The following is a 142,276-nucleotide window of genomic DNA, read 5'->3' as shown; positions in this document are numbered from 1 at the left end:
ACACAAATGTTTGCCATATTTATGTTATGCAGTTTAATGAGAGAATCTACATTTACTAATAACCACAACATGTAAAATAAGTATAAGAGGAATCAATAATAAATGGATGGTTATGAAAAACCATAATAGGCCTACACACTTTTACATAACCCAATAGGTGTGCTTAAAAGTGGTTATCCAGTTTGTTTAGGTCTTGCCTTTTTTTACCAGCTAATGAAATCCAGCAGATGATGAGACATTTTGGAACAGCACAAGACACGACTATCCTGCGACAAACATTGTGAGTCGAATACAAGCAGCTAGTTCCCTTCCCTTTAATTTATCACGCATAAAATAAATAAAACAGTTATATATGTAAATGCAAATATGTTTGTTTTTATTTGTCAAAACATACAGACAGGAGAAACAGCAGAATGTTAATCATCTTGCTAAAGTGACAGATAAATACATGAAAGATTTCAGCTCTTTACCTGTGACCCCAGAACAGGTACAGAAATCAAACGGTCTATAATCAACTGTTACCGTATATTAACTGTATTACCTCATATTCACCACATGTACATACAATCATTCCTATGAAAGCACTTTTGTATTGTAGTATTTGTATATGGTCGAACATTCAGCATCCATAACTTTCTTATTTATAAGTAAAGAAATACAAATATAGGGTTTAAACATTGACATATGACAGTATTAACTTAAAGAGACAGTGCACCCCATAATTGAAAATTCTGTCATCATTTATTCACCCTCATGTTGTTCCAAACCTGTATGACTTTATTTATTCTGTGGAACACAAAATAATATATTTTGAAGAATGTTGATAACTAAATGGCTTTGGTTACCATTGACTTTACCAAATATTTTTTTTCTGGGTGAACTATACCTTTAACACTTCTTACACAGCGGCAAAGAAAAATCCAGCGAGAGCGTCTCATCACTGAATTCTCCAACGCACTGGGTGTTTTCCAGAAGGTTCAGCGCGAGGTAGCAAACAAAGAGAAGGAGTTTGTGGAACGTGTCCGTGCGAGCTCAAGAGTTTCAGTAAGTTTCATCTTTCAACTGTAATCAATCAATTAATAAATTGATATTATCCACCCAATTGAAGGTAAAATGCTTTGTTGATTTATACAGACACAAATATCTAACGTGTAAGGGTCAGTTTCTAAAGTCCATTTCTTTGGTAGTTATACACACTACTTAAATCCACATGTTCTCCAGTTAGGATGCATCTAGTCTTGCGTAGCCAGACCTTCAGACTGACTGACTGCATCGCAGCTTTCATTGGCCAAGGACCGCCCAAGAGGCCGTCTGACATGAAAAGCAACCAATCGCAGTTCATTTTATTCCGCATTATTGTTTAGGGGCGTGAAAATGTAACGTCAATGTCCTTACGATACAGACCGTAGTGCATAGGCGTAATTGTATGGGGGGACAGGGGGACACGTCCCCCCCAATATTCAAAGAAGGACAATTTGTCCCCCCCAATATTTGATCATACTGTATGATTGATTATGCGGGCAATATCGATGTCCGAAAATATAAAATCCCGGCCGGTCTATTTCCCAAATCCATTCGACTGGCCTTACTTACAGATTTCGCGCTCCTAACTCTTCTTCTGTTTGGTTTCTCCTAACTCACTGACGGTGCACGAGCTACTAAAGGTATAGGGAAAACATGACATGGATTTCAGTTTTTTTGTTAATGTATAGTAGGCTACATGAACAAAAACCTATTTCTCCTGAATTCCATGTCATGTTTTCCCTATACCTTTAGTAGCTCGTGCACCGTCAGTGAGTTAGGAAAAAAACCAAACAGAAGAAGAGCTAGGAGCGCGAAATCTGAAAGACATTTGGCACATATATCTGAATGGTAAATATCCTGTATTTGGCTGACATAATCCCTTATATAACGATGAATTTCACTAGAATTTCGAATTGTAGAATTTGTGAATTTCGACTGTAATACTAGCCTATACACATACAGCTTGTATGAATGGGAGGGACTATTGACAAGCTATAGCCGACAGCTAGCTAACGTAACTGCACGGTTTTTCTCTCTCGATACCATCGTATCAATTGATTTTGATTAATATGCGCGAGGGAGAGAGAGAGCAGACAGCTCGGGTGAGTGCGCGCGCGCAGCCGGGGCTCTCTCTCTCTCTCTCTCTGCCCTGTCAAGCGCCCTGTCAAGATGTGTCAAGAATTTAATTGTGATGCAAAAATATTCTTCCTATTTTTTTTTTTTTTTAAATACAGCATTTTGAAAATAGGACCTACTGTATGAGCCTACATTGGCCTACAAACTGTATTTATTTTATAAAACGGTAAAATTAACAATAAAGTTAACATTTGTGTGTTACTTTTTAGACACAATATTGTTTGTTTCCCCCTTTATTTCGCCGACGAGAATTTCATAATGAAACTGTAGTCCAACAGACAGCGATTTTTTTTTTTTAACTGAAATCCGCGTTTTGAAGGAATCATTTGATTCAATGAATGAATCGGCAAATCCGTTGAATAAATGACTCCAACAACTCGCTTATTAAGACAGTGACTCACTGCCACCTACTGGCGGGTTTAGTTTCATATTTAATGAATAGCTTTATTTATGCAATTGCACATTAAGTGTAAATATATAGTAATGCCAGTTCGGATGCCGCTTCTGTGTCACCTCTGCACTGCAAGGATGGATTTTAATTTAATTATTTAATTTAACAGTGGTGCTGTGTTATTCTAATAGAATTTAATTTGAATGTTAGAATTTGACATAAAAGGTGATGCATACCTCTAAATACGTTTAGAAATAATTTCCATATTTAGGTGAAAATGTCCCTGGAAATCAATTTAAGTTGGCAAATATTGCCCCTTAATAAAAATGTTAATTTCAGTCACTACTGTAGACCACTGCATAGAATATGTTAAATATGAATATCTTCGTGAGTCTGCTGTCAACAATGCAAATGTAAATGTAAACAACAGGCCTAAACCAGCCAGGGTACCAGTACAAAATCAGTAAAATATCATCTAATGGTATTATCAACAAAACTTTGAAAATATAGAGATATATTTTTGTTAATATTGCACACCCCTAATGTACAGTATTCATTTTGATTTCTTCAGGTCTTAAAAAGGTCTTAAAAAGCCTTAAATTTGACTTAAAAAAATGTGCAGATACCCTGATTAGTACATAACTGTTTTACTATCATTGCTCAAGACTTGCTATTAGAAAATTGTTATCCTGTAACAGTAATTTAATAAAAATGTTTATAGCCACTATATGTTTATAGAAGAATATAAGAGAGAGATCATGGCCGCTTTGCTGTCAATTCAGGCTTGTAATTGATGCCGATACTGTAATCATTATAGGGTGAGTATACGTTGGTTTGACGATCCGATGTAATAAAATTCCTTGTTGTGTTATACAATTACAAACATTCGGACTCTGACGTTTATTTTATTTTGATTAAAAAAATGTGTGCATGCGCCAACACAAAAAGTCCCACAGCTGTCCCCCCCAATGTGTGATAGACAATTTCGCCCTTGCCGTAGTGCATCTATTAAATTATTCATTCAAGAATTTTGTGCAAGTTTACTGCAACAATGGAGCCACGAACTTTACATAGTTTAGTTGACACTGTTAAGCGCTTGTCACAGTTGTAAACTCGACGGCTTTTTTCTACCATGAGGAGGTTTGGCATCATGACTGCTTTCCAAGTGGACCGTTAAAGTGAGGCTGAGACTAGGATGCATCTAATATAGTCTGATTGAGAATCAAAATTTAGTTGCGGTATCATTCTATACTGCAGATGATGGTTGGCTTGAAGTATAATGATGTAATAAAATGTGGCATATTGGCATGTTGCAGATTTCTCTACGAATTCTCTTTCTCCCTACAGGCTGCTGATCTAAATGAAGGCTTTGGAGGAATTACGTCACCCTTTAAAAGGTTAGACACTGATTTTAAATGCCCCTATTATGCTTTTCGGATATTACCTTTTAATGTAAGTGCCCAATCCTGTTACAGGAGATCTACCTTCCTGCTAAGTTCAGCTCCAACCCTGATCAAACATAACAGAAACAGCTCATTAATATCTTCAGGAGCACTTATAATTAAAGACAGGAGTGTTGGATCAGGGTTGATCTGAACTCTGCAGGTAGGTAGGTCTCCAGGAACAGGATTGGGCACCCCTGATTTACTGTCTAATATATCTGTTTGTTAATGTAAAAGGTCTGCAAAGTTTCAAAGATCATTGCAGGCTAATAAATGCATGATGAATGGAGTCGTTGTCTCCCAAAAGAAAGAATTGAGTAATTCTAGTCTTCCTGCACGAACCTACGTAGGTTTGTAACAGATTTGCATAATGCCATCTGTCCGAACACACCGCGCATTCTAAATCAGGTGACTGTAAATGCGCAAAAACTGTTTCCGTTGCTGTTTTGCAAAATATTTCTTTTTCGAATTGCCTAAAAAACCACCTCATGCAAGCGTAAAAACTTTTTTGTGATAAATGGGAGTTTTTGCAAAATTGCCGTGTTTCCATTGAGCGTATTTTCAATTCGCAATTTCAATTTGCGCAATTTGAACGGTAATGGAAACGCGGCTATTGGCTACTCGCGAACGTTTACTTTTGAACGTTTGGCCTCAAACGCTGTAGTTGTAGCTGAGGCCTAGAAGAATTTGGTTCTTGTTGTTGGCATATCGAGAAGACGCTGTTTTCTGCGCTGTGAAAGCAAATTTCACTTTCAAAGGATGAGGACCCGCGCTCAAATTGATACAGTAAAACCGATCCAATCATTACTGTCCTTAAGGATAGTTCACCCAAAAAAGAAAATTTCCCCATGATTTACTCACCCTCAAGTCATTCCAGGTGTATATGACATTCTTCTTTCAGATGAATACCATCGGAGTTAAATAAAAAAATGCCCTGGCTCTTCCAAGCTTTATAATAGCAGCGAATGACAGTTTATGATTTGAAGTCCATCAAAGTGCATCCATCCATCATAAAAGTGCTTCACACGGCTCTGCGGGGGTTAATAGAGGCCTTCTGAAGTGAATTGATGTGTTAGTGTAAGAAAAATATCCATATTTATAACTTTATCGACTAACATGACAAGCTTCCGGCAGACTTTGCACTTTGATGGACTTTAAAACATAAGGAAGCTGAGGAAGCCTCTGGAGCTGAAATTCAGATAAGGTCATTTCTGTGAGAAAAGAAGAGATGTTGCAATGTATATTATGAGAAAATTAAAGTGATTTTTGACCTTGGAGCGGATGCATGTAAACCTATTGTAGTTGAACTCAAAAACAAAATGAAGAATCTTTAAAATGGCATAATAGGGGAACATTAAATGCATCTCTGCTGTCCTGTCACATCTATGCATAAAACAACTTGAATGTGTGTCTTTAACTGTTCTCTGTGTGTGTTTTTAGTGAGATTCAGGCTCAAACTCAGAGCTATGAGGAGACCTTCACAGAAGAAGATCTGCAGCTCATTCAGGAGAGAGAATCATCAATCAGACAGCTGGAGGTGAGACTCATTCAAACCCTAACTCATCAAAGAACTACTAATCTTACAAGTGACAAGCACTGTGCTAATGTAATACAATTTGAATAGTTTGGGCATGTGTAAAACACACTCTCTTGTTTTTCAGTCGGACATTACAAATATTAATGACATCTTCAGAGATCTGGGCATGATGGTGCATGAACAGGGAGACATGATTGGTAAGATCTCAAGAGAGATATAACTAGTTTTTTACACTTTCAAAACTGAGTGGCAACCCCGCAAAACTCTTCCCACGTGATGCTAGGATTTACAAGACGGTTGCCAGGGCAATGCTAAATGGTTGCTGACCCAAGTCAAAATAGTTGATTCCCGAATATATATTAGGCCTATATTGCGTTCTTCAAAATAGTGAGCTATTTTTGTTTGCTGGTGGACACTTGAGTTTGGAAGACAGTGCCGGTCCTCCCTATTCGCAAAGTACGCAAGTTGCGTAGGGGCCCCAAACCACCAGGGGGCCCCCTTGCTCTCAAAAAAGTTTTAATAGTTTAAATCTAATTTTAAGACTAGGGCTGTGAGATTAATAGTTGAATCAGTTTCGTTTTTGATTATGGCTTCCAACGCTTATGAAAATGCGTTGTGCAGTGGTGGGCTGTTGGCTTTCTCTAATCTTGTGGACAGTAAATAAATATCTCATTCTGTCAGGTTTAGTGTTATTTTCTAGATCTCTACAGCATCTGTCTAATAACTGGATGCTGCATACGATTTTAGGAAATAAAAAATGTTATAACAATATTTTAGCTATTTTTCCTGTATAATTGCATCTAACACAGAGCAGATCCAGGCCTGGAGATTTCTCTCTCTCTCTCTCTCTCTATATATATATATATATATATATAATTTTTGATTTTATTTTTAAATAAGTATAATAATTATATTAAAGATATTTCAAATAAAATACAATCTGTGGGGTTTTGTTTAGACTTGGCTCTGAGGGAGTGTGTGTTTAGTGATGAAACTCTTAGACAGGAAAGTGCAATTAAAGGTGTTAAAGGAAAAAGCAGATGTTGATAATGAAGACCTGCGAGGCTTCACACACACCAGCTCAGTGGGACTGTTTGTTCAAGCACTGAACTTTTAATGACATGAGCTATTAGCAAGCACCTATTAGTGTTGTTTACAAATGTGATATTTCATCCAATTTACAACAGTTTGCATCATTTTTTGTTCTACCCACCAAAACTTTGAGATGCATACCTGAGTGAATGATGAAATATTGCTCACTAAGGGATTTTTAATGAAGGTCTGAGGGATTGTGCATTATCCTTAAACAACATTTTTGTTTTAAATGGAGAATTATAATTTTTTTATGCAAATAACAGAGTCAGAATATTTGATCAGTTCTTCTCACTGTAGGAAAGAAATTGATTCTGTGTTTAACCCTGAGATGTTTTCTCTCCCTCTCGTCTTGCAGACAGTATAGAGGCCAATGTATCGACCACAGAGGTCCATGTGCAGTCAGCAACACAAAATCTGAATAGAGCAGCAAGTTACCAGGTACAACATTTACTCACCCTCACGTTATTTCGAACCCGTATGGCTTTATTCCTTCTGTGGAGCACAAAAGGAGAAATTTATACAAATTAAAGTAGATGGACACTGTCAAGCTCCAAAAAGCACAAAAATGTATCATGAAAATTGCCTATATGACTTCTGCACTATATTCCAATTCTTCACAATAGCTTCCCAGTCATACAATAGCTTTGGTTTGAGAAACAATGCAAATTTAAGTTGTAATTTGCTTGAAAGCTTCCCTTGCACTCAATGTGTTTGAGTTCTTGTGCTTGTACGGCCTACGCTACTCTTTTACTGTTTTATTGTATACTGCAGCTCAAGTATATTGCATTAATATCTTTTAAATATTTTTTAAATAAATGACTATAATAAATTAAATGCACTGTTTTTTAAAAATGCTAAATTGACAACCATTATTTATTATGATTATTACACCAGTGACTCATTTCTTCTGCTCCTTGTAGACGTCATTCCGCAAGAAGATTTTCATCTTCATCGCTATTCTGGTTGGGGCGGCTGTCATTATTGGTTTGATTATCTGGGCGTCTCAGAAAAAATGAGTGTGTGTCAACTCCATCTGATGCCCCACAGCATCTGCACTGGCATGTTGTTGATGCCTTGCAGAGGTTTGTCACACAAAGCTGCCTTGACTTGACTTTTAGCTGCAGTTGAGATATTGTCATTAATTAATGGAATATTTAATAACAGTTTAAACTCTATGAAGGGCATCTTTGGTGTGCAATCCATTACCACAGAAAATTATTTTTTATTTTTTAAAGCAAAAAACAATGCATTGAGTTACAACATTCCACAGAGACTGTACATAAAGCTTAAAGGGATAGTTCACCCAAAAAATGAAAATTCTGTCATCATTTACAGGTGAATTTATTTTATTACAAGTTAATTTATTCCACTAATTCAACTTAAAAGGTGAAACTAATATATTATATAGACTCATTACATGCAAATTGAGATATTTCAAGCCTTTATTATGAAAACCCCAAATTCAAAATTAGAATATTGTGAAAAGGTTTTCATAGCTATGTAAGCCATAATCATCAACATTATAGCAAATAAAGGCTTGAAATATCTCACTTTGCATGTAATGAGTCTATGTAATATATTAGTTTCACCTTTTAAGTTGAATTACTGAAATAAATGAACTTTTGCATGATATTCTAATTTCTCGAGTTTCACCTGTACTCACCCTCAAGTTGTTCCAAACCTATATGAGTTTCTTTCTTCTGTTGAACACAAAAGAAGATATTTTGAAGAATGACTTCCATAGTATTTTTTTTCCCATTCTGTGGAAGTCAATGGGGCCAATCTTATTACCAACTGTCATGAACACTCAGTTATCTTCTTTTTTTCATGGACTTTTTAGTCACTTTACCTTCATCTTGGTGGATAACCTGAGTTTGTTGTCATTAAAGGACCCTTTTTGTTTATTGAACCCTTTTTGGACTCTTCTTCGTCCTCATCCTCATCTTCTTCATCTTGTGACAATTTATACAGATTTGGAACAACTTGAGGGTGAATTGGTGACAAATGTTTCATTTTTGGGCGAATTATCCATTTAACTTGTTTAACCTAGAAAATTATTTTAACATTGCCACTGTTAACCAATAATGATGCCGGCTCTGTGCATCTTCCACCCATCTGAATTGTTCTAGAAGCAAGCATTCCTTATAGTAAAATGCCCTAAAGATACATTTTCAATGGTTGAGAATGGCACAAATGAATGTTTTTTTTTATCTGTCAGTCAGTATAAAACTGCTGCTATAAAGATGTTTTAAGGGCACTTGACCTTTAAACTGTTCTCATACACTTTATTTGAAGAAAGACACTGTGAATACACTGCCAGCCAAAACATTATACTTGACACTTGAAATCATTTGAATTCTCATCATCTTAACTTTTTGATCTAAAGGCTTTTGCTTAAATGCTCAAAATTAGTTTTTTATAGACAAATAGAAATTGTGTTTATGCATCTATTCAATAATAAAAAAAATGATAATATTACAAAATTGTATACAATTATATTAACTATGACTTTTGCCTCAATAAACTCCTAATTAATGCATATAATAGTTAGTAAGGTAGTTGTTAAGTTTAGGTATTGGGTGGATTAATTGATGTAGAATATTGTCATGCAGAAAGGGGCATTAATATGTGCTTTATAATTACTAATAAACCGTTAATATCCTAATTTGCATGCTAATAAGCAACTAGTTCATATAGTGAGAATTGGACCCTAAACTAAAGTGTTACCTACATTTTTTTTTTTTTTTTTTACGTTATGGTCACTACATAATTTACTTCCATTTGTTGTTTCATAGCTATAATGACTTTACTATTCATCTAAAATATATAAAATAGTCATTAAGAATGAGTAGATGTGAATAAACTTTTGACTGGTAGTGTCAGATTCATTCAGGTCCACTGTGTAAGTACATATATATTAGAGCCGGGACTTTAACAAAAATTTTAGCGCATTTTAATCGCACTGATTTTTGCACCGCGGAACGTTTCTCACTGGATGAGTTTAGGCGAACCGATTATACTGGAGCTTGATAACTTCTTATATACTGTCTATTATAACTTCAGACAACAACAAACCACAGTGAACATGAACAAAGAAGCTGACGAGACCGCTTTGGTTGGCCCCGTGGATGGGACATTTTGTTATAAAAAACGAACGGATGGAAGCGTCGATAAGAGCATGGTTGTGTGCAAGCTATGCAACAAGGAATTCGGAACGGCTATTGCTACACTTAATGGCAAAAATAGCACTGGTCTGCTGGACTTGGTTGAACAAAAATAAACAATATTTTGTTGCTTAAGCTTATGTATTCAGTCATTATTCAATGGTATACTAAAAATCCATGTGAAAAAAATTACTTCTCACTGTTCTCAGGTCAAATATTTATATGCAATTAAAATGCGATTAATTTCGATTAATTAATTACAAAGACTCTAATTAATTAGACACATTTTTTTAATCGAGTCCCGGCCCTAATATATATATATATATATATATATATATATATATATGCAAATTAAAAGGTTGTACTCTATTTTAAAATGTTATATTTTAAAATCCAACTTTGTTTTTTTTTTTAATGAGTAATAATTATACATATATGTGAATCTCAAGCACAAAGCCAGAACAATTGTATGGATTACAGCTCATTAAATAACCATGAAAAGTCTCTCATATCCATGGGGAATGTAAAGCTTACTGCATGATATATAGATTCATTCTTAATGCACGTTGTGTTTCCCAATTCCTTTTAATCTTATTAATCATGAACCATGTATCCTATCTCACTGTGCCAAAACTTCTTTGTAAAATTATTCTGAAATGGATGCTGCAATGATTTACAATTTATGTCTCTATGATGTTGTTTTACACAAATGTTATATAACCTAAAAAGAGTACAAAGTGTTGAACAGGTAATCACTAATGCAAGCTAAATCAGGTTTACCCAGTTGACTCATTGTGAAAGGAAATAACCACTAGATGGAGATATTATCAAATGTGGAGTTGCATATTCAGCTCGGCTCTAACTGCTCACGGTTCACCTTTGACCTGCTCACGGTTCACCTTTGACCTGCTCACACAAAATATTGCTTTCTGTAACTTACATAAATGAGTAACAAATGCAAAATGCTTGCTAAAGAGCTGCCTAATTAATTTATTGTGTAAGGAAATCATTTATCTTTTTTGTCATTAGATATATCTAATATATACATTTACCAAAAAGCTGAAATGTTTATTTGGAGATAAATGATGGCAAATACAAGTTTATATGTGGTTAATCCAGAGGTGTATTTCTTTTAATTCTGGAATTAATAAAACTCAATTTGGGGTCTGAGGAAATGTTGTCTGAGTTAAGTAGGCTATTGCAAAGATTAATATTCAAAAAGAGAATATTCTTCAATTATTATAGCTCTCATGTAATAACTGTATAAGTGTCACTTTCATGTCTTTTACATCACTCTGGTCTCTCTCCTCAAATTCTTCCCAAATGGCTTTGGATGAAAGTGCCAGATTATGTAAATTTAAATCTGATTAAATCTGTGACAAATGTGGAACTTACATAGCGGAAAGTTATGAAAAAAGTGATTATGTATAAACAAATCAGCAGAATATATGTTTGCCAAAGTTTGTCATCCACCTCGCTGGGAACAATGCAACCCCTTTACACTGAGGATCGACTGAGACTGATTCTGCTGCAAATATCAAGACTTGATGTCTCTCCAAAAAGTACTTATGGCGCTTTTCCACTGCATGGTACGGTACGGCACGGCACGCTTGGGCGCTTTTCCACTGCATGGTACGGTACGGTTCGGTACGGCACGGCACGCTTTGGCGCTTTTCCACTGCATGGTACGGTATGGCTCGGTTCGGTACGGCTCACTTATGGCGCATTTCCACTGCATAGTACGGTACAGTACGGCTCGCTTCGGCTCGCTTTAAATGGTACCACCTCTGTTGAGGTTCCAAGCGTACCGTACCGATACTAAACGTGACGTGAAAACACTGCAGATCACTGATTGGTCAGTCACTTCAGCGTCATTGTATTTGCGATACGAGACACTAAACCCGCTAGATTTAAATAGCCTGACAACAGCCAACGCAGTAGCACCTGTTTTTAGAGTATTTACTTGACAAAATAAGTTAAAAAAAAATCAAAAAAGAAATGGCTGAATCGTGGTCAGTGGACGAGGTGCAGACGTTCCTCTCGTTGATTGCCGCCGGACCTACAAACAGTGTAGGGACAAATTAGAGGCGACAACTATTAACGATCAGTCCCACCCACTTTAAAGCGGTACTAACTGCAGTGGAAAAGCAACCGATCTAAAGCAAACCGAACCGTGCCGTACCGAGTCGAGTCGTACCACGCAGTGGAAAAGCGAAACGAGCCGAACCGTTCCGCGCCGAGACGAACCGTACCATGCAGTGGAAAAGCGTCATTAGTAACTAATCAGTTGATCTCCCAGCTGTATGTTCTTCTCCCTTGATGCTGTTGGTCTTGGAAAGAGTCAACATGTCAAGTGTATAAAAGATTGTAGAACGTCTTTGTTGTGGAGCCTCCAGGAGTGACTTGAGTTTCAGTGAGACAAATAGCATCTTCAGAGATCTTTATCTGTGGTTACTCATGTGGTTATATGAAGGAAGTCACAGGGAGGGAACGTAGATGCTTCTTCCAAGTACTTCAGAATGAATCTTACAGCAATGAACCAAACTGATGACTGTCAGGAATATTCCTGTCCAGAGAGATCTGTTTCTTTCTCAGTGTATGTGATTCTGTATGTGGCCGCAGCAGCTGTGGCTCTTCTGACCGTGTGTGGAAACCTGCTGGTCATCATCTCTGTTAGTCACTTCAAGCAGCTCCACACTCCTGCTAACATCCTCATCCTCTCTTTAGCCGCGTCTGATCTGCTGGTCGGAGTTTTTGTGATGCCACTTCACCTTTCTTGGGTTATCGAGTCATGTTGGATTTCTGGACCAGTGATGTGCTCTGCTTTCAATTTTGTGACTTTTCAAGCAACAAGCGTGTCTGTTCACACTGTGGCTCTTATAGCAGTTGATCGGTTTCTGGCTTTACATTCTCCTTTTTTTTACTCAGATAAAATCTCACCCACTGTGATCTGTATAGCAACTTTAATTAACTGGCTGTTTTCACTCCTTTATAACTTCACTATGCTCTTCATTAATGGAAACTTCACTGTTATGTGTCCAGGAGTGTGTCTTTATATTGTAGATGGGGTTTCATCCCTCATTGATCTCTTGATTGTGTTTCTTATGCCATGTACACTTATCATAATATTATACACTCATGTTTTTGTCATTGCTAGGAAACATGTGACTGCTATAAGAGCGCTTCAGGTTCACAACAGCAAAGAATCCTCTAAAAACAGAGTCAGTGACAAATCAGAGCGAAAAGCTGCATTAGCTCTCGGGATTCTGGTCTTTGTGTTTCTCCTGTGTTTACTGCCATATTATATATTTTCTTTAACTAATTTCTTAAGAGATGACTCATTTTCTAATGTTATCAACAGTGTTTTGATTCTCTTTTACCTTAATTCCTCTATCAATCCGCTTATTTACGCTATGTTATACCCTTGGTTTAAGAAAAGTTTAAAAATAATTCTAACTCTCAAAGTATTTAACACAGACTCCTCTCTAATGAATGTGCTCTCTTTAAGCTCTTAATAAGGAATAATGTCAAACAAATGTCTTTCCTTCTTTGCTATTTAGTTGTTTATTTAGTTTTTCCTGGTGTTATTTTTCATCATTGTTAAAATAGTATTATAGTATCTTATATTGTGATGAATAAAACCAGGCATGTCATTCAAGAAGCATGAGCTTATTATCTGCATTGTTTATCAAAAGTTTGTTGGTTGCTACACTAAAAAATGCTGGGTTGTTTTAATCCAATTTTGGGTCAAATATGGACAAACCCAAACGTTGGATCAAAAATGCAATTTAAAAATGTAACCCAATGGCTGGGTTTTGCCCATATTTGACCCAAAATTGGGTTAAAACAACATTTAACGTGTTTAGTAGTCTAATTATTATAATGAGTATCTAATGAATGTCCATTTACTGTGGGGATGAATGAGTGTTACTGCCATCCTCATGGTGGTGGAACAGGTCAGATGAGACATCTATATGTCATACTGTTTGGCTTTACAAAAAGCGTACAAAGTACAAATGCAAAGTTACACTATATTGCCAAAAGTATTGGGACACCCCTCCAAATCATTAAATTCAGGTGTTCCAATCACTTCCGTGGCCACATGGCAAAGGTTGTATAAAATCAAGCACATACTGTATGCATGCAGACTGCTTCTACAAACATTTGTGAAAGAATGGCTCTTAGGAGCTACTGAATTCAAGCGTGGTACCGTGATAGGTTGCCACCTGTGCAATAAGTCCATTCGTGAAATTTCCTCACCACTAAATATTCCATGGCCAACTGTTAGTGGTGTTATAACATAGTAGAAGCAATTGGGACCAACAGCCACGAAGTGGTAGGCCACGTAAAATCACAAGTGCGGTCAGCGCATGCTGAGACGCACAGTGCGCAAAAGTCTGCAACTTTCTGCAGAGTCAATAGCTACAGTAGACCTCCAAACTTCGTGTGGTGTGGTCTTCAGATTAGCTCAAGAACAGTGCGTAGAGAGCTTCATGGAATAAGTTTCCATGGCCGAGCAGCTGCATCCAAGCCTTACATCACCAAGTGCAATTCAAAGCGTCGGATGCAGTGGTGTAAGGCACGCCGCCACTGGACTCTATAGCTGTGGAGACGTGTTGGAGTGACAAATCACGGTTCTCTGTCTGGGTTTAGAGCGATTTGAGCGGAGACTGCGAGCCAGGCCTTCTTGTCCAACATCAGTGCCTGACCTCAAAACTGCGCTTCTAAAAGAATGGTCCAAAATTCCCATAAACGCACTCCTAAACCTAGTGGAAAGCCTTCCTGGAAGAGTTGAAGCTGTTATAGCTGCAAAGGGGGCATGGACTCCATATTAAACCCTACGGATTAAGAATAGGATGTCATTAAAGTTAATGTGCATGTAAAGGCAGACATATCAAAACTTTTTGCAATAGAGTGTATATTTACATACAGAAATGTATAATTCTGCTATCTCTATGTCTTTCACCTCAAGGCTAAAACAGTCAAACATCTCTAATGTTGATAAGTTGTTCTTGTTTACAAAGAGTATTTAAAGTGTGTTTAGCCTAGAGTGAATAAAAACTTCCACACTGGAGTTTGACGAATGTATGTAAAATTGACATTCTTCTACAGCTCAAACTCTGATCAAACTCGCATACTGTACCTGCAATTTCCTAGCATCTCTGAAGACCTTAATTAGCTGGTTTCTAAACTGGAACTAAACTCTGCAGGGCAGTGGCCCTTTCGGCCTAGATTTTAGGAACCCTGGTTTACATCAAGGTCATGGTAGCTAGTTAGCATGGTCTAGTTATCCCCTGCTGGTAGATGCTGTAACTACACCATCCAGATGTGAAGAGTGGGTTGGTAATATTTGCATTATTCACTCTTATTCGCACGCACAGGTACCCTTTTCACAGCAAAATATTCAGGTGCGTAAACATCATTTTTTTTCACTATAGTGTTAATTCGGTTTATTTTAAATGTGATATGCGCATGCCTATGTTTGTAATTTACATAAAATACATCCAAACCATCTCCATGTAAGGGTTATCAATGTATTTGAATTTGGATCTAAATTTAGATAGATTTAGTTTAGCTCTAGTTTCATTTAAAGTCACCATTATGGTGATTCGTGTTTCCTTTAGTTGGGCTCTTGGACTTTATATTTTGTTTTTCTCTGCCAGCTGTAACAATGTCTTTGTAAAACATTTAACAATAGCAAAGAAAGCCAAGACAAAATGTGATCAGGTTATGTTGGCTAACTGCTGATGGTAACTAACTGTTGATGCTTGTGGCCCAGGTCTGGCAAACAGGAGCAGACTGCCATAGTGCCATTATTCCAAGTATGTGGACTGAATTATAATGTGTCAGGTGTGGGACAGATACAATGTTGCTATCGTGAATGAGTGTCTTATTTGAAGGCCACTTAAAGTTATTTGGGTGAACTATCCCCTTAAAAGTAGTTGAATAAAAATGTTTTGCGAGCAACATTTGTTGTACTTTGCAAATATTAGGTCGGTTTTTTTTTTTTTTTTGACATGGCAGCTGAGATAGGCAGCTTTAGGTGTCATGTCTCCAGGCTGATTCGCCTGTTTTCTTGTCTTTATGTTCGTTGTATGTGTGGTTTGTTGTCTCGGAGCACATGGCTTTGTTTTGACAGTTCGCCATGTGCTCCGCTGTCATTGTGGTGTGGTTTGTTACCCTCTCGTTCATCATCACTGCTCAGTCCCTGCACCTATTATTGATTACCTTTCTTGTTAATTCCCCTAGTTATTCTCCTCGTGTCGTCTGTCTTGTGTCAGATCGTTGTGTTTGATTCCCGCTACGCTTCGACCCAGCCTGTTAATATTTAACTCTTGTCTTGTTCAGTCCTGTTTTGAGGCTCCAGTGCCGTTTGTTTTCTTTTGTGCATCTTCCTTTGTCGATCTCTCTAGGCCTTCTCTCTGCTGCCGGCTGGGTTTCAGCTCACTGGTCCCGTCTTCCCGCTTCAGTCTCTTGCCTCAGCATGCGATCTTGCAACGCGCCACTCCCCCTCTGCCTGATGCCCTGTTCTCCCGGGGCCTGAGCTTTGCACTCTGCTTCACCATAAAAGGAGACCGACTTTCTGTTTGCCTGTTGCCTTTTACTGGATTTGTTTTGAACGCTGCATCAGTCAGGTCAGATAAATTTTCTGCTCAACCCCCTCCTCACCAAGAACCAGCGCCCCATGCCAACAACCCCCCACCATACGACGTTGAATCCTAATTCCTGTCTGGCATTCCTCAATGCTCCTTGGTGTTTGCTCTCCAGCCTCGTCGTCAGCAGTCTCCTCTACCTGACCCTGAGCCCATGCAGTTAGGCCGTCTTCATCTCACGCCCCAGGAGAGACAACAACGCCTCACCCGAGGCCTGTGCTTGTACTGTGGGAAGCCTGGACACTAAGCCATTAATTGTCCTTTAAAAGCCAAGGCCCATGAGTAGACCGGGGGATCCTTGTAGGCGCTGCTCCCTGTCTAAATTCCCCTTCATCTCGCAACCTGTTACCGGTCACAATTCAATGTGAGGGCTCTTCTAATTCCTGCTCTGCACTTGTGGATTCTGGGCCCGAGAGCAATTTCTTGGACACATCTGAATCTGACAGGGATCCCGGCGGAGTACTACAATCTTCGGGTGTTCAGCAAGTCCCGGGCCACGTCTCTTCCTCCTCACCGGCCGTATGACTGCGCCATTGACCTCCTCCCAGGCACTTCTCCACCCAAGGGTCGTCTTTATTCCCTGTCTGGTCCAGAAAGAGAGGCTATGGACAAATATTTTCATGATTCTCTCAATGCCAGTCTCATCCGTCCCTCTTCATCGCCTGCTGGTGCGGGGTTCTTCTTTGTCAAGACGCAGTCCTGTCTCAGCGGTCCCCTAAGGATGGGAGGGTTCATCCCTGTGCCTACTTCTCTCATCGACTGAGCCCAGCAGACCTTGAAGTCCTACAGTGGGGACACACATCCAAGCATCACCTGTCACCCAGGAATTCGGAGATCATTGGTTGCCATCCGCCAGCGGTTTTGGTGGCCCTACATGGGCCCGGACATCAGGCAGTTTGTGTTGGCTCGCTCTACCTGTGCCCAGAACAAGACTTCGAACCACCCACCCGTTGGTCTGCTCCAGCCCCTACCCATTCCCTCTCGTCCTTGGTCACATTTGGGCCTTCGACCCTCAAGTGGTAACACTGTGATCCTGACAGTGGTGGAGTGCTTCTCCAAGGTGGCCCATTTCATTCCTTTGCCCAAGCTTCCCCACCTTTTCCGGATTCATGGCCTTCTGGTTGATGTGGACTCTGACAGGGAACCCCAGTTTGTTTCATGGTTTTGGAAGGTGTTCTGCCAACAGATTGGGGCCTCTACGAGTCTGTCCTCAGGGTTCCATCCTCAGAACCGACCAGGCGCCTTGGCCTCCCAGAATCCTAGTTGTTGGTGTCAGCAGTTAACATGGGTAGAATAAGCCCAAAATTCACTGCCGGCAGCGTCTACGGGTTTGTCACCATTTCAATGTTCTGTTGGTTACCAACCTCCTCTGCTTCCCTCACAGGAACCCAATGCTGAGGGTTTGCCTTAGCCTTCATCCAGTACTGTTGTCGCACCTGGAGGAAGGCTGTGAAGGTCCTGGCCCAGACCTCTAGACGAACCAAAGCAGCAGCCGCTCGCCTCCTTCCCATCGTTATGTGTGCAGTCAGAAGGCATGTTTATCCACCAAGGACCTGCCTCTCAGGGTGACCTCTCGAAATTTTGCCCCATCGTGGACTAGGAGGGATACGGCCAGGAGGAGAGTAGCTGAGTTCTGGCTCTGGACATCTTGGACCAGGCGCTAGTCGAGGACTTGAGTCGGGCGACGAGGTGAGCATCCCTAAGGGGGGGTACTGTCACGTCTCCGGTCTGATTCACCTGTTTTCTTGTCCTTATGTTCGTTGTCTGTGTGGTTTGTTGTCTCGGAGCACATGACTTTGTTTTGACAGTTCGCCATGTGCTCTGCTGTCATTGTGGTGTGAGCAAGCAAATAGAATCTAAGCAAATATTTAATTACGACAATAGTAATTTCTCGATAGAAATGACATCAAAAGTGGAAACCATTGGTTTAAAAATTTACATTTACACACAAACTGACAACCAACCGCATATTTCAGACGCCATCTTGATTTTTCATCTTAACTGTCACAGAATGGAAAGCACTGGATTGTGGGATATCAGAGGTAATGAGGAATACATCAATGCTGCCTTCAACAATCGATCAGATTAATGTATCTCAAGAGACAGAAAGTGAATCTAACATTGGATGCAGATGTGCCTTGATGCCTTCCTACCTTGGAATCCATCCTCCGAAGGCAGCATTTGTAAGCTTTTTGAAGTAGCCAAAGCCTTCTGTTTGAGCACCCATAGTCTACCTTTGTGCATCAAATGGCAGCATTTACTATAATAACTTTGTACGATTTGCGTATTTATGTTCACCTGAGTGGTGAGTAGGCACATAAATTTGATCTAATATCTTAGTTAATGTTAATTAAGAAGGGCTCTGGCCCGAAGACTTTAATAAAACACATTCAAACCATGTTCATAGAAGGGCCTTCTGTACAATCTCACATCTGTTTACTGCTTGCTTGCACTTTGCTCTTCCACATGTCCGTTGTCTGAGAAAAGGTCTTCTTTTCTTTTTCAGCAAGTTCTTCGAGTACAACAGTTCGTCGTTTTTACAACCCCTTAAAAATCGAATAAACTGTTTTTATATATGCCTAGACACGCAATCATATTTCAAACCTCTAATTTGCTGTCTATGCAAATACAGCCATACATTTTTTTTATTTTTTTTATTGTTACTCAGAAATAATAAATACTTTTGCAGAATCACTTAGCTGTTCCAGTTCTATAATCAATACACCTAAATATTTTCAACAATAGGCTTAATTAATTACTTGTCCAAAAATAATCAGAGCAGGTAGGCTATGAAGCACTTACTTTGTGACCATAAAAGATGTTTAATAAAGTAGCTGTGTTTGTGTGAACACAATCCAGGCATATTACATCCGCCATGAATGTCTTGTCTTACTCTATACTCATGCTGCTTCTCTGCCATTTATGAATCTTCTCTTGTGGCCTCATGTACTAGTAAAGCGTAGTTCTACCAGAAAGACTCAGCAGGCAAAATGCTGTAACAAAGCATAAAATTATTAACAGCCCAGCATGCAAGTATTGTGTTATAGATTTCTTTGGCGTAGCCCCGTCCGTAGCTTGCAATCCGAGGGTAACGGAATCTGCATTTCCTGCCTGAAGACGAAGGCATGGGAAGGGTGGGATGGAGAGGAATGTTGGCGTCAGCATCTGCGAACTCAGACATGTGTAAGGACCAATCTTTTATACTACGAGTATTAGAACACGACTGGTTAGATGAGAAGGTAGGTGACGTAACAATTGATTCTTCTCGGCAGAACTTACACTAAAGCTTTTATTTAAGATACTTTTTGCATACTATATAAAAGGAAAGTAGGCCTATTTAAGCACGACGATGATTACATCCATCAGGATGTAAAGATTAGAAGTTTTACATTTTATACATTAAAAGCCTGTATAAGCCCATCTATGTTTTTGTATCAAACTTTTCTAAATCAGTTGATCTCCCAGCTGTATGTTCTTATCCCTTGATGCTGCCAGTCTTGGAAAGAGTCAACACGTCAAGTGTATAAAAGGCAACATAGATTGTAGAACGTTTTTATTGTGGAGCCTCCAGGAGTGACTGTGTTTCAGTGAGGAGCAGTTCAGAGCTGCTGGAGAGACAAATAGCATCTTCAGAGATCTGTGGTTATGTATACATTAAACTTTATATGAAGGAAGTAACAGGGAACAACATCTTTGGATGTTTCTTCCATGTACTTCAGAATGAATCTTACAGCAATGAACCAAACTGATGACTGTCAGGAATATTCCTGTCCAGAGAGATCCGTTTCTTTCTCAGTGTATGTGATTCTGTATGTGGCCGCAGCAGCTGTGGCTCTTCTGACCGTGTGTGGAAACCTGCTGGTCATCATCTCTGTTAGTCACTTCAAGCAGCTCCACACTCCTGCTAACATCCTCATCCTCTCTTTAGCCGCGTCTGATCTGCTGGTCGGAGTTTTTGTGATGCCAATTTATTTGTCTTGGCTCATAGAGTCATGTTGGATTTCTGGACAAGTGATGTGCTCGGTTTTTAAATTAGCGAATTTTCAAGCAACAAGCGTGTCTGTTCACACTGTGGCTCTAATAGCACTTGATCGGTTTTTGGCTTTACATTCTCCTTTTGTTTACTCAGAGAAAATCTCACCCACTGTGATCTGCATAGCAACTTTAATTAACTGGCTGTTTTCACTCATTTATAACTTCACTATTCTCTTCATTAATGGAAACTTCACTGTCATATGTCCAGGAGAATGTGTTTCTACTATAGATGCGGTTTCATCCCTCATTGATCTCTTGATTGTGTTTCTTATGCCATGTACACTCATAATAATATTATACACTCGTGTTTTTGTCATTGTTAGGAAACATGTGACTGCTATAAGAGCGCTTCAGGTTCACAACAGCAAAGAATCCTCTAAAAACAGAGTCAGTGACAAATCAGAGCGAAAAGCTGCGATACTGCTGGGGATTCTGGTCTTTACGTTTCTCCTGTGTTTACTGCCATATTATATTTGTTCTTTAGTGGTTCCGTATAATGCTGAGTTGTTTTATGTCAGAGATGTTACTGTAATATTTTTCTTACTGAACTCCACCATTAATCCGATCATTTACGCCTTATTCTACCCCTGGTTTCAGAAAAGCTTAAAATTAATTTTCTCATATAAAGTGTTTAATGAAGGCTCCTCTCTGATGAATGTGCAGTAAGTCATTGAATGTAAGACAGAAACTTTTTTCTTTTGTCTATTTTTCAGATGTACTTTGCATAGGTTAATGTGTTTTTATCATTTTTATATTACACACAGTAAACACATGGATAGTGTCAGTAAATGGTATAGGGAATTTTATTTTATGTCATAGTCACTTAATGAAATAAATATAATTGTTGAATATAGTGCTTTATGTATAGGCTATTAATACAAAGTGTTTTTCAAAGATAAAGTCTTAAAAATGTTTATATGTGAGTGATGTTATATTGTTTAAACGTTGTAATCTAACTACATGACATGTGAACACCTCAGTGATTTCAAATCTCACAAGGCTCAGTTCATTTCATTAACTCACATAATCATTCAGATTTTTAAAGTATTTCTTATTACAATACTTTTACGCGAGCCGAATCGTTAAAGTCATAGAGTGCTTCTCAAACTGAAGGCTGCATCCTAGTGAGTCTGTGTCCCACTTCAGTCCAGTCCTTTAGAGGCTTGTAGAGTCTTCCTCAGCAATAGATGGTAGAATGAGATGGTCTAGTAAGTGCGCATGGCCACGCCACACATGTCCCTGCATCCATGATCACACGAAAATACTATTAAAACTTTATTTTGGAAAAATACTTGATATTAAATGTCTTTATATTAACTGGTTTTCTACTAATACAATAGAGTGAATCGCAACCACCTGTGGTCTCCCAGTGGTTTACATTATTGGCTGTTTATTGTTAAGTGTTTAAGATAACTTATCTGCATCTCCAAAAACATTATTTTACCGACGCCTGACAGAAGAACGAACCTAAAGCAGTATTTATTTTCATCTCCGTCACCATGAGCCTTTCCTCTGTCCAGTTACTCTGCCTGGATCAGGGAGATCTTCCGCTGGAAGACCACACATGGGACTTCCTCCATTTGGCTTGCCTTACTCAGTAACCGGATTGCTCGCTCTGTTTATATTTTCATCACCAGCCTGAGCAAGCGGTCCAAGGCATGCCTTCCAGCGGAGTGGGTGCTGGTGAGCAAAAACACGCCTTTCACCTTATCCCCCGTGGAGGATGACATCGCCATCAGCCACACTCCAGCACTGCCACAGACCAGCCACCAACGAGTGACTTGATGGAGATGTTGCATGTGCCCACCGCAGACCGTGGAGACCGGAAGAGGTCAGAAGGAGTTATCACCCGGAGCCCGTACCACTGCTAGAGTCTGACCAGGTGTGTGAGCCAGCAACACCGCGGATCGCTGAGGGAGTGTTTGTGGAGCTCGAGGGATAGGAGAAAGCCCCATATTTGGAAAAACTTTTGAAACACATTTTTTGGTGAAATCATTCCCAGTCCCCCTGTCTCTCCAGCACCCCCTATATCTCCAGCACCGCCTGTCTCTCCAGCACCCCCTATATCTCCAGCACCGCCTGTCTCTCCAGCACCCCCTATATCTCCAGCACCCCCTGTCACTCCAGAATGCCTGCCCAGCCTCCCTCTTCCACTTACTCAAACATCCAGTTCCTCAGGCCCTCCACCGCTGGTGTCCTTCATCCCTCTGCATCTCCAACACGATGTAAGGATCTGTCTAGCGTCTTCAGTTCACCAGCTCCACCCAGCCCAGAGGATCCCCTGGTTCCGCCTTCAGCCTCTGTGCCCACTGCTTCACCTCATCATGTAGACACATCAGCTCCGCCCTGGCACCTCCCTCCATCGGCTTCACCAGACTCCCTCTTCCCTCCAGCTCCGCCTTGGTCTGTCTTCGTTCTGCCTGTCCTCTTCCAGAGACCCCTTCCTTCTCTGATGTACTCTTTACGGCGCGAGGCCATGCCTTCCGGGAGAGGGAGCTTCTGTTATAGCTATGTTTTGTTTCATTGTGTTTCCACTGTGACCTAGTTTTCCGTGTTTTTGATTTCGCCATTATATTCACCTGGTGCCCATCAATTAGCTCATTAGTTCCTTTTGTTAGCTCCATATATTTATACTCTGTGTTCTCCATCATTACTCGTCCATTCTTGTTTAGGTTGTCATAATAAGTATTTATACAGATGCTCCTTCGTCTTCATGTGTTTATTAACAACCGACGCCTCACACATTTACACACAAGCTGACCACCAAACGCAACATTTAGGCGGCATCTTTTTTTTTAACTGTCACAAGCTGTGTCTCATTTCTCGGCTGCATACGTCATAGAGACTGCCTCATTTCAGTAAAATAACCATTACAGTCCAAAGTCATAAGGAAACAGCAACAATTTACGCTTCACAAGGAATAACGGTCAATTATGGTTACTTTTCTGAAATAAGACATGTGATGACATATGCGGCAGACAAATGCAACCTCCGTAGGACGCACGCTTCTAAATGAGACAGCTACAGAATGAAACGCACAGGATTGTGCGTTATCATAGCGAAGAATACATTTATGTTGCCTTCAAAAATCGATCAGATTAATGTATCTCAGGAGACCGAAAGTGAAGTTAACATTAGGTTCAGATGTGCATTGATGCCTTCCTACCTTGGAATGCATCCTCCGAAGGCAGCATTTTTACGCTTTTTTTTTTAGTTTGAGAAGCACCCATAGATTTGCGTATTTATGTGTGCAGTAAAAGTTATCCCGCAAGGTTTTCGCCTGATTAGTGAGGCAAAATACAATCTCATGTCTGATTACTATTCGCTCGCGCTCTGCTATCCCACACGCGCAATGTCGCACAAAGTTTGGCATTCTTACAACACCTTAAAATATATATGTCTAGACACGCAATCATATTTCGAACCTCTAATTTACTGTCTGTGAATTTACGGCCATACATATTTTGTCATTTTGTATTTTTGTATTTTATTTGATTAATTGTTACTCAGAAATAATGAATATTTTTGCAGAATAACTCAGCTGTTCCAGTTCTATTATCAGTACACCTATTTATTTTAAACAATAGTTAAACAATATTTTAACAAATTACTTGTCCAAAAATAATCACTTACTGTCAGAGGTAGGCTACAATGAAGCACATACTTTATGACCATAAAAGATAAAGTAGCTGTTTGTGTGAACACAATTCAGACATCTTACATCCACCATATTACATCCACCACCTCATGCTGCTTCTCTCCCATTTACGAATCTTCTCTTGTGGCCTCGTGTGATAATACAGCGTATAAGGTACTTTTCACAGTATTTCAAAGAAAAGTAGGCATATTTGAACACAGCGATGATTACATACATCAGGAATTAAAGATTAGAAGTATTTGATCACACTTTTCTAAATCAGTTGATCTCCCAGCTGTGTGTTCTTCTCCCTTGATGCTGCCGGTCTTGGAAAGAGTCAACACATCAAATGTATAAAAGGCAACATAGATTGTTGAACGTCTTTATTGTGGAGCCTCCAGGAGTGACTGTGTTTCAGTGAGGAGCAGTTCAGAGCTGCTGGAGAGACAAATAGCATCTTCAGATATATTTTATCTGTGGTTACGCATGTGGTTATATGAAGGAAGTCAGAGGGGAACAACCCTATGTTTAGATGATTCTTCCAAGTTCAGAATGAATCTTACTGATGACTGTCAGGAATATTCCTGTCCAGAGAGATCCGTTTCTTTCTCAGTGTATGTGATTCTGTATGTGGCCGCAGCAGCTGTGGCTCTTCTGACCGTGTGTGGAAACCTGCTGGTCATCATCTCTGTTAGTCACTTCAAGCAGCTCCACACTCCTGCTAACATCCTCATCCTCTCTTTAGCCGCGTCTGATCTGCTGGTCGGAGTTTTTGTGATGCCACTTCACCTTTCTTGGCTCATAGAGTCATGTTGGATTTCTGGACCTGTGATGTGCTCGGTTTTCAATTTTGTGACTTTTCAAGCTACAAGCGTGTCTGTTCACACTGTGGCTCTTATAGCAGTTGATCGGTTTTTGGCTTTACATTCTCCTTTTTTTTACTCAGAGAAAATCTCACCCACTGTGATCTGCATAGCAACTTTATTTAACTGGCTGTTTTCACTGCTTTATAACTTCACTCTTCTCTTCATTAATGGAAACTTCACTGCCATATGTCCAGGAGAATGTGTTTATTTGTTAGATGGGGTTTCATCCCTCATTGATCTCTTGATTGTGTTTCTTATGCCATGTACACTCATAATAATATTATACACTCGTGTTTTTGTCATTGTTAGGAAACATGTGACTGCTATAAGAGCGCTTCAGGTTCACAACAGCAAAGAATCCTCTAAAAACAGAGTCAGTGACAAATCAGAGCGAAAAGCTGCGATACTGCTAGGGATTCTGGTCTTTATGTTTCTCCTGTGTTTACTGCCATATTATATTTGTTCTTTAGTGATTCCATATGACAATGCTGACTTCTTTTATGTCAGAGATGTTGCTGTAATATTTTTCTTCCTAAACTCCACCATTAATCCCATAATTTATGCCTTATTCTACCCATGGTTTCAGAAAAGCTTAAAAATATTTTTTACATTTAAAGTGTTTAATGAAGACTCCTCTCTGATGAATGTGCAGTAAGTCATTGAATGTAAGACAACATTTTCTCCTCTTTTTTTCCTGTTGTTTATTTTTGATATATTTACTTTGTCTATAGGTTAATGTACAATATTTTGTTATAATAAAGTCTTGACCACAAAACAGCTATTGATAATTTCCTCAAATATTGTCGATATGTTCAGTTATCAGTATCACACATTGATCTTTTTTGGCAACAGGCTCTAATATGGACCCAGAGTACACATGCTCACATTTAAAACCTCTCATTTGCTGGCTGTGCATATGCCAGACTGCATTTTGAAATAATGAATACTGTAAGAGCTATATTACAAGTTTAGAATATTTTCCATTTAAAGGTGCTATGTCAAGTTTTTCTACTAAAATTAATACATTTTTTATTGCCTGTTTGTGAATGGGTTGTAATCTCACAATAAAATGATCCACTTGGCGGGTTTTGCTATTACCTCTGAAAGCAAGTATTCCTATTTCTATGTGAAGTCTCCGGATCGGATTTGCCGCGAAATCCAGTGGCGTCACTAAGAGCTGCATGCGCGCTCCAGAGCCTCTCGCCTCTCGCCTCTCGCCTCGTCTACTGACTTTGCACTCAACAGCGACAACAGTGCAACTTTATGTCATGGAGTCTGCTAATACTAAGAAACAACCAGCACAACACAGACTCCAACACAAACTCCACATAATAATAAAAAAAAAAAAAAAAAAAGCACGCGCACTCGCTTGTAAACGTATTGGTTTCAATCTGAAACATCACCGCTATAGATCCCGCTGAAAACTCCACATAGCCCCTTTAAAGTCCAGATACTTACTTGTTCAGTTTAGTTTAGGCTATATTATAAGGATAAATACATTTTCAGTGTGTAGCCTATATACAGCTTCAATGTGATTTCATAAAATAATATTAAAAGTAAATAACATCTTAAAACGTAATGGCCCGGTTTTACAGACAGGGCTAGATTAAGCCAGGATTAGGCCTTAGTTCAATCAGGGCATTTAAGTTGCTTTTAGCAATTTGCCTTAGGAAAAAAACTGGTGTGCATCTTAAGACAAAACAATGGCACTGACATATTTTAAGACACATCAGTGGCAGTTGCTTTCAGTTAAAACAGATCAAACAAGCATTTTAGTCTAAGACTAGTTTAAGCCTTGTCTGTGAAACCGGGGGAATATGTTCAAATGCAACTTAAAGACAGAGACACAGAGCCGGCCTATAGAGATGTGCAGCTATGACGTTACTTGTAGGCCAACCGGCAGTTTGCATTCCTGATAGCGCACGTACATCATGGAGATGTTGATGTCTTATTAGCATCTGCAAGATGTGTTTTTTAGAGTGTTTGCTCATCTGCAATATGTCTCTAAGACGTTTCCTGTCAGGTGTTATACATTTAGAAAATGTATTTTTAAGATGTTTATGATTTAGAATGTATTTAAAACTGCTTAAAGGGGTGGTAAAGTATGATTTCACTTTTCTAACGTTATAGTTAGTGTGTAATGTTGCTGTTTGAGCATAAACAACATCTGCAAAGTTACAACGCTCAAAGTTCAAAGCAAAGGAAGATATTTGCTTTTAAAGAAAAGGACTACAACAAACGGCTGGTAGGGACTACACGACATTCCTCCGTGGTTAGTGACATCAGCAAGCCTAAAATGTATAAACCCCGCCCCCAGGAACACGCAGTCCATGTTGACGAGCGATTTATAGATTACCATGACAGAATATCCTAATTGAAGATCGTTAACTCCACATCCGCAACATAAATTCATCAACTAATCATTCAGAGACGTCCTGTTGCTTCTACATGTTGTCACTTCTTCTTGAGTCTCTCCATCTTTGTCTGACTCCGTTTTAAGACAGAACAGTTTCTGTAATTTTAGTGTGTCTGCGTGAGGTAATAGCAGTTGCTAACACACATGTGCTCTTGAAACCCCGCCCTCTGCAGCAGCTCATTTGCATTTAAAGGGCCAGGCACAAAACGGTGCGTTTTCTCAAACCCTCAAAAAGTGACAACTTTAACATGCTATATAAAAATATCTGTGGGGTATTTTGTGCTAAAACTTCACACACATACTCTGGGGACATCAGAGATGTATTTTACATCTTGTGAAAATGGCATTTTACCACCCCTTTAAGACGTTTATCTGTTTAGATGTTTTCCAGATTTAGCGCTTTTTAGGAGACATCTTAGAGACTTCTCCAGATCTCGGATCACACTGGTTCCCTTTGACAAATACCCTATAGGATTTTTACCACAGGCTTTTGGATTATTGCATAAAACAAGCTCTCTGATCAATATAACAACAAAACAAAAGTTTATGATACACGTTTTGTCCATCAAGATAATTTTCACAGATAAACACAATTTTATGAATTTTTCAAGACACTTAACAGCTTTAACAAAAATCACGAGTGGAATAACACTGATGATTTTTATGTTGTAAAATAAAACGTCAAAGTTTCTTGAGCTTGTGTTCACCACAGACCTTATTTCAGCCATTTAACCAAAACCCCATTCAAAAAACCCATTGACTTCGGGACGATGGAACAGGAAATGCTAAAATGCTAACTCGTTTCTGCGTTTGGCCTACAAATTTACATCATAACTGTACCACTCTATAGATGCTGTCCTGTGTTTTTGTTATTTTGTCCACCTCCAGTTTAGCTCAAGGTGAAGGTTTGTGTGGCTCGGTCAGCCCCTGCTGGTAGATGCAGTAATTACAGCATTCTGGGGCCAAAGATCATCTTCCTCTAATGAAGGCCATTGAAAACTGGGCGTTCAGACGGAGATTTGTTTATAAGCAAAATAGCAGAACACTTAATATGCTTCATAACCACGTTTAGATCTATATGAAACTCTTTAACTCTTTTCTTCTGGATGGACAGAATCAGTCGATCTCCCAGCTGTATGTTCTTCTCCCTTGATGCTGCCGGTCTTGGAAAGAGTCAACACGTCAAGTGTATAAAAGGAATGTCAAGGGTTGTAGCCCATATTTATCTGGTATTATGGAGCCTCCAGGATTGACTTGAGTTTCAGTGAGGAGCAGTTCAGAGCTGCTGGAAAGACAAATAGCATCTTCAGAGATCTTTATCTGTGGTTACTCATTTTTTATATGAAGGAAGTTGGGTGTTTTTTCTAAAATGAATCTTACAACAATGAACCAAACTGATGACTGTCAGGAATATTCCTGTCCAGAGAGATCCGTTTCTTTCTCAGTGTATGTGATTCTGTATGTGGCCGCAGCAGCTGTGGCTCTTCTGACTGTGTGTGGAAACCTGCTGGTCATCATCTCTGTTAGTCACTTCAAGCAGCTCCACACTCCTGCTAACATCCTCATCCTCTCTTTAGCCGCGTCTGATCTGCTGGTCGGAGTTTTTGTGATGCCATTTTTTTTGTCTTGGCACATCGAGTCGTGTTGGATTTCTGGACAAGTGATGTGTTCGGTGTTTAAATTTGTGAATTTTCAAGCAACAAGCGTGTCTGTTCACACTGTGGCTCTAATAGCAGTTGATCGGTTTCTGGCTTTACATTCTCCTTTCTTTTACTCAGAGAAAATCTCACCCACTGTGATTTGCATAGCCATTTTTTTGAACTGGCTGTTTTCACTCCTTTATAACTTCACTCTTCTCTTCATTAATGGAAACTTCACTGTTATGTGTCCAGGAGTGTGTCTTTATATTATTGATGGGGTTTCATCCTTCATTGATCTCTTGATTGTGTTTCTTATGCCATGTACACTCATCATATTATTATACACTCGTGTTTTTGTCATTGCTAGGAAACATGTGACTGCTATAAGAGCGCTTCAGGTTCACAACAGCAAAGAATCCTCTAAAAACAGAGTCAGTGACAAATCAGAGCGAAAAGCTGCAATACTGCTGGGGATTCTGGTCTTTACGTTTCTCCTGTGTTTACTGCCATATTATATTTGTACTTTAGTGGTTTCTTATAGTAATGCTGATGTGTTTTTTGTCAGAGATGTTACTGTAATATTTTTCTTCCTGAACTCCACCATTAATCCCATAATTTATGCCTTATTCTACCCCTGGTTTCAGAAAAGCTTAAAATTAATTTTCACATTTAAAGTGTTTAATGAAGACTCCTCTCTGATGAATGTGCTGTAAGTCATTGAATGTAAGACATGTAAGTTTTCTCCTCTTTTTTCCTGTTTTTTTTTATTTTTATATATATATATACTTTGTCAAGGTTAATGTAAGGCCTATAGTATTTCGTTATATTAAAGGAACACTCCACTTTTTTGGAAATAGGCTAATTTTCCAACTCCCCTAGTTAATCTTGTAAGTAAAGAAGTTCATAAAGTCATTACTGCTGTGCTGCTTGGAAATGTCTGGGGTTGAAGCTTTATGTTTCGTTAATTTAGCCCCTGTTTCAAATAAATACCTAGGGTTTTGTTTATTTTCTTTTAATAGTGTTGAAAAATAAGCAGATCTAGCCGTTTTTAAAGCCTCTCTGCAATAGTGCTCTCTTTCCATGAAATGTGTAAAAACTCTAGTTTTGTTTGCAGTAGGGGATTATCACGCTTCCGGGTTTCATGGGCGGGATTTTTCAACTTTGTGCATGTCCAGTTCCGGCGCAGTTCAACAATGGCTGAAACGAAGGCTAGATGTCACTGCTCTGTTCCACTTTGTAAATCGAACAAACAACGCCAACCCTACTTAAGTTTTCACGGATTCCCGACTGAACTGAGTCTTGTTCATAAAAACTCTGAGGATTGTTCATTCTAGCAAAAGGGACACTCGTATGCTGACGTTAGCTAGCTGACACTGACAGAGGCTAACGTTCTTCCTATCAGAATACAAATGAAATGGGTGAATTGACTCAGCCTCATTTAAAGGTGAATAATCTTACTTTAGTTGGGTTTAACATCTTTCTCTTTTCATACAGATTACATAAACAGAAGAATATTTTATTTCATTTTGAATTAGATCATTTAAAAGTACACACTTAAATGATTATAAAGATATATAGCTCATGCCTGGGTGAAGAGTATTCGTTGAGTTTTGTTTATGTTTAGAGACGTGCTCCCCAAAAAAAGTTCACGGAGACGGAGAGGCAGAAAGCACACCCCGTTTATTTTCTTTATTTTACAATAGCACAATGGTTTTTTTTCCGCTTGTAAGTGGACACATAAAAAGTAGACATTTAACAGTTTATTTTCTGTATTTTATTTATTTTTATTTCTTAAGTCTGTATGGCCATAAATGACGGACTATTTTAAGTCTATTTTGCGGTTATGTGAAAAAAATAGAGCAAAACGTGCCGGCGCGTTTCCCGACCCCAGAGGGTTTAAACACCTTATAACCATACAAACATCTGAGCTGACGCCAAACTGACGTTAGCATAAGCTAACCTACCTAGCTTATGTTATGTGTAATGTATGTAGCTAGTAGCCACTCAACTTCATAGTCGTAGATGAGGTTCTCGAAAAAGAAACTGTATCCCTTGTCCACTTTGGAGCGGGCTGTGATGGAGTGTTGTTCAGTTAGTCGATGTACGTCAGAAAAAGTTATTTTGGGTAAATTTACCAGGGATGCAGTATAAGTAAACTTAGGGTCGTCCATCATGGGTTCGCCTGAGTGATTCACCGGAAGTGGCAGTGCACAAAGATCACTGAATGCGGAAGTAATACGTATCAGCGTGATAATGGCCTGTTGCGGTCCATTTTTCTGGCTCCTCTTTTAAATAAACACGCCACCTTTTTGGGACTTTAGCTTATTCACCGTATCCCCCAGAGTTAGATAAGTCCACACATACCCTTTTCATCTCCGTGCGTGCCGTAACTCAGTCTGACACACCCACTGCTAGCCTATAGCTTAGCACAAAGACTGTAGGTAAACGGCTCCAGCTAGCATACTGCTCCCAAAAAGTGACAAAATAACGTGACAAAATATGTTGGCTGGTGTCTCTATTTTCACGTTCCCTGCAATAACTAGGGCACTTTCAACAGGATTTTCAGTGGGTGTTTCACTAAGTGGGGAGAATCTATTTGTTATGGTAATCGGAACAGAAGTGCAGTGTTTTGTACCGCGACTACAGCATCTCACGTAGTTTACCTGTTCAGAGCGATGACTTTAATCTCCTCGAATGACTCTGTAGTCCCATTTAGACAAATTTTAGCAACCGCCATTTTCATGACACATAACAGCTTAAATAATCACGAGTGGAATAATACTGATGTATTTTACGTCGTAGAATAAAGCGTGAAAGTTTCTTGAGCTTGTGTTCACCACAGACCTTATTTCAGCCATTTAACCAAAACCCCATTCAAAAAAAAACATTGACTTCGGGACGATGGAACCGGAAGTGCTAAAATGCTAACTCGTTTCTGCGTTTGGCCTACAAATTTACATCATAACTGTACCACTCTATGTCCTGTGTTTTTGTTATTTTGTCCACCTCATGTTTAGCTCAAGGGGAAGGTTTGTGTGGCTCGGTCAGCCCCTGCTGGTAGATGCAGTAATTACAGCATTCTGGGGCCAAAGATCATCTTCCTCTAATGAAGGCCATTGAAAACTGGGCGTTCAGACGGAGATTTGTTTGTGAGCAAAATAGCAGAACACTTAATATGCTTCATAACCACGTTTAGATCTATATGAAACTCTTTAGCTCTTTTCTTCTGGATGAACAGAATCAGTTGATCTCCCAGCTGTATGTTCTTCTCCCTTGATGCCTCCGGTCTTGGAAAGAGTCAACACGTCAAGTGTATAAAAGGCAACATCGATTGTAGAACGTCTTTATTATGGAGCCTCCAGGAGTGACTGTGTTTCAGTGAGGAGCAGTTCAGAGCTGCTGGAGAGACAAATAGCATCTTCAGAGGTCTTTGTGGTTACTATTTTTTTATGTGAAGGAAGTTAATGAAGGAAGTTGGATGTTTCTTTCAGAATTAATCTTACAGCAATGAACCAAACTGATGGCTGGCAGGAATATTCCTGTCCAGAGAGATCTGTTTCTTTCTCAGTGTATGTGATTCTGTATGTGGCCGCAGCAGCTGTGGCTCTTCTGACCGTGTGTGGAAACCTGCTGGTCATCATCTCTGTTAGTCACTTCAAGCAGCTCCACACTCCTGCTAACATCCTCATCCTCTCTTTAGCCGCGTCTGATCTGCTGGTCGGAGTTTTTGTGATGCCATTTTATTTGTCTTGCCTCATCGAGTCGTGTTGGATTTCTGGACAAGTGATGTGCTCGGTGTTTAAATTTGTGACTTTTCAAGCAACAAGCGTGTCTGTTCACACTGTGGCTCTTATAGCAGTTGATCGGTTTCTGGCTTTACATTCTCCTTTTTTTTACTCAGAGAAAATCTCACCCACTGTGATCTGCATAGCAACTTTATTTAACTGGCTGTTTTCACTTCTTTATAACTTCACTATGCTCTTCATTAATGGAAACTTCACTGCCATATGTCCAGGAGAATGTTTTTCTACTTTAGATGCGGTTTCATCCCTCATTGATCTCTTGATTGTGTTTCTTATGCCATGTACACTCATCATAATATTATACACTTATGTTTTTGTCATTGTTAGGAAACATGTGACTGCTATAAGAGCGCTTCAGGTTCACAACAGCAAAGAATCCTCTAAAAACAGAGTCAGTGACAAATCAGAGCGAAAAGCTGCGATACTGCTGGGGATTCTGGTATTTATGTTTCTGCTGAGTTTACTGCCATATTATATTGGTTCTGTAGTGATTCCATATGACAATGCTGACTTATTTTTATTCAGAGATGTTACTGTAATAGTTTTCTTCCTGAACTCCAGCATTAATCCCATAATTTATGCCTTATTTTATCCCTGGTTTCAGAAAAGCTTCAAATTAATTTTCTCACATAAAATGTTTAATAAAGACTCCTCTCTGATGAATGTGCAGTAAGTCGTTGAATGTAAGACCAATTATTTTGGCTTTTTATTAAACCTGACTGTGAAGACATGTATGTCGTTGTATAACAATATGCGGGGTGCTTTTTTCCCCAACTCATTTATTGTATGTAATAAAATGAATTTTTGAATATAAACATGTACTTATGTAATTAGTGATAGTAGGAGCACAATTACATTTAAATATTTTTGTTTTTATAATTACTGAAATTGTGATCCTGGTCCCCCATGCTCAAGGCAATGGTTACACATAGAAATACTCATAATTCTGCTTTGCTGAAAATCCCAAATTGTGTTAGACATAACAGCTTGCACACTGTCACTGAATCTGTAGAGTGTGTAATCAGTGACATTTATCCAACTTATATTTTAAACTTAAAAGCAGATGCGGCCATTTGTAACTTACTTCTGGTGTCCCCCACTTCAAGTTACGTTTAGCTGTACAAAAACAGCTCAATATGCTGATTGATATTGCAAACTGGTAATTCTTATATTATTTTAATGTATTACAAAATGTTAATGTAATAAACATTTTAAATGATGTTGTTTATTGTTGTAATATTTTTATAATATCTGTTTTTACAATATATAATAGTATTATCCGTGATTGCATTCACTCAAAATATTATTAAAGTGCATTTCCAGTAAATAAAATGTTATGGTGAAATCAGGCATTATGATGACTAATATTATATTCAGTCTCAGTTTAATAATGTAAATAAACCTCTAAATACGATAATTATGTCCCACACACTTAACATGTAAATATAATGGATCGCATGCGCAGCCAAGTCTCTCTCAGTTTGGAAGCGAACAGATTGAAAAGACAATAATAAGTGAGGGTCGTGAATTACTTTTCCCATTTATGACATTTGACTGTCATGTAAAGCCTTTTTTATAGTAGCCAACCGAGTCCTAGCTCATAACTCATAATTGTTATGTAAATCAACAACATTAAAATGTAGCTTTCTGTACTTCATGATAGAATATCTAAACAAGCATTGAAAACAAAAAAACAAATAGTTTTTATTCTATATTGATTTCAAATTCTGTAATGCTATAACTTAAATGTAAGTAATGACGACAAGGAGGCAGTAGAGACTTAACTTATCTTTTAAGCCAGGCAATACTTTCTTAAGTGCATTCCGTTTAATGGGAAAATATCATCGTCAGTCCAGGCCTCAGGCCTGATGTAAGAAGTGTAAGAAGAACGCGCAGACGCGTTTTGCACTATTTTTTTCACATAACCGCAAAATAGCCTTAAAATACTCCGTCATTTATGGCCATACAAGCTGTGGGTTACATGACAACTGTGATGTTTGTTGCTTCACTGAATGAGCAGAAACTGTGCTAATTGTCAGTACTGAGATCAGTCTTTTCTAACTGGACCATTCCATACATTGCCTAATAAACACAATTGTCTTTAGCATACTAACTTGTGTTATCAGTTAGTTTGACACAATGTTTGGTGTTGTTGTGATTTACAATAATATGTTTCTTCCCTGCCGTTTATGAACCCTTTCCCGTGGCCTCATCGAATAGTAATGTGTAAAGATACTTTTAAACGTAGAAGTAAACGTGGAAATGGTTATGTGTACATCATGATTTTACAGAATTTTTGACAGCTTAGTTTTAGATTTATACTTTTCATATAAGCCCATCTATGTTTTTGTATGAATTCCATGTGACTGTATAAATCAGTTGATCTCCCAGCTGTATGTTCTTCTCCCTTGATGCTGCCGGTCTTGGAAAGAGTCAACATGTCAAGTGTATAAAAGGCAACATTGTAAAAACGTCTTTATTGTGGAGCCTCCAGGAGTGACTGTGTTTCAGTGAGGAGCAGTTCAGAGCTGCTGGAGAGACAAATATAATCTTCAGAGATCTTTATCTGTGGTTATGTACTGAACTTTATATAAAGGAAGTAACAGTGAACAATATACTCTGTTTACTTGTTTCTTCCGAGTACTTCAGAATGAATCTTACAGCAATGAACCAAACTGATGACTGTCAGGAATATTCCTGTCCAGAGAGATCTGTTTCTTTCTCAGTGTATGTGATTCTGTATGTGGCCGCAGCAGCTGTGGCTCTTCTGACCGTGTGTGGAAACCTGCTGGTCATCATCTCTGTTAGTCACTTCAAGCAGCTCCACACTCCTGCTAACATCCTCATCCTCTCTTTAGCCGCGTCTGATCTGCTGGTCGGAGTTTTTGTGATGCCACTTCACCTTTCTTGGGTTATCGAGTCATGTTGGATTTCTGGACAAGTGATGTGCTCTGCTTTAAAAATTGTGAATTTTCAAGCAACAAGCGTGTCTGTTCACACTGTGGCTCTTATAGCAGTTGATCGGTTTCTGGCTTTACATTCTCCTTTTTTTTACTCAGAGAAAATCTCACCCACTGTGATCTGCATAGCAACTTTATTTAACTGGCTGTTTTCACTCCTTTATAACTTCACTCTTCTCTTCATTAATGGAAACTTCACTGTTATGTGTCCAGGAGTGTGTCTTGCTATTATTGATGGGGTTTCATCCCTCATAGATCTCCTGGTTGTGTTTCTTATGCCATGTACACTCATCATAATATTATACACTCATGTTTTTGTCATTGTTAGGAAACATGTGACTGCTATAAGAGCGCTTCAGGTTCACAACAGCAAAGAATCCTCTAAAAACAGAGTCAGTGACAAATCAGAGCGAAAAGCTGCGATACTGCTGGGGATTCTGGTCTTTACGTTTCTCCTGTGTTTACTACCATATTATATTTGTTCTTTAGTGATTCCGTACAGTAATGATGACTTGTTTAATGTCAGAGATGTTACTGTAATGGTTTTCTTCCTGAACTCCACCATTAATCCCATAATTTATGCCTTATTCTACCCCTGGTTTCAGAAAAGTTTAAAATTAATTTTCACATTTAAAGTGTTTAATAAAGACTCCTCTCTGATGAATGTGCTGTAAGTTGCTGAATGTAAGACAGAATTCCATTATTACATTATATTGTCATCTATTTAACATGACTGCGAAGAAGAAAAAATTTCAATCATGTATTTCACACCTCACTGATTATTATTTTTGTTTGTGATAAACATAAATGTTGAAGACCAAAACAATTATGAAACAACGTGTACAAAAGTAACAAAAAATAGCTTTGACCAACAAATATAGTAAATGATTAATTGTTTTAAATGTATAATGTAATTTGTTTTATAATGTATAAAAAGAACAAACTATACCAGTAGCCTAACTCCAGCCTAGCAGAGGGCGCCTTCTCGCTTTATCCGCCACAAACCCTAAATGGAGGCATTAGAGGAACTAATTGAAATGTTTTCTATGCGATTAATGTTGTTCCTATGCGACTTACCTGTTCTCCTCCAGGAGGCGCTCGACGGATCATATAGTTAGTAGAATGATCGCTCTGAGTCGCATTCAAAGGTCAAAGTTGTTGTTTTTTACCTTACTGGGGCAAAATCATAATGATAATCTTAAATATATTAATTTAAAGGATTGGTAACTGGAATAAAAAGCGAAATAGCCTACACACCACCAGGCATTTCTGTACAATAATTCAATAAATTACTCTGCCCTAACAACTGATTTGTTGACCCTGACAGCGCTGAGAAAAGTAACAGATACCACGTGATGCCTTTTAATTTGTTAAACAAATGACACATTCTGCTGTACCAACAAGTAGCTACTTTTTTATATACCCATTTTTATGTGCGCTTAGATTTGGCTTTATCTGTGTATTTGTGTTTAATAAAATTGCTTAATAATTCTTCATGTCCCTAACTCGGAAAAAAACGAAAGAAGTATGTTAAGTCTTTACAAAGGTAACGAGTTCCCATCTGAACAACACTTACAACTTCTAGCTGGTGCTCATGTGCCAGTAATGTATAATATTTACATTCGTTCCGAGGTGACTTGAACAAACCAAAGCCAGCTAAAAAGTTGGTTTAAAACTATGAATTTCTCTAATTATTTTTGTTTTTAAATGATTTCTTTTTTATTTGGTCTTATATTTACCACTAGAAATAAATAAATATTTTGGCAGTTGATCTACTTTTCTGAATGTCACATGACCGACATACACATTACAGTTAAGCTCCGCCCCTTTCTAGCTTTACATGGTTTGTTATTTCTTATCTAGTCAGTTATTCTTCTACGTCAGAAGCTTCATCTCTGTGGCGAAACTTTCAACATATTTCGGAAGAGTTTCTGGTGCGAGAGCAGCGGATGAACATACTTCAAAGTATTATGGGAAGTTTATCCACTAGTATTTAAACTCAGGTGATATATCATTAGTATGTCATGTCAAGTAAGTATTAAATCAGAACAGAGTTTGACATGACTTATAGTAAGTTACCGCACTGAGTTCCAGTAACGTTAGATTGACAGGCGTAACGTTAACTCTCCTCAATATGATATTTGTCATTCAACTTGAATGAATGAATATTAACGCGAAAAGGTTCTGAACGCGGTTGAATCGAGTGAAAATGGGAGATGAAGCAAAGTCAATGGAAGGAGAGGTAAATGATAATTTATATTTCTCCAAAACACCCGTGACTGATGCTGGGGTGAGTTTTCAACATCACAACACACCGCCAGAAACTCATTTATATAAAAAGAGATGGATCATGGTGTGTTTATTCAGCTCATATTCGCTGTGTAACTCGTATCAATGGATTCAATACGGAATCATCAACAATATCTTCATGCGCTTCTACGGCGTGGACTCTTTCACCATTGACTGGATGTCCATGATTTACATGTTGACGTACATTCCTCTCATTTTCCCCGTCTCGTGGCTCTTGGATAAAAAAGGTCTGAGGGTCATCGCGCTCGTGGCTACGGCTTTGAATTGCGCGGGCACGTGGATCAAGGTGGCCAGCGCGAGACCGGACCTTTTTCCCGTGACAATTGTGGGTCAGTTCATGTGCTCCGTGGCTCAGGTGTTTATTCTCGGGATGCCCTCGCGCATCGCATCGGTGTGGTTCGGGTCGGACGAGGTGTCCACTGCATGCTCCATCGGGGTCTTCGGAAATCAGGTGGGTTTCAAAAGAATAATGTCATTGCTCATTTATCTGTACTGTACTGTGAAAATTAAAGCGGAATTTCTGCGCCACTAGCGGCATTAAACGTAACTACAAAAATAATGACTGTTTCCACACAGGTATCCTGAACACGCCTCATATGCTATTGGTCAGCAAACAGAGAGTCCTTCCCACAATCTTTCGTCATAGGTTGAGCCAATGTTTGGCCAAGTTGAGATTTCTCATTTGAGTCTAAGTTGAGTCTTTATTTTTCATCAGTTAGGGGTTTTCAAACTTTTTAATGCCACTAACCTTCAGATGATCCCCTTCCTAAAATGTCAAAGACAACTATATATTTTCATATATAAAGACTCAATTTATACTGTAAAAATACTATGAAATATTACTTGGAAAAATATTTAAAATGTTTAATTTATGAGGTTTTTACATTCACTTTTTTGTCTACCCAACCATTAGGAGTATACTCTTAAATGTATGCAGTGTTTCCCAACCACTGTGCCTTGAAAATGATCAAATAAAATAAAAAAATAAGATAAAAATAAGAATATATCATCACTGTCAGGTTGTATCTCTATATTTCGTCGTTTTTGTTTTATAAAATTAATTTTATTGGTCATCCTTTACATCTGTATGTGGATTTGACAAATATTTAACCAATAAAAAGCATTTAAAAGAGGTTGTGATTAAATCTTGTAACTCGATTGGTTCCTCAAACTGTCAGTCAAATCTAATTACTCCACCCACCTATCTATCGTGAATGAAGTGCTTCTTACAGTTTGGAGATCTATGCTTGTTTGCAATGCAAGGGTAAATAAAGAACTAATGTTTAAATAAGTACAGTGTGTAACCGCTCAGTTTAATACTAGCAGCTACTGGAGTGGTTTAGCCCCGTAATGCCCTGGCTGACGCGCTGTTTGTTTTGCTTTCTATTACCATTGGCTTCGGTCTTAAGAATGTCCAGGCGTTTGTCTTGCTGAGTATTGCATTTATTTGTTTCTACCGTGCAGAGGTAAATATCCATTTATCCAGTTTCACAGGCAAATCATATTTGTATACAATTATATTATCAACAATCAGTTTTCAGCCTATATGCGCCACAGCGGTCAAAAACCGTTTGCCCTTCCGGGCCAAACCCCCCTTCCTGTTGGCAGTTTGGATGCTTCTTTTATGCATTTGACCTCAGGTAACACTAGAGCGACACCCACTGTACAAACAGGAAACAACACCCAATATAAATACACAAACACCACATTTGGCTCTTATACAGTGTATTCTTTACTCAAGAAACTATGTCCATAAAGGCTAACTTTTTTTGTATTTAAAGAGCGGAGAATAGTCTTAGTCAGGTATTTGCCATCTAGTTGAAGCAAATATACTGTTTTAAATATCCTGTATGCATATAGCTTCGTCTTTTGCATCTTTTGTAACGTTTGATGAAAACAGAGTGTGCACTGACTGCCTCAGATCTGTTCCAGTGACGGACTAGGCCTAGGCTAAATATATGTTATTTGTTGGTCAAAAAACCTTGTAATTCCATTTAAGCTTGATTTCCATAAAATCTTAATATTATAATGACAGATGCAAGTGTCTGACCATATATAAAGCCACAGTACCAATTTCGACGACACAGTAAAAAAAAAAAAAAGGACGTTTCCTCCCATCTGGGACGATATGTAAAAAAAACAAAAACAAAAAACAACAACATCATATATGACCCATTATCACCCATATGACCTTATTGGGTTCCTACCTGACTTAAACTCAAGTTTCATATTGAATATGAGTACTACTTTTAATATAATATCTAGTTTTAATATGCCATTTGAAGCCATGCATGTTTGTGCAATTTTGTTATATTTTTATATAGTGCTGTGCTGTGGGATTTTTTACCTTTCAAAACTGTTCTGTGGCACACACATAAAAAGGTTGGGAAACACTGGTCTAATGTATACATACTGAGAAAAAAAAAGATAAAAAACTACAGCTGTCAATAGAAAGCAGAATAAAACTCAGAACATGAGAACTTCACATCACATCATGCGTACGCACCTGAATTTGTTCTTAAACTTGTTCTAAGATAAATTAATTGGGAGTATTTTAAATGAGCGACCACGTGCCCAAGGTCATTTGCCTAAAACACCCATATAAGGGCTATCCTCACAACCTTTGCTTTACATTCTTTCATCACTGTCAGCAAACATATGATGCTCTCTAACACACACTGAAACACAAACCTTGAAGCTTGAGCTATAATGAAGCTTATCTTACTCTTTCAGTGTATGATGAAATATATTCAAGATTAAATAACTATGTCTAACATGTAATCTTAACACAATTATAAGGCCACCTAGAGTATGTGATTTTTGCATATGGGTTTCAGTTTTTTCTACATGTTTTGTAAATTAAGAATACTTTTTAGTACGAAAGTTATTGGTGAATCCATGAGAATGTGGATACGCACACTTAATGAATGAGACCAATGCTCTAATGAAGTACATTTAGGCCCAGATTTACTAAACAGGGCAAATTTGTGTGAGAACGCAATTTTAAAAAAGCGCCATTGGGGGTGGAAAGTTCTGAGCGTGATCTACTGACGACACGCAAATGTAAGAACACAGACGCAGCCAAATCATTTCCATAATCACCAACGCAATCTAGCAAGAGCAGCTCAAACTAGCGCCTGGTTTTAGACATCCTACAAATGCATATGGCAATAAAGTCAGCCACAAAAATAATCTTGTTCACGTCTTTTCAGCATTCATTTAGTAAATCCTGACAGTCGTTATTTAACGCCAAAAGAGGGTTTAATAAATGAAGTTGTTAATAAATCTGGCCCCTAAACTTCACAATATATATTTTTGTTTACATTGTTCGTGCTATTTTTCTCTTAACTTTTCCATGGGTCCCTAAAACCCATTTGAAAACCTCTGTTTAAAGCCAAGAAAAATGGAGAATGAGTGCAGGTTGAAACAACCATGTTGATAAATGCCAGTGATGTTTAATGTGCAACCAGATATAATCACATGACAGAGTCTTCACTCTTCAGTGTCACATGTGGATCAAGGCGCTTGCTAGCAAGTGCAATATTAAAAGCACAATCTGTTTGAAATCAAGCGAAGCTTGAAGGGTTGTGTTCAGTATGCATGTCCTGTACTGCTTCATTTTGAACCTCACAGATGTTCGTGTTTTTCAGTTGGGGATTGCAATCGGGTTCCTTGTTCCACCAATACTGGTTCCAAATGTGGACGATCTGGACAAGTTAGCATCTCACATCAGAGACATGTTCTACATAACGGCGGGTGTGGCCACATTCCTGTTTGTGTTGGTGGTCATTGGTAAGTGCTAACGTTAGGTATACTATTGCCACAATATTGGTCTATTCCAAAACATAGTGAGCTGTTCACTGAGGGAGTATTTTAAAACGTGTTCCTGGCATGAAGGTTGTTCCAAAAGATATAGAAATTAAAGGGATAGCTCATCCAAAAAAAATTAATTGTCATCTCGTGTCATTCCAAACCTATAAGCCATTTGTTCATCTTATTAATTTATTTAATGATTCTGAGAGATTTCTGTCCCTCTTTTGAAAGTCTATTCACCCAAAACTCTGACAGTTCAAAATTAAAGTCTGTTCATCATATAAGTTTCTTCAGAAGAATTTTTATGGGTTTGGAAAAGACATGAGGGTGAGTAAATTATGACAGAATTAAAAAAAATTGGTGAACTATCCCTTTAATTATGATGTCTTCTATCTTCTTTTAGCCAAAATAATGCACATGTCCTTCACAGAAAAGACAATCCCACAATGCATTGTGATGAATTCAGTGAAACATGAATCGAAGATAGCAAATAATGCAAGAAAAATGTTGATTATAAATAAATCAAATTAAAATGCATTATTGCTTGAGTATTGTGCAACTATCAAAGAAAAATGCTTAAAACAAACTTGATAAAAAAACAATTAACCGTTCGAAATGACCCGCCCCCCTTAGTTACTGTTGCTATGTCCAACAAGCTACGCCGCTCTCACGCCACACCATGTTCTCACGCAGTGAAAAATACATTGCGGAGCAGAGAGGAAACTGACAACACACTGATTGTTGTCATTTAAGGAGTCATTTAAACAGGACAGACCAGGTTACTTTTCGGTTGCTTTTGATATTAAACATATAAAACAAAGTCTCACCTTTAAAATTTGGTAATTTTTTTAAATAAAGTTAAATAATAAATATCGTTTTGTGGCTCTTTAATGTGTCTGACAGATCGCTGTAGAGCATCAGTTAAAGCTCCTCGTGAACCGATCATCTCTTCCTTCTAGTTCATTTATAGCATCAAATAAACATGAATGAACATCAGGAGGAATGTTGTTTTAACCGTGGAAAGGCGTCAGTTCACTCCGTTTTTCAAGTTAAAATCCTCCCATGTTAATATACTAACTCTCCTGACTGCTTTGTTCGACAAAATGGCGGATGGCAAAGTATGATTGGTCAGATCACCTGTCAATCAAGCTCCATGCGAAGGGTCAATTGTGAGTCTATTTGTGTGGCACGTGGAGTCGCTGCCTATATAGAGGGTTTCCGTGGCGTGAAGATTAGGTTGCTATCTTAGAAGGCAGAAGCCTGTGTAGGCAGTAGGCAGTGAGATCGCTCACTAGGTTGGTGTGTTGATGTTTGACTGGTTTTTTGTGTGTGTCTGTTCCTCTTTTTCTTTAGTGTGTGTCTGTTTCTGTTTCACTTCTGTTGAGCCTTGCTGTGTTCTTCCTGCATGTACAAAAACACAAATTTGATAATAGTTATACATACTAATATATAAATGATCAATATGTCTGTTATATTGTTAGTCTGCTTGTACGAGTGTAAATGGAGGATGTTAGTGTTTGATGATTATCTGACCTTTAGCACAAATGGCAGAAGGGGAAATGAGATTCAATGTATTTTGCTCACTCTTTAGATGCCTTTGATTTTGTCATTTAAATGATGAGCTTCGGATTTTTATCTTGACGTGACCACAAAGCCTCCTGTCACATTTTTGAGCAACACTCACGTGCATTCAGTTCTGTTCTCGCAAGCAAAGATGTTTGCCTAGACAACAAAAAGAAGAAAACCACAAGATATTTACATGTCAAAAGCGTACTTGCCTTCATGTCATTCCAAACATGAATGACTTAGTTTTCCATGGAACACAAAAGGAGGTATTTCAGAAACTGTTATGGCCTGTTAAAAGTTTAACAAAAGTAGCATAAAAGTTTTCCTTATGACTTGTGCAATATATTCAAAGTCTGTCTGTTAAAGGGTTATTTCACCCCAAAATGAATTATCCCATAATTCACTCACCCTCAAGTCATCATAGGTGTACATTCCTCTTTCAGCCGAACACAATTATATTTAAAAATATCCTTGCTCTTTAAAGCTTTATAATGGGAGTGAATAAAGCCTGAATTTTTGAATCTTTAAAAAAAAGTGTATCCATCCATCACAAAAGTAATCCATATGGCTCCAGGCTTGTGAAGAAAGATATCCATATTATAACTTTATAAACTATAATCACTGGCTTCCGGCAACGGCCGTATTAGGGGTGTAAATCTTACAGTTCATCACAATATGATATGATATTGATTCTCTCAGCAAGCGATACGATATTTGCCAATACCTCAAAAAAAATCTGCGATTCGATTCCGGGCTATATCAGTTTTTAGATACTATGTGCTAAGTTTACACAACCAGTTAAATTTTTATTAACTCACAAATGCAACCAAAATATATTTTGCGGGCGATCGAGACACTTTGGCTTCACTTTTCATGGCTTGAAACGGACTTATCGGGATGTGTTCACAAACACCAAGGGTGCTTGTCGGTTTCTGATGTAAAACATGGGCTGCGTCCCAATTCGCATACTATCCGTCCTAAATAGTATTCGAAAATAGAATTAGTACGTCCCAAATCGTAGTATGTTGAAATGAGTGTTCCTAAGATACCCGGATGGTCTACTATTTCCGGTCAGTATCCGAAGTGCAGATCGATGCGCACTCTAACGGCTGATATTGCCCACAACCCATGGATTCGGTTAGAACTACAAACACGAGTGAAAAGTGTTAAAAAAAAAACTACAGGCATGGAGGACGCGTGAGTCCAGCGGTTATGTAGAGAGGTTTAGATAAAGGGGTTTGAGTGATTAATTATCAGTATCTAACCTGACGAAAATTTATTTATTCAATGTTGTCCACATTATATTGCATCTGCAGCAGCTTGTGAACTTTTGTAAAGACACGTTTAGCGATTAACTTTTAAATGCATCATTACATTCAAATTCCAAACACATGAGGAGAGTCTCCGCATGAAAGACCCGCGACTGGCAGATGAACGTGTTTCTGCATTTCTCTCCGAAACGGTAGGAAATTAAATAAGATTGAATGGAGGATTTTAACTGTGACGAGATGATTGACAAGGCAGTTTACTGACAGGATGCACACAGATCTGTCCGTTAAAGGCTATGTTGCAGGTTAGAGTACCCAGTGAGCCAATGTATAGAAAAATAATGTAGGAACTATATTTAAATATGAACATATACTTATAAAACGCTATTTAGGCTTCTGGAGTCGTTTTTGTGAGAAAATTTTACTTCCGCGTTTGAAAACCGCCAAACCGGAAGTGACGTAACATGAGGCAGAGCGGTCAAAGTAAACAATAGGAAAGCAATGGATCGCAATGACAGATCGGACGCTGAGGAAATTGTAGCCTAAATGTTTACTCGTATGATGGACCTCAGCCATATAATTATGTGCCTAATATGAAGGCAAGAGACTCTAGACAGGTCAGGATTACACAAAACAACGGTCAGAGAAGACTGAGTTGTGGTGTGAGGAGAACAGGGCAGGGGTCTCGATGAGAGAACAGTGTTACTAGCTTATAGATTTATTCACGTTAGCCGACGATATGTATAACACTATGCTCAGATCACAATATTGTACAGATTATTATCATGTATCAGGCAAAAGTAAAGCTATTATTTAGACCCTTACCTGCATGTGTTGTGTATGTCAGCCATTAGGAGACAGTTTCCAGAGGAAGAAGGACTTTATAAAGGCTTTGAATGGCCCCATTTGGTGACAATGAATACAAAAATAATCACAATCACAACTGTCTTACTGTATAAAAACTTTATATGTAGAAACAGCCAACAAACATTAAAATTCGGAGTACAGATTGGAAATGAACTTAATATATTATATTTAGGCTATAATAATAAGTGTCGGCTGCAGACTAATAACAAACACATAAATGCATTACATTACAAGTTTATGTAGGATATGTTAATTAAATTAAGACAAGGCACATTAAGACAGGTAGGCTACATGTAGCCTATGCATTTTGTAAAACAGAAGTACAATAAGTGATCTCTGACTCTGACGGATCCGTGACCGTCATGTTTCCCGCCCGCGGCCGAAACACAATCTGACGGCGGACCGGGCGACCCAATGAAGGAGCCGGGACAGTGTGCACATATCGCCGTCATCATATAACTCATGTCGCCGAGATTAAATAAACACAAGATTTTGACGCGTATCCGAGAGTGGAGCGGAGTGTGAGCGCGCACTGCATGGCACGGACACGCGGGCGCGAACACTAATCAACAGTGAAACAATTTAAAATACTCTATCATTTCTGGTCATACAGAAAATAATAATACATTATTCGCAACTACTTTTTTTGTGTAAACTCGGAATAACAAGAAAGCGTTGTGCTTTTGTCAAATAAAATAAAACAATCAGGCGCGCTTTCATGATCTCCGTGAACTGGAGCGCGAGAACTGAAACTAAATATGTAGGCTAAAGCTTGAAATGTCCACTTTAAAACGATCAAATTCGAATCGAAAGCTAATACATTCTGATTATGTAATCCGTATGAAAGGTGCATTTCTCTCTAAAAGCGCATCTGCTTAACAGCGGAGATGGAGATATGTTTTTAACCGACACTGATTTAGAAAACAATAGTTTATTAATGAACAATTAAAATGCCTCGTTATTTTTTCAGACACATTTATTATTAAATCACCTATAAATCACCTTTCTGTAGGCTGTGGTTCCAGAGACATATGGCTCTTCTCATTCAGCACTGCGGGAATAATATCATTTCCAGGTTCTAATTTTGTCTCAGAAAAATAAATCAACAACAACAAAATCTATATTAATTTGTGAATATTTTAAATGTTTAATTAAGGGGCAGCAAGTAGCATAATAAACAAAAATTCGTCAATATTAATTTTTTTGCGCAGCATTTGGTGTAGCCTAGCCTACAGTTCAAATTAAAATGTTGCCTTTTAAAAATACAACAACCGTTTTTGTTTTGTAATTACGGGTTAAAAATATTTTTGTTCTCTCTGTTTTGTAATTTAGTCAACTTTATAGATTTCAACCATATTATTCCTTCTTGAGTCTTTTTAACAAGAATTTAGATTAATGTATGAATTGAATAGTGATTGTGAGACCTATGATGAGGGAACAACCAGTGATAACCTTGGTAGTACCATCAAATGTAGGCAGTGGCCCACCTTACCGGGTGACCACGTCGTGGTTCACCAGAATTTATAGTTTACCCACCTCTTTTTTTACCACTACACCTCTGACCACGACGATGATTAATTGAAATACAATAACCACCGAAAACACACTGAATCACGACCGCTCCAACTAAATACCAACCTATTCTGCACTGAGCGAACGCACAACGCAGAGCCCGGCGGCAAACGACTGCCTCATGTGACGTAATATGACGCGATGGTGAAAAAAAACGGTTTTTCAATACGGTCAAGGAAACGGTCACGTTTTCTACTAAATTTGTGCCCTTATGTCTTGCAAAACGATTTTAAATCCTGCATTTACTTTTCATATGGTATTTTCATACAAGGTTATATATTAATTTTGAAGAAAAAAAAAACCTGCAAGATGGCCTTTAAAGATGAGGAAGTAGTGGGCTATGTCCCAATGCTTGCTCTTTTGCTACACACTCAAAAGTATGTACTTTTTCTTCACAAAAAAGAGTACATACTTTTAGGGCGTAGTATAAGTAGGCGAATTGGGATGCAGCCATGAACTCGCGATCCCTTGACAATGGACAATACTGGCTTTTGTGACAAAACGTGTTTAGGGTTCAGTCAATCTTGTCAGGCGTCTAGGAGACTCATGTTTCAAAGACTCACTGGCTGACAGTATGGTGAACAAACGAAAGTGCGCGCTTTGGCAAAAATGCGTAGACAGACGTTATGTGAGGATGTGGAGAGTGTCAAAATAAAAGTACCTTATATCTATATTTTACATGTGGCGTCGATGCATCGTATCATTAGATCCATATCGATGTATTTTTACACCCCTAGGCCGTATGCAAGTCTAGTTCCGGCAGAAGAGTGACCTCTGACCCGACGCGTGACGATATGGCCGTTGCCGGAAGCCAGTGATTATAGTTTATAAAGTTATAAATAAGGATATTTTTCTTCAGAAGGCCTTTATTAACCCCCTGGAGCCATATGGATTACTTTTATGATGGATGGATAAACTTTTTGGGAGATTCAAAAACTCAGGCTCTATTCACTCCTATTATAAAGCTTGGAAGAGGCAGGATTTTTATATTTTATATATATTATGGCAATTGTGTTTGGCTGAAAGAAGAAAGTCATAATCACCTATAGGATGGCTTGAGGGTGAGTGAATTATGGGACCATTTTCATGTTTGAGTGAACTAATCCTTTAATTCATTATTTGGTGTTTTTTGTCATTTTTGGAGCTCCCTTCCTTATTTGTATTGTACATCAATGAACACCTGGGGTTATTCTGCTAGCATTCCCTTTTGTGTTCCATGGAAGAAAATAAACTCATGCAGCCTGCAACAACATGATGGTGAGTTATGATGACATGTTCTATTTTTAGGTGAACTTTTTTCTTAATTTCCCTTGAAATAAACAGTTCAGCCGGTCTATTATTGAATTCTTTAGAAAATAACAAGCCTAGCAGATTTGAGTGTTTCTGTCTAATAGTTCTCCAGCTTAAATCCCGCCGCAGAGTTTTTAATATCTACTGTAGTGCATGTAAAAAATAAAAAATAAAAAAAAAAGGCAAATATGACATAGTTCAGTCACCTGCAGTTTTGGGGACAGCAGGCTACATTTTTACTCAAACACAAACATTCCCAGATGTTATAACATGGTGAATTAACACAACGACACAACTGACCATTATTTCATTCTTTAGTATTTAAGCATTCACTTGTGTCAACCTCGGCATCTTGGATACATTTTTTCCAATGCATTCTGGGATTGCCTGAAAATACAGTAATTCTGACTTACATTTTCCCCAATATCTTAGAAGGCATTATTTTTCGGCTTATATATTTTGTTACAGCCTTCTTATATTTTATATTAAACGGCCTTGCTGTATGATGTTGTCTAGGTTGCAGTGTTATTTGAGTATTATTTATTGACTGTTATATTATTTATTAATATTTTGAATTAGTTTTAGGTTTTGGTTTAAGATTTCATAAATTTACGTAGTTTTATTATGCATCATTTTTATTTCTTTTTTAATAGCTTTAGCTTTTAGCTTTATTTAATTTTCAGTTTTAGTAATTTTAGTACTATACGTACTTTACTAACTTATTTGTTTCAGTTAGTTTTTCATCTAATATATAATTTTTATTTCAGCTTTATTTTAATTACCGAAAACGATTATTAACAATAAGCTTGAGAGCTATAGTGTCCAGTTCCACAATGAAACTGGACTCAGATCAGTGCTGATCTACTACATGTAAATGAAGAGTTTTGGTGATTTTTATTTAGTATTTTATGTTCATGTCAGTGTTTCAGGAGCGTCCGGAGATCCCTCCCACCCACGCTCAGGCCGCGGCTCGGCAGATCTCTCCGGAGAGCTACTCCTATACAGCTTCCATTCTCGGGCTGCTCCGCAACAAAGCCTTCATCCTCCTCGTCATCAGTTATGGTGAATATCACTCTGAGCACAACGGAGCCATTCAAGACCTCAAACTGGGGCTCATTATGCTTGCTGCCGTTTTAACACAGTCGTAGTTTGTTACTGAGAGCATTGACATGAATAGTTCTATAGTCAGTGCTGTTTGCTAATGTAAGCATCTCTATTACTGTTGCTCATACTTGGTGTTTGTGATTCGAACATGCTCCTAACACTAATTATTAAACTTCCGGTCATAATTTGTCCTGCTACAGTCATAAATGATTCCTCAAATCACGCATGTGCTGTTATTACAGTCATAGTCACATGGTGCACTATAAAATTAAAGGGGGAAAAGCACACAAAAAAATCCATAGTCTTACACTGAAGGGACTCGATCCATAATATTGTAAACAGGGTGCTACTGCCAAACCAGCAGCTTCAGCCATGTTTTTCTTTCCTGTCTGTCTAAAATAAAATATTATTTACATCATATTTTAGTTAATTGCTGTGAATTTGACTTGTTATATATTTAAACCTATACTGATACCCAAATATAAGTGATGTACGCTAATATAAATATACAAATATACACTAACATTCAGATGTTTGGTGTCAATTAGACTACAATTGTTTATTTATTTTGAAAGAAATGAATACTTTTATTTAGCTAGTACACATTAAATGATCAAAAATGACAGTAAAGACATTCATAATGTTACAAAAGATTTCCATTTCAAATTAATGCTGTTCTTTTGAACGTTTTCAACATTGATAATAATCAGAAATGTTTCTTGAGCAGCAAATCATCATATTAGAATGATTTAAAGGATCATGTGACACTGAAAACTGGAGTAATGATGCTGAAAATTCAGCTTTGCATCACAAGAATAGATTAAAATATATAAAAATTGAAAACAGTTATTTTCAATTGTAATAATATTCAACATTATTAGTGTTTTTTACAGATTTTTTTATCAAATAAAGGCATCCTCTGAGATCTTTCTAAAACATAAAAAAAACTTGAATGGTATATTACATAAATATCTTATTTATATTTTTGATTGATATGCTTATGTCTAGCTTGTGATGGCATGAAGATTAAAATCAGCTAGTCAATAAAAAATGACTGTATTGTTTTTTTTCTGAAAAAGTAAAAAGCTAATGCTGAACAAACTGAATTGTCATCTTTGCTTTGCGTTCATGGTGAGCATATACTACATTAACGCTGCACACTGAGTTTATGATCCATCTGCACACACACACACAAACAGCTGTGTAACACTGGCATGAGAAGCCTGTAGCTGCATTTGACCTGGCTGAACATTGACAGAAATAAACCTGCAGGAATGCAGAGCTCTTTATGTCTTTACAGCTGCTTCAGAAATGTGAAAACATTTACTGCTTACTAGATACACATCAAATCAATAGTCTGAAATCAGATGTTCTGTGTTAAGTCTTTTTGAAATGCTTTTTTATGTTTTTGACTTCATCTGTCTTTCCTCAGGGCTGAATGTTGGCTGTTTCTATGCTGTCAGTACGCTTCTCAACCGAATGATCATTGAACACTATCCTGTAAGTCCCTCCTCCTGTCCAACCAATCATGAGCGCCCATGACCTACACTCAATTTACATAACTGAATTGATTCCAGTGAATTTTAACCTCATTACTGGTGGAAGAAGTTAGTGTTTGTGGGTTTCCATTTTTCCATTTATTCATTAATCCAGAAGAACTGATCTTAGTCTGACATATTGTGGTAGAACAGAGAATGTATGTAAAAGTTTGTTCTGGTTTTAACAGGGGGAGGAGGTGAACGCCGGCAGGATCGGCCTCACCATCGTGATCGCTGGCATGGTGGGTTCTCTCATCTGTGGAATCTGGTTAGACCGATCTAAGACATACAAGTAAGAGGCTGGACTTTAATCCTAACAAATCTTCAAATGTCCTTCAGGCAGTGACAGTGCTTGATAAACATTTGTCTTCATTCCTCCTTGAAGATAAGTGTGTTATTGAGTCCTTTCCCCCCCGTGAGTCTGTTCATATGCTTTGGTTTAGTGTGTTTTTCCAGGTGTTTGCCTCTGATCCATGAACCTAGGCCTCGTGACCTTTTGTTTAAGTGCATTTGACCCCATGCAGCATGTCTTCCCCTCCTGGACATTGTGATGTTTCTTTGTTTACACTTACCACCACACTCACACACTACTGAACTGAAATATCAGATTAATAATACAATTAATGGCCGTTTTGTGTCAACGGAATTCATTTAAAACAGTTTTGCTTTTTTTCAAATGCCTTTTATATACACTATCATTCAAAAGGTTGGGGGTCAGTACACTTTTTTTATGTTTTGGACAGAAGTCTCTTCTTCTCACCAACTGCATTTATTTGATCAAAAAATAGAGTAAAAAGAGTCATATTGTGAAATATTATTACAATTTCAAATAACTTTTTTCTATTTGAATAGATTTTAAAATATAATTTATTTGCAAAGCTGGTTTTTCAGCATCATTAATCCAGTCGTCTGTGTCACATGATGCTTCAGAAATCATTATAAAATGATGATTTGCTGCTCAAGAAACATTTACTATTACTGTTAATATTGTTGATAGCAGTTGTGCTGCTTCATATTTTTATGGAAACCGTGTTAAAAAAAATCATGATTTCAATTCAATTTAATGCATCCTTGCTGAATAAAAGTATTACCGGTAATTTCTTAAAAGTAAATATATATTATATGAAAATCCATTATTAAAATATTGCATTTTTAAAGCAAACCCATGATCCAAACCAAGTGTAATCATAAACTATTCAATTTTATTATGTGAAAATTATATTTTGTTACACAAATTACGATTGTCCCACAGTTGTGCCATGATTTCCACCAAAACCATCCAACTACTTAACATTCCAAAACAATTATAATTTTTAAAAGTGCTAATAGTTGAAGAAATGCCCAGATATCTAGCAAATGCTATTGTACTATAGCAACTGAAATGGTATTTCTGGATCTACATGTATTTTCAGCTGCTATTAATGATATGATCTCATTCGTTCAGTCATACTAGGACATGTTGGATCCTGATGATGGATTTGCCCCATGTCCCATGTCTCTGTTATGTGATGTCTCTCCACAGACAAACCACTCTAGCTGTGTATCTGATGTCCCTGGTGGGTTTGGTGATTTATGCTTTTACCTTGAATTTGGGTCACCTGTGGGTGGTCTTTATCACAGCGGGAACACTCGGGTATGAGAAGATTTTTACTGTTGTTCATGCTGTGCATGGCCAGATGAAATTTGCAACAACAAAAAAAATAGATATATTTTCTAAATTTTAAAAAATGTGAAAACGTAAACGTTTTGCCCAAAATCTTTTTGTTTGTGTGTTACTGACGCAGGTTCTTCATGACGGGTTATCTTCCCCTCGGTTTTGAGTTTGGCGTCGAATTAACTTATCCAGAGTGTGAGGGGACGTCTTCAGGACTTCTGAACTGCTCTGCACAGGTATGTGTATGATATTTATTTAAAAAAATTACCAAAAAAAGGCTAGCCAAATAAATATCCATATGGATTTCACAAGAAAATCTAAATTAAAGGGATTGATCCCCCAAAAATGTATATTCTGTCATCTTTCACTCACCCTCATGTCGTTCCAAACCAATTTTATGCAATTTTATCAAATTTTCTGAAGTGACACGAGTGCTTTGTTTGAAAACATAATTTGCCACTTTATTTATAAAAATATTTCTCTTCACGTAAAAACGTTCACACAAAACGCATGCGTACACATGAACGTGGGTTGGAGATTAATATTTTGTAAGTCATGTTTTTTTTCTCGCAAAGCATTTAAGCAACGACAATAACTGACAGGGAACAGAACAAAACAGGGAATACTTGTACACAAAGTTAGCAAGCGAAACATAATGATCGACAGCTGAGTGTAATCAGTAACCAAGGAGAATAACTAGGAAACAATCAAGGCTAAACTGAACTGAAGCACAAGAAACACAAACACATAGTAACGAAAAGTAAACTAAACTAAAAAATAATCCTGACTCCAGGGTCCTGAACAATATTTTTCTCAGATTGTCAGGATGGGTAAATCCTAAAACTCCTGTAGTCTCAGCCCGGCTTAAGAGTGTTGAACAGTGATACACAGATCTTTTCAATGAAGTGGTCATAGTCAAGATTTATGGTAAATAAAACACTGCTGTTGACCAATCAGCAGCAAGGGCCAGAATTATCCGTTTTATAAACTGTTTTTAAGAGGCTCCAGTTGTCTTATTTTTGGAGTTTTATGTTATTTTATAGAGTTTAATATGGAGTTACCAACAATCCTAATGAACATTGTTTTTCTTACTGCAGGTATTTGGGATCATATTTACGATCTGTCAGGGGAAAATTATGGACTCGTTCAATACGCTGGCTGGAAATCTCTTTCTATGTGCCTTCCTGCTGATAGGAACCATCATTACAGGTGCAGATCGCTCAATGCTCAATACCAGATTAGTTGTTCCTCTTTAATCCAGTACAGAGTTCATACTTGAGGAAACTTTTATGTACTTCATACTTTGTATTTTTTACTCTGGTCCTATGAACTGTAGTTGCTTTCAAGCGCTTTGATTCCTGGTGATGATAATGCTTCTTGGAAAGCATTGAATTAACATTCATGCTGCATAAGTGACATTATGAAAGCTGCAGTGTCCTCTAATGTTTCAGTTAATATATGAGCTATTAAACACACAGAAAAAACACTGGATTGTGTAAATCTAGAATAAGCGATATTGTTTTGAGACAGGTACAGCCAAAATCATTCAGAGTACAAACACAGAACCGGATCTCTGTATCCCTTCAGTGACTCGCCTGCCCCATTAGATCAAATTTAAGTAAGATTTTAATCAGATTAACTGTGTTCTCAAGACTAGGGCTGGCATATCGTCACATGTTTTAAAATGATATAATACAATCTATGTAATTACAATAATAATGTTCGCTGCACTTATCCAGATTGTTGTTATGGATAATTTACTTTTAATCGACTTCCTAGTTAATATTCAACACATTTTCCAGGTAATTAGAGTTCATGTGGAGACATTATATAGTCGTTGATGCATAGAGGTACAAAGTGTTTACTTTCTCTTTGAGCAATGACTTGGATCTCAAAAGTCCAACTAGAATGATCTTCCACGTAAACAAAGCCAAACCCATTGATGGATCACCGTGGATGTGTCACCCATGGAAATTAAACCTAATAATAATAAAAATGACATCTATTTTAGGGCCATTCAGTATTCATTGCATTTGTAAGTTAGGAAATATTAAATGATTCATTCATTTATATTCACAATTCAGATACTGATTGGATAGACTAGAGCTCACAGGGTGCATCAGTCATCTCAGTAGATAGATGTGAATGTTAAAGCCATCGTAATGTGTGTCTCGTGTTTCTGTTCTTTATCTCAGCCTGTATTAAGTCAGATCTGCGCAGACAGTTGGCAAACCAGCAAGCACTGGCAGCTGTAAGTATCAAACCAAACCTGCAAAACAGTTACACAATAAGATGTTATGAGATATATGTGTGATAGAAAGCAGATTAAGGTTTACGTGACCTCCTCATCCAGGAATAAATTAATGTTTTGTGTTTTCTGAAAATGTGTCTCTTGTTTGGCCGATTTTTACAGCCACTAATATGTATTGCAGAGCACCAATATGCAAATGTATGACCGATAATCAATCATTCTTTACATTTTAAAGCCAATAACCGATATATTGGCTGATACAGCTAAATCCCCCCAAAAATTTAATTTTTGAGTGCCTGATTACAAAAACAAGTCTCGTCATGTCCCAATCACACAATTCTAATGATGGTTTCATTATAATTGTATGTCGCCTATATGACAGACTTGCGCTGCACATGTGCACTTAAAGCTACAATATGTAATTTTTTTCGCCGCTAGGGGTCGCTAACCTCTTACAATAACAAAGGCGGAGGTTGATGACGCATTAAGCGGAATTATGGAACTTGTCGTCCTGCCGAAGGATCTAATAATGTTTATGGATGAGTGAATACATTGATGTTTTTAACATAACTGTGGAATGAAGCAGGGCGCGATTGCTAATGAGAGACAGATATCAGCGCCACACACGAGTCCCGCGGATATAAAGGAATAAGGACATTTCATTCTACCGAACTCCCCGCAAGTGCTGAATTACTACTCACACAGGTCAGTTTATTTGACGAATGAAACTTGTGAGGTAACGCAGCGCTGTTTCACTTGCTGTACACTATCACACTAAACTGCATTTGAGTGTGTTGAAAGTTATAATGTTATTCTATGTGTTAGATTGTCTGTATGAGACTAGCAGTAAGCTAGATCAACATTAGAATAACATACTGATCATATTCTAACATTTCATCATGTTGAGCTATAAAACATTGATTAGTTTTTTGTACATGTGCTCACCTGTCTAATAAAGTACATGCAAGAGTGGCAGAAGTTGAAGTTTGTCACGGACGTGGAGCTCTCGGCATCTCGAAAACGCCTCGCTGATATTGATCCTCGTTTAACTTCTCCCAAAGTCTGCTTGCCATGGTCCATAATGTTTGAACGAAACAGCAACAGCGTGAGCGTGCCGCTATAGACGTAACGTAGTTGGTCACATCTGTCAGCATGGTTACTATGGCAGTACGAGCGGAAACCAGGGATAACGCGGATATTACATAATTGAAAGGCGACAAGTGAACAGGGAGTCAGGGACGAGACATTATTTAAAATTGGAATTTCTTTGGAAACTTTTGGGATATTGTAAGTACACAACTCCAGGAAATATATCACACTGCGTAAGTGATTTTTGGATATTTTATTACAAAATTCGTACATATTGTAGCTTTAACTGTATTTTTCATTTCAACGTGATTCCAATCCATCACTAGCAGATGCTCGAGAAATGACTCCTGTTGTTTCTTCCTCATGTTTCTGTGTTGTGGTGTTTTAACTTGAACTCAGGTGTTAAATGTTAAATGTATTTATTAGTTGGTCATTTTGGTTTGTTAGCTTTTGTTTCAAAGCTTCACAGCAGGACTGTGACCGTGTTCTGGTCACAAGCTGGTGTTACGTCACTGAAACCCCTGCAGTCACTTTATAAACGATCAGTTAAAATTTTGGATAAGAGATCAATTACTTCTCACCATTGTCCAATATTACTAAAACATAGATTACTCAGCTGGGAAAACATGGTCAAATACTCAAATCTATGTCTTCTATACAAAATTATTCATGGTTTATCATCCCCTCCACTCCATCAGTTTGTTAACATCCGTACAGCTGATCATAGTAGAACCAGAGGTGCAGCGAGGGGAGATTGTGTCATTCCCTTTAGAAAAAGTGTATTTGGTCATACTTCTTTTTCTGTTCGAGCTGCTACTGAATGGAACCGCATTCCTTTAATCATCAGAAATCAAAACACATATTGTACATTTAAGAACCATTTAAAGAAATGGCTTCTTGAATTTCAGAGCTGTCAACATTAACACATTTCTATATGTGCTCTATCCATTGCTGGCTTCTTGCCTTGTGTGTGTGTAGTATATGTTATGTCTTTGTCAGATGTTTGTTTGATTGTTGGTTTGCTGTATTTCGATTTCTTACTAAATGTATTGTACAAATTTTTTTATATTTTTTTTTATATGTAATTTTATTCTCCTTTAGGGTGACTTTTAACATCTGTCCGGGGACTGCAGATGAAAAATAGCCTTCTGGCTAATTCTAGCATATTGGCAGAAATGTTTATTAATATGCACTGTCCCTGTAATAATAAATAAAATAAATAAAAAATAAAAAATAAAATAAGTTCCTGCAAGTGTCTTCGGCCCAGCAGTTTCTTTGAACTTTTTATTGTTGACATTCCAGGGCTGTGATTGGATGATGTGTGGGAAAATACCAGCCCTATAAACGCACTTCATCCTGTTCTTCACTATCACTCCTGCTCATCTATATACACTCATGTTCCCTTGTTCCACGCATCCCATTCACACTCCAGTTTCCCATTATCCAGTTCTGTTTTCCACTCATCTCAATGCCTCTTTCCTCTTGAATACACTACTGTTCAAAGTTTGGGGTCTTTAAAAAAAAAAAAAAAAAAAAGTTTTGAAAGGAGTCTCTTCTCCTCACCAAGGCTGCATTTATTTGATAAAAAACAGTAATATTGTGAAATGATATAAGTTAACTATAACCATTTTCTATTTGAATATATTTTATTATGTAATTTATTCCTGTGATGTCAAAGCTGGATTTTCAGCATCATCACAAACTTTTCAGTGGTAGTGAAATTCTCTTTTCACTCACTCCTTCCTCTTTCCGATTTTCCCTGTCCAATTTTCCACATAATGCCATTCTCTTTTCCACTCGTCCTGAACAAGATTTTTTTTTTTTTTTTACTCAACCTGTTTCTCTGCTCGTTTTGTTCCCCAATTTCTACTCACCCCGTTCTCTTCAAATCTGTTCATAGATCAGTGTGTGTGTGTGTGTGTTTGTGTGTGTGTACAGGCAACGTTGGGCAGGTCATACGTTCAGGATCACAGTGGGACGTCTCTCCTTCCATCCACACACATGTGACCAATCAATCACTGCCTGATTTTATTGCGCACTGTGGTTCAGGTATGGGCGACACACGTGATTAGCCCGTCTGATTCACACTTCATTTTAATTATCGCTTATAAAGTGATTCAGATGTGCTTTTGATTCTCAGTGTCAAATCAGAGTCCAATGTTAATTACTTTTGTCTGCTCTATCTAAACGCTTCGCCCTTGAGCTTCGTGTCTGTGTGTTTGCTTGTTTATATGATTTATGAGAACACAAATTTGTATAATGACATGGGTATTACACTGGTATTACAACGTAAACGTGGCTTTTTGTCAGGAACGTTTCCTGAGTTCTCGTAATTAAAATCTCTTAAAAAGTATTCTAAACAATGTTTCATGTGTGTGTGTTTAACTATAGATTGGTTGTTTGGTCTGTACTAACATTTAACCCATTTAATCCACTGACACACTAACAGTGGATGTGTGCAACTGGTTTAATGCCGCCAGGGGGCGCCGTTTCACTGATATCTATTACTAATAATGTGTTTTGTGTTTTTAGAGCCATTTGGAAACATCTCCAGCACAAGCTTTTGAAGCCAAACTCTAATGTGATCATAAAACGGATCATGTTGCATTTCACTTTTCTTTTCTTTTTTTTTTTGTGACACTGTTTATGTTTTATAGTTTGTAACCAGCCTTGAATTTAAATGTATTTTTGCCTGATACTGAAAGTTATTTTGTGACATTTGAATCGGGATGTATTATTTGTGTTTATTTGCATTGTGTCGAATGTCTGTAACAGCCAGGGACTAAGTGTTCGTTTGTTTGTTCATATGGTGTGATCAATTTATCACTAATCATCTCAATAGGACATATTCTAATTTTAAATTAGTTTATCAATTTCTGTTTTCAATTTAAATTATTAATGTTAACATTTTTTTTCTTGCAACAAATTTTTTCATGGAAACTTACAGGACAAATTCTACTATGAAACCTATTGAATTGAGGAATGTTTCAGTATTATTTGAACTAGGAAATATGAATAGGAACCGAATCCGTTTCCAAATAGAAACCGAAGAACAGCTAAATATGCAATGTTGGTTTCCATCTATGCAGTAATATGTACTGAAAAATGTTTCAATATTTTTATACAGTTGTTGTGTATTTTGACCCTTTGTAAAGTCCATCAGAACAAATTGTAATGAATAAAACAACTCTAACATCTAAAGCACTTTTCTGTTATATTATGTTTTTAAAAATTAAAACATTTGTAGCAGAATGTTTGTTTATTCATATATATATATATATAAAATCACAAATAGAGCTCTCAAATGAATATTCATAAATATTTTAATGCAGTAAACATTGCAGAAAAAGTGTCAGCGTTTATGACAGCATTTATGATATATGTAAAAAAAGACATCTTATTTCACAATTTTATAACAGCATTTCATATATTTATCAAACTGTATAATTATTTTAAGTAACAAAATTAAAAAAGAACCAGCAGTAACGTCCCGTACTACACATTCCAAACAAAGTAAAAACAGCTTAACATATTTTACTCATTTGACGACAAGTGCATTTGAAAGGGCATTTCAGAAAAGTGAGGCAGCAGTAGCAGCCTGTTCTCTTTGATAGTCTGTTTGAGCTCCCTGTGGTTTGTGTGGAGGTATTTACTCATCCAACTGCAATGTGTGTGTTCACGTGTTTGTTTGGGTGCTCGTGACTGAAGAAGCCCAGTGTGTTGGTAACATCAAGTCCTCGATTGGCCTGCTGTTCTAAGGCACCTTCAGCTGTTTGATTGTCTGCAAGTGTCATCGTTACCAATACACAAGCATTTGAGGCACACCTGTCAGAAGAACAACAGGACAGCAATACATCACAGCACTGGAACATCACCTCCGTGGAATGTGGTGAGGAAATAAAATGGTCTGAAATCGGAATAATTGCAGAGGAATCATGTGGATTTGTGGACTCTGACAGTCTGTTCACACCGTCTTCATGGTCTCCCAACACTATACTGACGACATTACGTTATAAAATCTATCGATAATGCACAAGCAAACCATGTTAAATTGTAAACCGCAAAGTACAGGCACCTCAGTAGATTGTACCACAAAAGAAAGCATTTAAGAAACCAGCAATGGAACGATATCTATTTTTATAACTTAAATTATTTATCTTATATTTATATTTTTACTTTACAATATGGGTTTACAAATATATAAAATAAATTCCCCCGCTTTATCGCACACCATATACAAACTCTTAAATATTCATATCAGCGCCAGATCATGAGCCAGTCACGTGATGCGATCTGGCCGTCTCTGTAGAAATCTATCTACAGGTGTGTTGGACTTGAAGCGGCGCTGTGCGGTTAGACCGATTGGCGTACGACATCAAATTACCGCGAGAGCGATTCGAATTTCAAATAGCTTTTGAATCTCTCTCGCGGTAACTTGATGTCATACACCGATCGGTCTGCAGCGCCGCTTTAAATCGAACACACCTTACATCTGAGTTCATTATTGTCCGTATCCTTAAAGGGACAGTTCACGTAAAAATGCAAAATCTGTCATCATATACAAACCCGGGCAGGCGTCGTATAGAATTTTACACGGATGAAACGAGTTTTGGCATGCACAATATCAAAGTTTTATATCACATGTAATTTTCAAACTCAAATTTTTGTAACGATTTTTCGTCGTTACTTAAATCCCTCATAGAATGTTTTTATTCGCGCCAAAATTAAAATGGCGCTGCCCTGGCGAAAATCGATAACATTTTAGCCACGAAGAAAGAAAATGACACAGGAATGTTCGGAATGACATGAGGGTGAGTAAGTGATGACGTAATATTACTTTTAGGGTGAACTATCCCTCTAATTAAAGCATATGTTTGCTATCTATTGGACACTTTCCCTCTTATGACATTAACAGTAGGCTAATAAAAACCTCTTTATAATAACTATTGATTGATATACATAATAACACAACTCTTCCTAGAGCTTTGATAAATTCTCATTATGTAACGTGTATATTTGTTAGATATTATTGATTGCATTTATCGCTTGAGTTGAACTGTAAAAGATGATTTGGTGTATTGCTCTTTGAGCACATTTTGATAATCACCAATTTCTATAGAGATGCTTTAAACACTGATATATAAAGTAATACTTCAGTGCCTGAGAGAAATCATGTCGTTATGCAATGTCTGTGATACATGACAGCAGAATTAATTCATTAAGGCAAACTAATATTTGAGAAAAGGTAAAATTGTAAAATTGATTTTGTGGTACATTCTCTCTTAATGAGAAAACATGATCCTCTTCAGCATTTTAAAATCACAAAAATCCTATCGGTCTTCTTCTTGTTCTCAGAAATGGCTCATTATTGATATACAGGTAGTACAACCTAAAGTTCAAGTTGTTTTTCTGCATTTAAACAAAACTTTGTCAGTTCTTTCTGAAGCATGTTACTGGCCTCTGGATTACGTATCGTCACATCTGTTCTGTCCTTCAACTCTGTCCCAATAACAGTGAAAAGACAGTGAATCAAGCACTATATCCGTGATACACCAGCAGGGAAAGATCAAGATTCGGTTCTGGGATGCGTCAGAGTTCAGAAGTTGTATTAAAGTCAGCACAAATACTCAAACGCACACATAAGTGTGGACCTCGAGTATTCTCACAGCTCGTTGCCTAGTAAAGCAGTTCGTCCTTCTTCTGAGGGTTTTATTAAGGCATTCACTGCGCTGAGATACGCTCATATGTGAACGTAGGTTTGGAAAACGTAAGGCAGAATATGAATATCTTTATATTGATATGCAACCTGCAGAAAATTTACTCCAATGCTCCATTTTGAGAATGGCTTCTTCGGGAAAAGGAGGGAAGTCTCTGACCAGCGGCAACCTTCTTTCCACAACAGTTTTTGAGCCACATAAATCCAGATCTGCGATCTTACAGTGCTGTGTAAAACTCATTTGGGTCCTGGTCTGGTGCGTCTCATCTCCGGGCTCTTGCGTTTTGGGCTCCTTCTTGAGGAAAAAGGAAGTTGTAGATCGATGTCACAAGCTGGAACAAACCCAACTGGCCCCTTTGAGTGAACTGCACAAAAAAAAAAAAAAATGGATTATTCATCAGGTGAAATATCCGTTGTAGGTGAAATATAATACTGCATTTAATAAGATAGGAGAGGATTTATTATGAAACTATCCATTGTATAATTAAAGTCCACATGAATTGACATTCACAACCCATTTTTCTTCAATAATTGGACTTATTTGGACAACAATGACTTAATTTTTAAGTCAGTCAAAAAGCAAAGTTGTTACTAAATAGTGCACAGTAAGACCAGGAGCGTCTATTAAAGGAATAGTTCACCCAAAAATGAAAATGTAGTCATCATTTACTCACCCTTAAGTTGTTTACAACCTGTATGAGTATCTTTCTTCTGTTGAACACAAAACAAGATATTTTGAAAAATGTTGGTAATTAAACACTTGACGGTAGCCATTGACTTCCATAAGAGAGAGAAAAGCAATGGCTACTGTCAACTGAACTGAACATCAAGAGAAGAGAGATACTCCCACAGGTTGTAAACGACTTGAGGGTGAGTAAATGATGACATTAACATTTTCATTTTTTGGCTGAACTATCCCTTTAAGAAAGTAAATAGGGTCAATGTTTGTTTTTAAATTGCAGGTATCTGCCATGAGATGGCGCTGTGGCCTCAAGCTTCACTTCAAACTCCTCCCCTTCCCTCTAAATCCCCCTGATGGACAGTTAAAGCGGCCAATCAGCAGTCAGGCCATCAGTGTTGTAAGTAGGTGTTGTAGTTCAGCCTTGACTATTGCAGTATGTTGCATAAGCAACTACTCTCACTGAAGGCATGCTAGATGTAAAAGAGTTAGCAAAGCTGTAATTTAGATTAACTTATTTAAATTATTCTGACCCATTTATTTTTAATTGTATTGTCCTCTTTCAAGTTTTTAAGTTATTCAACTGCTGTTCGGGCCATCTGTGAGAACATGAAGTTTTCAGGTTTTTGATTGTATCTGAGCTCATGACGGCATTTCCGTGGTCTATAAAGCGTACAATCTGCATGTTCATTAAGACATCTCAGTTGTAGCGGCTCAGCATTTAACACACACACACACACAGACAGTGTTACTAAAGAAGGTGTTACATTTGAGATTGTGGTCACATGTCTGCTGACGTGGAGTTTTAGTCTGTCTAAATTTAGCCTGCCGTATAAACACACTTCACATCCTCTTTCTGAGCTCACACACAAACTACAGCCGGCCCGGGTAGATGCTGAACTTGCCAACTTTCAAACCCTTGATAAATCTTAAATCATGTAGAGGATGTGAGTTAATATGCTTCTCTTATACATGTAAAAGTCACTTAGTTTGGATAAATGTTAACATAGATAAGTCACACATGGAAAATGTTTACCTCAAAAAAAAAAAAAAGTAACATTATTAAACAAGACCAAGTTGTCTTCATCTGCTGTTTGTAATTTAAATGTACTTTTTAAAATACATCTACAACAAAAACATTGTAAAAATGTTACCTCCGGTGGGCATATTTACATGATACAATGTGGCACTTCTCACAATTATATAATAAAAAGTTAAATTACAAAACTTTTTTCCATATATCTCCCATATTGTTCTTATTTATTTACTTACCCAGATAAACACTTTAAACTAATCAGATTTTACCAATTAAAACCTAATAATAAAGTTTGCTATATAAATATAATCTAGTAATTAAACTCCTCCATCATTACTGAAAGGTTATTGGTGTACTGTGTATATATATATATGTGTATATGTATGTATTCATCATTTTAAGTAAATCTGATAAAATCTAAGAGAACTTGAGTAAACAGGATGAGCAAACCAATAATGATGTCATCGCTCCCTCTGAGCATTTGCATGAGCGGCATTAAAATAACAACAGACGATGGTGTCATTGCACGTTGTGACAGAAACCACTGCAATGAAACCACAGACTCTGTCACACACCTGTGCAACTCTTTTACCCTTTTGATTCACATCGGAAACTTTACTAGTCTGATCTGAAATCACTCTTACCAGCTGAAGATGTTCCTGCTGAAACTGATCCCCCATTTCACGCAATTTACGTCCAATCTGAATCTCCACGCTAATTCCCACGTCACGTTCGTCTTCTTTTCCTTCTGCTCTCCCTTCGTCGGCCTCCCTTCCTTCGACGTTTTGTACGCCATCCAGGACAGGTTCGAACAGCGCGGGGAAATGTGCTCGAAATCCAGCATTTCCTTTGAAGATAAAAGCCATATTTCTATTATAGTGATATAATAATTATTATTATGGATATATTATAATATTATATAAAATATTTAAGAATGAAAATCAATATATTTAACAGTTACAGTTTAGTACTTTGGTCTAATTTTTAGTTGAGACACTTCAGATGCGCACTGTTCACCATGGTGGTTTTATGGCTTGAAATATGATTGGAATCACTTCAAAAAGGTAAATAATGTATATGGATATAGGTATCAAAACTGTAATGTGTGTGTGTGTACAGGTACACATGTGTATGTATATGTGTATATATATATATATGTATGTATATAGTTATTATTGGTAATGTATATGTATGTATATATGTGTATATATATGTATATGGGAGATAAACTGTTCTATGTTTATATTGTGTTAATATATATATATATATATATTTATTTATTTTTGCTCGAAATAAACTTCAATAAATACAGTAAAGCGCAACATGTGCCGCGTAAATCTGTCATATAGGCGACATAAAATTATAATGAGAACATCATTATAATTCCGTGCTTGGTACACAGCTTTAATAGTGAGACTTTTGTTTTTGTACGGTAATCAGGCTCTAAAAAATGATATAAAAAATTTGGATTTAGATTTATTGGCCAATATATCGGTTATCGGATTTCAAATATAAAGAATTATCGGTTATCGGCATCGCACAAAATTTTCATATCTGTGCATCCCTAATAAATATATACATATAAAGAAATGGGGGGGGAAATTGTTCTGCTACTATAATGTGAACGAGGTTAAATTTGTGTTTGGCTCATAATCATATGATATAATGATATGATGCATATTATGTATCCCTACCATGGAAAAGTGCTCTTGGCCCTGGAGCCCCAGGGGCCATAGTAAGTGACGCGAGGCCCCTGGATCCGCAGTGAGCCCTGAATGCAGTCCTGGCATCCACAGCTCCACAGGGGGGTGATGTGTCTCTCCCTGAACCCTGGAGCGGTGCCATATCTCCGACTCTCACTGAATTCAGGACAGAGCTCACTGTCTGCGTGGATCTTTCTTCAAAGCGCCTGTGTCTGTTAACCGCTCCGTTCTCTGAGCTCTTGATTCTCAGTGGTGTTTCACAGCAGCGAGGAAGCTGTTCCTCCTCCTCATCATCCATCGGCGGAGTCAGCAAAACTGCCCTGGAATATGACACAGACTGTCACTCAGTGCCATATTGGACTTCACATGCTGTTCGTTTCTTTCCGTGTATTACACAGGGCCTCTAAAAAGTTATTTTGTTCCTGTTTTTCATTCTAGTGCAGTGGTTTTGCTTCAGGACCCATATTTTACATTGGATATTAAGTGGGGACCAAACACAATGGCAAACATGTTACAAAAGTAAACAAAATAAAACATTTACACATATTGTTTATTTATTGGTTTACTACTAATTGACCGATGAATATGTCCCAAAATTTGATTGGACGCACCGTTTTGGACATAAACAACACAAAACATGGCCATTTATCTTCCCTTTTAAAATATGATAAGCTTGTTTATTTTCTAACCCAAACCATGTACAGTTATCATGTTCACTGAGCCTTTTATCATTTGCATATAGCATTGTTTTTCCTCTGTCTCCTCTCCAGTGCATTTTAGGAACACTTGGCCTTATGCAAACACCGAATCTCACAGAGAGCTCACCCACATTCACAAGAGCAACCAAACACGCCGGATCTAAATAGGTTTGAGTTATTACGAGCATTTTATTTGGTTTAACAATGAGTCATTACGATCAGACAGTTGATCAGCACGTAAGTGCAACTTCTGTCATCAAAGTGCAGTGAGATGACTAAGATAGTCACAAACCAAACCGCCAAAACGTCAAATGGCGACATTTCAAAGGAGCCTCATACAAATGAGAGGAAGTGCTCAAAAGAGTTTTCCCAGAAAACAATACCTCTAAAATCTGTACCATCATAACAAGTCGGTTTATGCATGCATTGCACTTTACTCTTAGATAACTTTATAATTAGATAAGATGTGAAAATTAAATAATAAATAAAAAAACTATACCTAATGGCATGAATAATCTGATCAACTGAGGGTTACAGTACAGATGCAGTTACAGTGAAATTGGTCAAATTGACAAAGCTTAAAGAGTTGCATGAAGACTTTTCAGAAATGCATAGATATGTAATTTGCTTGCAGTGCATGAAGTCTGAAGTGAAAAAGACATAATAAATTAAAAACCCAGATATTTATATATTTTTATTGTGTTAATAGATTGATTCTCACATGGACAGATAAATATCAATGTGAATAACACTCAATATGGTTTGCTGGTCTTTGCTTGGTTAAGCCTGGTCTGTTGGCTGGTTTTAGTGGGAGTGGGGATGGGGGGAGGATGGGGGGGGGGGGGGGGTAAAGACAATTGGACAATTGAAGACTATCATCAATCCCTCCAATTATTTAGAAAAAAAACATTTTAGGCTGGGTTAAGGTGTTGTTTTCAGCAGGGAATACAAACCACACTACAACATATACCATAAGCATTAGGTAATGTCAAAATAGAAAGCATCACGACACCATGAAACTTAATGTGAATGTCCCTCTTTGATGTTTCAGATTTTTTAAAGTTTAGATGGATATCTGAATCAGAACATCATATTGGGATTATTTCATTGTATTAGATTATGATCTTTATTCTGTAATTTAACACTTTCTTTCACAGATCAAAACACTGAAACTTTGTTTTGTTTTTTTACTGACACAAAAACAGTCACTTCGGTTCTTCTTTCAATAGAGCACACCACCAAAAAAAAATCCTAAACTACAGAATGAAACTGGAGCAAATGAGACAGAAACAGGAGGCACTCACCGCCAGCGCTTGGATGTGTCTGTCAGTGCTGTTTTTATTCCGCTTTTTTGTGTCAGAGCTCTTTTATTCCGTCTTCACTCTGCTTGTATTTACTAACACAGACTCGCTCCGTTTTCATTCTGCGCCCTCCGCTCGAGTTGTTTGTATTGGACACGAGCGCGGTGAAGGTCCCGCCCATCTCCGCTGACGTAACATGATATGATAATTAGCCCAAAAGAGGCGGGAGTCGGTGTGTTGTTGGTGCCCGAGGGAAAAGGTCAGTTTAGGGTTTGTGTGTTGACTCTGTCAGTCTCTCTTTTAATATATAAACGGAGCATTTCAGCAATTTTATCACATTAAACCATTAAACTTTTTGAGATTAGTGGTCGTGTAAAAAAAAAAAAACGATTTAATTCCGCTTTTGATGTTGGATTTATTGAATAACTTCAAAAGTGGTTTAACTAATCAAAATTTGACAAAAGCGTGCTTTCATTGACAGCCTTATTGTGACTTATTGTTTTCCAACTGGAAATTGCAAGTGCTATTTCATTATTATACTGCAGATGAATATTTTGGGAGGTGTTGTTGATGCTTGAAAATAGGCTACATTATGTTTTGGGCAAGTTATCAGTCACATGACAGATTGCGTACTTCCGGGGAGCATTGTTGTGTAAACTATTGAGACTATATTTGTATGTATATGTTCTTAATAGTTTACACAATGCTTCCAATGCTGGGATTTTAATGCCCAAGACCACCCCTGTATCTTATATACACATAAATAACAAAAAGCAAAGTAACATTTTACCATCAAACTTATTGATAAGCACACCTAAAAAATATACAAAGTAAAATAAATTTAGATTATGCTCATCTATAAAATGACACTTTTTAATGCATAGTATAAATTATTAACAATTGACCGTTCGCAAAAGCCACGCCCCTTAGTTATTGTTACTACGCCCGTCAAACAATTGAGAACCAGACACATGGCTGGGTTGAGATCCATACATTAGCTAAGTGTTTTGGAGTAATGCAGCAGACATATCCTCCAGGGCACGACAGAAAGTATAGACAGAATAGCGCACGGGAGCACATGCACACAACAGTTTTGTAAAATTATATATCAATAATTGTTTTTTTATTATATATCATTTTACAAAACTGTTTTGCGCATGTGCTCCCGCGCGCGCTATTTCAGTCACAACACTGCAATCAGAGGACGCGCTGAAACATCAACTCTCGATGCTGTTCTCTTCATTCATAACTCAGCCTTCTGAGAAGGATATATGTGTAAATAGTTGTGCAACTGCGCGAACTTTGTTTTGAAGTTTAATGTTTGAGTTCCAGAGGAATTTGTGACTGTGTACCTGTTCAACCACATCAAAGTTTCGTAATTAGTAAGTCCGTGCTTTTTCTCTTTTTTCCTCTTGTTTGCTGACTGATGAGGGGCCGCAGTGCCGTAGTGAAACGGTGTTTGTACATGTAGCCTATTTTTTTTTATAATAGTTGCAAGCAATCATAAAATACAGCAAGTTTTAAGCCCGTGCAGACCTCACTGCCATAGGCGCATCGTTGCACTATCTTGCTGAAATCGGAATGTTTGACGGAGGTCCTTCTCCTAGTTACAGTTGCTGAGCTAGGATTGGACGAGAACCGTTCGAGGGCGGGGTTTTGCGAACGGTCAATTATTAATAATGTAATACATTTTCCGTGTGTGAAGTATGGAGTATGCTTTCTGTCTAGAGACTTGCGCTTTCCGCATCCCGTGTGAAACTGACTTCTTAATGTTGAAGTGGTACTATCGGCCCAATTAATGAGCGGCCCACCAGGAATTTTCCCAATTCTCCCAATGGCCACTCCAGGCTAGTGTTGGGGAAGTTACTTTTTAAGTCCATAACTTAGTTACTTTTTATGGAAAGTAATGCATTACATTACTTTTGCACTACTTTTCTTCATCTGGGCTGGGCTTGCTTGTTTGTTTTGCAATAAAAAAATATCTTACCACTGCATAATACTATACTTTACTCATTACTTGAAAAGAGTAATCTGATTACCAACTAATGCATTACCCTAAGTGTGCGTGCGTGCGTGCGTGCGTGCATGCGTGCGTGTGGAAGGCGTGTTGTTTTTGTTTTGTTGTTTTGTAGTGGACATATACACTGACATTGATATTTGTCAACCTTACAAGTTATTATTGTGATCAGTTTGTACACTTTTAACATTTTCTAAATGTTTGTGCATGCATATTTTTTGCCTAAGCCAGAATTTAAGTGCACGTTCAAGTGCACTTGTTGTAAATGGGCAGTGAGTCACCTGAATATTACTGTCTTCCTGTTCTCACTCACTTGCAATGACATCATCCTTTCCGACAGCCGTTGTGCTCAGCATTCCTGCACACACTGTTGCTGCGCTTCTCAACCTTGAGGTCGCAATGGCTAATTTAAAGATGAATTACTGTTCTAGAAAACTCAAAAGAATGTGCTGATTAACATCTTTTAGTTTATAGTGTGTAAGCTTTATACAAGCCTGTCTGAATGTTTTAAGCCAGCATGCAAACTTCATTAGTCAGTGCAGGACAACACATTGCTGGCAGGGATTTCATTTTGCTGAAATGCTGGGATGGTTTTCAGATGAGGATAAGGTAGAGACAAATCTCTGACTAGAGGAAGAGGATTGAAATAGACTCAAAGTGACTCTGTTTCTACGGTAACTGTGGATGGGGAAGTACGAGAGATGAGAGCGAGGCAAAACAAACGCTGGCGCTGCCTCCGTGGCAACAGCTACATCATTGGTTCCTGTTTCATAGTAAAGACCTGTTAAAAAAAAAAAATCACAAGAGGCCCAGGAGACACCTCCCTCACAACTGCATGTTGCATCAGAAAGATTCTACAAGAGGAAGAGCAACACACACACACACACACACACACAAACATATCACATGCTCCACTTCACTCTACAGCCCCCTCCTTCCTCCCCGCTCTCCCGCCAAAACATCTCAGTGAGTAAATCCTGCCTAGAAACCAAACAGCTGACTTCTGCCTCTCTGTGATTGGTGCAGCTCCCTAGCAACGGCGTGTGTTAATTCAGCCAATCAGGCGCTGAGTTTTCTGCACTTTCAACCAATAGCAAGCAGCCCCAGCTTACCCAGGCAGTAACAGTGACTTGGTAACTGTCCGGAAGAACAGAAAGCAACTGTGATTGGCGAGATCCGTGCTGCGTCCTCATTGGCTGCTCATGCCGATCTCTCAGTCATTCATATGTTTTTGCGGCTGCTCTCTTTTGCCCTGAAGGGATACACCCACAGCAGAAGGTCAACTTCTCTTCAACCTGATTGGCCGAGCAACAACGTGGACTCCTAGTAACAAACCACAATTGCTTAAACAGGGTGTGGTTAGGCTTCTGTCAGTCATCCAAATGCTAGCCAAACATGATGTTGTTGCTGCCGGTCTGCTCATATTAAGAAGTATTTTGTGTGACAAACAGGCCTTCATTAACACACTTTTTGCTCTGGGAGTAAAATTCATACTTCTGTGTTTGTTCACACATATTTGTATTACTGCAACAGTGTTTGCTAAGATTCACTGCTAATATTTACGTAGCTCCTGTTCAGCATCTGTCAGTTTGGTTGTTTATATTATTTCTTGTTAATGTCTTTGGTTACTTTTTTATTTGGTAACACTTTATTTTAGAGTGTCCTTGTTACATATGTTATATGTACTTACCATACATGTAAACAGTAAATTATGCATAATTACATGCAACTAACCCTCAACCAAACCCTAATCCTACCCTAACCCTATAGTAAGTACATGTAGTTGCTTAAAATTACTCCGTACTTAAATGTATAATTACATTGTAACAAGGTCACTGTAAAATAAAGTGTTACCATGTCTTTTTAGCCGCAACTTATTTTATGTCTAATTTTAGTTTTGATCCATTTTACAATCTATATATCACACATTTATCATTTACAACATCATGTTTGGGGTCTAACTGGTCCAGAAAGTGTTAACTTGTCATTCTCCTGTTTAAACTTTAGATGTGTGGAGAGCAGTGCGTGATTCGCCTAACAAGAGGAACGAGTCCCCAGATGAACGAGCGCAACCGAAGACGAATCAGAAGTGACATCATGGTTGTAAGATTGCATGACATCATGCTTCAAGGTAGACAGATTATTATGTCAAATTTGAACCAGAAGGAACTGGCAAAGCAATTAGCAGTCGCAATGATTTAGAGTTTTTTTTAAAGCTAATTCGATTATTTTCAGATGTGTTGGTACAGCAGGCTGATTTAAAGTATAAGACACATTGGCAATAATCTGAGACTTGTGCCTATACAGATATTCAGTCCAATCTTTGATTGCAGTTGCATATCGCATTACAATTGGAAAACAAACAGAAACAATAACAGAAACTGTGTTTTGCCCTGACCACAGTATTCAGAGATCGTACCGTTTAGGATGCCTGTAAATACAGTCACACTTCTAATACATACAGTACTTGTTGTTATTAACTAAAAAATATATACTTTATTAACTTCAATATTAACTATTTTAAAATGAAGTACCATAATGAAATAAAACTTAAATAAAAATATTTGATTAGTAAAATATTAAATATTATATGAAAAACTTTTTTTAACTAACCAACTAACTGAAATAAATAAGTTGAAGTACTAAACTAAAAAATGAAATAAAACATTTATGAAAATTAAACGAACATCAGTGTATAGTATCCTACAGTAATATTCCCTACTTATTCAGATGAGAAATTATTTACATTTAGCAGCGCTTTTATCCAAAGCGACTTACAGAAGAAAAGAAAAGCATTCATCAAAGAGCCAACAATACACAGCGCCAGGTTTATTTAGACAACTAGGAAACCAGCTGTAGAAGAGAAGAAATGCAGATTTGTGTGTGCGTACTGGTTTAACAGTGTGAAATCATGAAGTGCTTGTGGAAGAGGTGCGTCTTCAGCTGCTTCTTAAAAGATGTGATGATCTCAGGAGGTTGGCAGCTCATTCCACCAGAGAGAGGAACCGAGAGATTGAAGGTTTTGGAGAGTGACTTTTTGCCTCGTTGTGAGGGAACAACAAGACGTCTCTCATTCAGTGACCTGAGCTGGTGGGAGGGAGCATACATTTTATAGTAGTGGTGGGTTGAAGTAGGGGGAGCACTTCCAGTGGTTTGTCCTGAAAGCCAGCGTTAGAACTGAGATCAGCAGGGGTGTAACATGATTCCTCTTAAAGGGGTCATCATCAGATGCAAAATTCACTTTTATATGGTGTTTGCATATACATGTCTTTGCAGTGTGTGGAAACAACCACCATACAATGGAAAAATCCATTCACTCCTTTTTTTTTTTATCCTAAAAAAAGTCTCAATACTCAAGCCGTCAAGTCTTGTCTTGTCACTTGATAAACTTATGTATGGTTAAGCCACTGTCACTTGGACTATTTTAACGATGTCTTTTATGGGCTGGCACGTTTCAATTACAATAGGAGGAGTGATCCATCTCTCAGATTTAATCAAAAATATCTTAATTTGTGTTTCCAAGATGAACGAAAGTCTTACGGGGTTGGAAAAATATGAGGCTGAGTATTTACTGACAGAATTTTTATTTTTTGGGTGAACTAACCCTTTAAAGAGACATGCACCGAAACAGGTCACTGTGAACAGAGCTGTGTTTGAGGAGATAAAAAGGGTGTTTTACACAACCATTGAGGAATTTGAACCAAAGTATGTTACAAACTTTACATGAAGACCCAAAGAGTCAGACCAACTTGTGGAAAATGGGCATCCGATGACCTCTTTAGACTGATTGAAGACTAGACGAGCTGAGAGGGTTAGTCGTGCAGGCCCGCTAGTAGAGCATTGCTGTAGTCCAGTCTTGAAATTACAAGCTTTTGGACGAGTTGATGTTGCATATTCTGACAGGAGGGGTATGATTTTCCTAATGTTATTGAGCGCTAATCTGCTTGAGATGTGGGTGGAAAAGCTCAGCTTGTCGTCAAGCACTTCCCCCGGGTTCCTTGCTGTCCTGGATGGTTAGTGTTGTGGACCCCAGTTGCACAGTGATGTTGTGGTCAACTTATGGGTTTGCAGGGATTACAAGGAGCTTTGCAAGGTTGAGCTACAGATTGAAATGAAATTTTATTTCGAGCAATATAGTGACATATAACAAAGGCAAAGTAAATTCACCTTACTTTCATAACATAAATCAATCAATTGCTCGAAATGGAGTGGGAAGAAGTCAGACTTATTTAGACTCTGTTACAATTAAAAAGAAAAACAAAGCTAGCTGCTTCCTTAATTTTTAACGTTATCATAACTCTCAATTACATATTTATATATACACATGTGACCCTGGATCACAAAACCAGTCATGAGTCGCACTGGTATATTTGTGGCAATAGCCAACAATACATTGTATGGGTCAAAATTATCGATTTTTCTTTTATGCCAGAAATCATTAGGATATTAAGTAAAGATCATGTTCCATGAAGATATTTTGTAAATTTCCTACTGTAAATATATAAAATATTTATTTTTGTGAGTGAATGCAGCACAATCGCGAACATAAATGCACAACTTTAAAGGCCATTTTCTGAATGTTTTGATTTTTTTGCATCCTCAGATTCCAGATTTTCAATAGTTGTATCTCGGCCGAATATTGTCCTATCATAACAAACCATACATCAGTGGAAAGCTTATTTTTTCAGCTTTCAGAGTATGTATAAATCTCAATTTGGAAAAAATTACCCATGTGATTGGTTTTGTGGTCCAGGGTCACATATGAAAAAACAAACATATCTTAATTAAACACCATATATTACTGCAGGTAACAATTATAGTACCAACAATGGTTAAGAGTAGCTAGTTGTGGTACTCTCAGCTGCGTTTAACACTATTTACCATCTTAAAATCTGTGACGTTTGTACAAAAGTGGCAAGGAACATGAGCCTAAAATTGCCAGTGCCACAGCATTTTTTTATTGTACAATTACAAATAAAAAGTAGCTATAAGGTAATAAAGGACATTATGATAATGTCAAAATTGGTTGTCTGAAAGGCAGGCAGAGATACGAGCTGAGACTGGTCATCAGGTTTAAATGAAAGCTTGAGCTGTGTATCATCTGCATAACAGTGGTAGAGAAGCCATGTGCCTTTATGATTGTGCCCAGTGAGGTTGTGTAGATCCAGAAAAGAAGATGACCGAGCACTGAACCTTGAGGCACACCGGTGATTGTTAAATTTGATGTTTGAGTGATTCTAGTCCATTAGATCACCTTCAAGATTATATAATTAGTTAATTACCCTTGATGCTAGAGTCAAGTCAAGTCACCTTTATTTATATATAAATAAAAAAATTCGAGCTTCACCTGGTAGCCTATATGCGTGTATAGAAAACACTACTTTGGAAATCCCAGAGATGATGTCAACTTCAGCAGCTCCGGATCAATGGAAACATTTCCAGCCTCAGCCGGAGCCCGAAGGGAAGATGGTGACAGATGATGTCAGCAAACTGCAGCCTGGCATCCAATAGGGTCCCATGGGATCTCCTGTGTTGAGCACCTGCATCCTATAAACATGTGTGCGTTCATTGAAAAAAAGATGTCAAACCACCTTAGTACCACAAATACAACTGGGCTCTAAAAATAGCAAAGAAAGCAGCACACATTCCTTAGGTGTGAGATAAGTTTGGTTTTGTGTTGAGTCATATGTCACTGCAAATGCCAAACAAAACGGTGTATGTGTGTCCTATAACTGTAATCAATCTGAACATATTTTGTCAGAGTTGGACTTTTTTTTTACGTCTAATACTTAAAATCTTATTTATTGAGGTCAGATCTCAGTTTAAACTTTATTTCCTTAAACTTTAGGGCAGTCACTTCACTTCACAGTGTCCAAAATATAAAAAATGTTATAGCGTGCTCTACTGGTGAAACCCTGACACTGCATCGAAATATCAGCATTAAATTCTCTTTCTGAGAAGAATTGAAATGTCAAATTGAACACCTTTCTGAAAGTACATTCCAAATATACATTAACATACATTTAACAATGATTTGTTAGCTCAAAAAGAAATGCTTCAAAAGAAAACCGAAGAATAGAATGTTTAAAAATATTTCACGTAATAACTTATATTATATATTAAATTATATTTACTAGCAACTGTTTCATAATGACCCCTGACATTATTCCCGATATTAGTGAGAATCAACACTACAAATGAAGAAAAGAAAATGTTCAGAATGACAGAACAAAACACAAACAAGAATACAAAACGAAGAGCTAATGAATACTTAAACCCCGTTTTAAAAGTTATGTTTTATGATATGACAATGCTAAGGTAATGCATGCTTAATGTCTACTGTATCATATTTGATATGCAAGTTTCTAAGGCCTCTAAATTATCAACATGATCAAAACTTTGCTGAAAAACCCGTTGAACAATCTACTACATGCATGTCTTCTGCCTTATGAGTAATAGTTTATACATTTTTAGCATGTAAAAAGTCTTGTAATTTTTACTAATTTTTATAAAGTAAACATGAGAATTACTTTTATAGTGTTTATTAGCTTATGAAAATTACTGGACTGAAGGAACTTATGTTTACTTGATTATCCATAATTTTGTATCAAAATGTGAGTATCAAATGAGGAACGGTTATTTGTTAATCTCTCAATCATCATTATATTGCATTGTATTATATTTGCCCTCTACAAGAAAAACAATACAGACCTTTGATAATAAAGCTAAGCATTTAAATATCATCTTAAGACATGTTATTTGACGATAGAGTGACAACTGATATATATGCCTTTTATGTAAGTAGTCTGTGACTGTTTTATTTAACTGTAGACAGTTATAAAGATATTATTTAAATTACAAGCTGTCGGAATTTCATCTTACTTTCTGGCAATATAAATATCAGCAACTACACCAAATTGCATATTTTGATTTTATTTGGGCCTCTGTCTTGTACCGTTAAACATGTTATCACGTGGATGAATATGCAAATGATATGCAGATGAGGATATGCATAGTAAAACTAGGCGTTGTAACTTACAACTTGTAAGCTCCGTATATGGTTCTTTCGGGGAGACGCATGTGCGCACAATCTTCCGCTGACTGGGATTTATAAAGTGAATCCTGCGCAGGTTCTGGCGTACGCACAGTTTTATAAGTGAATATTTTTTTGCGCACACCATTTTTGGCTTTCGGGCGCACGTACACTTTTAATAACGATCCTATGTATAAATGAAGTGATTGTACATATATGCAGAATTATTAGTGGCAGCAGTTCATAAACATGATTAAACTGTTATCGCTCTCTCATACATTACACTAAAGTACTTTTCAAAGAATATTTGTTTGAAAAAAAAAAAGGTGTACATTTTGCAAGTCATTAGTCAAATTATCGTGATGCTTGTAAAAATTCTTAAATCAAGATGCCTTTACTAAAGTAAAGTCTTGTTTTCTGGGGGGGGAATCAAAATAAAGTGAGTTTTTGATTAAAACAAGCTAAATTATCTGCCAATGGGGTAAGAAAAATACTCTTGTTTCCATTTGAATAAAGTATTTTTCTTAAATTAAAAACTCACTTAATTTAAAATTCCCCATAAATCTTTTACATGTTACTCATAAATGCATCCTGATTTAAGAATTTTTAGATATTTGGACTGGAAACAAGACAAAAATACTAAGTAAGAAAATATTGTTGTGTGTGCTTCAGTTCTACAGAAAGCCTTTTGAAATGTCCCGTAAACTGACAAGGTTGCATTTGTTCGGCTGTGGCTGAACACCTCATTTGTTAATCAGATGAATGACCGATTACTGCGAGCTTGAAATGAACAAGGGTTTCTATTTACTAATTCGTTGTTAGGCATCAGGAGAATGTTTGTGTTTGTAAGACTGCGATTCTATCTGTGTTTATGTGTGACAATCAGTTGCGCTGATCTCAGTGGCAGTGATAGAAAATCATCAGTGATGTCAGTGATGCTTTACATTTTAACCATAACATGGGAGAAAATGTCACAGTTAGTCACTGTAAGTAATGTAAAAAGTTACAAACTAGTTAGTTAGTTAGTTCAAGTTTATTTACTACAAAAGTTTTTAAAAAATCCTATTGATAAACTTTCATAAAATAAAATAACACTCAATAACATAAAAATGTATTTATATAAAATTAAATAATTAATGCAAATGCAAAACCAAATATATATTTTTTGTACCGGTAAATCTTTTTCAGGGAAAGTTTCTTTAAAAAAGTCAGTTTCTTTATTGGCACACATAGGCTACTTTAAATGTGCTCACTATAAATAAAGTTGAATATATATATATATATATATATATATATATATATATATATATATATATATATATATATATATATATATATATATATAGGCTACATATACATATATGTATGTATATTTAAAAAAAGAAATCAATTCAAAAACAGCAGACCAAGTACAAGCAATAATGTAAAATGTAAACAATTTTTTTTTTTTTCACTAAACACAAAACTGTCAAATAATATACCAAGATGTCAAACCACTGTTATTTTAAATGGTAAATGGTAAATGGACTGCATTTATATAGCGCTTTCACAGACCCAGTGGCCACCAAAGCGCTTTACAATATTGCCTCACATTCACCCATTCACTCACTCATTCATTCATACACCGACGGCGGTGTCAGCCATGCAAGGCGATCCAGCTCGTCAGGAGCAGCTGGGGTTAGGTGTCTTGCTCAAGGACACCTCGACACTTGGTCAGGTGGAACCGGGGATTGAACCACCAACCTTCCGGTTTGTAGACAATCTACATGAACCACTGAGCCACTGTCGCCCCTAAATAATCATTCATATAAAACTACAACATTTAAAATCCATGACTTGGGTCTATTGAACATTTTGTTATTTATATTTTCACTGTATCACCTTATTTGCTTCTTTATAATGTTTGTTGATGCTTCATATAATGATCCCTGTTCTCTTGTGTGCATCATTGTCCGGCTGCATATAAACCTTGTGTTTACGATCAACTTTACAACATTAACCCTGGAAAGCCTGCGGAAACTCTTTGCTTATATAATCATCTAACCGTACAGAGCGTCTCGTCCCGCTGTTCCCGTTAGCTGGTTTGCATGAAGAGATGTGGTTAACAAAAACACAAAACCACAGCGGGAGGGAGGAAATGCTACATGCAAAATGAAGTTCCATCTATATCTGATGAAATGACACTGAAGTATTTGGAAAGACTCAACGTCTCTTCACCAGGTAAGAAGTTTGTTTCAGTTATATTACAACAGGGGAAATAAAGTGGTAAAATAACACGATGCAATTCAGTAACGGATTTTATCTTTTGTTCTACGCTGGTTTACTTTTGAAGTTTTTGCTTTTTCACTTTTTTTTTATAATTTTGAATAAAATGATTTTCTAAATGTAAATGCTAAAATCTAAATGCCATTTGACTCAATATTACATAACATTGTATGAGATAATGTGATGTTGGATTCTCAAAGGATAAAAAAAAGATCCTTTTTCTTCTTTTCTTTTAGATAACTCTTGTTCTTATTGTCTACAAAGAGTGAGAGAGAAAAAAATACAGTTTTACACTTTTCTTCTTGCAGCTCTTCAGATGTTTTTGAGGAACCTGGAGATCCTGTCAGGGATGAAGTGGAACATCTGTGGTCTCCTGCTTATATCTGCCCTCTTCTGCGAGTCTGCAAAAGATGATTTGGAAAAATGGTGTAAGGATAAACCTAGGAAACCTGTTTGTACTTTACTTAATAAAATAAAACCCTCAACTCAGTCCATAGATTCAGGCAATGGACATGATACGGAGGGCATCTTCATACTCGGTACAGATGGTTTCATGGGATACATGAGAACAGGTGAATGTAAAATACTAAATGTAGTGGGTAAATGTTTATTTTAATGTACATAAAAGTTACTTTTGGTGACCACATTGTTTATCATTTGTTCTTTAAATAGGTGATTGCAGGAACATATCACAGAACCAATCTGTTTTTTGGTGTAATTCTTCTCAACTGCCAGGTAAGGAGAAACCAAATGTGGCCTAAACAGCATATTAAAGACAGAAACTTTCTACATTCTACATACATGTATAAACATTCCTCAAAATGTTTTTTGTTGTTGTTGTTGCATGTAATAATCTCAAAAACAAAGAAAGTCATAATCTTTTGTGCCATTAACAGTTTATAATAGGTCTAGAGCCATTTTTAAAATCTCAATGTCATTAACTCAACATGATAAAGTTTGCAGTGGTCGATTCTGGACAGGAATAATCTTAAAGTTACAATGAAATGGACAAATCTTTTCTTCGGTATTGTGACGTATATCTGAGTGTAATGGATTATTGCAAAAAAAAAAAAAGTTCACTCTTAAAGGTTAAATGGAGTTTTATATAGAACTTAATTAATTAAAACTTAATCCATAAAATACAAAGCGCTTGACAGAAGAATCCTTTAAAGAGTGTAGGATGGGAAGTCAAAGGCTTCATACATAGGCCTACTATATACAAGATCATGCATTTCAATGCAAATAGATGGGGTGAATTGTTTTTTAAGGCCTCGTTGTTTTGTTTTTCAGCTGTGAGGCAACAGTTCAACGTCACTGTTTTATCAGTTGAAGAAAATAACGCCTCACTGTCTACAATAAACAGCAGCGGTGGGTTTGAATGTAGCCTTTCCTGTATTGATTTTTTGTATGAGCTGCTTAGCACCATTATCTTCACATAATGAAAACCTCTAAATGTTCTTTAGGAAATCGCTTTATTTTTGAGTTATTTTTGTTTTCTAACCTGTTGTTTCGCAGATTTTGGTTTGTCTTTATTTAAAGACTCTAAAGACTCAGCATACACACTCAACATAAGCAGATCAATTATATCAGATCAATGTGTAATAGAAGGGCCCTGCAAAAATTACACTTGGACAAAATGGATTGCAGAACAAGGTGAATGAAGAATCTTTCATTTTGCTTATATTTATTTTGTATGCTTTTTAGAAATAGAGGAGGCGTGTTCCGGCGCAAACATTCCCTGGCGCTATTTTGCAGTTACAAAAAACAATTCCGCCACAGACCAGGAGAAACCTAGTCTAAAGTCAGTGGCGCGTTATTCAGATGCTATTTTAAGGGCGCATGCTTGGCCATAATGTAGCGTGTGCACAACACACATACACTTTGCTTCTCTCATCTACACAGATGCAACAGTTCATATTTTTGCAAACCATAAATAATTACAAGGAAAAATATTACCACACGAGGGAAATCATTGTGGTGTCCATGAAGATGTGAAAAATAGGCATAAATCTAGATTACACATTTACCCAAATCATTCAGGCTAATTGTAGTAATGACGGATCAAACCTGTTTGATCAATAGTGGCGAGACACATCAGTATATAAGGACACCTGACAAAGTGGGTTATCCATCAAGAACCAGGAAACTTAATTCTGAAGACTGCGAAATCACCGTTACATCATGTAAGTTGCGTGTGCCGGCAAATCCGCCGTTATAATAGCGATCCGCCATGGAACAAGCGCGCCTGCTCTTAAAGCGAATGTGAGAGGACGCTCTGATTGGTTTATTTCACGTTACGCCCAAACCACAGCTATGAGTAATGTAGCGACTTCAGACCAACACATTTTAGATTTGCATCGGGCGCTAGAGTCATTTATCCCGCCGGTATAATAGCAACAGCGCCCGGGATCCGCCCACAAAGATACTTGCGTTTCGCGTTTGATACTTGTGTTTCAGATCGGTTAAATAGGGCCCTTTTTATTTAAATTGTTTGGATTTGCAGGAATGAAATTGTTGTCACATCGTCCACCTCCGAAATGTGGTTGAAAGTGTACACGTGTACAACCATAAAAAGTAGCGCGATTAGTTTTTTAAAGAGTAACTATTGAGATTGTAAAGCATTTATTCATTCAAGTAACTTCCCCAACACTGATGACAACACGTAAATGAGGCCAAAACGCCACATACTGATTTTCCCTTGGATCATTACAAATAATTCAGTTTTGAAGTTTGTAATCCTTGTAGTGTTGCTTGAAAGTTTTCTTCAAAATGATTTACTGAAATTACATTCATTCACCTTAAGCGTGTTGTTGGTCTTTTGCAGTTCAGGTATCTGTTAAGAGCATATTTTTGTTCTCTTTATTAAAGGTTGTAATTGGACCATTTCAAAAACATTTCCAGACATAAGTAAGTATTATCCCAACAGTCTAAATATGATCTTAAAGATGTATTAGAGTGTCACCAGCTGCTGTATATGCTATAATTATGTGTGTTGTGTATGTAAGATTGTAGGATGACCTGCCTGAATCCCACAAAGGCATGTGAGAGCGCAAAATATGATCCCAGCTGTAGTGGTAAGAACGTGTTTCAATATGCCTATTTTTCTAAACCAGACGGTTCTGCTTTAATAACTTTTTGAACACACTAAAAGTGTAATTTAACCACAATGCTGTATATATTGCTTTTAATCTGTCACGGTTTGGGTTTTGTTCCTTGTTCTTATTTCATGTATGTCATGTGATCCCTTGTTCTAGTCATGTGATCCTGCCACCTGTTCCCTTGTTTGTGTCATGTTGTTATTGGTTCATTGTTTAATTGTTCACAGGTGTCCCTTGTCTAGTCATAAGTCTTGTGTATTTAAGCCCTCATGTTTGCCCTGTGTCTTGGTCTTGTCTTGAATGTTTCATGTCGTTGTCCTTGTTTCTGTTTCATGCCTGGCCATGTCTTGGTTTTGTGTTTGATTATGTTTCAAAGTAAAGTTGCATTTGGGTTCTTAACCAGCTTGCCTCCATGTGAATTTGTTACATAATCATTCCATATTCATTGTTTTCTTTTAACTTTTCTGTTTTTACACAGATGATAATGCAGGTGATGAAAGTAAAATGAACACCATTAAGATCTATAATGATAATGCAACTTGTTTTAAGTGTGGAAGTGCTTTTCAAAATGTGGATGAACTCAAAGAAATACCCCAAGAAATGTCGAATCTATTTACCGCTAATAATACTAATAAAAGAGAGACAGATGCTGGAGCAGCTGCGTAAGTACTTTTTTAAAACAAAAGTGATTTTAAGTCTACTCAGTTTTTTTTTAGAGATAATGTTTATTATACAAGCATTAGTTTATCTTTTAAATTGTAAAATAAATGACCATATTCAGGAGGTTTCCATAATAACTTGCTGTACTTAATATTGTAATTAAGTAATAAAATATTAAATAGGGGAGACCGGGGCTAGTTGTCACAGGGGATTTATCCCATCTAACCCTCTATGTAGTACCTGTTGTCTCAATGGTTGTAAATTGTACCATTTTCTTTTTAATTTCCTCTTAAATCAAAGATATTATCACATCTAAAACACAAATCATTTTGTATCTTGTTCAGTATGGCCATGAAAAATCTCTCCAGCCTGCTGTCTTTCATGGAGAATTTGACCATAGCATCTATTTCCATGGGTAGCGTTAAAGGGGTTTTAAAGAAAATTCAAAATGTGTCTGATGCCAAGAAGTCTGCTTTCATCTACTCTGCAAAAACAGGCATTAGAGTAAGTGTAAAGATGACAAACATACACACATCTTGTTTAATTCTGCATAATGTGGTGAAAATATGTTTCTCTCTTAAAAACATAACATGCACTGAACTGAACTCAGCACTGAAATCGCCTTATGTTTACAGGTTATAGATGATATTTACGTACTGAAAGATTATCCCAACGCTCTCACTATTCCAAAGGAAGCCTCACTGCAAGCGTTCAACAAAAGGGCAGGAAATGCTTTTCTGGGTGTGTTCAGATTTCCCAACATGTCAAAGGTATATAAGAAAACTTTGATTTTTCATGTGAAATGTAAGCTTAGGTCTTTTTCATGCCGTACGCACAGGTAATACACAAGCTGTATGCTTATATAGAGAGATATGTTTATATTACAAAAGATATATAAAGGTTTATAGTGCACTTTCAATGATTCTATCATGCTACACCTGGAAAACTATAGGCTTTGTCAAGTTTTACTATGCGCTTAAATGATTTTAACTCGTGCATCATAACACAAGACATTCTTTTAAATGAGTGATTTTAATGAAACTAGATTTCTTGCAAACAGATAATCAATAATACCTGTATTCATAAAATGTGTGGCTTAAAATAAAATAAAAATTTGTAGGCATGCAAATCCTGAGTATCCTGAACATTGAAATGCCTGTTTCACTACTGACATTGATCTTATTTAATCTATTCATTAATGAAAATTAATGTTTCTATATAGAAGCCTGATTCTGTTTCTCAGCAATCCAAAAAACAAAAACAATCCCATTTCATTTTTATTAAAGGATGAAAACAACAGTACGGTTTTGGGGAATGAAGTTTATGCAATCGAAATGGGGACACCAATTTCAAATCTGACTGAAAACATCAGTTTGGCCTTCAGCAATACAGAGGTAATGTATGGTGCATGGAAGAAAAACTATTTTTAAATTTTCTAAATTAGTCTCAAATCTTATTTTTTTAAATATCTTATTTTTTTCCTGCAGAACATGAGGGGAACTCCTGTCTGTCACTCATGGGATGGAAGCGGTCTGTAATGCTTTTGTGTTTTTATATATATTTAATTAGTTTGAATTAAAGGGAATATGGATATGATAAATATCCATACAGTATATCAAGAATATAGTATTCTTAATAAATGGATATTTATATGTATATTAAGAATTTTAAATGAGTTTTAAAAAATTTGCTTAATTAAACTCATAAAATGTAAAAAAAATATGAATCACATAAACTATGGTCCATTCCCTTGTTCCATTAATATTTACACAAAATGTTTTATTAAGCTCTATTTTTTTACTCTTTTAAAATTCTTAATTCATAATATGTAAGGATTATTCAATTAAATTTGATGTAATTTTACTATACAATTGAAAATTGTAAATCTTAAAAGAAAAATGCTTTAAAAATGTTTTGTGTAGAAATATAAAGACCAAGTTAAGATGCTGTGGAGCATGAATGTCGATTTCTGATCATAAATCAACATTCATTAACTCTCTCTAAATCAACTCAAAACTAACCAGTCCCTCCTTTTCACCAGGAAATAAGCCAAACTGGACAACTGAAGGGTGTACTACGGTTACTGATGGAAATAATATAACATGTAATTGCAACCACTTGACTTTCTTCGCTGTGCTTATGGTAGGTTCTCCGTTTCCTTCTTGAATCTGTGAAGTTTGACTCACATTATAAGTTCTCTACTGCCCCCTTCAGATTTATGTTTATTTATTTATGTTAACATTTTGTGGTTACTGATATTTTAAGATTGCAAACGTTCAGACAGACCCGTGTAACTGAACAATGTTTTAATACAGGTTCCTCTGGTAACCATTTCCCAAAATGACCTTGTCACTCTCACCTACATCACGTACATCGGCTGCGGCCTCTCCATGTTTTTCCTGGTAGTCGGATTATTTATTCACTTTCTCTTAAGGTGAGACATGAGTCTCTGTACCGATGTTCACAAATGTGAGATCCCCAATATGATCTCATCAATCGACAGCATTTGTGGCGTAATGTTGATTACAAAAAATCATTATGTTTCCTCTAAATTTCTTGAAAGTGCACCTATTATGATTTTTTAGGTATTACCTTTCATGTAATGTGTAATATAGCAGAGAAGACTCTCGGAAGGGAGGTGTTTAGTTAGTGAAACCACAAACTTGCATATAATTTTACACTGAAAAGATTAATAAGACATTTTGTTTACAATAACATCATGTTAACATGCATGTTGTTTACATTTTGTAAACATTGAATATTTTAACATTTACAGATTTGCCCCATTCACTTTCTCACTGTAACCCAGATTTTTAACTTTTTCACACAAAAAAGTTGGACAAGTGGAAATGAATGAATCCATTTTAATCAACAACATGCCACAAGTGCTGTGAATTGAGCTTGACTTGTATGGTGGGTTGCACAAATGAAGTATAATATAATATAATATAATATAATAACTACCTGCTAGTTAACTGGTAAATTAAAACCAGGATCAAATGTTTAAAGTTTAAAGTAAATTTATTATCAAAGGTATATTCCTTAGTTGTGCAACTCACCCTGAAACATTTTTAATTCCCAAAGCACGGATCCAAAATACTAATTGTTTATGGATTTTCAATTTCAGGAAAGCGAAGGCCACTAATTCAGCCCACGTCCTGATGAATCTCTTTTTGGCGCTGTTTCTGCTCAACCTGGCCTTCCTGTCCAATGAGTACGTTGCACGTGCGAAAAGCCCCACCGCCTGCAAGGTCATGGCTGGGTTCATGCACTACAGTTTGCTGGCCAGTTTCTCCTGGTTTGCCGTGGAGGCTTTACACCTCTGCCTGCAAATGTCCAAACACGCAATCGTCATCAAACATTACATCCTCAAGATCTCTGTGGTTGGGTGGGGTGAGTTCAAAAACCTTTACATATGCATGCTGAATTATGTGGCCTGTGATCAGACGCACAATTTTGACTGGCAAAATTCCCATAAACTTTGAATGCTTTTGACGTGGGCCAGTAAGCAACCATTCAGAGTACCTTAACCATAATAGCAACATCCTGGCATCATCATCCTGGGATATAACATGCACATAGAATTCATGTCATATGTACAGATAAAATACTAAATCTAGATCTAAAGTCTGATCTAATCCTCAGACTATTGATTCTTATACCACAATTGCATTGTCAACTATTTGTTTCAGCTCCTCCTGCTTTTGTTGTCAGTATCATTTTCATCTTTGGCAAATATGGTGAACAGACCATACAGACGGACACAAGCAATGTAACCATGTAAGTAGACCCCAAAATATGATAAGACACTATTGTTAAAATATAATGGCAGCCATACAGGTGAAACTCGAAAAATTTGAATATCATGCAAAAGTGCATTTATTTCAGTAATTCAACTTAAAAGGTGAAACTAATATATTATATAGACTCATTACATGCAAAGTGAGATATTTCAAGCCTTACAGCTAAGCCATGATCATCAAGATTATAACAAATAAAGGCTTGAAATATCTCACTTTGCATGTAATGAGTCTATATAATATATTAGTTTCACCTTGCATTGAAAGTTTCAAATGCATTGAGTTGCCATGTGATTGGCTGATTAGATATTGAAACATTTAAACAGCTGTACTTAAAAAAGTGGGAAAATATTTACTTTCTATTAAGTTATAAAATAAAAATCAGATTTGGTTTAAATTTAGTCAATCAAATATATTTATTATAGAAAATAATGGTCAGTAATCAAATCTAGATATTTCTCATGATTCACTTAGTAAATGGTAAATAGTTATGCGCAATAATAAACAGAGGTCATTTTGTCAACTTTAACCACCTGCACTATTTTCCCTGCAGGTGCTGGATTTTAGACAACACTGTCCACTACGTCGTGAACATCGGTTTTTACTGCTTCGTCTTCATCTTCACCTCTTGCACCTGCATCGTGGTGCTGCGCTGGCTCTCCATGCTGAAGGTGAGAAAGTTTAACAAAACTGCAGCGGTGAAGCGCTCAGGAACCGCCTCATTTGACATCACCACCATCCTGGGCCTCTGCTGTCTGCTGGGACTCACCTGGAGTTTCACTTTCTTCAGCTACGGAAGTCTGACTGTGCCCTCGTACTACATATTCACCATACTAAACTCCTTCCAAGGTGAGGGCTTTTCTGCTGAACATTTAAACACATATATTGCATACATTTCTCAGGCCCCGTTTAAATGATTCTTTCTAAAAACTGGAGATTTTGGAAAACTTTGTTTGCACGTTTGCATGTAAACTGAGAAAAACTGAGTTTTAGGCAGCCGACGTCACAGTATGTGACTATTTTCGGGATTCTGATTGACTAACGTGGGCTTGAGCTTCTCGTTACACTGCCACCTACAGGTTTGGCATGCTCTAGACGGCATATACACGGGTTCGTGTAAACTAACACTTTTCTGAAACCTGAGTCTGAAAACTGTTTGTTCAAAGATTCGGTCTCTCGAAGCCCCTCCTTTCTGCGAGACTACTGTGCTCTGATTGGTCAGATGGCCCAGTCTGTTGTGATTGGTCTACCACTAATAGCGCATGTAGAAAACCAACCGTCCATTACTATCTCTTCCTCAGCGCTTGATACACAGTGATACGACAATGGCGTAGTTTTTTCCTTATTAATTCCAGCACTAGTTCTCATCCTTTTTGTCATTCGCAGGCAGCCAATGAAGACCATATGCGGGCATTATGCAAATTTGTTACATTGAAGTGAGACTGGAAGTACTGACGACTCGTTTCAGAAGTTCAGAATCTGTTCTTTCTTTTGGAAGACAATAACTTTATTTGTCGTGCACTTTGATCTTTAAAACTTTGCAGACGTTTTACATTTTACCACTATATTACACTCTACATGAAAGGTAATATTCAAAAAAGAATAATAGAAGCGCTTTAAAATTATAATTTTAACAACATTTAGCATATAGACAATCTCAAAGCTGAAAGACATGGGCTAACACATGCGTTCATATAACTGTAGAGCTCATAAACATTATATTATACTACCAGTATATTATATTATTTTATTAATTATATTATGTTATATTACAGTCCAGTAGTGGCCGTAAAGGGATCTTTAACCCCTTCAAACCCTGCTTCCATTGAAATGGACATCACTTGTTTTTTGTGTAAACCAATAAAATTGTATAATATGAGTAATGCCTGGTCACTAATTAGTGCCTGATCAACTAATCACAAGATGTGACCCATAACTTAATCTGATTGAGCTTCGAGCTTCACAAAAGACAGGCATGGCTAACTGATTAGACAGGAGGAGTAAGCCCACTTTTTACCTAAATTATGCAAATGTATATTCAATTTGCACCTTATATGTGACCCTGGATCACAAAACCAGTCAGAAGTCGCACGGGTATATTTGTGGCAATAGCCAACAATACATTGTATGGGTCAAAATTATCCATTTTTCTTTTATGTCAAAAATTATTAGGATATTAAGTAAAGATTATGTTCCATGAAGATATTTTGTGAATTTCCTACCATAATTATATAAAACATTTAATTTTGTGAGTGAATGGAGCACAATCGTGAACATAAATGGACAATTTTAAAGGCGATTTTCTCAATGTTTTGATTTTTCTGTACCCTCAGATTACAGATTTTCAAATAGTTGTATATCGGCGAAATATTATCCTATCCTATCAAACCATACATCAATGGAAAGCTTATTTGTTCAGGTCTGAAGGGGTTAAAATTCAGTCAAGATCCCTAGGTTTCTATAGAGAAACCCATTTAAACGTTTTTTTTTTTTTGTGTGTAAATATGACTTTTTTTAATAATCCATTAGACTCAGATCTACAATAATGGCCAGAAGTGACATCTGGAGGGGATATTTGTTTTTAATGGCCCTGCAAGTTTGATTAAACCATCAAAATATGAGGAAAATATTTAATATTTTTTTAATACTTTAAATATAAGGGGAGAACAAAACACTAAACTATTTGTCTGACAAAATTATTTGACAAAGAAAAGCCAAACTTAAAGCCACAGGTTTTATTTTACTATGCAAAAAGAAATACTTAAAAGGCGTTATCACAAATAAAGCTATTCACTTCAAGCACAGCTATGCAATATGCTCAAAAAAATCTTTAACATATTTTAATAAAATTTGTATAAAGGGTGAAGATGTTAGTTTTCATAGGGCAGGTTATATTATAAATACACTTTAAAAACACGAAACAAAATCCCTGTTCACAGGAAAATGTCTACTGGAATTAGGCTATGTCTGCTGACCCATATACATACTATCACATTCATATTGTATTAAATGCTTGTGTTTTTATAGGATTCTTCTTGTTCATATATTACATGAAAACGGGCAGCTTCTTTGGAGACGCTGTGCCTTCAGAAGACAGCAACATGACTGAAGACACCAACACAGAAAACCCATACGATAACCAAACACCAACACCCGCCAAAGGGACCATCTGAATGTCGCCTCTGTATCTGTGCATTTGAGATGTCATATCTGTCTATAGATACCTTGCATTCATTTGCAGTATTAGAGTGAATTCAGTGCAAATTTCTTCCGCAACATATGTTGCTGTTTCTGAGTTTGAATTAAATAGCTGGATGTTAAATTTACAGGAAGAGAAATTCACTTTATTGCATCCTGTTTGCTACCTCAATTCCAATTTAGGAACTAAACTGGAGTTTTATAGACGTTCCCAGTTTAGTTCTGAATGGGGCACAACTCTGCTGAATAATAACATAATCTTCATCTCCTATAGTAGGCCTATGTCTCTTTTTCATGACTGCACATTTACTTGGAGAGACTGCTAGAAAAGTAGCAGGTTTTCATTATAATACAATGCTGTACTTGTTTTACACTGTATATTATCATTTGTATGTTTATTTTTCCTGGGGAAAGCTGGATAATGGTTACTGTACTAAAATAGTAGTAGGACATTTTTATGATTTTTAATCAGACCTGGCATATCATTGGCTCCCTGATGAATTGCTTTGTTACTCTTGTTAGTGGCTTTGGATAAAAAGGACTGCAAAATACATAAATGTAGAAATGCAGACAATAGGTTATTATATTTTCAGTCTTTCACACATGAGCTATTGATATAGGCTAGGTAGGCCTATACACAGCCCTACATGTTTAACTTTCTGTGATGCCTTAGTCTGTGTTTGCGCTAACATGTTTTACTGATGATCAGAAACATAAACCCTGAAAAAAAGTATTACACTGTGAACCCTGAGTTTTTATTACACTTGCACGGACCTTTGAAACTATATCAATCACAATGGTTTAATTCTAAAATAATGGCATTTCGAATGGCGAGGTCTATTTCAAATGCCCTCACAAATCGGTTTGCAAAAATAAAAAAAATACGGATTGTGATGTTATGAAACATTGTTGACGTGATGGCGTCATGACGTCGGTGACGTGGCTTGACGGCGGCACGCGGGAAAATTCAGATTGACCACAGAGCAGCAGCGACAGAAACAACGGGTGAGTGACAAAAACAACGATATTAAAGATTTAAGTAAGGAAATAATCGCACATCTACATGATTACTCTGACACATTTATATGAACTATTATCTGATAACATGGTTATGTCGATTGTTTATGTCGATGAGAGCGCTAAAGGTTGTGTGTGTGTTCTGTGGGGTTTTTTAAACACATCAGACTGATTAGCTAAATTAATATCCTCCTAAGTTACACTGTGGGGAAATATAGTTTACTATCTTTAACGGACAGATAATCGATTATCGTTGCATTAGTGTAGTTAATTTGCGTGTTGTGCTTTTGATTATTAGACGGCAGTAACGTTGTTGTGTCCGAATGTAACGTTAATACCATGGTACTTTTAATAGTACCATGGTATTCTCAGAGGTAACGTTACCTTGGAATACTATGTTAACATTATGCTATATATCAAAGTACTGTGGTATTACCATCTAATACCATCACTGTACGTATTTGTATGTTGTTACCTTATTAATATATGTAGGTATTTCAAATAATAGCTTGATACATATCCAAAAATTTATAATATTGTCGTTTCTTAAGTAACGTTACATTTTGTAAATCCTTATCTTGTTGTCACAAGCGCCTGGAAAAGCCATTAAAACATTGGTCAAGTTGAGTTTGAACCTTGATTTGGTGTTAATAAATGCATGTAAGTGTTTGGTTTAAATGTAAATCACTCAATTTCTTAATATGATAATGTGTATTATTGATTTGGGAAGTCTTAATCTACAACCATCACAAGTGGATTATAATAATATACAAGTGTAATGTGTTTTGGAGCAGTAAATATGGCTATGAGGAACGCATCCCGGGTGGAGGTGGAGGGCGAGGTCGAGGAGGAGGAAAGTTTCGGGCCACAACCGGTTTCCCGTCTGGAGGTACGATAGCAGTGGCAGATATGAACACAAACATGGTTTGATGTTTAAATGTTTATTGATGATGATGATGTTGTTGTAAATCTCTCTGCAGCAATGTGGCATTAGCAGCAGTGACATTAAGAAGCTGGAAGATGGTGGTTTTCACACCGTGGAGGCCGTTGCGTACGCGCCCAAGAAAGAGCTGCTGCACATCAAAGGAATCAGTGAAGCCAAAGCCGACAAGATCCTGGTGAGACCGTGGTCACCATTAGCTGTTTTTCCACTGCCGGGACAGTGCGAGCCAGGGCTAACAATGTGCCAGGCGTGGGCCAATAGCCTCATACCTCGAGGCAAGATCAGCGGCTCAGTAACCCCACAGCGATACCCTAAAACACGCTGCCATAGAACGATGTCACACAACCCCACCATTTCAGCAGCAAAAACTGTAGCTTGACCGAAAACTGTATAAAAAGACAACATAAAAATAGACTACATACTTGTTCAGTCGCGCCTGCTACCATTTATTTGTGGTCACAGGAATGCACAAAATAACTCCATTAAGGCTTTTGAGTCCAAAGGCTTACACGTTTAGATCGAGTTTTTATAAAAGATCATGTTTATGTAACATTTCTTTATAAAGGATGAGCATTTCTATCAATTGTGATCTGAGGAGATTTGAGCGATCTCTCTGAAGACTGAAGGCGCTTACGGACAGAAAACGGATACCAGTTAACCAGAGTATATGTCATTTATAGTTGCGTCCCAAATTATGCCCTATAAACTATGCATTTATACACAATGTACTCAACCATATAGTGTAGGGGTTTTATAAGGTTATTTTGTCATTCAACGTCTGAGTCTGATAGCCCCTCTGCTACATAATTAAAGCTGCGACAGTTGAGTGTCCAGTTAATTAAGTGCATCATTCGGGTATTTAAAGTGCACGTTTTCTTTTTGAAAATTTTAGTGTGAGCACTATTTGCACCATTTATACTACAAAATGTCATAGAATCGTGCATAAGTATGCAAATTGGGACCCATCTTATGATGAATGTGGATGCATTAGTCTAGTATCAACAAAGACACAGGGAAGAGACCGATGAAACCTAATTTGAATACGAGTCATACATCGTCTTATGCCCGGTACACATTGTATGATGTTGGGCTGTCCTGGGTGAAAGATCGTGACCAATCATGGTGATTTCTGTGGTCGTGGCTTGTGAAAAAAAGATGGCCTGTGATAGTTTTCTTTTAGTCTCAGACATTTAGCATGATCATCTCACAGTGTGTTTGCTGCTACGACCTACGTTTACTGACAAGCCAAAAAAAATCCAACAGCAAGTGGCGTATTGATCAATGCGACATGGCACTAAAACGTAAAACTTCCTACCTCAAGCTCCATTTGCAAAATTACCTCTTTTCCCTAGTCATGACCACCGTCCATGTTCTTTTTCGCTTCCTCTTTTTTTTTCAGCGCACATAAACACAATTGCCAAAGTCTGATCTTGCTCTATTTGTTTAGTAGCACATGCTAATGTCTTTTTATTCTTCTAAACTAACTTGAGTCGTAGGTGTAGCTTACGACTCAATATGTGTCATCATCGTGCATGTATGTACATGCATGTCGTTCCCAAGGTAATTAGATCCATGTGTACAGTGTGATCTGTAATGAATGATCTTATAGGATTGCCGAAATCACAGATTATATCAGGCATAAAGCAGTTTCCTATATTTTCCATAATCATATGTGTATTTACTGGTGGCACAGTGGCTCAGTGGGTAGCACTAAAAAAAAAATTATTTCCTTTTCCTTTAATCCTTGTCTGGCTTATGCTACACTGAGCAATGCCTGAACTTTGTATTTTGAGCTTTGGATAAAAGCGTCTGGTAAATGTCTTCATGACCCAGTTGGCTCGATTTGGACCAAGGTATAAGCCCCGAAAAGGCCAGATCAAGGCCCAGAAGTGACCGTGGAAACACATCTGGCCCTGACACACACACTAGGACGCTCGCTTTTGGCCCGACAGTGGAAACACGGCTATTGCTATCTGATGTTCTGTGTGTTAGTGATTTGTACAAACCTCTATCTCTGTAACCAACAGACAGAGGCTGCCAAGATGGTTCCCATGGGATTCACCACAGCGACTGAGTTCCACCAGCGCAGAGCTGAAATCATCCAGATCTCCACAGGATCTAAAGAGCTTGATAAACTCCTGCAGGGTGAGACACTGAACTGTCAGAAAATAATACTCTTTACTGAATCACATGATTGAATCTTTCTCCGTCTGTGTTGTGCAGGAGGAATCGAGACGGGATCCATCACTGAGATGTTCGGTGAGTTTCGCACTGGAAAGACGCAGCTGTGTCACACACTGGCCGTCACCTGCCAGGTAACACACTTTTTTTTCCTCCTTTAAAAAAATAAATAATAATAATTAATTATTGTATTCAGCAAGGATTCAATAGATTGATCAAAAGTGACAGTAAAGACTTTTGTGATGTTATAAAAGGTTCTTTTGACCTTTCTATTAATCAATGAATTCTGAAAATGTATCAGTGTTTTTTTTTCCACTGTTTTCAAAATTTTATAGATGATATACCAATGTTTCTTGAGCAGCAAATCAGCATATTAGAAGGATTTCTGAAGGATAGAGTCATGATGCTGAAAATTCATCTTTAAAATAAATGACAAATGATAGGGCAGGGCTTAGATTAAGCCAGGATTAGGCCTTGCTTTCAATCAGGGCATTTAAGTAGCTTTTATAAACGTGCCTTAGAAAAACAATGGCACTGACATTATATGCCAGTGCAAGTTGCTTTCAGTTAAAACAGCTCAAACGTCCATTTTAACCTGGGACTAGCTTAAGCCTTGTCTGTGAAAATGTATGTGTTAACAAGATTTCTGCTTATACTCAGTTTTTTTAAATGTAAATCTGGTAAACACAGTACCTTTCATTTGAGTGTTTTATTAAAATATGAACTTTGCATTTCAGCTGCCCATAGATCAGGGCGGTGGGGAAGGGAAAGCCATGTACATCGACACTGAAGGAACCTTCCGCCCCGAGAGACTGCTGGCTGTAGCGGAGAGGTCAGAGTGTTTCTAAACACTAGAGATGCACCTATTGATCGGCTGGTGACCGGAATTGGCCGATTTTCACGTGATCGGCCATGACCGGCCGGTCAGTCTGATATATGCCGATTTTATGCCAGTCGGGTGCACATGTAGGAAACCACAAGCGTGAGCAGCAGTGAAGCGCGGGTTTCGGTGCCAAGTCTATTTTTGCTGCGCTGCTCACGCTCAAAGTGAAAGCACACTTTTGATTGACAAAATAAATATGATTTCACACAAAAAGTGCCCAAAATGCACAGAATCTGCATGTCTAGTGTGTTTTAACAAGATCTGGAGTAGGCTATGTCAGAAAAAAAAATGAAGACTCAAATATTTATAGAAAATTTGCCAATTTTAACTTGTTTTTATTATTCAGTTTGGGTAAAAGTATGTGTTTTATAAAAAAATATATATATAGAAAATAAATATCTGTGTGTGCTGTAAAGTGGTTAGAAAAATTTAATCTGAATCGGCTAAAATCGGTACCGGCAGATCAAACTTATTGAAAAACCGGAAATCGGAATCGGCCTAGAAAATTGTAATCTGCATCTCTACTAAACACTCATATGAATCTAATATGTGCAAAACATTGAACTCTGTGTTTGGTCCTGTCAGGTACGGGCTGGTGGGCAGTGACGTGCTGGACAATGTGGCGTACGCCAGGGCCTTTAACACAGACCATCAGACGCAGCTGCTGTTTCAGGCGTCCGCTATGATGACTGAGTCCAGGTAACACACACATCCAGCCAGGAACTGCCTCCCGACTGCTTCCGCTCGCTCGACGTGCTGAAGTATTCTCAATCTCTCCTCAGATACGCTCTGCTGATCGTAGACAGCGCGACTGCACTTTACAGGACAGATTACTCTGGGCGAGGAGAGCTGTCCGCGCGTCAGGGGCATCTGGGACGCTTTCTGCGCATGCTGCTGCGTCTCGCCGATGAGGTAAAGCAGCTCTGAATATTTAAGGATTTTTGTCTTTTTTGTTGTTTTTATCGCTTTTATAATAATTTCTTATGTATCTTTTATAATGTTTTACCTTATAAACCTCATTGTACCTCAATTTAGTAATACCCTGTAGAAGCTGTATAACATACAGTATTGAAATAATCCACAAGATGTGCCAAAAGTATTATTATAGTACTATTATAGTTCTTATTTTTATTTTGAATGTTTTATTTTAAATTTAAGTTGAAATGTTAGTAATTTAGTTGTTTTTGCCTTTTTTATTAGTTTTTTTTTTTAGTAACCCTTAAATACTTTATGTATAATTCATTATAACGGTATTCATAATGTACATTATAATGCATTACATCTCTCATTTAAATAATTGTAACCAAAGTTAAAATGCATTATAATATTTGCAGATTCCTTGTTGCGTCTGAAATCGTTTTGTTTGTCATGTATTTTAATGCATTATACTTTCTAAAGTTGTAACCGTGAATCGATAAATATTATAAAGTATAATAACTGGTTATTGTTCTTGAGAACATACAATGCATTATAAAGGTGAGTTACAGGGCATAATTAATACATTAAATATGTAAGGAATAATTGACGACAGGCCGTTGAATTATTATAAAAAATAATGCACACCCGAGGTGGTAATGGTTACACCTCGGGTGTGCATTATTTTTATAATAATTCAACGGTCTGGAGTCAATTATTCCGCTTATACTACAGTTACCACACCTCGAAATATTGTTCAGATGATGTATTTCAAGACGTTTGTAAAGTTTTTGTCATTAAAACGCTCTTGTATGTAGGACTAATTCCTTGCGCATCTAAACCCATGCTCTGTTGCTAATTCCAAAACGTCATTTTAGAGTTAGTAACGGAGGTCTGAGCCGCTGATAGCAGAGTAATGCTGGACACACACTTAACAACTAGAAACATTCTCTGACTGTGAATGCAGCAGATTTTAAACACCGCGCTGTGAACCGACTGAACGCGCTGAAAACGCGTGCATGATTAGTCATGACTCATAAGTATCAAATTACATTCATAACCGGCCTTAGAGAGAAGCATGTGCGTCAATATTATTATTTATTTATTAATTCAATTCGTTTTAATTAATTTGTTCGTTCTTTTTTTCTATTAGTGACAGTAGACTAGAAGACTAATAAATGAAACACAAAGCCCTTTTAACAAGTATAGGCCTATCAATTTTATTTATTTGTTATATTATCTTCAATAATTACGAAAACCCGTGCAACAGGACTATCAATTTATTTAAATATTCAGTTTAATTTTTTATTGATTATATAGGACATTGAAAATTGCAGATCAAGCGCAGGGGCTGCAGTTTCTCTTGTTATGAATTGTATCCTATTGTCCGTTATTACAGTTGACTACGCAAAGTGATATGGAACTGTAATGAGGTCAAGACCTGCCTGGAACTACTTTAGCCGTGCGGTTCCCTGAATATAATTGCACACCTCAGAACGTTCGTCAACCAATCAGATTTAAGCATTCAACGGCCCTGTAGTATAAACTTTTATAATGCATTATATACGGGCTTTTTTTTGTCTATAGTTTTATTTGTTTGTTTATTTTCATACATCAAGTTAAAAAAAGAAATGTTGAGGAATGTTACCTTGGCAACTAGATAAAAAAAAGAATACAAAATTAAGAATGAAAAATAATTTTCGGTTTGTTAACAAAAACATGTTTTTAATGCTTCTATAGGTTAACTATAACCTTGACATGAATTATATATATATATATATAGGTGGTGTCCTGTATTCATTGGCTGCTCCTATATTTAAACTGTCGAACAGCATTTTTTTTAACTTTTCAAATGGATATTGACAAGCAATTTTAAAATGCTTTATAAAAACGCAGTTTAAATGTTGCATTAAAAAACATTTATGAATGTATTACATTTACTTTTTTATAAGTTTTAAATATCTTTTTTAAGTGATTTATTAATTTCTTACATTTAACTGCACTTTTAAACATTAAATAAAAAGAATAAGTTTTAAATATCTTATTTTTTGCATGTTTTATTTACATTTAACTATGCTTTTAAACATTAAACTGTTTAAATAAGTTTGTCAGTTTGAACAGTGTTTTATCTAGTCCTTCATTAGTGTCTTGCATATGACGTGAGCTCATGGTGTGTGTTGTGTCTCGTATGTAGTTTGGCGTGGCCGTCGTCATCACTAACCAGGTGGTAGCACAGGTGGACGGAGCGGCCATGTTTTCTGCAGATCCCAAGAAGCCGATTGGAGGAAACATTCTGGCACACGCATCGACTACTCGGTAAAACTTAGTGGATGATGATTGTGGTGTCGATTGATGCTCTATAGATTAATAATGTCTGTCTCTCGTGTAGATTATACCTGCGGAAGGGTCGAGGTGAGACGAGGATATGTAAGATCTACGACTCCCCATGTTTGCCCGAGTCGGAGGCCATGTTTGCCATTAATCCTGATGGAGTGGGAGATGCCAAAGACTGAAACTTGCGCAGATCAGAGAAACGACTGCACTGCTGTGAGCCATACGAGACCATCAGCAGGAGAAAAGACTCCTTTAACATGCGTTTAGTCTGGAATTATACTTTGGAAAAAGAATGAACCCTCGAGAGTGAAATTCATGGTTTATTTACATGTGAGTGATTGAGCTGGTGTAATTATTTGCTCTTTAGTGTGACGTCGACCTCTTTCTTTGTTATTTACAGCTTTTGTTATATTTGTGTGTTTTGTCTGGACTGAATCTTTTTCTTGTACATAAAACTACCCATAAAGCGTTTTATCTGTTAAACTAATAAAAGTGTGTTTGTTTGAATGTATATGCCAAAAGAGGATTGAACCATTAAAATAGATGAGGGGGAAAAAAACAACAAAAAACTGATAGACAATTGTGGAATTTTATTGTCATATTTCAGGAATTCACTTCATTTCAAAATTAAATCAAACATCATGTAATTGATTAGACGGTTAAATACATAATTTCACAGCATGGTTAAATATAAAAAAAAAAACAAGGAATGATCTGAGTTACTTTCATCTTTTTTAAAAGGAATGAAATGTGGTGTTTATGTAGGAAGGAGATATGTGAACAATAGTAAATTGTTTAGTTAAATATTTAAATATAAAAAAAAATCAGATTTCTGGAGGGAAATTATCCTTTTTTATAACACATCCATCGAAGATATTAAATAAATAAAATAGAGCACATATTTGGTGGAATTAGATCACAGTTTTCGTTAGACCCCAGCCTAATGATCGATACTGCTTTTAGATAGGTCAGCAGTGCTGTCAATCAAAGCCTTCAGCTCCTCCTGTAGAGCAGCGCTGTCCGAATCCTGCAGAAACAGAACAATCATCTGAGAAAATTAAAACTACAACAAAAAATGTCACATGATGAATCCAAATGCTGCTAATCCTGGTGATACTAATAATGCCCTGTTTACAGCTGGTATTGAGATGCGTTTTGGTCGATCGGATCACAAGTGGACGACACTAAATAATACAGGAGTAAATGGGGTCTACTAGGTTTTGAGCTTGTCCACTTTCAGAGATAGTTTGAAAACACATTCACCCGGATTGCTTTTGAAGTGTAAACGCTCATGTGACCGAATGTGTTCAAACAGCCACAAAAGACCGTCTAAAAGGAAGACATCAGGAATGGTGAGAGAACGTTGAGCTTGGAACGTTTTTCATCTTCAAACCAAACTTGGGTCTCCAGCCGACAGTTTAAATCCCGTCTGGCTAGTGCGCTTCTCATAATGTTTACATGTTAGGTCAACATTATGAGAAGCGCACTAGCCAGACGGGATTTAAACTGTCGGCTGGAGACCCAAGTTTGGTTTGAAGATGAAAAACGTTCCAAGCTCAACGTTCTCTCACCATTCCTGATGTCTAACACACACTCCGCGTTCGGCAGGTCTTGCGGCTGTCAGAGCAGAAACTAAAGATGATGCTCTCTGTGTGTTGTTCTGTTGTCTCAGGTCGCGTTCATGTGTAAATTGCGTGAGCTTATTTTAGATTAGATCGAAAGATCTGAAAAAACCCCACAGATTTACCCGCCCATAGACCCTCCCCTCGAAGAAATCAGGACAGAAGTGTTTGAAAGTGAACAAAAGAGACGGATTAAAACACCAGGTGTAAACGGATATGTGTCTCCCTCGTCTACCTGTGATCCAATCCTAAAGGACAATTCCAGCACAAAATGAACCTAGGGGTAATTAACACATGGTTACAGAGTCGACCGTTCTCTGTGATGTGTTTTCATGATAATCGAATGTAAAGAGTTTTATCTCTAAAAACATATTAGCTTATAACGCTAGTATATGGGGCATCGAATATAAGTAAAAATAAATCGCTAGTTAATACCACTAACAAGGCTCAAAATACAAAATCTCGACCAGTCGAACCATGAACGCTGCGCTACGTGAGATGAACTGACTTAAACCTATCGACCAGCTCACTTAGTACAGTGTTCGTGGCTCGACTGGTCGAGACTGTTTTCCAAGATGGCTCCTGCCTGTATACGCATAATGTACTGTCTTTATAAAGTATCTTCTTATTAAACTGTCTGTACTCTTACAAAGTTCTCAATGCTTCGGTTTGCATGTAGGGACCCTCATTATGCTACCGTGTTAGTGTGAGGCTATTTTGAGCCTTGTTAGTGGTATTAACTAGCGATTTATTTTTACTTATATTCGATGCCCCATATACTAGCGTTATAAGCTAATCTGTTTTTAGAGATAAAACTCTTTACATTCGATTAAACATCCCAGAGAACGGTCGACTCGGTAACCATGTGTTAATTACCCCTAGGTTCATTTTGTGCCGGAATTGTCCTTTAATAGCAGGTGTAAACAGGGCCGCAGAGTACGAATGCACTTCACCTCATTTGCTCCTGCTGGTGTGCTCAGAGATAACTGGACCCAGTTTCTGGCCTCTGACAGGTTTCCGAGCTCCTTATGACACTGAAAACAAAAGGATATAAATGCATCTTACAAATCACAAAGATTTAAAGGCATAGAGGTCTGGAATGACACAAGGCATTTTCAGATGAACTGTCCCTTTAAGAGAATGACACGTCTTGAAGAATAACCCCATTATGTGTTGTGTGGACAATAGTTACCTTGGCGATATAGAGCCGGACTGTTTTAGAGAATCCAGGATTTAACTCTTCCGCCTAGAGATCGGACAATCGGAAACATCAGAGCACGTTTGATGAAGCTGTAAATCTCAGATCCATATCCTTTCATAATACTGATCGAAGACTAGCAACCAATCGATACCTTGAGGAAGTTCTCCAAAGCTTCATTCAGTGAGGATGTAGGAGGAGTTTCATAAAGTGTGGCGGCAGCTTTCCTCTCCAACCAACCCAGAGAGCTCACCTACAACACACACACACACACACACACACACCTCATGAGGGTTTGGTACAGTCGTCTGAAAGTGGTTAGCATTCTCTCACGGTAGGTTTACATGCATCCAATCAAAAAACACTTTCATTTTCTCATAATATACACTGCAGCATCAGCTCTGTTCTCAGTGTCTGAAATGGTTCGATGAAGGATTCAGTCTCTCTAAACCCCTTCTTTCTGAGAGCTTACTCTGCTCTGATTGGTCAGAAGGCCCAGTCTGTTTTACAGTGCGTGACAGAAACCAAATGCGATTACCATATCTGAATTTCAGCACCAGATCTTCCACAGCACTTGTAAACAGTGATAGGAACAGTAACGAGGGCGTTGTTGTTCATGGGCAGCCAATAAAGACCATAGGTGGGCATTATGCAAATTTGTTACAAATCTACATAGGTTCAAGCAGGAAGTAAGACTGGAATTACTGACGACTGGTTTCAGGTCGTATCAGTTCTTTCTTTTGGGAGACAATAACTTTTATCTTTGAATGTTTGCAGACCTTTTACGTTCACAAACAGTTATATTACACACTAAATGAAAGGTAATATCTGAAAAAGCGCAATAGGGGCATGGTAATTATTGCTGAGATTGTTTCACCAACTGACCTCTAAACACCAGCGGCCGAGCAGGTAGAAACAGGTCGGGTCATCGTCACGCAGAGCCAAAGCTCGATCCAAATGCTCCTGTCAGAACATCCCGGAACAAACACAGCCATTAAACACACGCCTGACGTCAATGAAGGAAGACACTCGTGTTCATCTGAGACACTGAAGCACCACTGGCTCACCTTCAGAACACGGCCGCTTTTCAGTTTTCCGTGAATGCTCTCGTACTGTGAAGACCAGCGTGCGAGGACGGCAAACCTGACAGAGAGTGCCGATGTATCATGTATTATTAACTAGACATTATAAATCATATCATACAGCAGAGGTGAAGGGTATGGAAGCTGGTTTTTACCAAGGAATAAAAAAATATATAAAAAGGTAATAACTTTTTATCTCACAATTCCAAGTATATTTCTCATAATTACGAGTTAATATCACACAATTCTACATTTATTTCTTACAATTTTTGAGTTTACATCTCACAATTCAGATTTTTTTCTCACAATTACGAGTTTATATCTCACAATTCTGACTTTTTTCTTAAAGGTGCCCTAGAATGTGTTGAAATAATATTTTAATTTTGTCCCTGATATCTACATAGAGGGTTTGTGGCTTAAAAAGCCATTTAAAATGTCCAGAAAAGGTTTTACAGGTCAATTTCCAACCCTATAAATTGGCCCTGGAATGAAATGGTCTGTTTTTACCTTATTTGGAAGGGTCATGAATAGTAATGAGGAGTTCTGCTCTGATTGGCTCTTTCACAGCAAGCGTCAATGGCAGAGGAGAAAACACGCGTAATATCAAAATACTACTGTTATCGTGTCACGAAATGTAATTCTAAGAGTGTTTCAGTCGAGAATGTAGTTGTTTAAAGGTCAAATCTGTGGTTTATTTATAAAGATAGCGCCTATTTGAAAAATATATCTGACGTTTTCGGAGTTGTGAGATCCAGGCGATCACCGGGCGTTCAGCGCTCAATAACCCCGACTGGAACAACTTTTCCTCGGCTAGTGCTTCTGATGTTTGCCGCTGGCTCTGGTGTCTCTAGTCTAGTGGTTAAACATGAGATATTATGTGTCTTGTGTATATCTAACGGGCGATCTTTGGTCTCATTAATCTATAATTTGTTCCATGGCAACTCGTTTTGGCTGAGGGCAAAGTGAAGTTTCATAATTGTATATATTTAGGCTATTTAACTTGAGCTATAGGCTATTTTAAGCTGACTTATGTTTGACTAAATTGTTTGCTTTATTTATTTTTATTTACTTATACTTTTATACTGGATATCAGATCATTAAAACTGACATTTAACAAAAAGAGTCAATTGTGTAATTTTATTTTAGGCTGACAGTTATATATTTTAATATATATTTTTTATATTTATTTTATTATACATTCTCTTCACTGTACATGTATAATAAAATAAAATGACACAACCCCGTCTCTGTTTTTTAAATGTCAGTTTTAATGTTCAATAATGTTTCATAAAAGAAGCAGGGTTGCGTTTTATATTTCGTGTTGTTATAAATATATGCAGTGAAGATAATCAATGTACACGTTGCCTGAACCACATTTGTGTGGCCATTTAATGTGTTAAAGATTTTTTTTTTTTAAATGAAAAGAGGCAGAGTGTTGTTTTATACCATATTTCGTTTTTGTTGCCTAAAATATACAAAAAGAGATAACCGGAGTAGCCAGAGCGTGCTGAGTGACGCGATCAACAACGCCGCTGTCCCATTTGCAGAATAACCGGACTTGCGTCCTCTCGTCCTCGGGAGTTCGTTCTCCTAAGTCGAACTTGGCAAGTCTGAACTACCAAGGACGCAAGTCCGAAGTTTGCGTACTTTGTATTGAGAAACGGCCTCGGTGTACAATCGTATATGTTTGAGCCGGTTTCAGACGACGATGCAGAGTTTGAGGAACAAGCGGTTGTTTGTAGAATGCAAATGGACGTTTCGGAGTGGTAAGTTTATTCATTATTTTCAGTACGAACTTAACAGTCACGTGTGTGTGTGTGTATGTGCGTTCGTTCGTTCGTGCGTGCGTGTGTGTGTGTCTGTGTGCGTGTGTGTCTGTGTGCGTGTGTGTGTGTGCTTCACCTGCGCAGCGCAGTTCTGTGTAGCACGTATATCTCTGAAAGGGCTTTGCTTATGCAAATTTTGGAGGCGTACATATTAATGATCCCATCGGTTACGTCACAGTAGGTGTTATGTGGAGATTCGCCCGTTTTTCAGGGGTGTTTTTCAAAAACGAGATTTAAACAAGAAGGAGAAAACAATAGTGTTTGAAACTCACTGTATGTCATGTCCATGTACTAAACTATTGTTATTTAACTATGGCAAGTTAAATTCAATTTCACATTCTAGGGCACCTTTAAAATTAGAAAGTTATATCTCACAATTCAGATTTTTTTCTCACAATTACGAGTTTATATCTCACAATTCTGACTTTTTTCTCACAATTACGAGTTTATATCTCACAATTCTGACTTTTTTCTTACAATTAGAAAGTTATATCTCACAATTCTGACTTTTTTCTCACAATTACGAGTTTATATCTCACAATTCTGACTTTTTTCTCACAATTAGAAAGTTATCTCACAATTCAGATTTTTTTCTCACAATTACGAGTTTATATCTCACAATTCTGACTTTTTTCTCACAATTACGAGTTTATATCTCACAATTCTGACTTTTTTCTTACAATTAGAAAGTTATATCTCACAATTCTGACTTTTTTCTCACAATTACGAGTTTATATCTCACAATTCTGACTTTTTTCTCACAATTAGAAAGTTATATCTCACAATTCTGACTTTTTTCTCACAATTACGAGTTTATATCTCACAATTCAGATTTTTTTCTCACAATTACGAGTTTATATCTCACAATTCTGACTTTTTTCTTACAATTAGAAAGTTATATCTCACAATTCAGATTTTTTTCTCACAATTACGAGTTTATATCTCACAATTCTGACTTTTTTCTCACAATTAGAAAGTTATATCTCACAATTCTGACTTTTTTCTCACAATTACGAGTTTATATCTCACAATTCTGACTTTTTTCTCACAATTAGAAAGTTATATCTCACAATTCTGACTTTTTTCTCACAATTACGAGTTTATATCTCACAATTCTGACTTTTTTCTCACAATTAGAAAGTTATATCTCACAATTCTGACTTTTTTCTCACAATTACGAGTTTATATCTCACAATTCAGATTTTTTTCTCACAATTACGAGTTTATATCTCACAATTCTTACTTTTTTCTTACAATTAGAAAGTTATATCTCACAATTTAGATTTTTTTCTCACAATTACGAGTTTATATCTCACAATTCTGACTTTTTTCTTACAATTAGAAAGTTATATCTCACAATTCAGACTTTTTTCTCACAATTACGAGTTTATATCTCACAATTCAGAATTGAATTGCAATTCTTGCAATTCTAAATTTATATATAAACTACGGTAAAAAAAGAGGCAGAATTGTGAGAAAAGTTGTGATTACCTTTTTAAATGTTTTTATTCTGTGGCAGAAACGAGCTTCCATAGAAGAAAGTGTGTGTTGTTTTCATACCACTTGTGACAATCTGCACTCAGTCCATTCCTCATCAGCGCTGTCTCGGCTTCATAATGACCTTAAGTGTCAAAAGGTCAAAGGTCAGTGCATTTACAGTACATTATAAGCTGCAATCCAATTAATATGGTCCCGAGAGAGTGTTTAATGCTTCCTAATTTAGGATGCTCAGCAGGGGATGTTTTCTATGCATTTGCAGTGACTCTCTCACAGATCATGATGTTAGGATGTGTAGTCCACTTCCTAGTGTGTGACTGGAAAGGAATGCCATGTAATATTTCCTCACCTTGCTCTGCGTAGCTTCTCTTTTCTTCTCTGCTGTCTGTGGTCTCACACATGTCGCTGTAGGCGCGAGCCAGTCGCCACATGAACTCCATGTTATCAGCATACTGACACATGCACAAAGAAACACAATTTTTATTACAATTGATGATTCAGCTTTAATTTTTTTGTTTTATCATTTCAAAGTATATTTTGTGAAATACATTGTTTGAACAGTGTAATTATGCTATTTTTTTTATTTTATTTTTTAAATACTTAAAGCTGAATTTTCAGTCTTCGGTGTCACGTGATCCTTCAGAAATCATGCTGATTTGCTGCTCAAGAAACATCTCTTATGCGTTTTAACGTTATTATCATTAAATATATGCTCTCTAGATATCAGTCACTCACCAGTGGTCTGTTCTCCGTCAGCAGCTTGAAGCCCTCTGCTTTTTTCCCAGAGTCCCCTGCATGCAGTAGATCACACTGGGCGAGCAGGAGGGAGAGTTCAGGGCTGGGACTGTCTGTTAAAGTGTCCACCATTAACCCGGCGTCTTCATCATCCTCCTCCTCGAGCTGCGAATCGTCCTGTTGAAGCGTGAGCACCGTGGCACAGCTCTGCTCTTCCTCCTCATCCGAGTCTCTGGCGTCGTCCTCCCCGTCTTTATCCGTCTCTCTGTCCGTGTAGTCGGACTCAGCGTTGGAATATGCCGTGGCGTATCTGTGGAAGAGCTCAATTGCTGAAATGCACACAACCTCGAGAGCTACGCAGCGTCCTGTATAAACACAAACACAAACGTCAAGTGTGACGGCTCTGTGACATACCCGACTTCACTGTCGTCATATTGACTGGCGAACCCGGCACTGGCGGTGAAATAAATGGAGCTGGAGCTCACAGATTCAGAGCGTTCCCTCGGCAAGAGCGTCCGCCGACGCCGCGATCTCTGACTCTCCTCCACAGTCTTCCTGAAAAGAGAGAGACTCAGATGAGACAAGTGAGTCAGAAAAAAGAAGAGAGAGAATGGAGACAAGAGAGACTCAAATGAGATGAGAGAGTCCAATGAGACAGGAGATACACTCAGATGAGACAAGGGAAAGTCAGAAGAAACAAGAGAGAGAAAAAGAGGAGAAGAAAGTCAGCTGAGACAATGGAGACTCAAATGTGGCAGAAGAGTCTGATGAGACAAGTGTAAGGCCCCGATCACACCTGGTGCGTTTTTTAGCAGTGAGAGGCGCCTTTTTTTAAAAGGGTGGTAAAATGCCATTTTTACAAGATGTTAAATCAATAGACAATGGAGATAGAAATGAGACAAGAGTCAAGTGAGACAGTAGGGAGACTCAGATGAGACAAGTGAAAGTAAGATGAGACAAGAGAGAGAATAAGATGAGAAAAGAGGAAAACAAATGAGACAAGAGAGTCAGATGAGACAGTAGGGAGACTCAGATGAGAAAAGAGGAAGAAGAAACAAGAAAGAGAATGAGAGAAGAGGAGTCAGCTGAGACAATGGAGACTTAAATGAGACGCGTCAGGTGAGACCGTAGGGAGACACAGAAGAGACAAGTGAAAGTAAGATGAAACAAGAGAGAGAATGAGAGGAGAGAGACAGTCAGATGAGACAGGAGAGAGACTCAAATGAGACAAGAGAGTCGAGTGAGACATAAGGTAGACTAGAGAGAGAATACGATGAGAAAAGAGGAAGTCAAATGAGACAAGAGATAAGTTGTTCAGAATAAGCAAAAAAGAGAATGAGAGGAGGAAGTCAGCTGAGACAATGGAGACTTAAATGAGACGCGTCAGGTGAGACAGGAGAGACAGTCAGATGAGACAGAGTCAGATGAGACGGAGTCAGATGAGACGGAGTCAGATGAGACGGAGTCAGATGAGACAGAGTCAGATGAGACAGAGTCAGATGAGACGGAGTCAGATGAGACGGAGTCAGATGAGACAGAGTCAGATGAGACAGAGTCAGATGAGACAGAGTCAGATGAGACAGAGTCAGATGAGACAGAGTCAGATGAGACAGGACGGAGACTCAAATGAGTTGAGGTGACTGATGCCATGTGGGATGACAGGGGATCAGGTGAGAAGAAACACTGATCACACACTTCACATCTTCAGCGATGGTGGTGGTGATGTCCCTCAGACCCTCACGCAGCTCTGCGATCTCATTCCTCAGACTGGACACACTCTTCATCACCTCATCCAGAGTCTTCTTCAGTTCCACATGCTGCTCAGGAGACAAACCCCTCACTGCTGCAGAAAGAGCCGCAGAGTCCACTGAACACACACACACACACACAGAGTAACTCTTCAGTGTCATATACATGTGTATAGTGTGCCAGGTCATATTTAACGTGTAATATACACAAAACAGAGAGAACATAATGATGATGTATATGGTGTTTTTGGTCCATACCTGCGTCATTCTGCGACCCGGAGCTCGCGCTGTGCACCATCATGCGTCTGTGTCTCCGTCTGAGAGCCTCTTTAATGATCAATAAAGCGACCAGGCCGGTGCTGAGAGTCACACTGACTCCGAGACCGATCAGTGCGTTCCTACCGAACCAGCTCATCGTGTCCTGTCTGTAAAACCCCCCTGAATCCTCCTGTGTATCAGTACATCTGCGTTTCTCTCGCGCGGACCTAACGCGCTGGCACTTTATTCATATTTATACATGCTACAAACACGGCTCCGGCTCATCATCTCACTCTCGATTATTTAATGTATCCCTAAATATCTGAACCGCATCAAACTCTCGCCTTTTGACAGTTGAAGACATGCGTGTTTTTGTGTTATGTGTGTGTGAGAGAGCGCGAGTGTGTAAGTGGGCGCATTAGCGCAACCTGGCGGACAGGAGGTTTGACGCTAAAATTGTTTTCCATTTTATAAACTTCTACAATAGACTGTAAAAAAATAGGCTTCAACATAATTAAGATTACAATGTAATCTTTAAATTATATAACAATAACATTATAAAAAAACATAGATATTGAAGAATAAAACAGCAAATAAGGTGAACATGACAAAAATTCAGAGAAAATCATAAAAAATACTCAATAAAACAAAAATGAAAAAAATATGTAGACTACAATAATAATTCATATCAAGGGTCACTGACAAATAAGGTAGTTTAAAACATATTCTAATAATTCGCCATGTTCCAATAATCTTTGTGTCCATGCTGTTTTCAAAAAAGTCTTTGCCATTTTCTATAAAAAGTTTTAATGACTCATTTGGGTTAATCATCAAGTATATAATAAAGTAAAGCTAAAAACACTAAATGTAATAATAATAACAATAATTTGAATTATTATCATTATTAATCAATGCAAACCAAATTTTAGTAGTAGCAATTTATTTATATCAAAAGAGGGTGATTCAAAACAAAAGTGCCCAAAAACACATCTGAGTGTGTTAGTGTAGCTTTCGCTCACTCACAAATTTGTTCATATTGTAATTAATTAATAAAAATGAATACATATTTAAAAAATATTATTCTGTCGAGCTGATTGGGCTGCGCATGCGCAGTATGAATAGACAAGCCGGACGCGAGGCCTAGCAACAGCAAAACTCTTCCTCTTTCTTATTTCTCTATGTTCTATTAGTTTCAATACTATCTTAATCAGAAGTAAAGCAACACACCAAACAAATATGGAGATCGGAACGGAGATTAGCAAGAAAATAAGGGTAAACACTTTACAACGCGTTGAATTCTGCGCTGTTTAGCATGCTAGCTTACCTAACAGTTGTTTCAATGTATGTTTGCTGTTAAGTGCGTGTGTTCGTTATTGCTCGTTTTTTTGTCTTTTATCACCGTTTCTCTTTTATTCAACGTGTTTGGGATGTTTTCTGTATTTTAAAATAGAGTAAAGAGTTTGTTCGGGTGTGTGTTTTGATAACATATCTTCACTAAGTACCATAGTGTTATTTGAAGGACGTTGTGACTTGGGAGTACCATGTAAATACTGTTAAATGAGCTTATTTACCATGATATATTTTAAAGTGCCAAGTTATTGTAATGTGATGGCGTCACTTGTACAATAGCACCACCCCAGTGCTTTGTCAAGGTTAGTTTAGTATTATTTGTCTGTCTGTATTTGTCTAATGTATCAGTGCAGACAAAGTTTTATATTTAGTAATCATCTTCTCTTGTAATAATGTAATCTAATGTTTTTCAGGCCGCAATCAAAGGAAAGTTGCAGGAGCTTGGCGCTTATGTGGGTAAGAAGTCCAGATCAACAGGATCTAGTTTTGATCAACTGTATTGTGTTGTCATTAGTTATTATTTGTAGTGTTTGCTCCAGAAAACTGTAACAGGAAAATCTTGTCTGCAAAACAGGAAGCTCAGTAAGTTTTCTAGAGAATTAGATCGAAGTGACACTTACATTTTCACTCTTGTACGTCCTTGACTGGAATGACAGAAACTTTATATTTGTATTGCAAAGAGATATTCTGCAATGTCAAATAACAATAGTGTAAATAAACAAGCAAAATAAGAAAGCAGTAACTACATTTAAACAAATGAAATAAATACACAATTAGTTGTGATCATCATTAATCAGGGTTAGGTTAGCAGTAAATTCTTCCATATTCATGCATGTGTAAATAAATTATGTTGTATTCAACTGTGTTAAACTGTTTAATATGATGGTTCACTGGATGAAACACTTTACTGTTTGTCTCTGTCAGACGAGGAGCTTCCGGATTACATCATGGTCATGGTGGCCAATAAGAAGAACCCGCAGCAAATGGCGGACGATCTGTCCTTGTTTCTCGGAAACAATACCATCAAGTTCACTGTATGGTAAGTGAAAGTTACCCTCTCTAGATTGGGATGTTTGGTGTGTAAGACTTTTATTTTTGAAAGAAGTCTCTTTTGCTCACCAAGACTCATCAAAACTACAGTAAAAAAAAAAATTATTTGAATATATTTTAAAGTGTATTTTATTCCTGATCAAAGCTGAATTTTCAGGATCATTACTCCAGTCTTCAGTGTCACGTGATCAGAAATCATTCTAATATGCTGATTTGCTGCTCAATAAACATTTCTGATTATTGTCAATGTTGAAAACAGTTGTGCTGCTTAAAGCAACACTAAGGAAGATTTTTTTAAATTAAAATAATGTATCCAAAATCGTTTCAGCCGTTCATCAAGTCGTAAAAGGCACGTCTGCCTCTGCTTTGCGGCCCTATATCTGCTATAACCGCACTATGTAAGTTTGCCGGATCGGGTCGCGTTTCTGTAGTTCTAATGAGACATAAGAAACTACAAATTTGACTTGCTTTACGCCAAGCGTTACAATAGTCATTATTTTGTTTTACTTCGTTTCTGATGTCTCAATACATCATACTTTCATAAAATCATGCAACATACTCTACCGTGTCTGTGGAGATGTTCATTCCAAAGCCGGTGCTGGATAAACAGCGAGCGTGCGTGCGACGGTAGGCTGCGGTAGGCTAAATTATTTACGACAGCGGTAATGGACAATTCCGCATCCAACCTGTAGGGCGACCGCAGAGGAAAAGTTCCTTGGTGTTGCTTTAAACCCAGTAAAGCAGAGATTAAAAAATAAATACTAAAATGCTCTTTGTGTGTATTGTAGGTTACATGGTGTTCTGGAGAAGCTGAGATCGGTTGCAGTTGGTATGATTCATGTTGGAGACGTTGTTAACACTCACATCATGTGACTAGTTGCATCTGATTTTTACTTAAACTTTTTTCTTTTGCAGAGCCCACATCTGTCAGTCCTCCCGTTGTGCACTCCGAGACCAGCATCCCATTAGAAAGCAAAAGGAGGGGGGCGGAGCCTCGCGCCCTCGCCGTTTCCAGCTCGCGCTCTGATAAGGTGGAGGGACGCGTCTCGAGCTCCGCACACGAGAACCGCGCCAGGTATTTCATTCTCATGAGTGGATCAGCAAATCACTGTGAATTTGACCTCGGGCTGCACGATATGTCAAAATAAAATTGATATCGGGACATGGCTTAGTGGGATTGTCAAATTACACAGCCTGAGATTTACTTACATGATATATGCACTTCCTGTTTCAAACTGCATATATGTGAATTAACACACAGTGCCGCTCATCATTCTGAAACTGGCAGGGCATATTTTTATTTTTTGGCAACCCATCAAAATAAAAGCTTGATGGGTCACCATTTGAAAATGAAGAAATTTAGACATAAATATTAGTATTGGAATTTAACAGTTATATTAAAATATTTCTATTACTACGATTAATACAATATTATTTTAAATGTAACCTGTGCAACTTTTGGCCTTCTAGCTGTTACAAAAAAAACTGCATGTATTTTGTGGAAGAACATTGTTTTGGTTGTGCTTCGGCTCTGTGTGACTGTGCGGATGAATATGGTTATCCTGCTGCTAACATTCAGTACTCGGCTTAATATATATAACCAGTTTAGATGGAAAGGATCTCTAGCTTAAGATGTTACTGTAGCTTTAGCTATTAATAGACACGGTATTTCCTTGAAAATAAATTCCAGCACAACCATAATGAAATGACCCTTCTCAATAGATAATGCTTTACAGTCAACTCTGTTAGAGAGCTACATATCTGTTCAATAAAATACCTCTCTCACATGTTGAGTAATAAAAATGTTATCAGTATCACTGCATCTGCATGCCAGTTTTTTCCTCTTTTTTTATTTTTTAAATTTGACTTAATCATGATAACCCTTTATTACAAACTCACTGTAGTAGGAGAGGCTCTTCTGAAAGAACCTCCAGACTCACATCCGCTGTCAAACCGCTGATGGAGGCATCGGCTGAAGCTGTGATTGACATCAAGCCTGACCTGGACGATGACCTCATTGGCTACGACCCCCTGGAGCAGAGCTTGACCTCGGGTCACACACAGGCTTTATACAGCCGATCGACAGCAGAGAGGCCTCGGCCAGCGGTGGATTCTTCCAGGCGGACGGCGGACGCTTACAGATCCACAGACGTCACGAGAGGTCAGGAGAGGTCAGGGTCCAGCCATGAGCGGGGCTACAGGGGCTCAGCAGAGAGCAGCAGGGTGAGGGAATTTTGATTAATTGAAACATCCGTTCAGTCCTTCTCTGATACCATCACCTCAATGATTGTCATTCTGCTGGCAGGATTTGTACCGGAAACGAAAGGCGCCCATGGCCAGTTCAGTGGTTCGGGTTCACAGAGGTCATGACCACCGCGGGCAGGAGGCTGACGATCTGGATGAGGAGGAGGATGAAGATGAGGAGGACTACGGTATGGCCAGCAAAGTGTCTCTGCCATCGAAACCTGAGCGCAAGTACGTCCCTCTCTGAAATAATGGAAAAGACATTTTTGAAATAAGGGTGTTTTGGGATATTATTGCCAAGATTGATTTGGTCCTAAAAAAAATGGTGTATTGTGTGTATTTCGCAGGCCTTCTCTCCCACCAGCCAAACAAGCCAACAAAAATCTCATCCTCAAAGCAATCTCAGAAGCTCAGCAATCCATCAGCAAGACTACTACATACACAGGTTCAACATTTGCGTTTAATATTACAATTAATAATAAACAGCAATTCCAATAGGATCCTCACACAGACAACAGTTGTTTTAACTTAACCGTGCATTTATTAAATATTGAATTGAAACATGACCTATTGACTTCAATATTTGAGAGTCGATCTGTCTGTATCAGTTATTATTTATATAATAATATTTTGAATTGGCTTTTTACATACCGGTATTTATAACTTTTGTCTAATATTTAGGTTTTAATTTATTTTTATTTCAGTTTTAATTTGTATATATTTTCCATTTGTAATTTTAGTGTTATAACCTATTTCAGTTATTTGCCAAGGTAACTTTTCTCATTTGTTTATTATACCTATTATACTTTTTACATGCTCAACTTTCTTTAGTGTGTAATGTTGCTGTTTGATCATGAAAAAAGTTCCAAAGCACAAAGTCAGTCTAAAGGGAGTTATTCTCAATATCAGTGCGCACTGTTTCTGAACTCCCTGAGGTTTTTTTCGAGAACGAACACGTCACAATGTTTCTCATTTAAATAATTATATCTAATAGTTATATTTAATTTATTTCAATTAACAGAAATGGTTTAGTTAATGTAACTTTGGTCTATATTCTCATGTCCAGTTCCCCAGCGGCAGACGGTCCCTGTAGCGCCACGGACACGTTCAGCCAATGACGAGATGAGTAATGCTGCAATCCGATTGGTCCAGGAGCACCTGCACGCTCTCATTCCCCAGGAAACGCCGCAAAATAGTGAGTTAAATCTGTTGCGAAATAATGTGTCGTCTGAAGGAACTAGAAATCAGACTACGGTACACATTTCTTTCTCTTCTGTGTTTTGCAGCCCAATCCAGACCTTTAGCATCTCGTCTGCAGTTGGAGCTTCCAGACGAGGACAGCCGAGAGCAGCTCAGTGATTACGGTGAGAGAGATGGCCTCATTTTGACCTCTTAATGGCAAATTCCAAAACATAAAAAAATCTTACCAACCCCAAAACTTTGACCAGTATTGAACTAACTCAATACTGTGGTTGTTTTGATTCAGAGCTGCAGGTCTTAGAGGCGGCGAGAGTCAAGGCCTTGGACTCGCGTTCATTCATCATGAGGAAACCAGAGCTGGAACAGACTCCACCAGTCAGGAGCAGGCTTACTCCTGTCAATCAGAATGAAGACCCGCCCACCACATCCCGAATGGTGCAGGCCAGGTATGACAGACAGGTTTCAATCAAAAACAACATTTTGGTCCATATTTTTATCCATATACAGTAGGGGTGTGAAGCGTCACTGGTCTCACGATTCGATTATCATGTCTTGATTTGATATCACGATGCGTTGCAATATTACTACTCATGGCTATTTCGTCATTGAATACAAGCAGTCAGATATATGAACTCCCCTTTTTATTTTATCCTCTCCAAGAAAGTACACTCCCTGAATGTAGTCCAACAACACTTAAGTCTGAACAGCAGACGACAGGAACATTAATAAACACTACTAAAAGCGCATGAAAAGTAGTTTACTTAAAGGAGAACTCCGGTGCAAAATGAACCTTTGGTCTAATTACACATTGTTACCTAGTCAACCGTTATCTGAGATTTGTTTTCATGATTATCGAATGTAAATAGTTTTATCTCTAAAAACAGTTTAGCCTATAACGCTAGTATATGGGGCATGGAGTAATGACAAATAAAAATCGCTTGTTAATACCACTAACAAGGCTCAAAATAGCCCCACACTAACACGGTAGCATAATGAGGGTCCCTACATGCAAACCGAAGCATTGAGAACTTTGACAGTGTCCAGACAGTTTAATAAGAAGATATTTTATACATACAGTCAACTTCACGTATACAAGCAGAATCCATCTTGGAAAAACAGACTCTATCAATCGATCTACGAACCACCGATCCAAATGCGCTGGACCATATGAGATTCTACACAGTTCAGCGCATTTGGATCGGTGGTTCGTAGATCGATTGATAGAGTCTGTTTTTCCAAGATGGATTCTGCTTATATACGTGAAGTTGACTGTATGTATAAAATATCTTCTTATTAAACTGTCTGGACACTGTCAAAGTTCTCAATGCTTCGGTTTGAAGGTAGGGACCCTCTTTATGCTACCGTGTTAGTGTGGGGCTATTTTGAGCCTTGTTAGTGGTATTAACAAGCGATTTTTATTTGTCATTACTCCATGCCCCATATACTAGCGTTATAGGCTAAACTGTTTTTAGAGATAAAACTATTTACATTCGATAATCATGAAAACAAATCTCAGATAACGGTTGACTAGGTAACAATGTGTAATTAGACCAAAGGTTCATTTTGCACCGGAGTTCTCCTTTAAATGACAATAACGCTCACGCGCACACATGCACACGCTCACACACTGTTAATGTTAAAATAGTGGGTGCCTTTTTTATTACTCGCTTTTGTGTTTCTCCTCCTTCCGCCAGTATGTGATGAATGACGTCAGAGAAACGTCTGTAGGCTAGCAATAATTGATTATGGTCTATTACTGCATCGATGCAGAATCATCCACGAAACAATTTTCAACACCCCTAATATACAGTATTGTTCAAAAGATTTGAGTTTGGTAATATTTTTTTAATGTAGAAAGAAGTCTCGTCTGCTCACCAAGGCTGCATATATTTGATTAAACATAGTAATATTGCAAAATATGATCACAATTTACAATAAATGTTTTCTTTTTGAATATATTTAAAAATGTTATTTATTCCTGTGATCAAAGCTGAATTTTCAGCATCATTACTCCAGTCTTCAGTGTCACATGATCCTTCAGAAATCACTCTAATATGATGATTTGCTGCTCAAGAATCATTTACTAGTATTATCAATGTGGAAAACAGTTGTGTTGCTTAATGGTTTTGTGAAAGAAACCATTATATATATATATTTTTCAGGATTATTTAATGGTTAGTAAGTTCAGAAGAGTTTTTTTTTTTTTTTTTTTGCATTAGTATTTATTTGACTGTATCTTTTGATCAGTTTTAAGCATCCTTACTGAATAAAGTATTAATTTCCTATAAAGAGAAATCGTTATGACGGTAGTGTAAATGCTCATATCCGGTTCTCTTCCCGCACAGAGAGAAAGCGGAGGTTGCGGGTGGCTCAAGTCCGAAGTTTATCGTGACATTGGATGGAGTTCCCAGTCCGTTAGCCAACCGCACAGATCAGGAGATGGAGCCTGAGGACGAGTTCAACACGACCTCTGACCTTCCGGAAAATTCCAGACCCAAACCTGACATCCACCTCAGACTCGGCACTGACTTTCTAAACGCTGGCGGTAAGATGAAGATACTCATGTTTTAGGGATCTTGTATCTTGTACAGCAATAACAGTGTATATCACAATGTGGTTATTTTTTCTGGAAAATGTAACCCATTAAATGTTTTATATTGCACAACCATGAAGGAATGTCTGTTTTTGTAAATCAGTTACATGTTAGGGTTATTAAATAATGGTAATGGACATTATGCCCGTTTCAATTTAATACTAAACCCAGACCATTCTTGTGATGTAGTCACATGACTCATTTACTCCAGCTGTAGTCAACACTCCTCTCCACTTTGTGCCCTGCTCACCCTCATTCTGTCTTTCTCCTGCAGATGGAGAGGTGGATGAGGTGGAGGACATGGACACAGAGCCGGTTCAGGCTAAACGGCAGAAACTTCCAGAACGCTGCAAGTTCTGGCCTGCGTGCAAGAGCGGAGATGAGTGTTTGTACCATCACCCCAACACACAGTGCAAGTGAGAAAAGAGGCCCTTTTACAAAGTCTTGATTTTGTTTTTAGGCTCTACTAGAATAGGTTTCAATGCTTAAATGCTTAAATGTTCAAATATTTGACATTTTTGCAGCACCCCTCTTCCCAGTCTGTCAGTAAAGCTCTGTGTAGTTCCTGTCTCTATAAAGCCCCTCCTTCTGAAAAGCATAATGTGCTCTGATTGGTCGACTGGACCAGTGTGTTGTGATTGGTCAGCCGCTTCCACCATGTTTGGAAATTTCACGCCCCTTACCATAACTGCCAGTTTACACAACTACCGGTAACAACTCCACCAGGCCCCGCCCTTTTATTTTGCATGTGCCTTAGCCGGGAATTATTTAAATGAGGAATATTGTCTTCTAGACCGCTTTAGTCCGGTTCGCTTGAACAATAACCACTGGACTGCCAGCACATTCAGTGAGCTTTTAAATCAAATCCACTGCCTTGAACAATATATTTCAAGACCCTTTCAGCATCTAATGCCTTGAGCGCTGAGACTGTGACGTGTGAACGTCCTCCAAGAAACGTGATTGAACTATTAGAGGATTTACAGTCAAGGACCCAAGGACTAGATATGATTAATGAAGACCGGGAGTTAAAAGTGCAGTCAATTTAAGACAAGACATTTTTTACTGAAGATAGTTTGCTGTTTCATCAGGCAGAAGTCAGCTTCAAGACTCATTTACAACAATCTCAGTATTTATACCCTTCACCAAGGTCTAAGCTACTTCATTGCTTCAGGGTGAAGGATTCTGATTGGCTAAGAAATAGATAAACACATGGAGTGATAGGCATTAGCACATCTCCATAGTCTGTGCGTTGAGTTAGGTATGAGTGGCCCTCCGAGGTCACAAGACTGTGTGTCTAGGTGCCAGCTTGTGAAGAAAACAAGTCTGTCAATCTCCAATAATGCCAGTTGTTCCATAACTTGTAACCAAGAAGACTAACACACACACACACACACACAGACACTCAGCTTCTTCAAGGTTGGATTTGGTCGGGCTCTCTAACTATCAACAGGAGACTTCCCAAAACATCCAGATAACATATTTTTTCTCTCAGTGAGAGGACACTTTAATATAGAACCGTAAAGTTATGAAGTGCTTCCAATGACCCTAGTGACCTATATAGCTGTCATGGTGAGCTAGAAGAACAGATACGTGTGTTTTTAACACATGTTGAAGACCTTTCTCAAACACAAATCGAGTCCATATTTCATCTCTGGAAGCCGGATCTCATCAGAAAAATCTCATAAGCTTAGAGAAGTCATTCAACTCATTTGATATTTAGAAGGAAAAATATTGATTCATCCACTGATTATAATCACTCATTAGATATAAAACTCGAAAAATGTGAATATCGTGCAAAAGTTCATTTATTTCAGTAATTCAACTTAAAAGGTGAAACTAATATATTATATAGACTTATACTACAGGGCCGTTGAATGCTTGAATCTGATTGGTTGACGAACGTTCTGAGGTGTGCAATTATATTCAGGGAACCGCACGGCTAAAGTAGTTCCGGCAGGTCTTAACCGTATTACAGTTCCATATCACTTCGCGTAGTCAACTGTAATAACGGAAAATAGGATACAATTCATAACAAGAAAACTGCAGCCCCATTGCGCTTGATCTGTGATTTTCAATGTCTAACTTCACAATCAATGGAAACATGCAGTTTAATTTTAATAAATGAAGTATATAGCCTATATAGTCCTAGGCTATATATAATCAATAGAAAATTAAAAATAATATTTCAATAAATTGATAGTCCTGCTGCAGATAATATAACAAATAAAAAATTATTGATTGGCCTATACTTGTTAAAAGGGCTTTGTGTTTCATTTATTAGGCTAGTCTGTCACTAATAGAAAAAAAAAAGAATGAACGAATTAATTAAAACGAATTGAATAAATAAATAAATAAATAATAATATTGACGCGAATGCTTCTTTCTCTCTCATAACTGCATTAATAACTGCATAAAGCCGGGGACACACTTACTGTTAGGCCGGTTATGAATGTAATTTGATACTTATCTGCATGCACGCGTGTTCAGCGCGTTCAGTCTGTGTTCACAGCGGTGTTTAAAATCTGCTGCATTCACAGTCAGAGAATGTTTCTAGTCGTTACGTGTGTGTCCAGCATTAAGTGGCCTTTAGTCTGCTATCAGCGGCTCAAACCTCCGTTACTAACTCTAAAATGACGTTTTGGAATTAGCAACGGAGCATGCAGTTTAGATGCGCAAGGAATTAGTCCCGCATACAAGAGCGTTTTAATGACAAAAACTTTACAAACGTCTTGAAATACATCATCTGAACAATATTTCGAGGTGTGGCAACTGTAGTATAAGCGGAATAATTGACTTCAGGCCGTTGAATTATTTTCAGGGCGGTGTGCATTATTTTTCTAATAATTCAACGGCCTGAAGTCAATTATTCCTTACTCATTACATGCCAAGTGGGATATTTCAAGACTTTTTTTGTAATAATTTTGATAATTATGGCTTACAGCTTATGAAAACCCCAAATTCAAAATTAGAATATTGTGAAAAGGTTTGCATAAGCTGTAAGCCATAATCATCAAAATTATTACAAAAAAAGTCTTGAAATATCCCACTTTGCATGTAATGAGTCTATATAATATATTAGTTTCACCTTTTAAGTTGAATTACTGAAATAAATTAACATTTTTCGAGTTTCTTGTACATTAAATTCATTATATCCTAGTACAGGCCTCCTTAAGAACAACTGGTCGTTTAAATGCAGTGACCGGATGTTAATGTTGTTTTTTGGTTCTGTTGCAGATTGTTTCCTAACTGTAAATTTGCAGACAAGTGTCTGTTTATTCATCCAAACTGTAAGTTCGATGCGAAGTGCTCCAAAGCAGACTGTCCGTTCACACACGTCAGCCGAAGAGCCAACGGCAACCCTCCAAGAGCAGGTGTGTAAGACGGATCAAATACACGGGAGTGCGTCTAAAATGGCACTTTGATACAGCCGCTAACATTTGACCTTGTGACCTTTGACCCTGTAGCTCCAGCTCCAGCTCAGGCCAGCAGTGTGTGCCGTTTCTTCCCAGAGTGTAAAAAGCCGGAGTGTCCGTTCTACCACCCTAAAGTGAGTTTTACATCAGCCTGTTTCGCTTTGAGGGATGTGTTTGACTCTTGAAGTTGTTCAACTCCACATCATAAACCGTGTCAGTGAGAAACAAACTTAGATAAAGCTGAAATTTGATGTAGACATTTACACATGTGACCCTGGATCACAAAACCAGTCACGAGTCGCACGGGTATATTTGTGGCAATAGCCAACAATACATTGTATGGGTCAAAATTTAAAAAAAAAAAATTATGCCAGAAATCATCAGGATATCAAGGAAAGATGTTCCATGAAGATATTTTGTAAATTTCCTACCATAAATATATAAAACATGTATTTTTGTGAGTGAATGCAGCACAATCGCGAACATAAATGGACAACTTTAAAGCCGATTTTCTGAATGTTTCGATTTTTTTGCACCCTCAGATTCCAGATTTTCTAATATCTCGGCCGAATATTCTCCTATTATAACAAATCATACATCAATAGAAAGCTTATTTATTCAGCTTTCAGATTATGTATAAATCTCAATTTTAAAAAATTACCCATGTGACTGGTTTTGTGGTCCAGGGTCACATATTAGAATGATTTCTGAAGGATCATGTGACTCTGAAGATTGAAGTAATAATGCTGAAAATTCATATTCAAATATATGCAAATAGAAACCGGTCATTTAAATTGTAATAATAGTTCACAATAATCCTGTTTTACTGTATTTGATCAAATAAATGCAGTCTTGGTGAGCAGAAGAGACTTCTTCGTGCAACACTTTACAATAAGGTCTTTTGTTAACATTAGTTAATGCATTAACTAGCAAAGTAGCAATGGACAATATATTTTTACTGCATTTATTAGTGTTAATAACGTTATTATTGTTAACAGGTACAACTTTGGATCTTAATGTATTAGTAAATTAAGATTAATAAATGCTATAGAGGTATTGTTAGTTCCTGTTAAAAAAAAAATCTATTATTCCAAACTTTACCTGATACTTGAGTCAACATAAAATCAAGATTGACACCGTTAACTTATCGTGAGCATGTTATTCCAAATGTAATTTTTTTTTATCTTGTTTTAATGCATTTTGACTTATGCATTTATTAATTTGCTCAAATCCCTTGATGTTTGTTTTGCAGCCGTGTAGATTTGCGGCGCAGTGTAAGCGAGCGGACTGTACTTTCTACCATCCCGCTGTGGCAGTGCCGCCCAGAAGTGCTCTGAAATGGACCAAAACACAGAGCAGGTACAGCAGACTCACATGTGACTGCAGTGAAGCGTTTGAATCAAACTTCTGTAACACTTCTGTTTCTTCTTCCACCACCAGTTGAGCGACTCATCACGACTGAGATCATGCAGACTCATCATGCAGAGCGTCTCTTCTGACATCATTCTGAACATCTTTGTTTTGTGCTTTCACATTTTTTTGATTCATTTTTAAAAAATAAATTTTATAAAATGCAACTTTCTGTAAACTGTTTGCAGAATATCTTTGGTGTATTAAATGTTAACAATACACACACACGTGAATGCTGTCTTTACTTTATAAACATATTACAGTGTGGGTTTAACTTAAATATTATTTACACACTCATCTCAGGAGTTTAGAAAGCCAAAGTGTGACAAACATGCGAGTCAGATTTCTTTATTTTCCAGACTAAAGTTCATGATCTTCAGGGTGGTAAAGTTCACTCATCAAACGGTAAATGTACGACGGAGCGTTTCCACCGATGTTTGAGATGAACAGTGTGATGAGTTCGGGAGGGACGTAGTCGAATACCGGACAGTGAGCGTTGACCTTAGATAGGATCTCACCTGGAAACACAAATTTAATTTCAGATATATTATTCACCATCTTAATAGAAACGGCATTATTAAAGAGGCCATAAGATGCTATTTTAAAAGGTCTTTATGCTATTAAAGTATGCACTTTTTTTTTGTGGCTGAACTAGTATAGTATGCTTTAAATGTAGTGGTGGGAGAAACAAAGCTTTTCGAAACTCTGGGTGCTTCTCAATATCCCTCATCTCCTCGTGAGGCTTCCTTGAGTCATGAGCGAGGATACACCGGCGTTTCCTTTGCGGAAGAGCTTTGACTAAACGTGACGCACGTATAAATTCTCCTCCCCCTTCACATCAGTCACAATAGTTTTAATTTATACTTTACCTTTGCAGTTTATTTAAACCACACATCTCACATATTTCAACAGGGTATCTTGCTTTATTATTATTTGTGAATTTCTTAAAGGGCACCCTTTTATGGAATTTTGAAATTGACCTTTCATGTAGTGTGTAACATAGATCTAAGTGAACAAAAACATCCTGCAAAGTTTGAAATATGAAAGTGCACCGTATATAAAGTTATTGTCTTTCAAAAGTAAGAGTCGACTGAGTCATTTTTATGAATCGTTAGAAGACCGAAGCTTTTTCTCTGACTAGATGACGTCAACTTGTCAAGTTATTTGAATACGATACGCCCACTTATTGCGCTCCAAGGCCAGGGAAAATATCATGGCGACGAGACGCTGTGTTCTGAAGTGCGACTCAAAAGCCAACTTTTTTCATCTGCCCAAGGAGGAGCATTTGAAGACTAAGTGGCTACAATTCATATAACTATACCACAGAAGTATAGTCCGAGCCTTGTGCTTTGTTCGCGCCATTTTGAAGACGATTGCTTTACCAACTTAAATGCAATCAAACTTGGATTCGCGAGCTGGCTGATATTGAAGGAAGGTTCATTTCCAAGTGTATTTGCATCAGCTTCCTCCTCCGTATCACAACCTGTAAGTGTTATTAATAATTGTTGCCTTTATGTTTTATGTAGCATGCTTAATTATTATTTTGTTTGTTGTGTAAGCACCGTTTAGCTTCTAGGTCTTCAATGGCAATTGTATTGAGATATGTGAAGTGTTTGTCGTTGTTTTCGGAGTTGTCTCTATAAGAATAGAATAATACCTCGTAGTAACGTAACTGCATTTTATTTTTTATTTTTTTGTAAAAACGTTATGTTTATGCATCGGGCTAATGCAAACAAAGACTGATTGTGCTTTTACAATATGAACTCTGGGCTATGCTCGCTAACATAACATTCAATTCTTTATCTTATTTTTAGTTTTTTACTACAAACTATAAAGCAGTGGACTATAATCATTATTATAACACGATTTAATTGATAAAAGCATCATTGTACTCCGTGTTAAACAATAAGTATTATCTCTGTAAACACTGTTGGGTCATCTGACCAATCGCAGATTAGCGTCGCGCAAAGGAGGGGTTTGGAAAAATGAGTCGGTGAACAAATCAGGTAAAAATAAATGCATATTATACGAAAACAAAAGTGTTTTTTGACATTGCATGCACGTAAAACTGTTGTTGGGGACTCCCTAAACAACATTAGGAACATTTTAAATGTCATAATAGGTGCCCTTTAAATAACCAAACTAATACAATATAAGGACAGATCTTTTGAGTGACGCTCAAGTGATCAAGTATTCCAATGTATAAAAAAAGCTTTCATTCGATTCCTCCGTCCTCATTTCCTTCCCTCGCATCCTACAGGGGTGGAGCTGAGACGCGAGGAAAGGAAACGAGGATGCACAAGTAAGTTGAGAAGGGAGCTTGATTGACAGGTGATCTGACCAATCATACTTCGCCATCCGCCATTTTGTCCGACAAAGTAGTTAGTAGATTAACAAGGGAGGATTTGAACTTGAGAAGCGGAGTGTACTGACGCCTTTCCGCGGTTAAAACAACATTCCTCCTGATGTTCATTCATGTTTATTTGATGCTATAAATGAACTAGAAGGAAGAGATGATCGGTTCACGAGCAGCTTTAACTGATGCTCTACAGCGATCTGTCAGACACATTAAAGAGCCACAAAACGGTATTTATTGTTTAAATTTCTTTTAAAAAATGACCAAATTTGAAAGGTGAGACTGTTTAATATCAAAAGTAACCTGGTCTGTCCTGTCAGTGTCCTCTCTGCTCCGCGGTGTATTTTTCACTGTGTGAGAACATGTTGTGGCGTGAGAGCGGCGTGGCTTGTCGGACATAGCGACAGTAACTAAGGGGGGCGGGCCTTTGCGGACGGTCAATTGAATGTGTAAAATGCTGTGACATTACCTTCAGTGAAGGGGAGAACTTCGTGTGGTGAAACAAATTTGTGAAACGTGTCCTCCTCATTCGGAAACTACAACAACAAAGACACAGATCAGCATGTTCAGGATATTATGAACTGAACATGATATATAACATATAATATATAACATATGATACCTGTGGCGAGAGCTTGAACATGGGAGCGCACACGATGAGAGGAGTCGAGTGATGCTTCGCAGCCAGAGCCAGTGTGTGTGTGCCATTAAGAGCCCGCAGACCCCCGTTAGCCAGAACCGTCTGTGTGCCGATGATGACCTGAACAACACACACCTCATTTACCAGGTGCCAATCATTCATCAAGAGACTAATGCTGTGTGTGACTAACATGAAGCAAAATAATACTGGTTTAAGTATGTGATGATATTTCTATGTAATTAGGTTGTATGTTGGATATGCTGTTGGTGCTTCAATCCTTTATTTCACCTTATTGACTCTTGACATTACAGCGAAAATGGCGGCGTCTGGGATGACCGTTGTCTCGATGTCCTCTTTGGAAAGAATCGTGGCCATTTCATGCCCCTGATGGACAAAAAGAAGTTAATGTGAGTTTAGTTGAGTTATTTTCAAGGTCCTGAAAATGTACAACACCACCAAATACACTTGCTTAAAAAACGTAAATAAGTTAACCTATTACAACCTTCATTTAAAACTTTTTTTTTAAATAAATAATACTAATAGTATAAATAAATCTATTATTAAAAATCATTTTTAGATATTACCATTCTTTTTTTTAATGTGATTATTAAAAAATATATAGTAAAATTTAATATATTATGCATTTATTAATAACGATACAAAAACATTCTTTTTCTCCTCATGTAATGCTGTATTTTTCATTCGTAATTTCCCCATTGTGGGACAAATAAAGGTTTTACTTCTTATCTTAATATTTATTAAATAATAATTATTAAAAAATTATTAAATATAATACAATGGCAATAAAATATAATCAAATATTATTAAGCATTTTAATTTTATTGTATTTTTTTATTAATGACAAGACTTAATAATAATAATAATAATATATAAAAATGTTGATTTATTATTACATTCTAATTATTATGTCAATAATTATAATAATTGATATTTAATAATATATTGAATAATATTATTTAATAATTATAATCTTATAATGATATTTAATGATGATTATTGTAAAGTATAATGACAGTGTGGTTAATTCTTGGCTGTCTGTTCTGCTATTATTAAATCTGCCAGGACTGAGATGTGTTTGTTCTTTAGTAAAACACACTGAACACAAGCATGTACTCGCCTGACAGAAAGGCGCACACTCAGCAACGATAACGTGGAATTTGCGTTTCCGCGCCGCGTCTTTCAGGAAAGCTTCCACGGTTCTGGAGCGGCCGATGGTCATGATGACCTCGTTGGAGTGGATGTGTTCCAGCGCCTGCATGGAGATGTTGTCTGTGGTGCCCTCTGAAAACACACCATCATATTTAGCATTACAAGAACATACGTGACCCTGGACCACAAAACCGTATTATATATTATATATTAACCGTAGGAAATGTACAAAATATCTGCATGGGACATGATCTATACTTAATATCCTGATGATTTCTGGCATAAAAGAAAAATTTATAATTTTGACCCGTACAATGTATTGTTGGCTATTGCCACAAATATACCCGTGACTGGTTTTATGATCCAGGGTCACATATACAGTCAAACCAAAATTTGTTCAGACACCTTCAACATTTCTCACATTATCACAGTTTATTCGCTATAGTTTAGAAAATGGTAATAAAATATGACAAGAACTGAGAGTTATCAAATCACTGGTTTTGTCCATCCTTCTGTTAGACTGTCTCACAAATGAATTATGTTGAATATCTGTCAGCTGTTAACTTTAAATACACAATTAGATAATACCAATTTAGCTCAACCAATTATCAAGCTTAATTTTGTTCAGTCTGTGGTGTAAAAAGTTCACATTAGCAATTCAAGAAAAAACAAATAAGCAAAACGTGGTCAGGTCAAAGTGTCTGAATCATTTTTGGTCCCAAATTTTAATTCATTTTACTGGTAGAATTTTTGGGTATAATATGTCAGTTTACTTTATTTTGTTATCCTCACTTACATAAATTAACTATAGTGTCCTGCACCCACAATAAAAAAAAATTTAAAAATGATATCTGGTGGTGTCTGAATAATTTTTGGTTTGACTGTAGTTTCTCCACTAAAAAGCAAAAAGCTTGCTCGTTCTGGATTCTCACCCAGTTCTGTCAGCAGCTCGTTGATGGCTTCGATGACGTTGGCTTTGAGATGAGGGAAGTGCTGTCTGAAGTTGTCCTCGCTGGATCCTCCAGACGTCAGCAGCTTGTGCAGAGATTCCTGCTGATCCGTCTCCTCGCTGCTGCCTCTGGACCTGAGGAGAGAGAGAGAGAGAGAGAGAGAGAGAGAGAGAGAGAGGGGTGATCTCTGATGATTCACATTACTCACTATATCACGTTCATAAACCTGTATGTTGATACTTGTAAATTGTTTAACCTCAAAGCTAAACTGTCACTTTAGGCCATCTAGCGGTTGAAGCATAAACTGCAATTAATTGCGGAGGAATATTGTTTTGGTGATTATGCGAGTTGTGGTTCGGCGCGGATGAATCTGATGGTTTGACGTAACTTACTCGATGTTTCAAACGACCGCCTTGTTATTATCAGTGCGCGCTAACATCAAAACTCACAATAATGAAAGACGAATATCTGAAAATATGTCATGAGGTAAGTGCTAACTAAGTGGCTTATAAATCAATAGTTTTAAATATAACATCACAAAAGTTTGGTTAGCTGACATTAAATAGCAATTGCTATTCATATAAGATAACGGTGGAAACTACAACATGGTAAGGCGGTTTAATTTATAGGCTAATATTCCAACTTTTTAGAGATTGACATTGTTACTAACATTAACATGTGATGCTATGCAAACGATGTTGATTCGTAGGCTACTTTATTACCGGTACTGTCGCTTTCCCTTTTCGCTTTCAGTTCAATGAGGATCAATTGTTGTGGCTTCAAGTTACGTTGCATATAGTAGTGGACAGTGGCGGCTGGTGATAATTATTTTTGGGGGGGCGCATTTTTTTTATAATTTGGGGGGGGGGAATACAAAGCAGAAACAAAAAAGCTATTTTGATCTCTTTGTATTATTTTATTATTTCAGACCAACTAAGTAGTAACAAAAAGCATGTTTCCTACTTGAACATAATGTTGCTCTCCTTTATATACAGACCCTTTCCAAAAATTAGAATATCATGGAAAAGTTAAATTATTTTAGGAATTCAACTTAAAATGTGAAACTAATTTTATAAAAAAAAAGGCTCATTGCTTGCAAAGTGAGATATTTTAAGCCTTGATTTGTTATAATTTTGATGATTATGGCTTACATAATGACTTACAGCTTATGGAACCCACAAAATTTTTTTTTTTAAATTAGAATATTACATGAAATCACACTGTAGTAGTGACACAGTAATCCCGTGGTCATTGAACCAGGTTTTGGTTATTTTGGCAGTGTGGGCAGGTGAAAATCCTGCTGAAAATCATCTTCATCTTCATAAAGCATCTTCATAAAGCTTTTCTGCTGAAGGAAGCATGAAGTGCTCTAAATGTCCTGGTAGACGGCTGCATTGACACTGGACTTCCAGGACATTAGAGCACTTAATGCTTCCTTCAGCAGAAAAGCTTTATGACATTTAGATTTTGTGGGTTTCATAAGCTGTAAGCCACAATCACACTTTGAAAAAGAAGACAGGGAAAACAAAACAGGGCATTGCTAACATCACATCCAGTCAGCCAGCTCCGTTTCTCGTAACAAGCGCGCGTAAAGCTCCGTTTGTAATGATATTGTCGTCCTCTGTCACTTGCCTGCTGCTGGATGTGTACATCTGGTTGTTCCGGTCCGAGATCCTTAATCTTTTTTTTTTTTTCTTCAAGCGAAAGTCTTGAGAAAGGTTTTTTTTGAACATAAATAACAGAATTTGGATTAACTGCTGCCATTGCGTAATAAAAAGTGATCAGCCTAGTAGCAAGCAAGGTTATTTCTCGCCGCGTACAGTTGAATGGCAGGTGACGAGAACCAATCAGATTGGATAAAATAACATGTATCCAATTATGATTGGCCAGGGACGCAACGACTTGCGCCCCGAGGAGGATCTTTAAGAAACCAATCAGAGACCAGCTTCAGGTCACATGCTGCCCGAGAATTTGTGTACTCACATAGACACCCATGTGTCCGGCGTCCCTCGCCCACGAAACGTATTGAAAATAGTAAATAGTTAATCGATTAAAGACAGTTTTTATTAAATTCTGAGGCTCTTACTACCAGCCGGTACATGAGTAAACTATTTTTTAATTTTTTATTATTACATTTTAATATAATGTTTTTACACATGTTAATTTCTGAAATGTTGATGGGGGCGGCGCCCCAGCGCCCCCTATGGACAAGCCGCCACTGGTAGTGGACCGACCTTCTTTCCTTTATTTACAGATAGCCTATGCATAAACATGCGCGGACAAATTATGAAAGTATGTTTCCCGCGAAATCCGTCCCGACAACTATAATATAGGGGCCTAATGTAAGCAAATGGTGACCACTGCCATGCATCTTTCCAAATATTCGTATACTGCAAAGTTAACAGTCTGTAATCTCCACTGATACTGTGATGATAGGATTTGACGAAGCAGCTTAAAAAAATACAAGATAGTTTCGAAAGAGACCGACTTCAAAAAGGAAATCAAGAAATACTCAGTAATTCAAATTGATGGAAAACGATTAGACCTAAAAGCATTATTTTTCCAGTGACTCCCAGTGGAAAAAAATTGGTATAATATCTGTCATTCATGTTGACAAAATGCTGACACTTTATTGGATGGCCATGTTTGTTGGTTTGTCTGAGTGATATTTAAAGAACATGTTAGCATGTATAGGAATACCAAAGATGATGCATACCATTTCAACGTCTGTAGTTCACTCCTTCAAGTGGAAGGGAAGAGCGAATAAAGTTAAATGGGATATTTTGGATACATCCCTGAGTGTCTCACCTCGCATACTCTTCTCGAATAATCTTCAGCACCCGGCGGACCATGTTCCCGACGGTGGTCTCAGACGGCTGGGCTGCTGTCATCCGCCGGCCCTCCTTCCGGATGATTTCCATCAGCTCACCTGAAAGAGGACACCAGAGAACTCAAGATCCGGTTCTTTTATTCAACTTTCATAAAAGCTTACAATGACATTTAACATCAAACATAAGACAAACAGATATTGGGGAAAAACATATAACAGATCTTACATTGTACAGAGTAAAATATTAAATTATAAAAATTTTAAAAAATGTAAGAGATGTTTTATGCACTTCTTATTTCTAGTGATTACTCAAGATCCCGTTAAACCAGGGGGTTTCAAACTGGGGTAGGGGAGTGCTAGGATGTCTACTGAAAAGTTTACAGATGTAAAAATAAATACTAGAAAAAATTAGACTAAAATAAATTAATTATTATTTATTTTTTAAATAAACCATACAAATATTTAAATAAATAAACAATAAGATTAAAATAAATAAGTTATATTAAAATAAAAAACAATTTAGATTAAAATAATAATAAAAAAAACGACTTGGACAATAAAATAGATATTAGACAGTAGATATTACTGAAATAAATTAACTTTTGCACGTTATTCTAATTTTTCGAGTTTCACCTGTACATCTAAAAAAATCACAATGAATGAAGTCATAGGACAGCAAGATTGTTTTATTTATTTTTTATTATTATTTAATATTTTTTTCTGTTGATATTATGTTTTTCCTGTATATTTCCGTTCTCAGCCATAGAAAACAGAAATAAATAAAATAAAAAGTACGAGCAGCATCTGGTGCAGCGCACGGGTTCGGGTTCTGGTTCTGGTTCTCACTCACCGGCGTTGCTCCAGCGGGCCTGAGCGGTGATTCTGCGGAGTAAAGCGCTCGTTTCTCGGGCAGTTTCCGCGGAGCCCCGGAGAGATCCTGCCCCGCTCCCGCAGCGCTTCAGCTCGGACAGAAACGACTCGATGCGCTCGGACAGATCGGTCTCTTTATCAGCGCCGGGCATTTTGTCTTGTGTCTCAGTAAAGCGCTGATTCAGAGCGAGTTGTTTGGTTTCTGACAGCTTGAACCCTCACGGAACCAGACAGAAGAACCTCCTCCGGGTCATGATCGCGAGCGGCTCTTCTTCTGCTGTTTAGCGGCGAGCAGGACTGTGTTGTAACAGCCCCACCAACCGTCCATCCATATCAACACTCACTTTCATCTCAATACCCATATATTACATCCAGCAACTCATTGTTTGCTAAATAAAATAAAAAAAATCCTAATATTAAATCTTATTACGTTCAAAAATATACGTTTGTTTAATTGTATTATGCTAGCAATTGAAATCCTAGCTAATATACAATAACACTTTAAATGAAAAACAATCAAGAATAATTGTAAATAAAAGGATTTCATGTATTTTTATAATGGGATTGAATAGAATTCGTTTTCTGCATGTAAAATTAAGCCGGTAGCCTATTATAATATTGTGCACAATACACTGTATGTTATTTATTTACCATTTAAAAGTGTTGGCTATATAAAACATGTTCGTTTTATGATTCAAAAGTTTGGGTTTGGTAAGATTTCTCTCATGCTCAGCCTCACAATATAAGCGTAAATACACAAAAAGACATTTAAAACTAATTTTGTGAAATATTTTACCATTTTTAATAAATATATTTTAAGATTTAATCAGAATTTTCAGCATCATTACTCTTCAGTGTAACATTATCTTTTAGAAACCATTCGAATGACATTCAATAAACAGGAACATTTAACATTCTGGAATCAAAAGCAATCAATTAAAACAAAACGTATTTAAGTAGGTTTTGTACAATGTTATTGCTCCTAATATTAATCATCTCATAATGATCTTTTCACAAAAATGTATCCACCGAGTAGCTTATCAGAATATTATGCAGAAGGCATTGTATGTCATCATTTTAAGTTATGTGGCTAAATTATATATGCTGAACTTTGCTTTTAATAGTTAAATTGTTTTATTGCCTCTATTTTCCCATCTTTATTCAAAATGCGTAAATATATTGGTTATAATAAGATGAATCAGTCTAACAAACTTCAAATATTTTTATATTTATTGTTCAGATTCTCTCAGATGATGACTGTCATGTCCGAGATTACATCACAATTTCATTCGATAGTAACAAACACTCAAAATAATTTTCTAACAATTTTTATTGAATGTGTAAATATATTGGTTATAATAAGATGAATCGGTCTAACAAACTTCAAATATTTTTATATTTATAGTTTAAGATGTTCAGATTCTATCAAATGATAATGTCATGTCCGAGATTACATCACAATTTAATTTGATAGTAACAGACACACTCAAAATAATTTTCTAACAATTTTTATTGAATGACAAGCCAATTATATTTCTGAAATCCACTTTCACCAAAATTAATCTGAAGAAAAACATTGCTGCTGAAAAAGATTGAACACTGGAGCAAATAATTAATCCACTGGTAGCAAATAATAATAATTATAGTAAATCTGATCCAAACTTTCCACCCAGGACGCGTGTAACCACTATTCCATAAAAGCAATTGAAAAGAAGAGAAAATCCGAAAACTAAAAGTCTAGTTTGATCTGTCGATTACGGGTAAATCCTGTAACAAATCAAACCATTAAAGACACCAGGATTGATGGGGCAGCAGTGATGTCATTCACACACCGTAAACCTCAAGCCCACTGCAGGAGTCCTGCTGGATCCTACATTTATTCAGTCTGTGGAGAAACTAACTACTAACAATCAACAAATAAAGACTTTAATTACAGATGAACTCAGGCTTTCCCATGAACAAACTAAAATTAGATTCTGGCCCCCAAAATAAAACTGCTTTTTAAAAAAAAATTAGTACATTTCTCAAAGTCAGAATGGTATATGTCAGCTTGAGGCTCTGATGTGCGCTCGCTCGGTTCACTTGCAGTGAGTGGGACTTCATTTCAACAAAATGGCTTTGCATTTTCAAACAAGTCTTTCAACTTGTGTTTGAAGGACAGCTAAACACATTAGTTGATGAGAACTTTGTGACTAAAGGCTGACACAATCATTCTATCCTTCCAAATAATAATTAATAACACACACATTCAATGACCGACCACAAAGTTTCTCTCACAGGAGCGCATCTTTTATCAGTTATAGGGGCTTGTGCTGTCATTTAGTATAAATACAACAAAAAAATCAGAACAAAATTTGAAAGACTGGGTGTTTTTTATCCAAATGATACTGAGCAAGCTTGTATCAAAAATGTACACGCACTGAAAGACAATTTGGCCGTCAAGCATCAATCGCTTCCCAGAGAATTCCCTGATGCACGTCCACTCCCGATAAACTTCAGGTCGCCTGGGGCGACCAGAACAGATCGCCGAGGCAAAGCAAATGTCAGGGGCCGGAGGTTCTGATGTCAGGAAGTAGTTCTGGGTCCCTGATTGCACAGGCAGATTTTACTCAATGAGCTTCTTGGCCTTGAAGAAACGGCGCAGGTAGAAGACCTGCCACGTGGCCAGACCGATCAGACAGCACATCGAGAAGATGCTGAAGTACAGCACACGTGTGTTGGTGGACTCTGCAAAACACAGCAGGACATCAGAGACCATTCTTACACAAAATACTGCATTTACATCTATATTGGTTCACTTAGAAGACACTCGTTTACACCTGGTATTAAGATGTGTTTTAGTCGATCGGATCACAAGTGGACGACACTAAATACAGGAGTAAACGAGGTTTAAAGGGTTTTGAGCTCGTCCACTTTTGACCACTTCCAGGGGTAGTTGAAAACACATTCGACCGGATTTGCTTTTGTAGTGTAAACGCTCATGTGATCGAATGTGTTAGAACAGCCACAAACGTCCATCTACTGACCTAATGTATAAACATTATGAGAAGAGCTCTAGCCAGACGGGATTTAAACTTTGTCCAATGGAGACCCAAGTTTGGTTTGAAGACAAAAACCGTACCGAATGTTCTCTCTCCATTCCTGATTTCTAACACACACTCGTGTGAAAGCTGATGCTCTCCGTGTGTTTTTCCATCGTTTCCTTTCGCATTCATGTGTAAATTGCATGAGCTTATTTCATCCAATAGATCGAAAGATCTGGAAAGTCTGTTAATTTACCCGCCCATAGACCCTCCTCTCGAAGAAATCAGGACAGAAGTGTTTAAAAGTGGACCAGAGACGGATTAAAACACCAGGTGTAAACGGATTTATGTCTCCCTTGTGATCCGATCGACCAAAACGCATCTTAATACTAGGAGTGAACAGGGCCTTTTATCCAATCTTGCTTAAGAGCTGGAAAGAAACTTCAGTAGGGTAGTTCTCACCATTAGTATCTCTCATCTCCTCCTCTCTCTTCTTCATGTAGGCAAAGTCATTGACAATCGACTCGGAAAGATCCTCCAGCCGACGGAGCTCCACCTCCAGGGGCTTCAGTTTCTCTACCTTGGCAATCTGAACAAAGTGGCACAATCAGGATGACTTCAAAACCACAGCTACAAATCTGCCAGTTAAAGTAGGTGTAGACGATCTCCTAATGCAATGTACAACACCGTTCAAAAGTTTGGGGTCAGTATGTTTTTTTTAATAAATAAATTCCTTTATTCTGCAAGGATGTTTCCATTTCAAATAAATACTGTTCTTTTGAACTTTCTATACTGAAAAATGTACCAAGAGTTTATTCCCAAATGTTTTATGCATTATTCCAATTTTGCTTAAAGGATAAAGAAGGATCATGTGACACGGAAGACTGGAGTAATGATGTTGAAAATTCAGCTTTGATCACAAGAATTAATTAAATTTCAAAAACTACTAAAATGTAAAAACATCCCTTTTAATATGTAGTTATATTACACAATATTACTCTGTTTTACTGTATTTTTGATCAAATAAATAAATGCAGCTTTGGTGAGCATAAGAGACTTCATCCAAAAATCTTACTGACCCTTAAACTTTTGAATGGCAGTGTAATCTATAATTTTGAAAACGACAAATGATATAAAATAGCAAACAAAAAAACAAAGCAAACAAACCTCTTCATAATTTTTGGCCTCAACACCATGCTTCATGTCCAAGTTGATCTGTTGGTCAGGAACTCTTCCAGTTCCTAAAACAAAGACATCATTTCTATATTCATACAGCATATGAGTGCCGATTCAGAATCAGATTTTGGTAACACTTTAAATTACAGTGCCCCCGTTACATATACTTACCATCGTAATAACAGTAAATATCACTTTAAGCTGACCTCAGGTCAGCCAAGGACCTATGGTTTTATCAAAAGCCTCAGTTGGAGAAGTGTGAGATGTGTGAAACACTCACCCATAGGTGACTTGCTCTCGAAGCACACCTCAAACATGTCATAGTCTTCTGTGGTGAAGGCAAACTTGCCCTTGGTTGAATCTTCTTTCACATAGAGGATGTGTCCAGAGGAGTCTGTGATCTAACAGGGTTACAACATTTGAAATTCAGTAAAATCAAACAGCAGACAAATATATATTATTAAACATCTAATGTTATTCAGATATTAGCCTATATGTAAGATCAAAAGGCATTATAAAGGCCAGAAAGGAAACCAATGTGTTATTACCAATACCATAATTAAATGATTAATGAATGCAGCACCGGTCAATAATGTTTAGTTGAATATTTTTACACTGATATATGTCTATTATAAGCTTTAATGCTTGTTCTGTCCATGCGAGTATGAAAGTAAGACTGACGTGTTATAACTAGAGTGAATGAGATCCGAGGGAAAACACACAAACTACATCCGCATTTATTCTTTACCCACTTTATATTGCTAAATTAACGCAAACTACCATTTACACAAGTGTTTTGATTTCTTTAACCAGCTTAAAAACGAAGTTAATTAAATCATTAAATCACCGTCCAACCAGGAAGCGCCATGTAGCACTAACATAAGGCCTTGAATTTAAACTCACAGAACCGTTACAGTCATCACAAATTAACTAAAAACTCCAGTCAAACGTAATGTAACAGGTGATTATAAGTGTAACGATTGTTTGTGTGAATATTTTAACATCGTTAATCCTGTAGATGTGTCGAGTGACGTCACCTTCAGGTTGGTTTTCGTGTTCGGCTGCTCGCTGATCTCGTATTCTCCGGTAACGAGCACGTCTTTGTGGATCTCCTCCCGCAAACACTTTCTGCTGCGCACCGGCAGGTAAAATGAGATCGACACGACGGACTGAACCACAAACAACAGCGAGATAGAGAGCGAAAGCACACGGAACCGCGCCATGACGAGCTGATCGCTCCACTACTGCAGGCCCGGGTCGAGCTGCGCACTGCGCCTGCGCACTCCTCAGTCCGCGCACGCGCACTGCCTCTGCGATTCTCTGTGTATCGAGAGCGCCACCTCGTGGAGATGCAGGGAGTAAGCGCAGACGTCGCTAGAACACGTTGCACATATCCTGTACACAAAATGTTTGTTCTTTTACTTTGAGATAATATGATGATAGCCGATGCATTCTGACGCATAGTCTGACATTTTCACGGACTCAGGGAAAAATACCCGTCTTCGTATGTGACTAAATAAAATTTTGGGGGACAAAATAATGCTCATGTGAAGTCCTTTTATTTATATTTTCCATATAAAATGTATGAATATGTTAGCCTTACTGTTGTGTTGTCTATAAGCTAGTGTGATCCAAAACAATGACAAAATTCGCATTTAGAAGATATATAAGCATTCAAAACTTACAGTCTCTCAATCAAAAATCAAAGTTTTTATTTATTTAAATGCTTTATTTTAACATTCAGTTTACAATGTGAAACAACAAAATTAGAACACAACAATAATTATAAAAAATATAAAAAATAGTGAAACACTTCGACAACATCATAGCACAAAACAAAAAACAGTTAGACTCCAATATCAATGATAACATCTCTCTACTTCAGCTTTTACATTAGATGTTCTGTCCAATCAAATGCTCTCTAGAATCTGAAGCTCCGCCCCCTACATAATAAATATGCTGAAGCTGCAGCCGAAATTGGTAATTTGTTCACAATAATAATAATTGTTATGGTAATTTGTTTACTGTTTTCTACGTGGTGAATGGCACATATACTCTTTTTTTAAAGCGATATGGAGGAGATTAGGAGGAGATACGGTAAGAGATTAGGAGGAAACTGCGGCTTTACCGAGCTCAACGGCTCTGGCCAAGCTGTGATATAAACTAAACGCTATTGGCTATTTTAAAAAGGGGGAGGAGCTGATCGATATGTCCCGCCTTGTCTTCCTGTTTCAGTGGAAATTATGTCAACATTGATGCTGTGTTTTGAGGCACTGCAGTGGGTCTTTAACACTTGATTTATTCTATTCCAGGTCTAATGTGTTTAGTGCCTCAGCAGAGACTGTAGCTGGATTCACTGTTTCTGGGGTGAGTGTAGTTGTTGCTCATATTTAGTGTAAAACAAACTAAAATAAACGGTGTAAACATGCACTGAGCTTCCAACAACTTGTTATTGTGTACTGTGATTGAAGATTTTATTTTAAAATATATTATTTTAATCTAAGTTATGATTAGTTATGAATACAAATTGTAGTCGGTTACTGATTCCAAATTACATGACAAAAATTGTAGTTAGTAACGTATTCCGTTACATTACACTTACACATACTTTTTGATTGCTTTTAGATTACGTTTTACCTAACTTGTTCATCACATTGATTTGAATTGGATCATCTTAACATATTGATATGAAAATACAAAAAGAAAGAAAATGTTTGCCTTTCTTTGTTATCAACAAAATTAAGTGCATTGAATATTACATGGTTTCCCAGACTGGGGTTCATGATGGAACTGCAGGGGTTTCTTGAGTTCAATGAAAAGTTAATAAGTAATTAAATAATTAAAAAATAATGTGTGTATATATATATATATATATATATATATATATATATATATATATATATATATATATATATATATATATTTGTTTACCTGCATCATGTCAGTGACCATTAACCGACATCAGAGAACCATGAACCTATAATTTTATTTATTGTTGTTATTATTATTGTGAGAATAACATGAAATCAATAAAAAAGTACCATAATATAATCTAATTACAAGTATTTCCAGATAACATCTAATTAGTTACTAGCACTGCTTATGGTATCTTGAACCCTGTACATTATTAACAGCTACTTTTTTATTTGTTGATTTAATAAGTAAAATCCATAATCGTTTAGATTTTTTTTTTCCATTAATGAATTTAATTGATGTATATGAATACATTGACATCACACTGTCTAGAAAAATTCCCTCATATGAAAACCAGTTTATGATAAAGTCATTCAGTTGAATCTGAAATTACCCTTGAAATTTGCAATATTTAATTTTTCGTGTTTTGCTTCACTTCATTTTTGGTTTTGCCATTGACGCAACATTGGTGACCAGCTCAGGGTAACTTCATAGAGATTTGAAGATGTGAACATCCGTCATTCATCTGAAGAATTACTTTCACACTGAAAGTTACATAAGCGAAATATGTCCTTGCTTTAAAGCCAAGCCTTTGTGGACATTAGTTCATTCACAAGCGTGATGTCATGCAATATACAGACAGCTGCTCATATTTATTACTGTATATGATCTCTGGGTGAAGGGTTGTCTACTGTAAAAATCAGTGTGACATCTTCTTACTATCAATCAATACATAGTAGAGGAGAACTTGTATACATTTATAAATGTGTCTATATCTAAACAAACAGCCGATCTCCTTGTGCCGTCGTTTGGTGATTATCCACCAGATGATGTAGAAAATGGCGGCGATCCAACTGTGTGTCTTCATCAGTGAGGGAGCAGTGCATTATGGTCTATCTTTAGCCTGGATTCTCTCTGCTTTTTTTCCCTGTTCTCCTCTTTTTTTCTCCGGCATACGTTGCCTGTCTGTTTCCTCCCCTGGGCTGCAGCATCGACGCAGGTCGGCGTCACCGTGGTCTAATTTTACTGCTGTTGATGCTGATGGTGAAGCAGCGCACCTGCTATTTCTGGCTCTGCCTCTCTCTGGGGTCTGCCAATTGTATTAATAGACAGGGAATTATTACATGCTACGTGATTTCACGTCAGGGCCACAATCTCACTGACTGGCTGTGTCTGCTGCTGGAGATACAACGCTGTAGTTTTGAGCTTTACTAATGTTTTACATTCATTTTGTCTTTTGCAATTGCCTTTTTTGTTCTGTCAGTATCTCTCTGTCCCTCTTTTTATTTAAATATTCAATTCAATTCACATTTATTTGTATAGCGCTTTTCACAGTACACAACGTTTCAAAGCAGCTTTACATAAAATGCACGAGTCCACATTACAATTTAGAGTGATTGTTATCAGATTTATGTATTTCAGAAATGCACATATACAAAATGGCAGATAGCTAAAAATGTATGAATTTAAACAATGTAATAATTTCAGGCAGAAACGATGAGTTCACTGAAGTAATGAATACTTGTTTGTTAACAAATGATTATGACATTTAGAAAAATGTAGCTATTAAAAAATGCTTTCAAAACCAGTCACGAGTTGCACGGGTATATTTGTGGCAATAGCCAACACTACATTGTATGTGTCAAAATTATCGACTTTTCTTTTATGCCAAAAATCATTAGGATATTAAGTAAAGATCATGTTCCATGAAGATATTTTGTAAATTTCCTACCGTAAATATATAAAACATTTATTTTTGTGAGTGAATGCAGCACAATCGCGAACATAAATGGACAACTTTAAAGGTGATTTTTATTTTTATTTTTCAATGTTTTTTTTTTCTTTTTTTGTTTTTTTTCTCTTTTTTACAAATTTTCAATTCTATTCACATTTATTTGTATAGCGCTTTTCACAATACACATCGTTTCAAAGCAGCTTTACAGAAAATGCACGACTCCACATTACAATTTAGAGTGATTGTTATCAGATTTATGTATTTCAGAAATGTACATATACAAAATGAGATGATGAGATAAGTCAGCATAAAAAGCATACAGCTCATAGATAAGGAAGAAGATCCTCATGTTCTTGAGGTCACGGTCACATATTGTGAAGTGTGCAACCGATAAGTGTGAAATGGGAAGGAAGTGACCTCTGCATAATGGCGTGATTGCATCACAGTCTCTTACGCACATGAACATCATCATATCCGCTGCAATTACTTTGGGCTAGTAGATAAAATAATGCAAACTAATCGTAATGTGCTCTGGTGGTTATGGGTTTCAATGAATCTTGACGCATTTAGGATGTATTCATATAAATAGATTTGATGTTTATCAGCACTACTTGCGTCTGAACCAGAGCAAACACAAAAAGCAGTTAAACATTAATAGGAAATTATCTTGATGTCTATTCACCATTAAGGTGTGGTTTGAAGGGTGTAACTCAATATTAGAACAAAGTATCGACGATGAAAAGATTGTCTGATAGATATACACCACGGTTCAAAAGTTTGGGGTCAGGAACATTTTTTAAAATGTTTTTGAAAGAAGTCTCAATGCTCACCAAGGCTGCATTTATTTGCTTAAAAATAAATTAAAGTAAAATATTGTGAAATGTTAAAATAACTGTTTTCTATTTAAATGTAATTTAATAATGTGATGCAAAGGTGAATTTTGAAAACCGTTAATAAATGACTTAACTTTTCATCAATCCTTGCTCGATAAAAGCACTAATTTCTTTAAAACTAAATATATAAAATGACTCACAAACCGTGGTGCAGTTGAAACATTTAGTCAATAAATCTTGTCTGCGATTAAAAGCATCTCACATTCACACAAGCATATCCATTTTGTATACATTTAATATTTATTGTTTTGCAAACAATTCGCAAGTTCACATTTCAGTACAAAAATAAAAATCCCATAAATTAAAGAGACTACGTTTTCACAGAAAACTTCATACTTGGACGTTAGACCATTTAATGCAATGGTTAGGCAGCACACATTTGAGTAAATAAATTCACACATTCAGAAATCAACCGTAAAGTCAAAACATATTAGTTCTCTATTGCTCAGAACACACTAATACAACAATTGAAATCTAGCACCAGTAAACTCAAATAAACTATATTAACAATAACCAGATCATTAATGCAAAAAAAAATTTGAGTTGATCCATGCTTATTTTGCTACATTTGGCAGGCATATATGGTTCAGATAAATATAGGAAGCAATCGTGATTGCTTGATCGAGTCAGTTCCATAGCCCTGCAATGTCTTTTTATATCAAGTTGTGTGACAGAAATATAAATTCTACGTGTTTATAGTGAGTTCTCAGAGAGTGAGGAGGGTCGGGGAGTTTAAGGAGTTGCAGGACTGGTCGTTGCTGCTGCTGCCCCTCCGGTGCACCGGCCCACAGCTGGGGAAGATGTCGTTTTCTGGGTAGGTGAACATAAAGGAAGACGTGTAGGTGGTGCAGGCCGGAGTACAGGTGACGACGGGTGTGCAAAGGGGCTCCAGGTCGCTGTTAGCGGACGTGTAGAGCGGCTCCCAGTCTTGAGTGTACATGGAGCTAGACATGTCCCCGTCTGGGACCGAGCGAGCCGTTTCCAGCTCAACTTTGGCCAGGAGCTCCAGGGACTCTTCTAAGGTGGGCTCCAGGTCTGAGATCCTCACCGTGGAGCTGAAGCTGTCGGTGCTGGAAAACAGCGAGCTGCTGGAAGAGGTTGTGACCGGTGCGCTTGCGGTGGAAACTACGGAGGTAGTGACGCTGTGGATCTCGGGGACTGAATGGGAGGCGATGGGTGAGACGGACGGCTCCGGGAAGCTGATGTCCGTGTCTCCGGGGATCTTGCAGATCGGTTTGTGTGCAGCGAGGATGAACTCCAACCTCTCCTTTTCTTTGAGCAGGTTGGCGATGTCGTTTTGAAGAACAGATTTCTCATCCTCAAGTACGTCAGTTTCCTGTTACAGACAAAATGAAATACCCGTCAGACACTTAGACATTTAATGCGTTGCGTACATGATGCACGGTTTACAGAAAGATCTGCGAAATACTTACAGATTGCAATGTGTCAGTGAGCTCTCGTCTGCGGTTGCGGCATTTCGCAGCAGCCATCTTGTTTCGTTCCCGGCGGACTCTTTTCTTATCCTCCTCCTCTGGAGAAAGCTGTGGAACCAATAACATGGATATTTTAGTTTCTGAACTCTGCGTATTTATTCACAAATGTATGATGCACTGGCTGATCAATCCCTAAAAACAAAGTCAGTCCATTATTTACCTGTTCTCGGGCTCTCTTGTTGGACTTTGTTCCAGTGACCCTCATTTTGGGGTAAGGGTTCAGGTTGTAAGGTCGTGCTCCGCCGTTGGAGGGCGCCACGGATGAAATCATGGGCTGAACCATCCACTGCAGGTCCGGGCAAGAAGAGATTGCAGTGACAGTTGGCACGAAAGAGGCACTTGAGACACTCAGGTCTGTGAAATCCTAAAATGTAAATAAGAAATAATTTAATATATGGCAAATATTATATATGATTGATTTAATATGTATTACCCAACTCATTTATTTAGTTTATATTTATTAAACTATAAAAAAAAGGCTGGGTTGCATCAACTGTCAAATATCGACAAACCCAACTGTTGGTTTAAATTACATTTTTTAACCCAACGGTTGGGTTTGTCCATAACGTTACTTGACCGTTGAAACAACCCAGCATTTTTTTAGTGTAGCCTTGTATTTGTATTGCTTAGACTAGGGCTATAATATAATTTAAACACTTGCAATACATAAAACAACAAATAAATCATAATTTAAGACTGAATAATTCTACATTAGTGAATTCAATCATGATAACTGTCAAATATATACCTGAGTCTGGTAATAAGCGACGCTCTCGCCGCTCGGCGACGCCGTGCTGCACCGGGAAGACGCGTCGCAGTCAGCGTTAAGGCTGGTAAACATCATCCTGTCAAAAGTCGAGAAGCAAGAACTATCCAGCGCGAATATATCCAGTAAATTAGACCGGTTTAAAAAGCCTCGGTTTGTTAGTTCCCTGTTGGTCTGCTCTCGGTATCCAAAGTTTGACTGCCTCTCTTCAGCTCTGCGGGGTTTATATGGACGGCTGTGGCTGACGTCAGAGAGGGCGTGGCGTCGGGCTTCCAGTCCCAGCGGTTGCATAGGAACCGTTAGAAAAACACGTCTCCGGGAAAGCATTTTACGCGATTACATGATCGATACGTAATTAATAAACACATATAAGCTTAATACAGAACCAAATGTTTGCAAAAACGTTCGTAGATGAACATTCTGAGTGAAAACGGAGTGGAATCCGTGACGTTCCATAGCAGGGTATCCCACGACGTCATTTACCTTATATGGAAAACATCCTGAAGAGGCGGACCGCTGATGGGAAACACTCTGTGCAGTGTAGCTACAGCATTATGTAAAGATACTTCGAGAACACTTCATTGTTTTACAAACAAATGATTAACTTTTTTTAGTGTACAACCATTTTGAATTATAC

General features: G+C 37.4%; 16 protein-coding genes across 27 annotated transcripts in view; 11 read left to right on the top strand and 5 right to left on the bottom strand.

The window, feature by feature from the left end:
- Positions 1–11,180, top strand: part of stx7l (syntaxin 7-like) — a 12,499-nt gene extending 1,319 nt beyond the window's left edge. The window contains exons 3-10 of the mRNA XM_079583769.1: positions 211–280; positions 397–487; positions 907–1,044; positions 3,899–3,948; positions 5,434–5,530; positions 5,655–5,727; positions 6,981–7,063; positions 7,546–11,180. Coding sequence (XP_079439895.1) covers positions 211–280; positions 397–487; positions 907–1,044; positions 3,899–3,948; positions 5,434–5,530; positions 5,655–5,727; positions 6,981–7,063; positions 7,546–7,641 — 698 coding nt within the window. The 3' untranslated portion in view covers positions 7,642–11,180. The remainder of the gene's footprint in view (positions 1–210; positions 281–396; positions 488–906; positions 1,045–3,898; positions 3,949–5,433; positions 5,531–5,654; positions 5,728–6,980; positions 7,064–7,545) is intronic.
- A 1,128-nt stretch (positions 11,181–12,308) lies between these two features.
- Positions 12,309–13,304, top strand: LOC306983408 (trace amine-associated receptor 13c-like; the record flags this gene model as incomplete). The annotated part of the gene is made up of 1 exon (XM_079583763.1): positions 12,309–13,304. One exon carries the CDS (start codon positions 12,309–12,311, stop codon positions 13,302–13,304), a length of 996 nt encoding a protein of 331 aa, XP_079439889.1.
- A 6,858-nt stretch (positions 13,305–20,162) lies between these two features.
- Positions 20,163–21,143, top strand: LOC306983414 (trace amine-associated receptor 13c-like; the record flags this gene model as incomplete). The annotated part of the gene is made up of 1 exon (XM_079583768.1): positions 20,163–21,143. One exon carries the CDS (start codon positions 20,163–20,165, stop codon positions 21,141–21,143), a length of 981 nt encoding a protein of 326 aa, XP_079439894.1.
- A 3,341-nt stretch (positions 21,144–24,484) lies between these two features.
- Positions 24,485–25,635, top strand: LOC306983407 (trace amine-associated receptor 13c-like; the record flags this gene model as incomplete). Its single annotated transcript, XM_079583762.1, has 1 exon — positions 24,485–25,635. The coding sequence occupies exon 1, from the start codon at positions 24,601–24,603 to the stop codon at positions 25,633–25,635; it is 1,035 nt and encodes a 344-aa protein (XP_079439888.1). The 5' UTR covers positions 24,485–24,600.
- Positions 25,636–28,765: 3,130 nt separating this feature from the next.
- Positions 28,766–29,749, top strand: LOC306983412 (trace amine-associated receptor 13c-like; the record flags this gene model as incomplete). The annotated part of the gene is made up of 1 exon (XM_079583766.1): positions 28,766–29,749. One exon carries the CDS (start codon positions 28,766–28,768, stop codon positions 29,747–29,749), a length of 984 nt encoding a protein of 327 aa, XP_079439892.1.
- Positions 29,750–32,385: 2,636 nt separating this feature from the next.
- LOC306983648 (trace amine-associated receptor 13c-like) lies at positions 32,386–33,512 on the top strand (the record flags this gene model as incomplete). The annotated part of the gene is made up of 2 exons (XM_079584204.1): positions 32,386–32,414; positions 32,528–33,512. The coding sequence occupies 2 exons, from the start codon at positions 32,386–32,388 to the stop codon at positions 33,510–33,512; spliced, it is 1,014 nt and encodes a 337-aa protein (XP_079440330.1).
- A 1,977-nt stretch (positions 33,513–35,489) lies between these two features.
- LOC306983411 (trace amine-associated receptor 13c-like) lies at positions 35,490–36,473 on the top strand (the record flags this gene model as incomplete). Its single annotated transcript, XM_079583765.1, has 1 exon — positions 35,490–36,473. The coding sequence occupies one exon, from the start codon at positions 35,490–35,492 to the stop codon at positions 36,471–36,473; it is 984 nt and encodes a 327-aa protein (XP_079439891.1).
- Positions 36,474–37,601: 1,128 nt separating this feature from the next.
- Positions 37,602–59,371, top strand: flvcr2b (FLVCR choline and putative heme transporter 2b). 3 transcript variants are annotated; one of them, XM_079639251.1, is made up of 11 exons: positions 37,602–38,560; positions 41,760–41,901; positions 49,407–49,547; positions 51,022–51,089; positions 51,316–51,419; positions 52,650–52,760; positions 52,912–53,017; positions 53,879–53,990; positions 54,977–55,032; positions 58,060–58,170; positions 58,654–59,371. In XM_079639251.1, exons 1-10 carry the CDS (start codon positions 38,009–38,011, stop codon positions 58,126–58,128), a joined length of 1,461 nt encoding a protein of 486 aa, XP_079495377.1. In that variant the 5' UTR covers positions 37,602–38,008; the 3' UTR covers positions 58,129–58,170; positions 58,654–59,371. The 3 variants fall into 3 exon arrangements, with proteins under 3 accessions (XP_079495377.1, XP_079495375.1, XP_079495376.1); XM_079639249.1 differs by lacking the exon at positions 58,060–58,170 and having other exon boundaries at positions 58,654–59,319; XM_079639250.1 differs by lacking the exons at positions 58,060–58,170; positions 58,654–59,371 and adding an exon at positions 57,223–57,637.
- Positions 59,365–67,428, bottom strand: bmf2 (BCL2 modifying factor 2). The gene is made up of 4 exons (XM_079639261.1): positions 67,258–67,428; positions 65,247–65,575; positions 64,197–64,399; positions 59,365–62,202 (listed from the first exon to the last, which is right to left on the bottom strand). Exons 2-4 carry the CDS (start codon positions 65,551–65,553, stop codon positions 62,101–62,103), a joined length of 612 nt encoding a protein of 203 aa, XP_079495387.1. The 5' UTR covers positions 65,554–65,575; positions 67,258–67,428; the 3' UTR covers positions 59,365–62,100.
- Positions 67,429–71,289: 3,861 nt separating this feature from the next.
- adgrg11 (adhesion G protein-coupled receptor G11) lies at positions 71,290–90,193 on the top strand. Of its 2 annotated transcripts, XM_079639248.1 has the most exons (19): positions 71,290–71,402; positions 78,356–78,524; positions 78,878–79,141; positions 79,242–79,304; positions 79,860–79,937; positions 80,085–80,222; positions 81,438–81,476; positions 81,575–81,643; positions 82,146–82,329; positions 82,672–82,831; positions 82,963–83,097; positions 83,614–83,721; positions 83,815–83,857; positions 84,369–84,469; positions 84,643–84,761; positions 85,455–85,720; positions 86,020–86,107; positions 86,681–86,976; positions 89,155–90,193. In XM_079639248.1, exons 2-19 carry the CDS (start codon positions 78,449–78,451, stop codon positions 89,298–89,300), a joined length of 2,373 nt encoding a protein of 790 aa, XP_079495374.1. In that variant the 5' UTR covers positions 71,290–71,402; positions 78,356–78,448; the 3' UTR covers positions 89,301–90,193. The 2 variants fall into 2 exon arrangements, with proteins under 2 accessions (XP_079495374.1, XP_079495373.1); XM_079639247.1 differs by lacking the exon at positions 71,290–71,402 and having other exon boundaries at positions 78,305–78,524.
- A 32-nt stretch (positions 90,194–90,225) lies between these two features.
- On the top strand, positions 90,226–98,377 carry rad51 (RAD51 recombinase). Of its 6 annotated transcripts, none has more exons than XM_079639255.1 (11): positions 90,367–90,470; positions 90,934–91,002; positions 91,137–91,231; positions 91,323–91,460; positions 93,313–93,430; positions 93,509–93,600; positions 94,204–94,298; positions 94,935–95,048; positions 95,132–95,261; positions 97,459–97,580; positions 97,654–98,187. In XM_079639255.1, exons 1-11 carry the CDS (start codon positions 90,389–90,391, stop codon positions 97,775–97,777), a joined length of 1,179 nt encoding a protein of 392 aa, XP_079495381.1. In that variant the 5' UTR covers positions 90,367–90,388; the 3' UTR covers positions 97,778–98,187. The 6 variants fall into 6 exon arrangements, with proteins under 6 accessions (XP_079495382.1, XP_079495383.1, XP_079495385.1 ...); XM_079639258.1 differs by having other exon boundaries at positions 90,367–90,526; positions 90,931–91,002; XM_079639260.1 differs by having other exon boundaries at positions 90,421–90,716.
- On the bottom strand, positions 98,349–108,005 carry rmdn3 (regulator of microtubule dynamics 3). 3 transcript variants are annotated; one of them, XM_079639252.1, is made up of 12 exons: positions 107,565–108,005; positions 107,254–107,425; positions 105,973–106,113; positions 105,559–105,868; positions 105,173–105,275; positions 104,887–104,947; positions 101,486–101,561; positions 101,304–101,381; positions 100,573–100,671; positions 100,413–100,466; positions 100,174–100,254; positions 98,349–98,625 (listed from the first exon to the last, which is right to left on the bottom strand). In XM_079639252.1, exons 1-12 carry the CDS (start codon positions 107,719–107,721, stop codon positions 98,539–98,541), a joined length of 1,419 nt encoding a protein of 472 aa, XP_079495378.1. In that variant the 5' UTR covers positions 107,722–108,005; the 3' UTR covers positions 98,349–98,538. The 3 variants fall into 3 exon arrangements, with proteins under 3 accessions (XP_079495378.1, XP_079495379.1, XP_079495380.1); XM_079639253.1 differs by having other exon boundaries at positions 107,254–107,401; positions 107,565–108,003; XM_079639254.1 differs by lacking the exons at positions 107,254–107,425; positions 107,565–108,005 and adding an exon at positions 106,322–106,546 and having other exon boundaries at positions 105,973–106,165.
- A 535-nt stretch (positions 108,006–108,540) lies between these two features.
- On the top strand, positions 108,541–121,060 carry zc3h14 (zinc finger CCCH-type containing 14). Of its 2 annotated transcripts, none has more exons than XM_079639244.1 (17): positions 108,541–108,836; positions 109,328–109,370; positions 109,839–109,953; positions 110,753–110,793; positions 110,880–111,039; positions 111,869–112,187; positions 112,270–112,439; positions 112,556–112,653; positions 113,275–113,403; positions 113,495–113,572; positions 113,695–113,854; positions 115,754–115,953; positions 116,276–116,417; positions 119,236–119,372; positions 119,466–119,548; positions 120,667–120,773; positions 120,855–121,048. In XM_079639244.1, the coding sequence occupies exons 1-17, from the start codon at positions 108,801–108,803 to the stop codon at positions 120,856–120,858; spliced, it is 2,022 nt and encodes a 673-aa protein (XP_079495370.1). In that variant the 5' UTR covers positions 108,541–108,800; the 3' UTR covers positions 120,859–121,048. The 2 variants fall into 2 exon arrangements, with proteins under 2 accessions (XP_079495370.1, XP_079495371.1); XM_079639245.1 differs by having other exon boundaries at positions 108,670–109,216; positions 120,855–121,060.
- eif2b2 (eukaryotic translation initiation factor 2B, subunit 2 beta) lies at positions 121,054–129,975 on the bottom strand. The gene is made up of 8 exons (XM_079639246.1): positions 129,621–129,975; positions 128,749–128,869; positions 125,923–126,074; positions 124,959–125,122; positions 124,109–124,204; positions 123,803–123,940; positions 123,650–123,716; positions 121,054–121,342 (listed from the first exon to the last, which is right to left on the bottom strand). Exons 1-8 carry the CDS (start codon positions 129,790–129,792, stop codon positions 121,185–121,187), a joined length of 1,068 nt encoding a protein of 355 aa, XP_079495372.1. The 5' UTR covers positions 129,793–129,975; the 3' UTR covers positions 121,054–121,184.
- A 1,157-nt stretch (positions 129,976–131,132) lies between these two features.
- On the bottom strand, positions 131,133–135,240 carry tmed10 (transmembrane p24 trafficking protein 10). Its single transcript, XM_079639775.1, has 5 exons — positions 134,877–135,240; positions 134,120–134,240; positions 133,831–133,904; positions 133,126–133,252; positions 131,133–132,367 (listed from the first exon to the last, which is right to left on the bottom strand). Exons 1-5 carry the CDS (start codon positions 135,060–135,062, stop codon positions 132,246–132,248), a joined length of 630 nt encoding a protein of 209 aa, XP_079495901.1. The 5' UTR covers positions 135,063–135,240; the 3' UTR covers positions 131,133–132,245.
- A 4,357-nt stretch (positions 135,241–139,597) lies between these two features.
- fosab (v-fos FBJ murine osteosarcoma viral oncogene homolog Ab) lies at positions 139,598–141,981 on the bottom strand. The gene is made up of 4 exons (XM_079639243.1): positions 141,622–141,981; positions 141,034–141,237; positions 140,814–140,921; positions 139,598–140,716 (listed from the first exon to the last, which is right to left on the bottom strand). The coding sequence occupies exons 1-4, from the start codon at positions 141,964–141,966 to the stop codon at positions 140,087–140,089; spliced, it is 1,287 nt and encodes a 428-aa protein (XP_079495369.1). The 5' UTR covers positions 141,967–141,981; the 3' UTR covers positions 139,598–140,086.
- Between the last annotated feature and the right edge of the window lie 295 nt (positions 141,982–142,276).

Source organism: Phoxinus phoxinus, assembly GCF_949152265.1.
Source record: "Phoxinus phoxinus genome assembly, chromosome: 16".
Taxonomy (NCBI): Eukaryota; Metazoa; Chordata; class Actinopteri; order Cypriniformes; family Leuciscidae; genus Phoxinus; species Phoxinus phoxinus.
Note: the sequence above shows the minus strand (reverse complement) of the source record. Positions and strands in the feature narration are given on the sequence as shown.

Coding starts and splice junctions, on each gene's coding strand:
- flvcr2b (XM_079639251.1), top strand. CDS start 38,009: ATGGGAGATGAAGCAAAGTCAATGGAAGGAGAGGTAAATGATAATTTA. Junction 38,561..41,759: donor TCGGGGTCTTCGGAAATCAG/GTGGGTTTCAAA, acceptor CGTGTTTTTCAG/TTGGGGATTGCAATCGGGTT. Junction 52,761..52,911: donor ATCACAGCGGGAACACTCGG/GTATGAGAAGAT, acceptor TTACTGACGCAG/GTTCTTCATGACGGGTTATC.
- bmf2 (XM_079639261.1), bottom strand. CDS start 65,553: ATGGATGATGAGGAGGAGGAACAGCTTCCTCGCTGCTGTGAAACACCA. Junction 64,400..65,246: donor GCCAAGAGCACTTTTCCATG/GTAGGGATACAT, acceptor TTATCTTCAAAG/GAAATGCTGGATTTCGAGCA. Junction 62,203..64,196: donor AGCAGGAACATCTTCAGCTG/GTAAGAGTGATT, acceptor TTTTTTGTGCAG/TTCACTCAAAGGGGCCAGTT.
- adgrg11 (XM_079639248.1), top strand. CDS start 78,449: ATGCAAAATGAAGTTCCATCTATATCTGATGAAATGACACTGAAGTAT. Junction 83,722..83,814: donor TGGCCTTCAGCAATACAGAG/GTAATGTATGGT, acceptor TTTTTCCTGCAG/AACATGAGGGGAACTCCTGT. Junction 86,977..89,154: donor CATACTAAACTCCTTCCAAG/GTGAGGGCTTTT, acceptor GTGTTTTTATAG/GATTCTTCTTGTTCATATAT.
- rad51 (XM_079639255.1), top strand. CDS start 90,389: ATGATTACTCTGACACATTTATATGAACTATTATCTGATAACATGGTT. Junction 94,299..94,934: donor CTGCTGGCTGTAGCGGAGAG/GTCAGAGTGTTT, acceptor TGGTCCTGTCAG/GTACGGGCTGGTGGGCAGTG. Junction 95,049..95,131: donor GCTATGATGACTGAGTCCAG/GTAACACACACA, acceptor ATCTCTCCTCAG/ATACGCTCTGCTGATCGTAG.
- rmdn3 (XM_079639252.1), bottom strand. CDS start 107,721: ATGAGCTGGTTCGGTAGGAACGCACTGATCGGTCTCGGAGTCAGTGTG. Junction 105,276..105,558: donor TGACGGAGAACAGACCACTG/GTGAGTGACTGA, acceptor TGCATGTGTCAG/TATGCTGATAACATGGAGTT. Junction 104,948..105,172: donor GAGAAGCTACGCAGAGCAAG/GTGAGGAAATAT, acceptor TTGACACTTAAG/GTCATTATGAAGCCGAGACA.
- zc3h14 (XM_079639244.1), top strand. CDS start 108,801: ATGGAGATCGGAACGGAGATTAGCAAGAAAATAAGG. Junction 110,794..110,879: donor GCTGAGATCGGTTGCAGTTG/GTATGATTCATG, acceptor TTTCTTTTGCAG/AGCCCACATCTGTCAGTCCT. Junction 112,440..112,555: donor CCATCGAAACCTGAGCGCAA/GTACGTCCCTCT, acceptor TGTATTTCGCAG/GCCTTCTCTCCCACCAGCCA.
- eif2b2 (XM_079639246.1), bottom strand. CDS start 129,792: ATGCCCGGCGCTGATAAAGAGACCGATCTGTCCGAGCGCATCGAGTCG. Junction 126,075..128,748: donor ATTCGAGAAGAGTATGCGAG/GTGAGACACTCA, acceptor CTCTCTCCTCAG/GTCCAGAGGCAGCAGCGAGG. Junction 121,343..123,649: donor AGTTCTCCCCTTCACTGAAG/GTAATGTCACAG, acceptor TTGTGTTTCCAG/GTGAGATCCTATCTAAGGTC.
- tmed10 (XM_079639775.1), bottom strand. CDS start 135,062: ATGGCGCGGTTCCGTGTGCTTTCGCTCTCTATCTCGCTGTTGTTTGTG. Junction 133,253..133,830: donor AGGCCAAAAATTATGAAGAG/GTTTGTTTGCTT, acceptor CACTTTGTTCAG/ATTGCCAAGGTAGAGAAACT. Junction 132,368..133,125: donor GGAGATGAGAGATACTAATG/GTGAGAACTACC, acceptor TGTGTTTTGCAG/AGTCCACCAACACACGTGTG.
- fosab (XM_079639243.1), bottom strand. CDS start 141,966: ATGCTTTCCCGGAGACGTGTTTTTCTAACGGTTCCTATGCAACCGCTG. Junction 141,238..141,621: donor TCGCTTATTACCAGACTCAG/GTATATATTTGA, acceptor TTTACATTTTAG/GATTTCACAGACCTGAGTGT. Junction 140,922..141,033: donor ACAAGAGAGCCCGAGAACAG/GTAAATAATGGA, acceptor TTGGTTCCACAG/CTTTCTCCAGAGGAGGAGGA.